This window comes from Camelus bactrianus, chromosome 13 (assembly GCF_048773025.1).
Source record: "Camelus bactrianus isolate YW-2024 breed Bactrian camel chromosome 13, ASM4877302v1, whole genome shotgun sequence".
NCBI classification, from domain to species: Eukaryota; Metazoa; Chordata; class Mammalia; order Artiodactyla; family Camelidae; genus Camelus; species Camelus bactrianus.
In genome coordinates, this window is record NC_133551.1 from 38,266,631 (window position 1) to 38,368,834 (window position 102,204).

At 42.9% G+C, this 102,204-nt stretch overlaps 1 protein-coding gene and 1 long non-coding RNA gene across 4 annotated transcripts; one reads left to right on the plus strand and one right to left on the minus strand.

Moving 5' to 3' along the window:
• The first annotated feature begins 1,329 nt into the window (after positions 1 to 1,329).
• On the plus strand, positions 1,330 to 99,517 carry FYB2 (FYN binding protein 2). Of its 3 annotated transcripts, XM_074376399.1 has the most exons (21): positions 1,330 to 1,828; positions 37,460 to 38,195; positions 41,334 to 41,495; positions 43,230 to 43,263; positions 61,862 to 61,962; positions 65,359 to 65,393; positions 67,660 to 67,691; positions 71,352 to 71,454; positions 74,188 to 74,353; positions 77,881 to 77,992; positions 78,089 to 78,129; positions 80,313 to 80,376; positions 81,443 to 81,541; positions 85,401 to 85,429; positions 86,869 to 86,929; positions 91,707 to 91,784; positions 94,448 to 94,534; positions 96,453 to 96,543; positions 98,842 to 98,998; positions 99,100 to 99,133; positions 99,378 to 99,517. In XM_074376399.1, exons 1-21 carry the CDS (start codon positions 1,586 to 1,588, stop codon positions 99,397 to 99,399), a joined length of 2,487 nt encoding a protein of 828 aa, XP_074232500.1. In that variant the 5' UTR covers positions 1,330 to 1,585; the 3' UTR covers positions 99,400 to 99,517. The 3 variants fall into 3 exon arrangements, with proteins under 3 accessions (XP_074232500.1, XP_045375053.2, XP_045375052.2); XM_045519096.2 differs by lacking the exon at positions 91,707 to 91,784 and having other exon boundaries at positions 1,334 to 1,828; XM_045519097.2 differs by lacking the exons at positions 85,401 to 85,429; positions 86,869 to 86,929; positions 91,707 to 91,784 and having other exon boundaries at positions 1,332 to 1,828.
• Positions 95,398 to 99,534, minus strand: LOC123617847 (uncharacterized). The gene is made up of 2 exons (XR_012511252.1): positions 99,395 to 99,534; positions 95,398 to 96,028 (listed from the first exon to the last, which is right to left on the minus strand). It is a non-coding gene; the product is annotated as an uncharacterized LOC123617847 (long non-coding RNA).
• Positions 99,535 to 102,204: the final 2,670 nt, after the last annotated feature.

Here is a 102,204-nt window from a genome sequence, read left to right on the forward strand (position 1 = left end):
AGTCACAGAGAAACTTGGGCCTGTGCCCCATTCAGCTTGGCAGGGCGGGCCCCCCATCTGACTGTGGGCAGAGCCCACGTGACACTGTAGGTCAAACTGTGAATCATAAAATCAATGCAGTGGGTGTGCTGACCGTTGATTTTTTTAAAATGAAATCGCACATCATGGCTCAGAAGCGAACAGAAAGTTATCAGCATGATCGCACACAGTACAAATGAGGATTGTTTTGAGAAATGTTTGTAATGTAACGTTTTCAAAATGTAAAAGCTAAACCTATGAGTCATTGCTTATTAAAACACCTTGACCTAAAAAGCTTATTAAAATCCAGATTCCCATGCCCTCGATCAGCAGAGTGGACTCCTGTTGGCCTTGGGGCCTTGAAGCCTGTATTTTTAATATAAGCCCCGGCAGCGGTGACGATCCGCCAGGGATGGGAGCCACCTGATAGAGGACATGGGGAGGCAAGGGGGCTTTCCTTACCTGCCCTCCCCCTCCTCTCCCCTGGACCAGGCAGGAGAGGCTTTTCATTTCATGAGCTTGGCCCTAGTGAAGCTGGAAACCTCACAGAGACTGAACTTCAAGGGCTGCCTGCTGTGCGGGCCTCCAACCCCCAGGATAGCTGGAAGCTCTTAAGAACTGGGAATTCGGGATTGGGTTTCCAGCACCAGCTCTGCCAGAAAAACAAAAAGTGCAAACACACACACACACACACACCCCTCAGAAGAACCAAATCCCTTTAGAGTCAGCCCGACCTGTGTTTAAACCTTGATCCTTGTACTTACTACCTATGTGACCGTGGGGCAGGTTACAGGATCTCTCTCAGCCTCAGTTCCCTTCCCTTTTTTAAAACTGAAGTATGGTTGATTTATAATGTTGTGTTAATTTCTGGTATACAGCATAATGAGATATATATATGTATATTCTTTTTCATTGTAGGTTATTACAAGATACTGAATATGTTCCCTGTGCTGTACATGGAACCTTGTTGTTTATCTCTTTTATAATAGTTTGTATCTGCAAATCCCAAACTCCTAATTTATCCCTCCCCCCCATCCCCCTTTGGTAACCATGAGTCTGTTTTCTACGTCTGTGAGTCCGTTTCTGTTTTGTAAATAGGTTCCAGTACTTACCAGGGCTGTGGCAGTGTTGGTGTATAATCAGGTGTCCAAATGTTCAGATGGTGCCCGACCGAAAACAGGTGCCCCATTATAGCAGCTCCCTTCTGACCTCCCTGAAACCCCGCTGTGAGCCTGGGCATATTTCTGTCCCCTTTGGGCCTTGGTTTCCCTTTCGTTTTGCGAGGGTAGGTTGCCATCCGTGGGGGCGGGGTTGGGCCAAGGAAGATAAGGAAGATGACACTGTCCAGCCTGAGTTTCTTCACCAACAGGAGCCCCGCCACCCCCGTTTCTCAGCTACTCCCCCGTGCCCCGGGCACAAAGTGAACTGCCTGCACAGTGACTGTCAGACCAGCCTGGGGGTGGACAGTGGGAGGGCTGCGTGCTGAGAAGGGCCCAGAGTCTGCCGATCTTTGGACAGAGGGGTCCCTCTTGCCCCCCTGCAGGTGCTGGTCCAGAGAACCTGGCGGATGGAGGCGGTTGCACGCCCCGCCCCCACCGGGGGCAGGAAAGCTCCGGCCCCAGCAGGGGGAGGAGCTGCCGCCCAGGTGGGGCAGGTGGAGATCCTGGGCTCAGGTGTGTCCCTTGCAGAGGGAGGTGATTGTTTCCTGACCGGTGCAGGCGGGGCCAGACGGACCCTTGGCCCCAGGATCCAGCTCTGGGAAGCTGGTTTTGTCTCCCAGACTCTGCCTCGGAGGAAAGCCATGGAAGGGGTAAGGCGAGTGGGTCTGATTGTTGGGCTTTCTGTGGGTGCTTTCTCGCCGGGTCGAGCGTGGGGAAAGGCTGCCTGGGCACCCCGCCTGCTGGAGAGGAATAAAGGATGACTTAGTGCCGCCCAGCTCACATTGGCCTGGCTCCAGGCAGGTGGGGTTCAAGGAGGGGGTGCGTACTTATCCTGTGCCACCTGGGAGGGTGAGGGGACAGAGGCTGTCAGGAATGGTGGCCTGAGGGACCCCAGCTCGAACCCTGCCACCTGGATCTCTTACCTACCCCACCCCCAGCCTGGATGTAAGTGAATTTTTGGCCACTCGGTTGGCTTGCCCGTGTAGTCTGTGTCCACCTGAAATTAGTGAGCTTTTTGGTCAGAAAGCAGGGCTGCGGAGGCTCTTTTATGGCTTTCCTGCGGGCTCTGCTCCTAGTTAGCTGTGTAGCCTGGGGCCAGTAAGTTCATTGTCCTAAGTCCCCAGGTTCCTCGCTGGTAAAATAGGATTAGTAGTAGAATAACTAGTTTGCAAGATTATTGAAGGTGCTTGTAAAAATAGAGAGGACCTACGAGGAAGTGCCCAGCACAATGCAGGTGAAATTCCCTTCCCCTTGGATGGCAACGTGCTGTTGGCCTGGTTGGAGAATTTCTCCGCCTGACTGAGTGTCTTCTCCTTTTTCCTTCTTCCTTCTCTAAATCTCCACCCTCTCCCTTCCCTTCTTCAATGTCAGTTTCTTTATGGGGAGGGGGAGGGGGACAGGGATGTGTTTTGCATCCATATCTTCTTTACTGTATACCTTTGGAGTCAAGTCGTTTTCTCGTGTGAATCCTGTGGCTTCCTTCTGGAGGTTGTTGTTAAATTGGGACAGGGGACCCATTTTAACAGTCACCCATCAGCAAAGCTCCCCTTTGTCCCAGGGCATGGGACACGTGTCTCTCTGCAGCTGATCACTCCAGTCTAACTAGCTGAATTTTGGAAATGGGTGAGCAGAGGCGTACTGTTACTGCTTCCATCTCCCCTCCTCTGAATTCTCTCCCTGACTGCCCTGTGGTTTAGCAACTTTTGAGAAGTTCCTCTTGATGGAAAACTGTCAGGCTCAATCGATCTAGTGTGGTTGTGAGAAAAAGAAACTGACTTGTATGTTGCCCTCTCTGACGTGCCAGGATATTCACTGGCATCCGTTATTTCAGTTTAGCCACATGATAACACAGGTTGATGCCATCCACCCCAGTTTTCATAGAGAGGAAACAGGGTCTGTCAGTTGCTTAATATCATGCAGCTGGTAAGAAGCGGGGCTGGAGCATGGGTTTCGGCTTGTCAATAACAAATACTGAGTGCCAATTATAAGCCAGGCATCACTAGCAAGAATGATGACAGGGAAAGAAGTGGAATGTTAGGCCATTTAGAGAAAAACGTATCAAAGGGCGTGTTAGCTAATCACATTTTCATGGGATAATATAAGCAATTGTGGGATAAGCGGGTGTGGTTGTGCAACTTTTTCTGCTCAAAGAAAGGGAAAAAAGCTCCAAAGAGAAATCTGGGTTCTCATTTTGAAAGGAGGATTTTGTTTTATTTTTTTTTTTTTTTTGGCCAACAAAATATCCATCTAATCTGTATATACTGAGCACCTACCTGCGTTGTGTTGTCAGGGTCTGTTCATGAGCTACAGATGCAGCAATGACCCAGTCAGAGACGCCTGCTTTTACTAAACTTGTGTTCTAGTGGCGAAGACAAACACACACACATATGTATGTTAGGTCAAACGGCTGTGAGTGCAGTGGAGAGCCGCAGAGCAAGGAAGAGTTTAAGGACAGGGAAGCAGGAGGAGAGGCTGCTATTTTAAATGGGATAGTTTCAAGAAAGGCAGCAATGTTATGTGACATTTGAGCAGAAATTTGAAGGAGGTGATGACGTTGGCCATGTGGATATCTTAGGGAAGAACATTCTGCAGGGAGATAACCGCCAGTGCAAAGGCCCTGGGACAGAAGCTTGTCTGGTGTGTTCTAGGGGCAGTAAAATGGCCAGAAGAGCTGGCGCAGAGGAAGCAAAGGAGTGAGTGGTCAGAGGTAGCGGTCAGGTCATCGAGGGTGCTGGAGGGTCTTGTAGGAATTTCAGGTCTTCCTCTGAGTGAGATGGAGAGCACCTGAGTGAGTAAGGGGCGTGGCATGAGGGAATGATCCAACTTACTTTTTAAAAGGACCACGTGGCTATTGTTGAGCAACTAGATGATAAGGAGAGCCGGAGTGGAAGCTGGCTGACCCACTAGGAGGCTAGTGCCGTAATCTAAGAGCGTGGTGGCTTAGACCAGAGTCTTAGCAGTAAAGGTGGCTAGAAATGGTAGGATTCTGGATATATATTAAAGATAGATTCAACAGGATTAACTGATGGATTGGGAAAGGAAAATGTGAAAGAAAATGACTCCAAGGTGTGAAGCTTGAGCACCTGGAAGAATGGCGTTGACATTTAATGAGATGATTTAAGGGGGAACAGGTTTGCACGGAGATCGGGGTCAGTTTTAGACATAGTAAGTTACAGGTCGAGGAGCTGAGTAGGCATTTGGAGATTTGGGTTTAGAATTCAAGGGAGAGGCCCAGGCAGGAAGGATGATTGAGATCATGTATCTTCGTTGTCCAGCGTAATGCTAGGTGCGTGGTCATATTTAGTATGCGATACTATGGCAGTTTTCAAACTTGGCTACACATTCCAACATTCCTCCCATCAAGAAGTGAAGTCTGTGTTCCCTTCACTTGAATCTGGGCAGAATTATGAGCACTTTGGCCAGTAGAGCATGACAACTATGACATCATTTGTCTTCAGAGGCTATGTCATAAGAGGCCATGCAGCTTCAACCTCAATTGTGTGAACACTCTGTCTTGTAGCTCCCAGCCCCCATGTGAGAGGGCTGGGGAGACACCTCGCAAAGCTGCTCTGCCTGACGGCTCCTGCTAAGCCGTCCAGTACTCCTGCAAGACAAGGACCAGGGCTCTCTAGACCAGCCCATCTACCAGGGAGATACCCCTGGGTTCCCTTCGTCAACACCCTGTGGAACAGAAGAATCACCCAGTTGAGACTTGCCCAGATTCCTGTCTCACAAAATTGTGAGATGTGGCAAAATGGTTATTGTCTTAGGCCACTCAGTTCTGAGGTGGTTTGTTTTACATCAATAGATGCAGGAAGAATTAAGTGTCCTTCATTCACTTTAGTTACGAAAAATGTATCATTCTCCCCCATAGACATAAGGCACCAGGGAATTCTATAAAAATATATTTTATTATATAGTGTCTAAACTTACATATTTCATTATATAGTGTCCAGAGAGGGTGATGGGTTTTTGTCTTTCTGAGAGTGAATTTTCCCTAGTGCTTTCCCTCAGCCAGGCAGGCACACAGTTGGCAAGAGAGAATCACTGCGTGTTTGAGCTGGGAGGGGGAGTCAGTGGGGTAGCTTAGAAAATGGTAATTGAACTCTTGATGGGTGAGCACTGGAGTTGGAGGGGAAAGACCCGTATTCAGGTTTACTTCTACCTCTCATTAGTCAAGCAATTTGAGCCAGGCATTGAATAATAAAATTTAAGAGCTGGGAGATTTCTCCAAGACCAACCAGTCTAACGACTCCCATTTAGAAGATGGGGAAACTCAGGGCCCATGGGGGACGGTGGCCACGCAAGTTGTAACTACTTACCCACATGCCTGGTGTATAGGAGGTGCTCTTAAATGTTCTTATTAATTTTGAGAGTAAACTCTGACCCCTGGGCCCCCCTCTTTGATTATTCAGTAGAAACTCACCAAACATTTTCTCTGAGTCAGGCCTCAGCTTAGAATTTTTGAGAGGGAGCTGGTTCTAGATGCCCGCCAGCTATTCATTATTGCAGGGGAGAATGTCAAGAAAACAGTCCATTGCAGCACTAAATAAAAAGTCGAATAATGAAGAAAGGCTCAGATTTCAACAGGAGCACTGAGCATGAGGGCCTAACCCAAAGCGGGAACATCCTGGGTGAGTTGGAGGCAGTGTCTGAGCTGCAGGTCAGAGGAGGAGTGGGCAGCATGTCACCAAGGAAAGAGGGAAGGAGAGGTGGGGAGGAAGGCAGCAGGTGGCCGCATGAACAAAGGAGCAGAGGTGAGCAAAGGGCGGGGTGAGAATCCAGAGGACCAAAGAAAGAAAACAAAAAGGAGCAGCTAGAATCAATCCCACGAAGTCAACAGGGGCCAGTTACCAAAGACTGACATTCTTTACCCTGGAGGCCAAGGGCGCAGCTGAGGGGCTTCACTTCCCAGATGGGGAGACTGACCGGAACGTCTCCCGTGGCCTTGTTGTGCTCTGACCTTCTGGGGTGGCAGGACTTGCCCAAGGCCACGTGGGGCTGACTTCTGACAGAGTTGAGGCTGAGGCTAGAACCCGGGTTCTGACATGCCTGGGAAAGCACTGAGCAAGCCCGCAAGAGCAATTTCAGGGGTTCTTCCTGAATAACCTGATTTTTCATGAATAGGTCCTGAGAGGGTAACATCTGGAAAAGAGGGTGGGCCAGCTGAGAAGGATCTTGCCTTAGAGATGGTCTGTTGTTAACGAGCTTGTTTTGGGGTGGAGGGGAGGGGAGTGCTCTGGGGATTCAGATCGGATCGTTGGGGTGAGGCTTCTTGTGAGTTACAGGACAGTCTCTGAGAAGGGGAGGAGGAAGGATCACGGAGTTATTCACGATTCTTAAAGACTGCCAGCCCACTGCTGTCTGTGCAGAGAAACTTTGCAGGGGCCTCTCAGGCTGTGTTGCTTTGTCCTTAACGGGGACACATGAAGTGACCTGCCTCAGTGCCTGATGTTCATGCAGCCAGCCTTAGCCAGCAGCACAGAGCCCAGGGTTTACCCATCGTCGTAACCTTGACTTTGAGTCGAACTTCCCCTTTCCCAGACTGTGCAGCTATGTTTCTCCACTGGAGAGATGGTTCTAACAGGCGAATCTGATCATGTCACTGCCCTGCCAGGTCCCTTCAGCTGTCCCCTGCCCCTTGCCTGTGTGGTTGAGCCCAAACCCTTCACCTGGCTGACAAGGTCATGGTGTTCCCACTCCAGTCTTCTGGCTCTGGGTCCCTTGTGCTCCAGCCTGTCCTTGCCCCATGCACACTCCTCTCTCCAGAATCCTGATTTTTCCTTCATTAATACTCATCTTAGGTATCACCTCCCTGAGACACGTCCCCTTAACATCTGGGCCTCAGTTGAGGTTTCCTCACCTTGCCAGACCCCAGCCCTTTGAATAGCCCTGGGTCTGGACTGTGTTATCCCAGAGAGTGAGAACTGGGTTTCGCTCACAGAGGCAGCACAGTCTGGTGCTTAAAAGCACGGACTCTGAGGCAGCCAGGCTGGTTTGTATTTCTGGCTCCCCCACTTACTAGCTGTTCAGCTTCGAGCAAGTTACCTCATCTCTCTGTGCCCAGTTACCTCATTTATAAAGGGGATAATTATGTTACCGAGTGCAGGCTCGTTCTGCTCCCTGCACGACAGGCCAATAAGTTGGGAGACAAGGTACTGGGGCAAGGAATAATGACTTTATTCGGAAAGCCAGCAGACTGAGAAGATGTGGGACGAATGTCCTAAAGAACCATCTTCCTTCCCCAAGTCAGAATTCAGGCTCCTTTTTAAAGAGGGGAGGAGATGTGGTTGGCTGTTGCAAATTTCTTGGCGTCAGAATCTTTTGTTCTAGCAGCTGTCCACGTAGGTCAGGTCAGGATGTTCCTGTAAACCTCCAACAAGACAAATGTTATTTTCTGTTCTGCAACTTTTTATCTCCATGTGAATGGAGAAGTATTATACCCTTAAAGGTCAGAGCCTTGAGAATGGGCTTATCCTGTATATTTAAGGCTCTAGGCAACATTCTTTTACAAAAGGTGCAGAGCCAGCATGACTAAGCCCGGGAAACAGCTCAGGGTTAGAGCTAAAAGAACAGATCTAATAAGGAGTCAGATTTGTTCTTCCCTGGTACAGTAATAACCACCTCTTAGCAGTCAGCTGAGTTTTACATAAAGAGCTTAAGACAGCTCAGTGAGCTCAAAAGGCATTATAATTCTACAAACTAAAATAACAATGTGCTACAGTAATAATACATGGATCATCATGGGTTAAACCATGTCTCCTCCCTACAAATCCAAATGTTGAAGTCCTAACCCCTGCTGCCTCAGAAGGTGACCTTATTTGGAGATTGGGTCTTTACAGAGATAAAGTTAAAGTTAAGCAAAGTCATTAGAGCAGGTCTAATTCAGTATGACTGGTGTCCTGATAAAAGGGAGGAGGATCTGGGCATACACACAGGAAGAGACAATGTGAAGATAAAAGGAGAAGTTAGGCGTTTGAGATTTGCAGATACAAACTACTATATGTAAAATAGATAAACAACAAGTTCCTACTTATAGCACAGGGAACTATATTCAGTAGCTTGTAATAACCTATAATGAAAAAGAATATGGAAAAGAATATAAATCTGTGTAACTGAGTCACTATGCTGTACACCAGAAACTAACACAACATTGTAAATCAACTATACTTCAATTTTTTTAAAAAGTAAAAGGGGAAAAAAAAAAAAAGCAGAGCACTTTGTGCACATGAAGGCAGCCATCTGTGAGCCAAGGAGAAAGGCCTGGAACAGATCCTTCCCTCACAGCCCTCAGAAGGAACCAACCTTGCTGACGCCTTGATTTTGGACTTCCAGCCTCCAGAACCACGAGGCAACAGATTTCGGTTGTTCGCATCTGGTGTACCTTATTATGGTGAGCTTATTAGCAAACTCATATGTGGACCTTTCCAGGCAATTAATTAAGAGGATGTATGCGGATCTGGGTACAGTGCCCTTTCTCCAACATGGGAGGGATTTGGGGCCACATTGTTTTGGTTTATAAAAAAAGAAAGAAAGAAAGAAAAGAAAGACAGCTGTGCTTAGCTCTTCAGAGAAGAAACCTGAGAAGTACTTATTAGCAGCCGGCTTGGGAAATGGAGGGACGTGATCTCAGGACCGTGGTCACTGACTCTTAGGGTTGGTTTTTCTCATCTGTAAGAATCTAAAATAACAAACCCTTGGGGTGAATTTTCAAAATTAGTACTAACATTTTGTTACGACATACTAAATGCGGACAGGTTATGAATAATATGCTTCGGAAATAATAAGCAGTTTTGGATCATAGGGCTGGCAAAAGTTGAAGTGTTAGTTCTTACTCTTCATGATTGCTGTTACTGTTTTCATCGTCCCCATGTGACAGAGAAGGCTGAGTCAGGACTTCAAACTCAGATGTATTTGACTCAGGGTGCCCCTTCTCATTCGGTTCCTTTTTTGCATGACCATAGTGAGGGGTATGATGGACAGAGGTGCTAAGAAGTTTTTAAACCAGAATACGTGAATTCAAGGCTTGGTCTGCCATCCACTTGAATAATGTGGCCTTGAACAAGCCACTGATCTTCTCTGAGATTCAGTGTTCTTATCTCTGGGTGCCTAACAGTACGTATTTGATACTTTGTCTATGAGGATTACACCGGATCATGTATTTGAAAGTACTATTGTAAAAAAAAAAGTCCGTAAAAAATATTCAGAGAACTTGATACCATGAAAATTCCCCAATCCAAAATTTGAACAGAGAAGACAATAGAATTCAAATCACTTTCTGAGCCCTGCGCTCTCCACTTCCTGTGACCCAGCCAAAAGCACATCTCAAAGATCATCAGGGTGTAATCTTAGGTTAAGAAACAAACAAAAACATAGTTGGGAAAGGGTTTTTTTGTTTGTTTGTTTGTTTTTTTAACAATTGAAGTCAGTACACAAAAGCAAAGCAGCATTATCATTTGGAAGGATTAGGTAGAGGCGCCATCTTCCACACCCTTAAAAAAGATCACCCAAAAGTCTCCTGGGTTTTGTTTTGCACTCAGAGCTGTTTCCGAGTATGTGCGCAGGAGCTTTCCCCCAGCTCTGCCCAGGGAGGGGCACTGAATTGGGAGTCTGAGGACCGCAGTCTGAATGGAGTCTCTGCCACTCATGCCTGTGTGCACTTAGGCAAGTGTTCCACCTTGGGGACCCTCAGTCCCCTCACTTGCAAGCAAGGATTAAATGAAGGAGATGACATACTGAAAAAAGGAGCTAGCATAAACTACGTCTCTGCACTCTTAGAGTAACCTGTTAGTCACTTTTGAGCTGGGTGGTGGAGACCTTAGGAAGAATTTGGGATATTTCCACCTCACTCTGGTGTACATGTCACGGGCAGGGGACCCTAATGCCTGGCTCTGTAATTCTCAGAAACAAATGAGTTGCCTGTAGATGAGCTCTGTAGTTACAGGTAGCTCTGTGCTCTTATTTCGCCTTAGCACCCACCCCTGGGCCTTGCTTAGTGACTATTTTGTTGAGCTATGTTCCAAGAAGGAAGACAGATAATATTGGTGGAGGACCCACTCTGTAGCAGTCCCTGCACCTAGGTGCGTTATTTCATCAAAGCCTCACAAATCATCTGAGAGAAATATCCCCATTTTACAGTTGAGGCAATGGAAGTTCTTTGGGGTTATGTGGTTTTGCTCTTGTCGTTATTAACAGCAGCAGCTGCTGACACTGAGCACTCACTTACATCAGACATGATTCTAAGTGCTCTATGTGTAATAACTCATGGCAGCTCTAGGGTAGGCACTGCTCTTAGGCAGATAGGCACTCCCACTGAGAGACTCAGAGAGGTTGAACAATTTGCTGAATGTCACACAGCCAGTCGGTGGTGGCACTGGAATTCCAACCCAGAAGGTGAAGGTTTAAAGAACACATTCTGTAAGAGTTCTCTCCCCAGAAGCTCTGGAAGAGCAGTATGAGGCTGTCCAAAGCACAGGGCCGGCTGAAAAAGGAGAAGCGTCCTCGCACGTCAACGCCAGGGAACCCACGGAAACGAGCAGCCCAGTCTCTGCTTGGAAAAATACAAGCAGCTTTGACCATATACAGCCCCCCAGGGGAAACAGCATAGTCAGAACATTCTCACTGCTCCTCCGACCTCTCTTTCAGAAAAGATAGCTCTTCACAGCCCGCGTTCACAATGGAAAACAGTGATAAATCTCCCAGCAGAAAAACAGAGCCTGGCAACACCCTTCACCCGAAAAGTTATTTCCAAATATATCTGCAACTGTTCTGAGTGCTTTCTGCTTAAAATATCAGCGGGTGAAGGCATTCATCCTCGCCTTGTGGGGTAGGAATCTCCCGTATCTTTACTTACGCTGAAGAGAGATTTATATTGACTTTTAGCTTCACAAGACTGGTTTAGGAGAGAATATTCAACTTTTAGACGCACCGTTGGGAGCATTTGCTGTTCTCCTCCAAGCCAGGAGTGCAGTGCAGACCTGGGGGCTGTGAGGGGTTGCCTTTCCATGCCACCTGCCCTGGGGGAGAGAGGGCCAAAGTGGTGTATTTAGTACAGCCTGGGAGCCTGGAGAGGGTTCCAGAGGTTCAAATTTAAGCTCCAGCCCTTGGGACCTTCACTCTATGGACCTCAGTTTTTGTTTTTTTTTTTTTAATCTGAAACGTTGGAATCATAATATCTGGATATACCTTGTTAAAATGATTCAAAGATTTACATGAAATGTCTGTCTCAGCTTCAGTTCTTCCGCCCAAAATATTAAGAAAAGCATTGTCTGAGAACCAGTCTTGGCCTTGGCAGGAAGTCTGTGTGACTCTGGGCAAGTGTTCAGAATCTTCATCTATAAAGTAATGGGTTGAATCAGTCTTCATTGACCACTTCGAGTGCTGACCTGCAGAGAATTTAAATGTAACATCAAGAGAGAATTTCTGGTTGGTGGGGAGGTTAAGAGGATTAGTGATGGTTACTTTATTTATTGGCAAACCCACTGGTTTACTGGAAGTGGAATCTGAAACAACTCGTAACTCAATGTCTCCACGTTTCTTTATGCTTCTCTGGCTAATGGACTCAGAATGGGGTATCGCAGTCCAAACTGAGCATCTGTTAGCTTCAAGTCAGACGTTTGGTTCAAATTCCGGCTCCATGACTTTCAAGCCGTGTGTTGAGATGGCGACATCACTAGATGGTGGGTCCATCAGTGAGTTTAAAAGCAGAATCCCCTCCAACTCATGTCAGACACGTAGTGTGTGTGTGAAAGAGAGACTGACCTTTCGGTAAAGCCACTGAGATTGAAGAGTTGCTTGGCTACAGCAAAACCTAGCCTATCCTGAGCACTGTATACTCCCCAGCTTTATTTCAGAGCATGTATGTTTATTTCCTATGGCTGCTGTAGCAGATTACCACCAACTTTATCACAAATTCATTTTCTTACAGCTCTGGAGGTCATAGGTGTAAAATGGGTCTGCAAGACTGCATTCCCTCTGGAGGCTCTAGGGAAGAGTGGCTTTCCTGGCCTTTTTCAGCTTAGAAGCCACCCACATTCATTGGTCCACAGCCCCTTCCTCCAGCTGAAAACCCAGCACATAGCATCTTCTCTCTGACCTCTGCTTTCATCTTCTAAGACTCTGACTTTCCTCCCTTCCTCTTACGAGAGTCCTTATAATTATATTACACCTGGATAACCCAGGATCATTTCCCCATCTCAAGATCGTTAACTGAATCACATTTCTAAATCGTCTTTTACCAAGTAAGGTTGCATATTCACTAGTTCTGAAGATGAGGGCAAGGGTATCTTTGGGAGGGGGCATAATTCAGCCAATCACAGTCCTAACCTATCCTGACCATTACTCTCCCCAAGTTGTTTATATTTTTCAAAGCATGTGTCACAGCTTCTTTTTTTTTTTAAAGAAAGAAGTATGTGGATGTGTGGGTGTGTGTACACATGTATATATTTCATTTTTACCACTCTAGGTTGTAAATTCCATTAGGAAGAGGCAGTGCCTGCTTCTTATTCACTGTTCTCTCTCCTGATGACTTCGATGTTTAAACAGCAGTAATGATGACAATAGATAACAAAAGAGCACTGTGTTTAGCTCTTCCTAAGAGATATATAACTTAATCTGTGTAACAATCTAGCAAGGATAGGTAACATTACTGTTCTTATTTCCAGGTAGAGAGATGGAACCTCAGTGAGTTTAAGTAACCAGCCCCCAAAGCCTGACAACTGCTAAGTTGATCCAAGAGTTGAACCAAAGACTGTCTGAGCCCAGAGATCTTTCATTTAACAAGCAAAGTGCAGGGAACCCATGAAAAAAAACCCTAAACCTTCCTCAGATTGCTCAGCATTTAACAAGGAAGGTGTATAAAAATAATAAAATTTTAATACAGTGTAACAATAATGATTTAATGGGAATGATGACATCATGTTCAAGTAACTGAAGGAGCAGAGAGGAAGAATGCTTTAACTCGACCTGGATGAGGCAGAGAAGGCTTTCCCCAGGGAGCTAATTTCCGATTTGAGTTTTAGAAGATGAAAAGCATTCACCAGGCAATGGGAGATGGAAGAGGGAAAAGCATTCCAGGCGTAGGGAACAGCATATATGAAGGAACTGAGGCAGGAAATGACGTGGTGTATTTGGGGACAAAGGGACAGTGCCAGAAGAGAAACAGGAGAACTTGTGTGCTTCTGCAGAGGACTACATCCTCCACACAGCACTGGACAAGCACTAGGGTGAAGAGTGGGGCAGGGCTGATGGAAAGGATACGGCAGATACTGAATTAACTAAATCCTTCTCTTCCTCAAGTTGTTTAGGAGCCAGTGGGTATGTGGTTAGGGAATTGAAACTTAGTTTCAAAGTTTGAGATTGAGCTTCATAAAATCATTAAGCTTTTAGCCATTACCTCTCTTTTTTTTTCCTAACCTACCCCCATGAAGTTTATTCATTGATTCATGAATTTGGTAGTATTTTTTTGAATTACCACCATGTGGTAGGTGCTGGACCCTCAAATCCCAGCCTAATTGCTTCTTCTCTTTGGTAAGCCAATTTCAAAGATTAACTGCTCTTTCTGTCTGGAAAATCCTTTTGTGTCAGATACATGGAATTTATACATATTTAAAGATAATGTCTTAAATCTATGTGGCGTTCTGTTTATTTTTTATTTTATTCAAAATGTCCTCGTAATTCATTTTATTTGATATTTATAGAAACTTTGTGAGGTAGATGGGACAAATTCAATTATTTACATTTTAAGTATCAAAAAAAATGAGATTTTTTTATATCTTCAATTGGTCAACAAGTGTTTTAGCTAATTTCCTCAAGCCATGATAAGTTCTATGAGAAATAATTTCTATATGGTTGAATAAGAGTATGGTTAACAAATTCCATGTATGTATGTTCATTTAGTCAACATAGGTTAACTGTTTACTGTGTGATCAGTATCAAGTTAGACTGAGAGATTGCTAATCCTTACCGTAACAAGCTTTCAAAAACAAGGTATCCCATTCTATAGATGAACAAATTGAGGCTCTGAGAAACTAAGTGACTTCTCAAAGGTATTCAGCCTTGGGCTGATTCCAGTGTTATTTCTATATTCAGTTTGGCCTCAATGAGGGAAACGCTTACACGTTCTTCATGAGAACCCAAGGTGATATACCTTAAAAATCAGCTAAATCGCTTCTCTCCTCGTTCTCATAGTTCTCTCAAAGTTAAGCAATCGCCATTGATTATTTTTTCTGGTAACATCACCTGTTATTAAAGCCTTATTGTTCCCTCTTGTCAGTTAACACAAAGAAAAATCTCAGTTAATATTCCACTGTGCCCTACATTTTCCTCATTCTGCCTTCAGTTATTCTTCCTGTTTACTGCAGGCTAGTGTCTCTGAGCTACGTGACAGAGTCTGACCCAGCACCCATAAGATCAGTACAAGGCCATCTCCATCTAGTTGCCTTTGTCGTTTTTTTTCCTTCCTAGGGTCCTCTCTGGTATTTCCAGGTTTAGCTGATGGTAAACTAGAGAAGCCTTCAGGAGGGAGTGCAAAATGGACATGTGGATTGAGCCTGAGTAAAGCCAAACTGAATGTTTAAAGGATGGGTCCTGTGTTGCCGTCCATTGTTCTAAACTAGTTTTTTTGGCTAGTCTGGGGCTCAGGTGGGGAATGGAGAGGGGAGAGGATGGGGGAGGACAGCTTCATATGGTGCTTTCACAAAGTGAGTAGAACCAAAGGGTAGACTGGAATGAAGGCTCCAAGAAAATCCACAGATACTTCAGGTCAATGAATGCAGAAGAATAAGGAGGTCAGGATGGAAAGATTTCTACTATTGGAAACTAAAATGCCACTTATCAGAATGGAAACCATTTTCCCATCTGAAACCACCAGGCCAACTCATTCTGTACATACTTCCTGAGCACGTACTCTTTGCCACAGATAAGCATTTCATTGTTGTCAAAATCACCGTGATAGTCAAGATTATCAACATCCTTCTCCTCCTCCTCCTCCTCCTCTTCATCATCATCTCTGTCCACATCACAACTCTTCTTATCAAAATGTCATTACTGGAGGCCTCCTCTGTGCCAGGCTCCGGGCCAGTGCTGATGTCCACAGCAGTTCTGTGATACGAATAGTTGTATCTCCAGTTTACTCATCGGAAAAGAGGGGAAAGAATGGAAATAGCTTTGTCAAGGTGACAAAGCCAGAATTCCTAGAGATAGGGTTTTAACCTAAGACTTTCAACCCCAAAGCCCATGTGCGTAACCCTGTTGCTGCACTTAAGGTAGCGCTTTGTCTAGGAAGGGAGGGGGAAATGTAGAAGACAGTAACAGTGTGACAGACACTGTGATTGAGAGAAGTACAGGGCCTCTGGGAGCAGAGAGGAGTCAGAACGTCTCACTGCGTGCTTGATGGAAGACTTCCTCAGGGAGTTGCAACTGAGCTAAGTCAAGCAATACTCATTTCTCAGACAATGAAAAGGGAGGAGGGCATTTGAGGCAGAGGTGAAAATATGTGCATAAGCACGGAGGCATTCATTACTTCAGCAAATACTTAACTGTCCTCTGCTTCAGGTGCTATGTTAGGAAACCCAAGGGTGAATAAGAAAGAGAGGAGTGTATCCTGTGCAGTGGATGCACTAGAGGAGGTAAGACTGGAAGCTTCAAGAACAGTAAGAATTTAGAGGGGAGAAATAAGAGGAAAACAAATTGTTAATAATCCCCTGTATTTAGTTTCACCGTGACTTTTCCCACGCCCAGAACACCACCTAGTACATCATGGGCACTTGACTAGTTGATGAATGACTCAATGAATGATCTTTGTTGACCTTTTAAACAATCCATTCACTTATCATAAGTCCCATGAGGGCCAAGAACATTTGTTCACCACGGTCACGACTTGTATCTGCAGTGGAGCCCCTGAGTTGCGCATCTCCGGGGAACACTGTCCGCATGGTAGTGTGTGTGAATGGTCTTTGTGATCACAATGTGGCTAGAGCCCCTGGAGATGTGCAGTTTGGAAGCTTCACATTTGATATAAGGGATTAATAGTTGTTGACTGAATAAGCTAAGGAAAGAAGAAGGCAGGGAGGAAGGCTAGACAGAGATGACTGTTACTTCAGCCTCTTATTCGTGCAGGAGGCATCAGTTAGCTCTCGGCTGTCAGTCAGCATGTCTGTCTCCCAGGTGGGGAAGAGATATAAAGAGCCCACCTCAAAACACACATCTAGTGAGCAGAAGAGTCAAATAGGCCTCTCCTAGTCCATGCTTTTCTACCACAGCACAGAGTTTCTCTGTAAATCCATCTGTTTATGGTTTCCTCCAAGGGGCCAAGGATGCCTCTTTCCTGTGGAACAGCTGGGTGGCAGAATGTGTTGTTGACCCCACACAGCTGGTGCCCTCCCGCGGTGAAGGAGATCGGGAGCCTGTGTCGGGGATTAGCATGTAACTCGTTGCTGCTGTGAACCTCTCTCCCAAGAGGCTCTGACTTTTGCTAGTTCTTCAAGTAAAGAAGATCCCAAGGCTTAGTGAGGGGATTAGCAGGATACACATTTAGGAAGCACAAAGATTGCTGAGCATCAGCTTTGGATGAAGAAATTTTGTTCCAGATCAAGGGCCTTGCAAACGCCCTTCTTGACTGTTTCCAAGCCAAAACTGAGGCTGCAGTAATGTGTTTGAAAGAGCTAGGTGTTGAGGTCAGAAGATCTAGGTCCACCATTTATGAGCTCTTTGATCTTAGTTAAGTAGCCTGTCCCCTCTGATTTTAGTTTCTTTGTCTGTAAAATGGAGTTGCTTTTCCATAGCAGCATTGTGGAAGAGGACACAAAAGGATGTATGAAAATGGTCTGACCCAGTGTGGTAGAGTGAGAAGAACTTGAAATTTGGAAACAGATCTGATTTTTAAATCCAGAGTTACCTCTTGATAATGATACAAACTTCAACAACATTAATCATAATAACAATAATAATAGCTAGCATTTATAAGAAATATGTACTGTACCAAGCACTATGCTTAACATTTAACAAGTATTATCTAAATTAATAGGCAACAATAGAGTAAACACTATGATTATTGCTATTTTGTTGATCAGAAGTGATGAAGGTAGTTTGACATCACCTTGACGGGAGTGAAAGGACAGGATCCAAACAGATTATCTGACTCCAAAGTCCACAGCATGACTTTTTTATTGAAGTATAGTTGATTTATAATATTACATTAGTTTCAGGTATACAGCATAGTGATTGAAGTTTTTTTTTTTTTTGCAAATTATATTCCATTATAAGTTATTATAAGATGTTGGTTTATAGTAAATCCTTGTTGCTTACCTATTTTATGTGTAGTAGTTTGAATCTGTTAATCCCAAACTTCTAATTTATCTCTCACCTCTCTCTCTCCCTTTAACCAAAAGTTTGTTTTCTATGTCTGTGAGTTTGTTTCTGTTTTGTATATACATTCATTTGTATTACTTTTTAGATTCCACATATAAGTGATACCATATAGTATTTGTCTTTCTCTGTCTCACTTATTTCACTACTTACAATATTCTCTAGGTCCAACTGTGTTGCTGCAGATAGCAATATTTCATTCTTTTTTTATGGCTGAGTAGTATTCCATTGCATATACACCACATCTTTTTAAGTCTGTTAATGGGCATTTGGGTTGTTTCTATGTCTTGGCTATTGTAAATAGTGCTGCTATGAACATTGTGTGTGTATATGTACACACATGCACGTACTTTCTCATATTCTTTTTTTTTTTTTTTTTGCTTTGCTAGTTAATATTCTTTTTGTAATTGAAGTACAGTCAGTTACAATGTGTCAATTTCTGGTGTACAGCACAGTCATACATATACATACATACATTCCATATATTCATTTTCATATTCTTTTTCATTAAAGTTTACTAGAAAATATCATACATAGTTCTCTGCTATATAGAAGAAACTTTTAAAAAATCTATTTTTATATATAGTGGCTAACATTAATAAATCTCAAACTCCCAAATTTATCCCTTCCCACCCTCTTTCCTCAGTAACCATAAGATTATTTGCTATGTCTGTGAGTCTGTTTCTGTTTTGTAGATGAGTTCATAATGTCCTTTTTTTTTTTTAGATTCCACATATGAGTGATACCAGATGGTATTTTTCTTTCTCTTTCTGGCTTACTTCACTTAGAATGACAATTTCTAGGTCCATCCATGTAGCTGCAAATGGCATTATTTTATTCTTTTTTTATGACTGAGTAGTATTCCGTTGTATAAATATACCACATCTTCTTTATGTAGTCATCTGTCGATGGACATTTAGGTTCCTTCCATGTCTTGGCTATTGTATATATGAACATTGGGGTGTGTGTATCTTTTTGAATTAGAGTTCCCTCCAGATATATACCCAGAAGTGATATTGCAGGATCATATGTTTAAGTCTATTTTTAGTCTTTTGAGGAATCTCCATACTATTTTCCATAATGGCTGCACCAAATTGCATTCCCACCAGCAGTGTAGGAGGGTTCCCTTTACTCCACACCCTCTCCAGCATTTATCATTTGTGGACTTTTGATTGATGGCCATTCTGACTGGTGTGAGGTGATAGCTCATTATAGTTTTGATTTGCATTTCTCTGATAATTAGCAATATTGAGCATTTTTTCATGTGCCTATTGGCCGCTTGTATGTCTTCATTGGAGAACTGCTTGTTTAGGTCTTCTGCCCATTTTTGGATTGGGTTGTTGTTAAGTTGTATGGTCTGTTTGTATATTCTGGAAATTAAGCCTTTGTCAGTCTCATCATTTGCAAATATTTTCTCCCATTCCATAGGTTGTCATTTTGTTTTGCTAATGGTTTCCTTTAATGTGCAAGAACTTGTAAGTTTAATTAGGTCCCATTTGTTTATTTTTGGTCTTATTTCTATTGCCTAGATACATTGCCCTAGGAGAAGATTGCTAAGATTTATGTCAGAGAATGTTTTGCCTATGTTTTCTTCTGGGAGATTTATCGTGTCTTGTCTTATATTTAAGTCTTTAAGCCATTTAGAGTATTTTTGTGTATGGAGTGAGGGAGTGTTCTAACTTCATTGATTTACATGCTGCTGTCCAGTTTTCCCAGCACCACTTACTGAAGCGACTGTCTTTTCTCCATTGTATATTCCTGCCTCCTTTGTTGAAGATTAATTGACCATAGGTCTGTGGGTTTATTTCTGGGCTCTCTATTCTGTTCAGTTGATTCATTTATCTGTTTTTATGCCAATACCATGCTGTTTCAATTACTGTAGCCCTGTAGTATTGTCTGAAGTCTGGGAGGGTTGTTCCTCCAGCTTCATTCTTTTTCTTCAGTATTGCTTTGGCAATTCTGAGTCTTTTGTGATTCCATATAAATTTTAGGATTATTTATTCTAATTCTGTGAAAAATGTCCTGGGTAATTTGTTAGGGATCACATTAAATCTGTAGATTGCCTTGGGCAGTGTGGCCATTTTAATGATATTGATTCTTCCAATCCAAGAGCATGGGATATCTTTCCATTTCTTTAAGTCATCTTTAATTTCCTTAATCAGTGTTTTGTACTTCTCCATGTATAAGTCTTTCACTTCCTTGGTCAGATTTATTCCTCAGTATTTTATTGTTTTGGATGTGATTTTAAAAGGGGTTGTTTCTTTACTTTCTTTTTGTGCTAATTCATTATTAGTGTAAAGAAATGCAACTGATTTTTGTATGTTAATCATGTATTTTAATACCTTGCTGAATTCTTTTATCAGCTCTAGTAGTTTTTGTGTAGAGCTTTTAGAGTTTTCTATATTTAGTATCATGTCATATGTATATGTGACAATTTTACTTCTTCTCTTCCAATTTGGATCCCTTTTATTTCTTTTTCTTGCCTCATTGCTGTGCCTAGGACTTCCAAGACAATGTTGAACAGAAGTGAGAGTTCATATTCTTTTTTATTGCAGGTTATTACAAGCTGTTGTTCCCTGCAGCAATCTCTGTGGTTTTTGATTTGCAGTTCTCTAATAATTAGTGATCACAACATGATTTTTGATCTCTAAGTTAAACTGTTCTCTCTTTCCAAACCTGAGTTTTCTTATCTATCAAATGGGATAATAACACCTGCCCAGCCTGGTTGGTAAAAGAACCTGAGATTTTATCTGGAAAGCAGGGTCCTGTTGCAGGGGTCCAGCTTAGCATGTGGTATGGCAGGGGGTGCTGTGGCGGTAGTGGTGGTGGAGGAGGTGGTAATAACCATGGTGACTGTTGGTGCTGCAGATCTTAAAGATGATCTCCATGGCTGTTATTGGAGAAAGAAGATACTGAATAGACAGAAAACCAGGCAGGACCTGTTTTCTCTTTACTAAAAAACAAAAATAGAACAAAAAAAGATCTAGCACCTGTAAAATCTGTCCTCCTTTGCATTTAGAATGATGTCTTTGATTTCTTTTACTGTTTCTTCATGCAGCTGGGACTCTAATAATATGAAAAGCAAAGCTAAGGAATGAAAATGACAACATTGGCTAAGAAGTTTACATCACACGCTGTAAGGTGAAGGCAATAAAGTGGCTCAAAGAAGTTATTCAGCCCTTCTCCTTCCGATGTTCAGTAAATTGCACTTTAAATAAAACTGTCACAAAGCCACAGGACAGTGAGTGACTGTTCAGTCTGGGGCATGAGAGGGCAGTACGGGGGGCAGGAAGTGCTTTCAAATAAGGACGTTCTGTGGTCAAGTTTTTCCCTACTTACTGGCAGCCAGTTTCTGGTGAACTCTCCCTGTTCTTGCCCCAAGTTTCAGTGCCAAACAAGCTCAGGGAAAGTAATGAGGAGGCCAGTCATGGGGTAATTTGAGGACTGGCCAGTTGGCAGACGTCATAAATTCTGACTTCAGGCCCTTATCCCCAGACTGCTAGCTAAGTCATGCTTGGGCCCTTATGCTGGGAGCTGCATTATGAATAGACATCTGAGGATCATGGCCCAATTTCTGCTCTAAGACCCTCACTCCAACCACAAAATGCAGTTAACAAGCAAGATTTTGGCATCTTAAAGTGATCTCAAGCCCATGGTGGTTTTTCAGTTGTTGTTGTTTTTTTTTTTCTTCTGATTTCCTAAAAGGCATCCTAAACCTCATTTGTTTGAAATAAATAGCTGTCTCCATTTTTTTCATCTTGAGGGTTTTTATACAGTTGTGCCTTGAGTAAGGATACGTAGGTTGCAAAATACTGATTTCTCATTCACCATTTCCCTGTATAGTCTGTGAAGGTATTTTGAACCATAAAAATGTAAACGTGTGTTGATTGGTTTGATTCTGTTTTTGGTTTTTTTATCTTTTGTATTTATGTATTTATTGTTTTTTAACTTTTTGTATTGATTTATAGTCATTTTACAATGTTGTGTCAAATTTCAGTGTAGAGCACAATTTTTCAGTTATACATGAACATACATATATTCATTGTCACATTTTTTTTCAGTGTGAGCTACCACAAGATCTTGTATATATTTCCCTGTGCTATACAGTATAATCTTGTTTATCTATTCTGCATATGCCTGCCAGTATCTACAAATTTTGAACTCCCAGTCTGTCCCTTCCCACCCCCCCATCCCCTTGGCAACCACAAGTTTGTATTCTATGTCTGTGAGTCTGTTTCTGTTTTGTATTTATGGTTTTTTTTTTTCATTTTTAGATTACACATATGAGTGATCTCATGTGGTATTTTCTTTCTATTTCTGGCTTACTTTGAATGACATTCTCCAGGGACATCCATGTTGCTGCAAATGGCGTTATGTTGTCTTTTTATGGCTGAATAGTATTCCATTGTTTAAAGATACCACATCTTCTTTACCCAGTCATCTGTTGATGGACATTTAGTCTGTTTCCATGTCTTGGCTATTGTAAATAGTGCTGCTATGAACTTTGGGGTGCAGGTGTCTTTTTGAAATAGGGTTCCTTCTGGATATATGCCCAGGAGTGTTTCTGGTTTTTTTAAATTGAAGTTTAGTCGATTTACAATGTTGTGTTATCTTCTGGTGTATGGCATAGTGATTTATATATATACATACACACACACACACACACACACACACACACACACACACACACACACACACACACACATATTCTTTTTCATGTTCTTTTTCATTATAGGCTACTACAAGGTATTGAATATAGTTCCCTGTGCTGTACAGGAGGATCTTGTTATTTGTCTATTTTATATATAGTAGTGTGTATCTGCAAATCCCTAAGATCAGTTTGTTTTTAATGGCTTGCAGGGGGCAACCTCAGCCCCATTTCTTATCCCTCCCCATCTCTCATTTCAGCCACACTCTCCCCACTTTGGAAACCCACACACACTAGGCTCTCTCAAGCCTCTTATAAATGTCTCCTCTACCTAGAATGCCCCCCAACTTTCCTTCAGCCAAGCTCCTGTTTGTTCTTCACATCTGACTTTCTCCGGGAAGGACTTTGTGCTCTCCAGACCCGGCTAGGCTTCCCCTCTGCCCACCCTGGTTCTGCCCAGCACAGCAGCAGCCACAGGTGCTGTCGTCATCTCCATAAGACTGTGAGCCCCACGAGGGCAAGGCCTGTGTCTGTCCTACTCATGTGCGTTACCCATAGTAGGCATGCAACAAATGATTGCTGAGTGAAGTTGGGGAACGATAAATGAAAGCCTGTCATAGAAAAAAGGTAGGCTAAAGCATAGAGTTCATTTCCAAACATCACAGGCTTTAACATCAGGGCTGGGTTCTGTCCTTGGCTCCAGCATGTGACCTGAGCAAGCTGCAGAAAACTCTGATCTTTGGTTTTGTCCTCATCTTTGGAGGCACAGCTCAGAAGCGCATTGTAAGGACTGCAGTAACTGAGAGGAAATGAAATATACATTTCATTGTGCACAGTGCCTGGATAACATAGTACATAATGATCAGTGCATAATAACAGAGTAAGGATCCAATGCACCTTTCATATTCTGTTATCTGGAATTAGTCCTGATTTCTCCTCCATGTCCTCCACCTGTGAATACATCCACCTGCTTTCTGATCAGTTCAGTTCGAGAGATCATATATTGCCTGTCTACGCTTGGTGTGCCTAGGCATAGTGACAGAAGTATGAGTGAAAAAGATTACGGTCTGGTCCGTGACCCTGAGGACCTCACAGGGTGAAGGGGATGTGAGTAAAGCAGATACACATATAGATGATTTTCGTTAAACTGAATGGAAAGATAGAGGTAAGCGAACGGTGCTGTAAAACATGGAACAGGTACTCTTCGCCCAACCTAAGAGCTGGAAGATGCTTCTAGGAGACATTGATTAATTCGGCTAACTCTCAAAAGATGAATATATTTTAGCCAGGCAAATAAGTATGGAAAAGGCATTCTAGGCAGAGGGAACAGCATGACCAAATGCACAGGGGCAAGTTCAGTTTTACTGGAGGGGTAAGTGAGAGGCAGGCAGTGGGAAATGAAGCTGGAGATGCAGGCAGGAAAAGGGGGCTTCTGTGTGTGGCTCAGAAAGGTATGATTTATCATCAGGGTAAAAGGGAACCATTAAAGGATTTTAACAGGCAGCGACATGATCAGAACTGCATTTTAAATGCATCATTGGCATGAACTTCATTTGCAAGACTCTAAGAAAGCCTTTTAAAAGAGCATCTCCTCTACATCATTACCATGGAAATCCATTTATTCATTTCATTCAGTATTCGCTTGGCAGGTACTTACTGAGTGCTCTCTAGGGGTGAAGCTTCATGCTTGAGCCTATGGGCTCTACAGAGGTACATATGTTTTCTGCCTGCTGCCAAGGAGTTCACAGACTACTGGGGAAGATGAGGTATCTTTCTGAGTAATTGTAGTGGGACGTGGAAAGTGGTCAGAGGCATGAGAGCAAGAGAGCTTTGCAGATGCAATTCTGCAGACATGTTTCCCAGTCTGTTTCTTGGACCAGGTACTGAATACACAGTAAGCTCTCAAGATTATTCATAATACAGGATTCTCCAGAAATTCTGCTTTAGTGGGGCAGGTTCAGGAGTCCCTGGGACATTCCAGTGCACAGCCAGATTTGAGAACCATTGCCAGAAGAGGCCTGAGGAAGGAGAGGTTAAATTTTAAAGGATGAAGGACTTCCTGGAGTAGGGAGCATTTGAGCTGTGCCTAGACAGATGAGTGGGATTTGGACAGCAGATGTCTGGCAAGGCCATTCCAGGTGTCAGGTGCAGCATAGGGGGTGGGATGCAGGGGAAGAAAGCGCACCTTAGGAGAACCCCAGGAGTTCTGCACCACTGCAAGGGAGAGAGGTGTAATGGTGCTTTGGGACCCGATCAAGGAGGCAAAGGAATTGATACTTTTACTTGCCAGATACTTAAAAACATAGCTTATTTTTTTCAAAACTGGAGTGACATAAGCAGAACTGTATTTTAGAGCCACCAGGTCACTGAAGAAATGTTTGAATAAGGACAGGTCAGTAGTTGGAAAACCGTTGCCAAAATCTAAGTTGAAGCAGATAACCCGCTGGATAAGGAATAATTGTAGTAACAGCTACCATTTATTATGTGTAGAGTTAGGATAATTGCTTTTTTATTCTTCTTTAAGCCTTGAAAGAGCCCTAGGAAATGGATAGGAACAAGCCCATGACTTCTTACCCATAATTCCAAAATTCAGTAAGCTCTTAGAACCACAAATTTTTCCTAACCACTTTGGTATCAAAAGCCTATGTGAACCAACACGAAACATTTTATAGTCTGTATTGTTGCTGCATTAGATGGAGAATAATACGTCTCCCTATAGAAATTGTACCACGTTTGATCACGGCATGCTGCCTCGGACCACGTGTGTGGAATCTGTAATAAATTACCTTTCTAAAATTGAAAATTTCCTGAATTGCAAAATATATCTGGCCCAAGGGCTTTGTATGGGGTTTGTAAACATAAATTTGTGGTGTTTAATAAATGCTGAAACCAAGTCTCTGAGAAGCAAATTATTTTCCAAAGAAAGAGGAAGAAATGACGCCTGGTCGCCCATGAAGGAGCAGATCTGGATGGAAGGGACTTGGTGGAGGTAGCGCAGGATTTCCTGGTGGACACTAGAGAGACAGATTATTTGTGTTGGTGCCAAAGTAGTATTGGGATTCTTGGATGAGAGTTCTAATGCTCTGTAATTAATGATGGTTGGGCAGAAAGGCCCTCATGAAGAGAAGGGTGTAGGCAGATACAGACAAGAACGTGGGAAAGTGATTGGATTAAATCACTCAAAAATCGCTTTGCACCAAAAGAGCTTCTCTCTTACTGTCCATCAAAGGCAACTGAGCTTTCGTATTACTTCTTTGAGTGAAAGCTTTGAAGACCCTAAATGAAAAGGGCTTCAGGGAAGAATGCTGACTTTCTTCCTCCCACCTTGCTCGCTCTGTCTGCTCACCTGAAAACGCAATGAACCTGCGTGCCTCCTGCCTCTGCCTGTGCTCTTCCTTTAGCCTAAAATGTCTTCGTCGCCCCTGCCTCTCTCCAGTGAAAACCCACTTCTCCTTCAGTCTTACCTCCTTTGGGAAGGATTCCCTGAATGGGCCATGCCAAACTAATTTTTTACTTAACTGTATTTTCTTTGACCCCATATGTAGACTTTGTTAGGTAATTTTTCACCTAGTGCCTTCACTAAACAGGGATCAAATGTTTTAAATTGCTCAGTTGAGCTACTTTAACCATCAGCTGGAGATACAGTGATGGAACGACATAGTCTTTGCACAGGAAGAAGATCGAGTTGAGTGGAAAAGACCAGTCAACAGTTATGATGAGGTGGAGTGTGTTAAGCACCGAGACAGCAGTCGGCAGAGGGAGGCACTTGGCCCAGAACTGGGAGGAGACAGGAGGTTTGGGACAGCAGTGCCTTGAATGAGACATGAGTGAGTAGGGGTCACCTACTGTGTCGCTTTCCTGCTTGCCACCTCTAGAGGTCTTCTGATATCTACGGAATTAAATCCTAATTCCTTAACTCAGCCCCCAAGTCTCTGCATGCTCCCACTCTTACCAGACAAGTCCAGCTTTTGTACAGTGCAAGGCAGGAGCTACCTGGGTCTGCTCCAGGTACCGAAAAAGAATAGGAGGAGAGTTTAACTAGGGGTAGAATTCTAGGTACATTTTATATTTTCATCTCAGCACAAGTAATGTGAAGTGGGAGGGAGGCAAGGAAGTTGATACCTTCCAGAGACTGATCATGGTGCTCGTCCACGGGATTTAATCTGGGTATCTGTGGAAATGAAGACCGCAGAGGAGAGCAGACAGGGAAGAAATACTGAGGTCTGAAGATTAATTTGATGGGGCCAAAGAATTCCTGGAGTTGAGGTACCAGGATAGGCAAGTGGGTGAAATAGGAGTTGGTGATGTGGGAGTGGGACACTTGAAACTGATGTGTTAGAGATGGTCCAGTTATTGGTAAAGACGAAGTCCAAGATGTATGCCTGGAAATCACTGGCTGAGGTCAGATGGAAGACGAGGTGGTAAGAAATGAGGCCAGGGTGTGGGGAGGATTATCTACGTGGATTCTAAATTTGCTTATTATCATGGGTGTAGTAGGGGAGAGAGGGGAAGGGGCCAGGTGCTACCATCTTCAACAAAGAAGAGGCATGACAAGGAACTTGTAGATGATTTCCATAGGGAGCAGTGGGTTTAGTTTGGTATCCTGTGAGTAGGAATTGGTATTTCTGAGAAAGAATAAATGCTCTGGGAGCAGCAGTGAAGAGCTTAAGAGAACACGTCACCCGCCTCACGCCCAGGAGTGGAGGAAAGTGGCAGAGAAAAAGCCACCATTGGGACAGCATCACGGGAAGCTGTGTCTTCAGGGGAGACAGCGGTTTGATTTAGAGCAAAGAGGTGGAGGCCATGCTCATCAGTGATACTGAGGACCTGAGGAATTTTCCTGACCACTGGCTGTGGTTTCCAGGTTGCCCAGTGGAAGGGTCGGGGGAGCGGTGAGCGAAGGGTGAGAAATGGGATTCAGCTGGGGATGTTACAAAAGTCTGTGGGGCATAAGCCCCTGTGTCGGTGGGCTAGGTTGGCTTTCTGATGATGACTAAGAAGAACAGGATATAAGGCGTGCTGGCCTGTTGTTTTAGGGGAAACTGAGTCATAGGCTTACTGTTGCCCACTGAAGCTTTAATGGTGATGTAGGGGGAATTGTGGTGCGGGACGTAGGGTGGTCTTATCAGGACCTCGTGGGACTCTCTGGGCCGCTTCTAAAAGCAGCAGTAGGCAGTGTCATGGCTGGGGGAAGAGGGGTTTTATGGGTGGCAGGGGGAGCTCTAGACACCTCCTGTTTAGCATGTAGCACATGTGGTTACAACTAGAGGAGGGGCAGTCTTACCGAGAGCACTGGCCAGGGATCTGACACTTACTGGGCTTTGTACAGACTTAACTGAAACCTTACAACTGTCCCATGTGGCAGGCATTGTTAGACCCATTTTACAGATGCAGAGAGAGAGAGTAGCTTACTCAAGATCATGCATCTAGCAGAGCTGGGCTTCTTGCCCCTATTAACCTGAAGGATGGAAAGTACTGACTTGACTTGATGGGTAATGAAGAGGGTGTGTGTAATTATTGGTTCTTGCACCTTTATGATGGAAGCTTTTAACCTTTCTATCCTGTGTCTGTTCAGAGGGCAGGTGGGAGGATTTCAAACAGCACTTCTGTGCTCTGTTGTTCTTACCCCTTCCTTGGGGGCTTCGGAATTAATCATTGGTACCAAAAACAGAGCCTGTTTTCCCCACTGTTACAGCTCGTGGAGTATCGAGGGTTAAATCAAAGCCCTTTTGTTCCTGAAGGAGGACTCAGATGCTGGTTTTAATCTGCTTTGATTTCTTTACACCATAGGTAGGATTTGACAGCTGTTTTCCTGGACCTGTAATTTCTTGGCTTCCACTGCCTTCACTGCGCTTTTGGGTTTTCAGGTTGCACTTTCCTTAAGGATCTTCAGTGGGTTATAAACCATTGGGTTCATGTTACCTTTGCTTTCCCTCCTGGAAGGCACTTTACAGTGATTTGCAGAAATTCAGGAACGAGTTCACTTTTCTTTTTAAATCAGCATCAAAACAGTGTCTTCTCCTCTTGGAACTTACGTGTATTTTTATGACTTTCACTTCCTGAATTACTGCTGATGCGCTGAGCACCCGTAGTCCTGGTTCGCTGCAGCCCGCAGTGTGCTGAAGTGAATGCCATTGTAGATACTAGCCCAGGGAGCTGGGACACAGGAGCGGGGTACAGAGCAGCCTGCCACCGCAGGGTAAGCTCTGGAGAGGGTGGAGCAGCTATTTGCTCCATAAGTCAGGACGTGTGACTTGACACAGAATTTATTCCCATTTGCAGATCTAGTTTGAAAGGGTGTGACACTAAATTATATTTTCTAACCTGGTTCTGCATTTTCTTATCACCTTTTAAATTACCTTAAATCAGGCCTGCCTTGCAAATGCAAGAAACATGGTCACAGTGTAATGCAGTTAAGTGTTTAAACAGTGCCTGGCATATAGTATGTCATGCGAGGCATGTATATACATCGAACAGGCATCTGATGCCGGTTTGGTTATTATTATTATCATTATTGTTCCTTAGATTCCTGTAAAATAAATATTGAATGAGAGACTTCTGTTTGATGGAGTCTTTTCCCCCTCGTTTGGCTAGAGATGTTCTGGTAGATACAATAACACCACGCTTAGAGCACAGGGGTTCAGATGGGTAACCTTCTCCCACTGTTCTCTCTGTTCTTCTGGAATAGCCATGTCTTAGTTTTTCTTGGCTGGTTGCTACCTCCTTGGTTAATTTCCATATCAAAAAGATAACTCCACTGCCTTTTATCTTAGGTTGTCCCTGCAATACCTAGAATTGTTTTGGCCTTTGCTTCCCAGATGAAATAACTGAGTGTTGCTCCGTGCAGAGCAGAAGTGCCAAGGCTATCTTCCACAGCTGTTTGCAGGGCTGTCTTCTGACATTAGAGCACAGAGATAATTTGTTTCTCTGTGCGTTCTAAGGTGTCCTTGGGGAAAAAAAAATTTAATTCTACACAGTCACAGTTCACAAATTTGTGAACCTGCTAAGTTTTCCAAGTGTTTAGTCACTGATTCATTCATTCAACAAGCGTTTTGTGCACCCCAGGACTAGTGCTGGCAGTACTAAAATATACTATCCTTGTCTTGAAAGGATGCTGAAAGACTTGAAAAATCAGGGATTCATTCCTCCACCTCATTTCTACTGAGCACCCCCTGTGAGCCAAATATGCTTTCTGGCACTGGTGCTACAGCAGTGAACACACACTGACGAAGTTCCTGTCCTCAGGGAGTTGGCGTTCTGACGGAGGGAGGTAGACAGTCGGTTGGGCGTTGACTGGTAAGTGTAATTTAATGTAAACTAGGATGTACTGGTGATGTAAACCAGGAAGTAAGCTAGCACGTACTGGTCGGTGTTTTTTGTTGTAGACAACGCAATCTGTTACTGCCAGTTTGAGCAGAAAGGATTTATAAGAGGCTGTGCTGGGAATCTCCAGAAGGGCTGGGGATGAGCTTGTAGGCTACAGCTAAGGGAACCATCCAACATGGGACTGTTCCAGTGGGAGCGCGTTGGTGCTGCTGCCCTGTGCATGGCATACTGCCCAGTGCACAGCATAGGAACATCTACCACAGCTGCTCCACGGAGGATCCGCTCTCCCCCGCGTGGCTATGTCCTCATGCACTCATTTCCCACACCCCACGGAGCCCTCTGCTTGGCACAACTCTGGCTGCGAGAATGCGTGGGAAATACAGTTCTGAGCTTTTCAGGATCTGTGTTAGTGGAAGTCTCACTAGGAAGAAAACTTTTGATTTAAAACCTTTGGTGGATGCTGAATCCCCTTCTCATTACTCCCCTCTCCTTCCTTTGCCCTGCCAGCTTCCTAAAAGAAAAGTTACAGTCTTTTTTTTTTTTTTTAACTCCCTCACCTCCCATCCACTCTGGAACCTCCTGCAACCTTGCTTCTGCCATGACATTCTTTTGCAGTGTCCGTGGAATGGTTTCCATGTTGACAGATTCCACCAGACGCTTTTCCATCCGTACGTTACAGAACTTCTCTGCTGCGCTCGCCGCTGTGGGCACCCGTTCCTCGTGAATACTGCCCACCCCTTCTCCTTCTCTCGTAACCCCACACCTCTCTGCTTCTTCTTAGACTCCTTTCTTGGCCTCTGCTACTGTCCCCTGGCTCTGATCTCACCACACATTCTCCTTCATCATCCCATCTAGGCTTATGGCTTCCACAGCCACCTCTAATAATAACAGCAAGAGTTAACTCTAATCTTAGTAAGTTAATGAGCACTTATTACACCTTCTGAGTGGTTTAGGCACATTTGTTAATTTAATCCTCATAACAGCTATGTTAGCTTCTTCTAATTAACAGATTACCATGAATTTAGTAGCTTAAAACAGCATGAAGTTATCTTTCAGTTCTGGAGGTGATGCCTAAAGTCAAGGGCCTTGCTAATGGCATTCATTCTGGAGGCTCTAGGGAAGAATCCGTTTCCTTAACTTTTCCAGCTCCTGAGGGCTACCTGCATTCCTTAGCTTGTGGACCCTTCCACCATCTTCAAGGCCAGCCTGTTACATCTTCAGCCCCTGCCTCTGTAATGGCTACTTCCATTGGCATATCTCCTCCTCTGACTCTAATAAGGACCCTGGTGATAACAGTGGGCCAGTCCCATCCGGATGATCCAGGATAACCTTTTCATCTGAAGATCCTTCACTTAATCGCACCTGCAAAGTCCTTTCTCCCGTGCAAGGTAACACAGTCACGGGTTTCAGGGGCTAGGACGTGGACTCCTTTGAGGTGCTGTTATCTGATCTCTGACAGCCACCTCATGAGGCAGAATGCAATTATTGTCTCAGATAAGGCAGTAAAAACAGAGGAGCTAAGTGATTTGCTCTGAATCATAAGGATAATAAATAGCAGAGCTGGAATTTAAACTTAGTTTGACTTCAGGGTCGACAATCTTAAGCTCTGTGCTAACCAATAAACTGGTAACACCAAATCAAAGTTTCTAACCTCCATAGGATTCACATATATATACCTGTTAGATGGCTTCCCTACAAATGCAACCCATGACATCCCAAACTGGGCTCATCATCTTTCTCCAAGACCTTTATCTCCAGTCTTCCGTCTTAGTTTCTGGTACCAACATCCATCCTCTCATCCAGTTTAGAAACTTGGGCATCATCCTAGAGTCCCACCTCCCCCACTTTCCTTCAGATCCAGCCCATCTCCAGGTCCAGTCCATACTGTGTCTGTCCCTTTCTTCCACTCCTATCAGTGTTGTCCAAGTCCAGCCTCTCGTCATTTTGACTTGACCATGGTAGTAGCCTCCTCATTGGTTCTGGTGTTTAATCAGCATGAACTGTAAATCTAACCATGTCATCACAGCTCTGTGTAAAACTCATCAGTAACTCTCCATCCACTCTGAAAATTAAGCCCAGCTGCTTTGAGGAGACTTGACCTCTACTCCTTCTCCAGCCTTGTGTATTGAACGTTGGGGTTCCAGTTGTAGGGAATTCCTCTTCCTTTATATGCCCTGTTATTTCACATGCCATGCCTTCTTTGTTTATCTTTCTCTCGTCTGAACTGCCTTTCCCACTGCCCTTTGTTTGACTGTTTTATCCTAGCAGTCATCTCTAGGAAGCCTTCTTTGTACCCCTCACCCCCACTGGTATCCTGACGGCTTCGTGTTCTCATAGCACACTTTGTACCGTGCATCTAACAACTTTCTGTATAATCTAGAACATTTTTGGCACTTGTGTCTGCCTCTGTCATTCCACAAGCTGTAAAAGGTCAGGGACTGTTTTTTTTCACCTTTTTTTAGTTGAAGTATAATGACATACTAGTTTTAGGTATACAACATAATGATTTGATAACTATATGCATTACAAAATGATCATGACAAGTCTGGAAACACTCACCACCATACATAGTTACAAATTGTTTTCCTTGTGAAGGGAACTGTTAAGATTTATTCTAGCAACTTTCAAATATGCAATATAGTATTAACTATAGTCACCATGTTCTACATTACATTCCCATGACCTATTTATTTTATAATTGAATATTCGTGCCTTTTGACCTACTTCACCCATTTCTCCCAACCCCTGTCTCTGGCAACCACTGATCTGTTCTCTGTATCTAATGAGAGTGCTGGGTTTTTTATTTTGTTTTTTTAGATTCAAGATCATAGAGTGTTTTTCTTTTGCCATCTTATTTCACATAGCATAATGCCCTCAAAGTTCATCCATGTTGTCACAAATGGCAGGATTTCTTTTTTATGGCTGAATAATATTCCACCGTGTTTGTGTGTGTTTGTATGTGTATCACATATTCTTTATCCATTCATCCATTAATGGACATTTAGGTTGTTTCCATATATTGGCTATTATAAATAATGCTGCAGTGGACATGAGGGTACACCTGTCTTTTTGAGGTACTATTTTCCTTTCCTTTAGAAAAATACCCAGAAGTGAAATTGCTGGATCATATGGTAGTTCTATTTTTTAGTGTTTTTGAGGAATTTCCATATTGTTTTCCACAGTGGCTGCACCAATTTACATTCCCACCAACAATGCACAAGGGTTCCCTTTTCTCCACACCCTTGCCAACACTTATTATTTCTTGTCTTTTTGGTAATAGCCATTCTAAAAGGTTTGAGATGATATATCATTGTGGTTTTGATTTGCATCTCCCTGATTATTAAAAATGTTGAGCATCTTTTCATGTTTCTGTTGGTCATCTGTATGTCTTCTTTGAAAAAATGTCTGTTCAGATCTTCTGTCCCTTTTTAAATTGGATTATTTGTTTTCTTGCTATTGGGTTGTATGAGTTCTTTATGTCTTTTGGATATTAACCCCCTGTCATATACATGATTTGCAGATATTTTCTCCCATTCAGTACATTGTCTTTTCATTTTGTTGTTGGTTTCCTTTGCTGCACCAAAGCTTTTTAGTTTGATGTAGTTCCACTTATTTATTTTTACTTTTGTTACCTTTGCTTTTGTAATCAGATCCAAAAAAATCATCACCAAGACTGATGTCAAGGAGCCTACCACCTGTGTTTTCTTCTAGGAGTTTTATGGTTTCATGTTCAAGTCTTTAATCCATTTTGAGTTAATTTTTGTGTATGGTGTAAGATGGTCCAATTTCATTCTTTGGCATGTGGCTGTTTAGTTTTCCCAACACCATTTTTTGAAGAAACTGTTCTTTCCCCATTGTATATTCTCAGCTTCTTTGTAAATTAAATTCTCTCTGTAAATTAATTGACTATATATGTGTGGGTTTATTTCTGGGCTCTCTGTGTTCTATTTTGTTGATCTATGTGTATGTTCTTATACCAATATGATACTGTTATGATTATTGTAGTTTTGTAATATAGTTTAAAATCAGGATGTATGATACTCCAGCTTTGTTCTTTCTCAAGATTGATTTGGCCATTTGGGGTCTTTCATGGTTCCATACAATTTTTAGGTTTGTGTGTGTCTGTTCTGTTTCTGTGAAAAATGCCATTGGCGTTTGAATTTTGATTTTACTCATCTGGGTAATCCTATTGTCAAGCACATAGTAGGAAACTAATGAATATCTTGAGGTGACACAAGTTGAATTTTGAACAAGCAGAAATTTGATGCGGAGAAAATAGCACATTCAAAAGCATAGAGACATGAAGGAGCACTGTAAATCTGGGAAAACGCGAGTAATTCAGTGAGGCCAGAAGGAAGAAAGTGTGTCAGGGAGGGGCCCAGTATGATGTCAGGAAATTAGCAGAGCTGGGATTTGGAAGGGTCTTATGGACTGAGCAAGAGTTTGAGCTGTATTGCAAAGCTCTGAGGAAGCCAAATTGAAGGATTTTAAACTGGGATGTACTTGATCAGATTTGTGTTTTTAGTCAGATTTGTCTAACAGCTGGGTAAATGATGGATTAGAGAGGCCCAGAATGGAGGCAGAGAGACCATGAAGAGGTCATTTTAAGCAATAAGGAAGGAGGACTTAAAGATGGTGGCGATGACATGAAGAAGGGACAGGCTCATGAGCTTTTAAGACTTAAGATGAGCGGAATATGATGACTGACTAATCCTGGGCCCAGAAAAATGAAGCATGGTTTTAGCTGGAATGTCCTGTTGGCCACCTCACAACCTATCCTCACTCACCTTGCTTTGTATCCTCAACCCTGACCTCCCACCAGTGAGTGATGAAGGATAAACAACAGACTGCGTCACATCTATTTCCCAAGAAAAATAAAATCCACATGTTAGGGCTAAAAGGGGCCTTGGAGATCACCCAGCCCAACTCCCTGATTTGATAAGTGAACTCAGAAAAAACAGGGGTGACTTTCCTACAATACCTCTGAAAATCAGCGACAGGCACCTCGTTACTCTTTTCTGAATCATCTGTGTAATTCTCCACATGGCGCCTGTCTAATATTTTCATGCGTATTTGCTTATTTTCTGCCTCTCCCTGACATCAGAATGTAATATTTAAGAGCAGAACCCTTGATGGTCTAAAACAGTCTTTTGCCCATAGAGTAAACACTTACTATTTGTTGAGAGAGGAATGAGCCAGGTATAATCAGGTTTGTTTCCTCCTGAACCAATTTTCTTCACACAGAACCTTGGTTTGGAGCTTATCAATCCATAATTCTATGCTGGAATTTTTCTCATCATTCTGCAGAGGCTAAAATGTACCACAATAACATTGTAGTTCCTGTGGCTTGAGAAAGTAAAGAGCCAAAAATCATCACTATTGTATTCCTTTAAAAATGTAACTACTGACTACCTAACACCTATTAGAGTGGCTATTATAAAAAAAAAAATTAACAGGTATTGCAAGGATGTGGAAAAATCAGAACTCATGTGCCAATCAGAACTCATGTGCCAATTAGAAATATAAAATGGTGTGGCTACTGTGAAAAACAGTATGGTAGATACTCAGAAAATTAAAAATAGAATTACCATGTGATCTAGCAGTTACACTTCTGAGTGTATATCCAAAATAATTGAAAGCAGGATCTCAAAGAGATCTTTGTAAACCCATGTTCATAGCAGCATTATTTACTATAACTAAAAGATGGAAGCAGTCCTAAATGTCCAGCGATGGATGAATGGATAAACAAAATTGGTATATGCGTACAATGGAATATTACTCAGCCTTTAAAAGGAAGAAAATGTTGCAATATGCTATAACGTGGATGAGCCTTAAGAACCATATGCTCAGTGAAATAAGTCACAAAAGAGACAAGTATATATGATTCCACTTACATGAAGTGCCTGGAGTAATCAAGTTCATGGATACAGAAAGTAGAATGGTGGTTGCCAGGGGCTGGGAGGAGAGGGAATGAGAAGCTGCTGTTTAATGACTATTAAACAGTGCTCCAGTTTTGCAAGATGAAAAGAGTTCCAGGCATTCACCACAATGTGAATGTGCTTAATGCTACTGTGCTGTACACTTAAAGGTGGTTAAGGTGGTAAATTTTAAGTTATGTGTCTTTTACCACAATCTAAAAAAATGCCATTGAGATATGTACATTTGCTGTCTCCTATGATCCTTTAAATAACCCTGAACCATTAGTAGAATAGTCCCATTTTATAGTGAGGGACATAAAGCTCAGAGAAGTGATGTGAATTGTCCAAGGCACAGAACTGGAAAATGGCAAAGTGGAACTTCATACTCAGATCCCCTGGTTTGATGCCCAGGACTGGCTTCTACCACATCAGGGGAGGGGATGTTTAGTGGAATCAGCTTGACTGCGGGTTGAAATAGAAGATACTAACCCTTGGCAATTTGTGAAAGAAGCAATTATATGTGTGTATGGTGTGTGTGTGTGTGTGAGTGATTGGATGGAAGAGGAGAAGAAAGAGCAAAGAGTGTGCAGGCAAGCTCCCAGACACCTGCTTCATACATCCTGTTCAATTTTCCCCCTTCCTAAATCTTCAGAGGGCAGGTGTGAGTCAGCTGTAAACACAGTGAGAAAGGTCCCCCAACATTCATTGCCCTGCTGGGAAAATCAGAAGTCACTAGTATGGCGATTGTAGACGTGGAATGAAGAGCTTTACGATGATCAGGAGAAGACGGTGGCTCTTACTTTTGGAAGTGGTTCTGGGAGATGTTCTCCCACACTCTACCCCCACTCCCTCCTACCTCTTGTGAAGACAGAAAATTACAAGGCACACTTAGGAAAGTAAATCAGATCTAGCAAGAGGAAGAGGGGACTGGGATCAGCACTGAGCAGGAGCCAGGCAGAATCCTGGGCATGTCCCTTCCTCTGCCCCAAGGGCTGGGCTGCTATTACTACCACCATTTTCATAGACTGAACGTTGGATGAATTTAGCAAGTAGAACACAATCTCCCAAGGGGAGTCAAAAATACAAGGGGTCATCTGGTCTCTTGTTTTTGTTTTTAACATTTTTTTTATTGAGTTATAGTCATCATCTAGTCTCTTGTAAGTAGGTTTCATTTACTCTGTGTCAGGCACTGTGATGGACACTTTAAAGATGGTAGCCCTGATCCTTCTACCATTTGCAAGTTATTTTTAGGATGAGACTGCACTTGGTAATGCCAAGTTCCCCAAAGTATTTGCCTGGATGGTAAAGAGCTGAGCGAGAGTTTAAACACAGGCCAATCTAGTTCTAGAGGTGGCTCTTCTCCCCGCTCCCCCTGGTGTTAATTGCAACTGCCAAGTTACAAAGAGCTTTGGAAGCCACAAGCTAGCGCTGCCTGTCAGCCCCAGGGAGATCTTGATGGAGAAGATGGGCATTAAGGTTGCAAGAAAGCCATTGACAATACATTTGAGGAAGCAAGATGAAGCATAAAGACATAAGCAAAGTCAGGCGGGCAGAGACTGTAAGGTTTATAGGGAAATTGTAAATTACCCTGTTTGCTTTAAGTATGGTGGCGTCGGGCTGTGGCTGGAGACCATAATGCCACCATCTGTGAGGTCGTAATTCCACCGGCTTTGCCAGTATTCTTGAATGCAACACTAAGAGGTTCAGAGCTTACTTTTATAGGCAGCAGAGAGCCATCAAAAATTTGCATCAAGGGATTTATCTGTGATTGTTAGTACTACCTCCTTTATAAGTGTTCTTTATATGTTGTGGAGATATTAAACATACCTGAAGTGTTTCAAAGAGGAAACAACTGTTTTCACTCCATCTCAGGGACAATAGCATTACTGGCTGATGTTATTTGGTGGGTAAGGGATGGCATTACATCGGCACTTGGAGCCCCTTAGCGTGCGCGGGGAAGTCAGCTAGTCACGCTGCTTGTCTCCTACAATAATGAGACATTTCTCTTTTCTTTTATACTTTAGGAAGGGTTAAGAAATTTCAAGGAACTTCGAGCCAAATTTCAGAATCTTGATGCACCATCTCTTCCAGGACTGATTCAGTTCCCAGCAGGTGTTTCTCAACAGGGTGACATTGGAAGCAAACAGTCCACAAAGACTTTGGCCAGTGGGAAGCCCATCTCGTCCAGCCACAATCAGCCCCCACCAAGTTGTGCCGGTGGTGATCCTCAGCCTCTTAAACCCCAGAAAGTGAAGGTGGCTCAGAAGAGTGAGATTCAGAAATGTTCTAATTCCCAAGAACCTCCGGGAATGTCTCCTGGTTCTGCTGTGAATTCGCAGAAGGGTCCTCTGCTGTTAGATGTGAATCAGTCAGATGCTGAGATACCCAGTAAGAGAGTAACACTGAACAATAGCTTCAGAGACAAGCTCTGGAACTGGGAGGTTTTATCTCAGCAAAGGGAGATGTCATCAGCCTTTGTCCTTGCTGATGGTGGAAGTAGGGCCTTCCATCTGGAAGAGCAGAACAGCGTGGGGCTGACTCCAGAGGAGCCCAGGAAAATGCTGGAAGTACAAGGATCCCAGACCCTTCCTTCCCAGAAGCACTTGATGGCCCAAAGAAAATTGTGCACCGCCTCTAAGGATCCCACTCTTCCTTCTCCACGTGGCAGGAAGGGCCAAGAAAACCCCAGTCCTGAGAGGAGCCCAGCAGGGAGCACCTGCCACTGTCTCTGTGACAGTGAGCTCAGCGGCCAGGCCCCAGGTGAGAAATCAAATCCCCATTGCCTAGAGGGAGGGGTCACTGTGTGTTTCTAATTTAGAGCCTCTCTCTTGAATTGGTGTCCTGGGCGATGTTTGCTCCAAACTCCAACACAGGTATTCTAAGCCCATCTGCCAAATCATAATTTCAGGCTTGGGTAAAGTGATTAAACTCCTGGAATTATCTGGAGAGACAGTTTGAACAAACTTGGATTTGAATCCTAGCTCTGCTTCTTACAGGATGCATGAACTTGGGCAGTCTGCTGAACTTCACAGAGCCGAGTCTGCTCTCCTATAAATCGACCCATCACCCATCTTCCTTGTCTTGGTAAATAGACAGCCATCCTCTCGGTCGCTCAGGCCAATAATCTATGAATCATGCTCTATTCCTCTCTCCCCCTCATTCTTCGTCACTAATCCCATCAGCAAGCTCTTGGTTCTACCACCAGAGTATGTTCTGAATCCAAATCTGAATATGTCTTGAATCTGAATATGTTCTAAATCTACATGTTTCCACCTCTGCCTTCTGCCCATGTCTACACCACTGTGGACCATCGCTTGCCTGGACCACAGCAAGGTCCACCTGGTCTCCCAGGTTTCACAGTCTTGCCCTCTTATATTGTATTCTCCTCACAGGCACAGTGATGCTCTAAAGCATAAGTCAGATCACATCACTCCCCTCCTTAAATTCAACTACAGCCATCTTACAGAGGCTCATTTGATTCCATCCTTGCCTACCTCTCTTACCCTCTCCCCTCTCACCACATTTGGCCTTCTTGCTATTCCTTAGATATACCAAACTCGTTCCAGCCCAGGGCCTTTGCACTTGCTGATCCTTCGGTCTAGAACACTCTGCCCCTAAGTCTTTGATGTCTCACTCCCTCACTTCACCAAGGTCTCTGCTCAGGGTCACCTGCTGTGAGTGGACCTTGTGACTCACTCTCTAAAGTAGCCACTCCACCCTCGTCACTCTTTATCTTCTTACATTGCTTTGTATTCTTCATATCATTTATCCCTGACTGGTATATTGTTATGTATTTGTCTACCTCGGTAAAATACAAGTTAGATAAGAGTAAAAACTGTCTTCTTTACTGCTATATCCCGAGAACCTAGAAGAACAAGGTCAGTTTCAGTGGGTCTTCAAAAAAAAATATTTATTGAACAACTGAATGGGTGGATGGATGGATGGATGGAGGAGTGGATCTGCTTACAAGTCCTACACGGTTTCCATTTGCACTTAGAATAGCGCCTGAGCTACTTACTGCCGATTTCATGGCCCTACTTCTTCTGGCCCCTCCTTATGTCTCTGGCCTACCTCCTCCTGCCTCTCTTCCCCGGGCTCACTAGCCTGTGGACAACACGTTGGATTTCTTGCTCATCCCTGAACCAACTTTTTATGACTCAGGACCTTTACAATTGCTGTTCCCTTTTCCTAGAAAACTATCTTTGATCTGTGTATAGGCACATTTTCCCAGATAAGCCTTCTCTAGCCAGAGGTCTCTACCTAAAGACCACTACCTCACCACCAAGAGTTCACCTCTTTTCATATCATCCTGTTTTATTTCCGTTATAGAACTAATAGACCTTTGTGATTTTTTTTTTAAATCTTTCTTTGCATGTTTATGGTCAGTCTCTTCCTATTAGAATGAAAATTCCTGAGGGCAGAACTATGTCTGTTCTTGCTCTTAACTCTAGCCCCAGCCCCTAAAACAATGCCTGGGATGTAGTAGACAGTTATTGAGGAAGGGATGGGAAGAAAGAGGGGATGAATGGGAGGAAGGCGAGACGGGAGGAAAGGGCTGGATTACCTCCTGATAAAGCCCTTGGGAGGATTAACTGAGATAACGCACATCAGTTGCTTAGCACAGTGCCTGGTGAAAATTAGGAGCCTGGTTAGTAAATGGTCATTCACTTTCACGAAGTCTTCTCCTTAATTTAAGACTCTGACATTGTGACTTATCATTCAAGCTTAGGAAGAAAGGAACGTCGGCCCTGACTGATGTAACCCCTGCTGGTAGGGCAAGAAGGAAGCCCTGCTCCCTGCTTCCGGAGGACAGCAAGGCGTTGAGGAGGTTGCACAGAGGTTTTTGTGAAGCGCTAGCCAGTTTGTTTAGTTTTACCATGTAGCCAGTCACTGTATTGTGTAAACCAAAAACCAAGGCATGTGGATAACATAAGATTTTGTGCTATTTTCAGTGTAAGGGGCAGATCCAATTTTCATATATAGTTTTGGAATTTCTGTTGTGGATTGGCTTATCAGGGCAGAAGGAGAAGATACATGAAATTGGGACTGTCCTGGAAAACCCGTAGGTGCCCAGGTACCACAAAGTCAGCAGTGAAGCCTGTTCTAGGCTGTGAGCCCTGGAAATCAGACACTTCCTACTCCTCTTCGTGGCCCGCGTGTTATTAGCCTGCCATGAGAGCTTGAAGAGTCCTTTCAGGGACTAGGCATCGACCGTTCCCTCTGATGCAGGCCCGGGGCTTGGTGCTCGGAGGGGATCACCAGGGCCTAGTCTCTGCCTGCGAGGAGCCTACATTCAGTGTAACCTTCATATCGGCCCCTCTAATATGCCCCAACGCTGCTGGCGAGATGTTAGCAATGTGCTAGGGGATACAGGACGAGTAGTTGATTCTGAGCTTGTTTTCTGGTAGAAATCAAGAAAAGCCTCCTAGAAGAGGTGGCTTTGGAGCAGGGCCTTAAAAGAGCGAGTCAGAGTTTGCCAACACAGAAGTGAGGGAACAGCGTTCCAGAGGCAGGGATGGCATGCATAAAATCCTGGATAGATGAGAGCTTTTTAGGGCTTCTGAAATCAAATCTGGAGGACTGAGAAGCCAGTGTGTGAGAGAAAGATTAGGGGGCTTAAGGTCGGGGAAGGAGAAGGTAGTGTGGTAAGAAAAGAGTCTGGAAATGGAGACTGAAGCTGTGTGGTGTTTAAATGGCAGAGGGCGGAGTGAATGGAAGTCCCGCTGAGGAAGTCAGGCTTCAGCGTCTGGGCAGCAAGATGGGAACGAGATCAGGTTTATATTTTGATCAGGATGCTCTGGCTACTGGGTGGAGATTAGATCGGAGGCGAGTATAAGACTGAGGCAGGCCATGAAATGGAAATAATAATAACCTACATTTTGGACTGTTTGTGCTCAGAGAAACAGCCGGATGTCAGGCGTCCACAACTTCCCAGTACCAAGCCACTGCCTTCTGTCAAGTCCCTGGGTCCTCCTCCCCCAAAGCCGCCAAAGCCCCTGGTCGTGAACCTCCAGGCCTTCCAGAGGCAGGCAGCTGCTCTTCCCACAACCCACAGGGAAGGTAAGGAAAGGCGCGGGGCCTTGGGGGCTCAGCCCGCCAACAGGAGTCGGGTCTCCGGTGCCAGCATCCCCCCCGTCCCCTCCCTCCCCTCATCAGCTCCCAGGGGACAGTGCCCAGCTGCTTTTCTGTGGGGCTGGATGTCCATCACTGCTTATTCTTATGTAGGGGCTGTGGCAGCTTGCCGGTGAAATGACAAATCTGTGGGAATTGGCCCCTTATTGCTCCTGGGCCAGCCTGCTTCGCCAGAGAGCGTTGCATTTGATCGCTGGGAACCTGTCCAAGAGGAAGAAAACAGAAAGTAGCTGAGAAGGGAGGCAGCCGCTCTTTGTTTTCCTACAAAGCCTGTGTTGTCAACACAACCAGTGCAGTAGGAGAGGTCAGGGGAGCGCAGAGCGGAAAGTCAGCATGAACCTGACCTGCGATCAGGATGGAGGTCCCTCAGGCCTCTGTGATCTGCCTTTAGGAATGAATTGAAGGGCCCCTACCTTGCCCCTGCTCGCCCTTTCCAGGAACTGTAGCATCCTCGGAAGCCATTTTTCTGTGCTATTTTGTGTTTTTCTCTGCAATGTAGAGGGACACCTTCTCACCCCACCCCAATCTCTGCCTGCTCCTGTTGACACTGTAAACACCTTTGTTCTGAGGGAATCCTGAGCTGAACACACACTTGGGGGCGCTGTGTGGTCCTGTGCCAGCTTTCATTTTGCGGTGGCCACAAGGGCCCGTGGATGGATTCTTAGTTCACTGATGGTTCATTTGACCGCTTTGGGCAACATCAGGGTGAAATTTCCTTAAGTCACTGGTTCTCAAACTTGAGCACGCATCAGAGGATTTGGTCAAACACAGCTTGCAGGGTCCAACCCCAGAGTTTCTGACTCAGTTGGTCTGGGTTTGGGGCCTGACAATTTGCCATATTAACAAGTTCCTGGGGAGATGCTGATGTGGCTGGTCCGGGGACCACACTTGGCTGGTCTGAGAGCCACTGCTATAAGTCAGCTTAAGTCTAATTGTAAAAGAAAATTCTAGAGAGAGAGACATAGAGTTCTTATTGGTATACGTTGGGAATATGGCCACCTTCACATCAGAGAAGTCTAACTATGAGTTTTATAAATCTTAAGTAATTCAGGACTCAAACCGTCTCTTTGAAAGAGAAGAAGATTGTCAGAGAACAAAGGACTGAGTCTTTGGGAATAAAATGGGCTTTGTAAACCCTAGCTCCCCCACTCACTAGCTGTTTAAGCTTGGGCATGGGACTCACTGAGCCTCATTGTCCTTATCTGTAAAATGGGGACGATAATAACACTCGTCTCATTGGATGATGAGGAGGAGAAATGAGATGAGGCTTGGGAAGACTTTGAAGGGTGCTCAGCACACCGGTGAGTGCTCAGTAAAGGCAATGTTATCATTACTCCAAGCCTGCATTGAGCAGCCCCACTCTCTTTGCTGGGCTCTGGGATAAACGCAAGAGATTAAGAGGTGAACCCCACGGGAGTGCCAGGGCTCAAGGAGGCCTAGTCCGAGAGACTGCACTCATAAATAAGCACTACAACATGCGGTGTATGCTTCGTGCAGGACTTACGGTCCCTCGTGCTGGGTGCTGTGGGAAGGGGCGGCTGGGGACACAGGTGAGCTGCCCCCCCCCCCATTTTGTCTCAGGGGTCAGGACATAGCACAAACAATCCACTTCAACAGACTACCACTAACACCCCTTTTTCACTCTGCCTTTTGCTCCTGCAGCAGCTGTAGAAGAAGATGATGTGCCTCCGGAGAGGTAAGTACACGTTTCTTAATTGTGCAGAAGGGCAGCCCGTCAACCAGGCTGCTTAGCCAGCCCAGAAGCGACGAGGAAGCACATGCCAGGTGCCGGTATTTCTCAGAAGGGTTGCAGGAAGAGCAGATTGATAAGCAACAAAATGCAACTCTTGATTAAAAGAGAGATTAAATAAACCGCATTTAAAAACCATGCTGACATTCCGTTGCAAAGGAACGGAGGTCCTTTCCTCAGAGGCCCTCTTATTTACTCTACAGTTGGGTTCAGGAAATTGAAACATCAGCTTCTGGAGTAATAAATCGGATTAGAGGCTACAGAACGTCGTGGGCAGCTGGTGTGATGTTAGGACCTGGTAATGGGACAAAGAACCTCCTGTCTTTAGTGCAGTCATTCTAAGAATTTTGCCACAGAAGTGGCAGTTCATTAATTCGCTCAACTAAATACTGTCTGCTGAGCCCTGTGGTGGGTCATGCACCACGTGGCTACTTTATACAGATCTCAATTCTCAAGAAGGCTGCAAAGTTGCTGCTCATTTTACAACTAAAGATACTTGGGCTTAGAAAGTCTCCCACTTGCAGAGTCATGATTCCAACCCAGGTGTGCCCAAATATTTTTTTTAAAATCGAGGTATAATTGATGCATAACATTGTGTAAGCTTTGAGGTGCACAGTGTGTTGGCTCGATACATTTCTGTGTCTCAGTATTGTGACTGTGTAGGGTTAGCGAACACCTTTATCGCTCGGCATAGTTATCATTTCTGTTTTTGTGTTGAGAACAGTTCAAATCTAGTCTCTTAGCAACTTTGGGTTTATGAGTATTTGTTTTCCTGTGATCAGTATGTTGTGTATTGGACCTCCAGAACTTATCCACTAGTTGCAGGTTTGTGCTCTTAAACAACATCTCCAATTTCCCTACTCCCCAGCCCCTGGGAACCACCATTCTACTTCCCGCTTTTACAAGTTCTGTTTGTTTACTTGTTTTTAAGGTTCCGCATATAAGTGACATCATATAATATTTGTCTTGTTCTGTCTGACTTATCATGCTTCATCCATGTTGTTGTAGATGGCAAGGTGGCCTTCTTTTTCAAGATTGAGTGATATTCCATACATATCATATTTATAATATATTACATTTATATATCTATTATGTTTATATAAATATCACACTTACAAACATCAATATAATATGTGTGATGTATTATATGTAAATATAAATACATATGTGTATATAGACCACATCTTCATCCATTCATCTGTTGATGGACACATGGGTTGTTTCCATATGTTGGCTGTTATGAATAATGTGGTAGTGAATCTGGGTATGCAGATAGCTCTTTGGTATCCTGTTTTCATTTCCTTCAGCTATATACCCAGGAATAGGGTTGCTGGATCATATGGTAGTTCAATTTTTAATTTTTCGAGGAACTACCATACGGTTTTCCATAATGGCCCTACTAGCAGGTATGCCCAAACTCTTTTGACTATGTCACCTCACCTCCTTCACCAAGGTGTTCCTGTTCTCAAGAAGGTCAGTCTTAGAAGGAGAACCAACCATAAAAATAAATAATCATGTTATGTATTCATTCATTACGTGTTTATAATAGTAGAACGTGTTACGTTCAGTAATAGAGAAAGGTACAAGCTTCAGAGGCTGCAAAAATGTGCAGTGGTCACTTTTCCATGGGAGGATCAGGGAAGTCTTTATAGGAAATTCATCAGTTACCTGTTGCTACAGGAACACTGCATAATACATACAAGTGAGTAGGAGTTCAGCTGATCTGGGCTGGGCTCAGCTGGTGTTTGCTCATATGTTGCGGACTATCTAGGCCGTTTGGCTGATACTGAGTCAGAGTGGAAGGTTACTGAAACTTTATAGGGAACCAGGAAGGGGTGAGGAATGGGGCATTAATCCAATCAACCTAGCACTGATGGACAAAACATTTGCAATGGGGATGGATATTGAGGGTAAACATCTGTCGGGAAACACGGGAAGGGACCCTCTAGGCAGGGGCAGGAGGTGTGAGCTTACAGGTCTTATTCTGGGAGCTAGAACTAGGGGAGTTCACGTATAGAAAGTATAATAAGAAATGGGTTTGTAGAAAGAGACAGAAACCAAATCCTGGAGGATCTTGTACACCGAGGACAGGAGGACACCACCTTGTTCAGCAGGAAACTGACTGCGTGGTGCTGGGCAGGACTCATGGGCTCCAGGAACCCCCAGTTCAGGTGTCTATCTGAAACAGTTCAGTGACGGCACCAGGGAGGTCGGTGGGGCTGCCTTCTAGGTGCACGGACGTCAGAGAGAGAGAAAACACACAGCTCAGGCACTGACTGGCACTATTGACCCAATGAACGTGGGCCCCAGTGTGACGGTTTGAGGGGACAGTGGAATTCCACTGTGTCAGTCTTGGTTACCCTGGGCCTCGAGTACTATGAGCATCTCAGTATGATTGTGAGCATTCTGTGATCGTGGTGTCCAGCTAGACGTGCCTTTTCCCTACCGCTTGGCTCTAAACTCGGCTGACTCCGTCTCTGGCTCTTCAATCATCTATTTCAACATGGGGGGCAAACTTGCTGGGATGGACAAGTGTTGGGAAACCATAGTCAGTCTCTAATGTGACACATTCCTAAGGGATTACAAGGGCAGGTGGACTATACTGTCCTTTCACATTGACTTTAGAACCTAACCCCCTCTGAAATGAGACTCACTGTACCTTAGTTATGAAGTGGGCCATAGTGCTGTCCGAGTGAGAGACAAACAAGATAAAGAGGGACCAGAATACGTAGGGGTGGCTTCATGGAAGAAGAAAGAACTTGGGATGCATCCTGTATGATAGGTCAGGGTTAGATAGGTTTACTTATTTGCTCCCTTTTGTTAGACTGTAAGGTAGGTGAGGGCGGAGTGTTATTTCCAGAAATAACCACATTCTTGACTTACAGTTGGTGGATGGATGGACGAACTGAAAGACAGACCAATGGATGTTCAGGATATAGGTAGGACAAGATTGAAAGCAAGATGGTAGTGATAAAGGAGAGGATGTAAGCAAACAAGAAGTGTTCTGATGTAGAAAAGTAAGAGATGAGGTTGGATCCTCAAGTACGTTAAGTGCCATGCTAAGGATTTTGAATACTGTTGTCAGTGATAGGAAATGAGTTTGAACAAGTAAGTGCCATGATGCTGAGCAGCCTTAGACACAACTTCCATGGAAACTGATGCTCATTTGGGAAGAACGTCTTCTATGTTCATGATATTCATCTTCAATACAGACACTAGATTAGAAATAGAACATGTAGGACCTCGTTACTGGAAGGGCATCTGGCACGTAGTCTAATGGAGCCTAGGCGTGAAGCATGTTAACAAAAATCTGGGCTTTTCATCTAAGCCTTACCACTTACCACCTATATAGCCTTGGACAAATGCCTTAACCTCTGCAGAACTCAGTTTCTACTTGTGTAAGATGAGGTATTGCTAGTTCATAACTCATACAATCAGGGTGCAGCTTAAAGGAACTGATGATTGTAAAGCATTTAGTGCAAAACCTAGCACTTAGAGTGGTCAATAAAGTTTGCTTAGCTGCTATATATATAGTATCTCCCATCAAAGGCAGAAATCCATGCTCAGAACCTTAGTCCCTTCAAAAAACCCTTTTGATGGGGAGGGGTGCTCACTGCCTGGAGAATCCAGGGGTTGTCTTTGTTGGGGCAGATTTTATTCATTCAGGACGTATTTATTGATAATCTACTGTATGCCAAGCCCTCTTATTATATACACTGAGAATACAGCAGCGTATAAAGTAGAGAAAAATATCTTACATACACCCCCACACACATTTGTCTATTTATTTGAAAGTCCTTCAAGTTGGGCTGGAAAAAAAAAATGACTTCCTTACTCTGAACTCCCAACCATCTGTCCAAGGTCTGCTCATTGGTACAGTGGACATTGTCTTTACCCCTGCTTTACATAACCGTCCTTAAAACATCTAAGAACTACTTTCTTCTCTAATCTAAAACACTCATTGTTTTCAGCCATCATTCATAAAACAGAAGTCTTTGTGGTTTAGCTGTATTTCTGTGGATGTATTTTTTTAATCATCTCTTTAGGAACTCAGTGCATTTAAAATAGCTCCTTTATTTCTGAGCTTCCCCATACTGTGTGTTGAATACACGCAGCATTGTGTAATGGAGCAAGGTCAGGTCTGCGGTCAGATTAGTGTAAGGACAGACCCCTCCTCTATTTTACACAAGTCATTGAACAGCTCGGAGCTTTGATGTGCACATCTGCAAAGTGAACAGTGTTTAATTCATTGGTGGTCATGAAGATGAAATGAGATAAATGGTATAAAGCATGGAGTGCACAAAAGATGCTCAGTGAGTCTTAGTTTCTTCATCCCTTGGCCTCTCCATTTCTTCTTATCTCTGGAATAGTAATATCTCATTAATTCCCAACAGCGAAATAACTCTCTGGAGATTATTCTCTGTCATCACTCTTTCCTGCAAACCAAGCTGGTTGGCGTCCCTCTTGAATAAGCAGCTCCTATTTGTGTGAGCAAAGCAGGTTAGTCCCAGAGCAGCAGTTGGCACTGGGGCTCTGTCAGTACTTAGCAGAATTGGCTAATATTTTATTCATCAGCTATAAATATGGGTTTCCTCCTGTTAAGAAGAGTCGGAGGGTAGTCCTGAGTCAGGGCATCTCTGACTCAGACATTAAAGAAGGGAGAGCCTGTTTATTTCAGGAATAAAAAAGATTCAGACAGTACAATATTTCTCACATGAGGGTCTGTTCGGGAGTCCACCATATTCACTCCTAAACTTTTAATTTTGTATTTTCACCTTGATAATAGTCTTTTAAAGATAATAGAAGCCTATTAGGAATTTTCTGGATGGTCCCCTTCAACCTAATACTTTGGAACGTGCTTCTGTATTTGTGTTTTGGATATTTCTACCCCAGGCAGCGTGGGAAGCACAAGTGCCTTCCAGGGCTGGGCAGGCTGTGTGACTGTATCCAGGACCCGTGTTAGACGACGGCGGGGAAGAACAGATCCTGGGAGATAAATGCCTTCCCTGAGGCATCCAAGTAAATAATGATAATAATAAAGAAACGACACTGTGGCCAAACAGAATGCAGCTGTTGTCCTTCTTTGACTAGTGTGGTAGGTGCTGTAAAGAGAAAGATCTTTTAAATTTTCTACACAACTTTTAAAAATTACATTCCATTTACAGTTATTATTTTTTATTATAGTTGATTTCCCATGTTAGTTTCAGGTGTACAGCAAAGTGATTCAGTTATGTATATACATACATACATACATACATACATTTTCTTCTCAGATTCTTTCCCATTCTGTGTTATTATAAGACATTGAATATGGTTCCCTGTGCGATACAGTAGGTCCTTGTTGTTTATTTTATATATAGTAATATGTGTCTGTTAATCCCAAACTCCTAATTTATCCCTCCCCACCCCCTCAAGAAAGAGTGTTTTAGAAAGCCAGTTCCTTATTCATTTTTAGAGCCGGAACATTCAGGCGGCTTCAGCACAAGCCCCTTCACTAATTTTTTATTAGCCCTTTTTAATTGGACTTCAGGAGCACGCCAAGGCCATTGTTCGGCCTGCCTTTCACAGGGCAGAGTTGATGGAATGGTGGATTTATTTAGGCTTTTTCTCTTCTTTCATGTTTTTAAGTAGTCCTCCTTTTTAAAAAAAAAAAAAAAATCACCTGGGGAGTGGATATAGCTCAGCAGCATGCATGAAGTCCTGGGTTCAACCCCCCCTACTTCCATTAAAACAATTTTTTTAATCACCTGAAGATTCTGTTTATCAAGCACTTTTCAGAGTCAAAGCCTTGTGCCCTAATACTTCTGTCTACACTTCCATTTTCTAACTCCCAACTGCAGCCACCCCATGATGTAAGTGGTTAGTGGACTCTGCCCATAGAGTCAGGGTAAGGAGCGGAGGAAGATGCAGCTGGATCGGCAGTACCAGGGTCTGACTGGTCAGCCCTGCTCCAGGGCACTCCCGGGTCCGCCACCACCCCTGGGCTGCCTAAGGATTTGTGAGAGACCCGTACCCATGACAAGAGAGGGCTAGTTTTAATAGACTGGTGGCCTGCTCTGCAGAGGGACCCGGCACATTCTCCATGTTCTTGAATGTCATTTTCTCTTTGCAGGAACAGCTGTGTGAGGGAGGCTGACTGGGGGCTTGGCTAAGGTGGGAAATCATTTGGAGCCAAGCCCTGCCTTTTCTCTGTAGTGGTGTTCAGTTGATGAGGGAAAGGTCATGATGGAGGGAGAAATCATCACAGGCTGCAGACTTGGAGCTTGTTCTTGGATGCGGATTTGTTCTGAAAAGTTGAGTGGAAGCTAACCTTTGAGTGCTGGGTGTTGCTCGGCCCTTATATCTGTTAGATTCGTTTGAGCCCCAGAACCATTTTTAAAAGGGCAAAATCAATATTCCCATTTTGCAGAGGATAAACCAAGAACTCAGAGACATTTCATAACGTGCCCTAAAATACAGGAGAATACAGAGCTTTTCCAGGGTGTCAACTCAGGACCATGTGTTTTTGAAGATTTTCAGCTACACTGTCCTGTCTCGGAATTTTTTCTACACGAGGGGTTTTTGGGGACCCTCTGTTAGACTGTAAACTCTGAGAAGGAAAAGGGTCATCTGTCCTTGTCACCTTTGTTTCCCCAGGAAGTAGCCATGCAAGTAATAATGATACACTGATTAAGTAGGTGATGGACCACTGGAGTGACAGATAAACAGATTAATGGCGAGAAGGATGGACAGATAGAATGATACTACCTTCTATGAACTTTTATATAAATAAAGAAAACATTCCAAGACTCTGCTATCTGTATATTTTGAATTGATTTGCACATGCAATATCATAGCCTTCGAATATTAAAGAAAGCTAAATAATTAGGACAGTCTGAGCCTTCATTTTCCCTTATATATCATGTCAGGGCTCCTGCCTCGTGAAGATGCAGATTCCCCTGAAATCCTCTCCTTCCTCTGCTCTTTGTCAGTTGAGCATCGAGCAAGTGACACTCTCTGCCACCAAGCTTATCCTTATTATTTTAGCCCTCAAGGCAATCTCCTCTCGTCCGCCTCTTCTGGGGACCCATTACACTTTGAATTAAATAGTTACTGGATCAAAATGAATCACTGAGCACTTCACCCCCATTTTACATTTAGAATAAAATTTTAAAAATCCCAACTCTTTCGCAGGGCCAGGAAGGTCATCTATGTTTGGGCCGTTCTCTGCCGCCCTCCTCACCCCCTCTCCCCCTTGGTCACTATCGTCAGCGCACTGGCCTCTGGGCTTCTCTGCAAACACAACAAGTGTGTTCTTAGCAGGCAGGAATACTGGCTCTTTCCTGTGTAGAGTGGTCTTCTCCCCGATCTTTACCTGATGACTCCTTTCCATCATGCGGGATTCACCCATTTGTTCTTTTGTTCGTTCATTCATTCAGTGAATGTTATTGAGCCCCAGGTATATGCCTGGCACAGAGGGGAGTGCAGTGAAAATATGAGTGATGGGACATCATCCACCTACCCACCTAGTAGAAGTTCTCAGTATTTCTGTGAGCGTCAGAGGAGGATCCAGGTGACTGGGACCCTGTAACGTGCCAGGCACTGTATTAGTCACTGGGGACCAGCAGTGAGTGACACAGTGTAAAAGAGATAAACTAGTAAAAAAGAAATGAAATAGTCTAAAGATTGTGACAGCTACGAAGAATGGTATAAAGAAGGGGGGAGGGTTATGGTGGACAGGAACAGGCAGGGAAGAGGGCTACTGAGAAAACATAGCAGAAGGACTCTTTTGAAGGTGATATCTGTTGAACGGGGGGCGAAAAAAAAAAAGGAAAACCTTTATGTTTGATTTGGCGGACTTGCTGAGGATTTAAGCCCAGGAGACATCCTTTCAGATAGCTCTGGGGGACTGCTCCGAAGAGGTAAGGGAGGAGCCAGGGTATACAGGAGTTTTTGGAAAAACAAACCAGGTAGTTGAACATCAAAAGACTTCTGCTGAAACGAAAGAAAAACCAAACATCTCAAGTTAATGAATTTAGCACTTTTCTGTGTGGGGGGAAGATGCAAGAGTCTGGGCTCACTGAAACCATCCCTTTGATGTGCACCTTAACTGTTCCAGGCCAGTACCCAGTCTTTCTCCATCCTGAATCCCCTCAGCGGGTCGCTGCAGTGGCTGGTGGCTTGACAGCCTGCAACATCCTTTGTTTATTGACATGGCCAGCGACTTTCTTGGTCCACACATACAAGGTGAGGCCTGATGGTTGAGAGGCAGCTGGCCACACGGAAGCATTCCAGGCAGCAGGAACAGCATTTGCAGTGTCCTCGGGGTAGGAGGGAGCAGGGCAGAAGGAGACCACTGCGGTTGAGAGTGTACTGACTGAGGGAGAGGGTGACAGCACAGGAGTTTGGAGAGGTTGCTAGGAGTGAGATGATGGAGGTGACACATTTGATGGCTTCACTGTTGTTTTTAATTAAGAATCATAGGAAGTCTCTGAGCTGAACTGCTTTGCTGTACACCTGAAACTAACATTGCACAAGGACTACACTTCAATAAAAAATAAAGAATTATTAAAAAAAAAAAAAAGAATTGTAGGAAGTCTCTGGAGGGTCTTAAGCAGGATTGTGACAGGGTCTAAGTTATCTTTTTAAAAGATCATCCTGGCCACTGTGGAGAATGGATTATAGAAGGACCAGAGAAAAGGATACTTAATTAGTGTTATAAAGAGTAAGTGGTAGTTTGTGAAAAGGAGGTAAGGATATTACCAGCAGAGGAACCACACATGCAAAAGCACAGAGGCGGGAAGCATCCTGGTGTGTTCAGGAACCACAGGTGATTTGATGTGATTAGAACGTGTAGTGGCCGGGTGTGTACGGGGCGGTGTAGCATGTAATAATAGTTCCACAAATGTTGGCTGAGTGCACTTAGATGGTTCTTAGCTTGAGACTCAATTATATACAGTCTGTTTTTGTTATTTTCCAGATTCTTGGGTATATTTCACCCCCCGTCTAAATTATAAGTTCTTTGAAAGCAGAGAGAGAATCAAATACTTCTTTCTTACAGCTACATCACTGAAATATGTTTAAATTGAATGACAGCAATCCTGGAAAATTAGAAGATCCAGGGAGTGTGTTCTAAGGAGATAAGACCATAGACTTTGAGGTCACAAAGCCTTGGGTTGATATTTTGAGCTCCACACGAGCTGTGTGATCTTAGAAGAGTTATTTCATATCTCGGCCTCCCATTTTCTCACCCAGGAAATGGTGAAATCAATCAGTCCTACCTTTTCGGGTTGCTGTGAGGATTGAGACGAAGATCTGAAATTCCACAGAGTGCCCAGCAATGTTGTAAACACTTGGTACCCGGCAGCGCTTTGTCGGTTTGGCGTTTGTTCGCAGTAGCGGGGTTTGTCTGCAGCAAGGTCTCGTGGAGGCAGGTCCCGTAAAGCCGGTCGTGAGCTCAGAGGGGGACCCCCGTCTCCCACTCCGTGAAACAAACGCTGGTGGATGTGCGTCCATCTCAAAGCCAACACCCTGAAATTTGAAAGTCAGATATTTTAAAAGTTGATCTAAATCATGAGAGTGAGGGCTTGGGGCTTATTTTTCATCCGTGCTGTGAAAGTTGCCCCTGGATTATTGAGAATCTGCTTCGGCGCGGTTGCCTCAGTGGAAGGCAGAGGGCTTGTAAAGAGTCATTCCCAAGTTCACAGTGATGCCATCCATCCTGCCTTCACCTCAAAATACAGGTCAGGTAGTACTGTTCTGTTCTTACAGGTGACAGTGCCAGGCACAGAGAAGTAGAGCAACTTCCCTGTCACATTTTCCCATATAAATGACTAATGCAGAGAAGAACTGATCCGGGAGCCCACTGGATCAGCCCAACAACATTTTGAAAAACATCATCCAGAACCCACTTGTAAGCCCCTTGACCTTCTCCATCCCTCTGGGCTTCATTCTTTTTATTTCTCAGTTTCTTCTTGGTTCTAGAGTGGCCTGCAGTTCAGAGGAGAGAGCAATGGACTAGAAATTAAAAGCCCTGGGTTCCAGACCCACCCCTGCTACTTAACCATGGTGCTCTCTTGGGCAAGTTACTGAGTATCTCCAAGCCTCAGTTTCCTCATCTGTAAAATGCCTCAGCGTGCTCCTGAGAGGACCCAAGGAGAGAACGCATGTAACAGCACGAAGAGAGTTTGGTCAAAGAGTGAGTGAGAGCCTGGGAGTTAATGAATGAGGAATCTGCGAGCTTCTGTGCTTCCACATCTTCAGCACACAGATTGTCTCTCCTTACAGCTCTGCCTCACAGTTTGTTCAGTCCTCTGGGGTCCTCTCTGTTATGATGCCAGTGACCTCCCCCTTTGATGACTTCCATTGTAGTGGGAGCTGCCATATGTATACATGAATGTGCTATATGTTATTACAGTGATCCCAGTTTCGGGAGTAATGTTACTGACTCTGAAGTTACATTGTAAAACCATTGATCTCATTCATGAGGAGGACATGTAAGCAGTAACAACAGCTAATAATTATTATGCGCTTAACTAAGTGGCAGGCACTGTTCCAGTTATATGCATCCATTTACTGGATTCTCGTTTGACCCTCCAAAGATACTCTCATTCCACGCTGTGTTCGACCTCAGCCAGCACTTCCCTTTCGTGAGATGGTGTACAGCGTGGTGTTTGGGGCTCCAGATTCTGGACTCACATATCTGGCTTTTGATCTCTGCTCTGTCACTTGCTACTCTGTGACTGTGGATTGTGCCTCGGTTTTTCTAATCTGAACAGGAAAGATTTTATTTATTGGGCACTCTTCATCAACAGAGCCTTGTGCCCTGTACCTATGTCCACACTTACGTTTTCAAACTCCCAGCTACAACCACCCCATTTACTTGGTCATTGTATTAGGGTTCTTCAGAGAAACAGAGCCAGTCAGATATATATTTTATCTATTTATATGTTACATATTAGACTGTATATATTATGTATAAAAGATTTACTTAATTATGCATTAAGTATGAGGAACTGGCTCACACAATGATGGAGGCTAAATGTCCCATGCCATCCGTAAGCTAGAGACCCAGGGAAGCCAGTGGTGTAATTCCAAGTCCAAAAGCTTAAGAACCAGGGGAGCCAATGGTATACATCCCAGTCCAAGGGCAGGAGAAGATAAGATACCATGTCCCAGCTCGATCTGTGAGGCAGAAAAAAATGAGCGAATTCCTCCTTCCTTCTCCTTTTCTTCTATTCAGAGCCTCAGTAGTTTGCATGATGCCTAGGAGGGCAGTCTGCTCTACTGAGCCAAGTCAGATGCTAACTCACCCGGAAGCACCCTCACAGACACATCCAGATAGAATATTTATCGCGACACTCTGTGGCCAGTCAAGTGGACACGTAAATTAGCCATCACAGCCATCATTCTTTTGTGGCCCTTCACATAGAGACAGTTGGGTTATCAGATCATGATTTAGAAACAAAGAAGTACTTAGTGCCCAGGGCTGAATGGCGTTGGGGGTGTTGTATTTGTCGCTTGTTGTTGCTGTTGTTGTGGAAGTCGTAGTAGAATTAGTACGGTTATGAGACGTGCGGTAGGGGGATCAGGCATACATATGCATGTGTACATATGTCTTATATGTAAGCATATATATAATACATAAAATATAGGTAGCACATACAAAGATACACATGCACAGATGTGTGTGTGTTTTCGGTAAAAATGGTAGAAGTAGGAGAACTGGGGATAGAGGTGATAGGCGTTGCAGTACCAGTGGTAGGCGTGTGGAGGACGAGCAGTGGAAATGGTAGTAAGTGTAGCAGTGGAAGTAGTGAGCTCTTTGTGTCAAGCACCGCCCTAAACACAGCATGATTGACATTACCGTATCCTCATAAAAGAGAGGATTAAAGGAAGAAGAGACTTGGGTCCAGTTACCCACCCAGGGTCATAGCCAAGTAAAGCTGAGATTCAACCCCACACCTGTCTTTCCAAAGCCCGTGTCTCCTTATGAACATTCTGTTCAACTGCCTCACTAATTATCTTTCACCATTATCTACGATGTGGAAGACAGAAGTTGGAATAGCTTAGAGAAAAAAAGTCCTTTAAAATTTCTTGTGTTTTTTTGTGAACCTGGCATGAATGCATTTTGAGATCCATTTTGGATAGAATGGATCTTTTCTTTTTTTCAAGTCTAATTACTAATCATTTGATTCAAGAGTTAATTCTTTAATTCCAGAATTTCTTAGGGCCAAAGCCTGTGGGGAGAGTAGTCTTACAAGAAGTATTTATTGGAAATGGGAACTTTCCCAGTTTGGGACTTCTGGGAAATTGAGAAATCAGACGGTCTCACCCTTCCTTGTCACAGGGAGCCTGTAGAATGTCACAGGGAGCAGCCGTTGGCTCAGCTACTACAGTTCCCCCTATTTCCAGAACGGGCAGCCCATTGAAATGAGTGGAAGAAGCTGGATTTTCAACTTAGGTCCACAGCCCTAATAAAACAAGTGCAGCAGTGGGGCTAACAGGTCTTCCTGTTCAAGCCTCAGTCTTCCTACTTAATGCAAGCTCTTGAGATTCTCCAGAACTGTCTTGCAGTGAAATTTTTCAACTCACTCTCCTGTAATGTGGCACAGGAGTTGATGAGAAAAGAAACATACCAATCAGGCATTTCCCACATGTTAAGTCAGGGATTCCCCCATTAAACTGCCAGGGATACTATGAAGAAATAGAGGCGCTGAGAACCTAACCGTCCAGCCACACAGCCAGCGGGATGTGGATGTGACGACTCCGAGGACGGTGCCCAACCCGTGGGGAAGCTCACTGTTGGAGTGAACAGATGGCTCAGTGAGCTGTGTGAGTCCCTTGCCCAGAATGTACAATCTGATACTGAGATTGATGAATTGTTTTCTCCAAAGGAGGGCCGTGGCCCAGGAGGTAGACACGGCAACTGGGAACAACGACAAGGGGAGGTCACCAGTCCATGTTTCAGCCAGAGAGACACGACTTGCTCAAAAATTTATTTAGAAGATAGGTTTCCAAGGGTCCAAACACAATTAGAAAATATATATCTGCTTTTGGAAATCATCTTTAACATTCTCACTGCATCTGTGGAGCTGTTGTTTCTTCCGGAACATCAATAATGTTGAAGATATCATTAAGAAGCATTCCTTTCTTTATTAGGCAATATTTAAGTTATGAGAGGTTTTCTATAAGAAAGTCGGAAAAGCTAGAAACCTGATGCTACGCCAGTAATAAAAGGAACTTTCCAAAATGCAAACCTCAAAACTTATTTTTTTAAAAAAAGCTATTATTTTTATAGTAATATGACTAGCACACTTGGACTGCCTGCATGCAGAGGGCAAATATTTCATTCAATATCTACCTTTAAAGTAGATTTTATTATTACTATTTCATACAGTAGGAAATGGGGATTTGAGGTATTTATTCAATACTTTAAAACTAGAAAAATGGAAGAGATAGGATTCAAATTCAGACCTGTCTGACCTCAAGCTCTAAGTCCGTCTGGAGACAGACTTTGGACAGATATTTTAATAAATATGGAAACAAAGAAATTGAAGCATACATATATTTAAATTATACAGCTGTTTCTTCCCGGCAACCCAAGTCCATTATATTGACCCACGCTGTATTAAATCAAGGTAGATCTCAGATATCTGCCTTTAATGGACCAGGAAAAAGATAAAAGACATTCTCAGGTAGCAAAGAGGGAAGTTTAAATATACCTACAATATCTCTTTTTCCCTTTTAACATTAATCCTGGGACCGCTTCCCTTTAAAGACAATCGATCTGAAAGATGCCTTTTTTTTTTTTTTACGTTCTGTTGAAATTCTTTCTAATTATCTGAAACCAGCTATTTATTCATTTCTGACAAAAGTAGTCCAAGAAATTGATTAGACGTCTTCTTTCAATATTTCCACAAATTGTTTCTTATTAATAAAGTTAATTTACCATAGACCCGATGAGACTGCTAGGCCACTGGAGCATAAGATACATGGCATAGACTATAATTTTAGAAAGTTTCTCTTGATTACTTCCTGCAGTGGGTGGGGCACAAAGTGGTGAGGGGAGAGATTACTGATGCATTAGAGTTCATAATTTTTCCTTGTCAGCAAAATGAACTAACTACTCGTACATCTTTTAAAATATTACAGAGACGATGGGGAAGAAAAACCCCTAAAATATCCAGAGTGGTCAAACATAGATGGGGAAACAGTTGGGTGTAAGGGGCTTATGATTGAATGAATAAGTTGGGGTGGGGAAGTAAAGAGAGAACGCCCACCTTTTCATTGTCTAGGACATCTAGAGGAACATGGGAAAATCAGGAAGAATGCCAAAATAAAAAGAGCGCCCCCGTGTGAAGGTGGGAGGCGGACGGGGCATTTTTTCTCTTCTCCTGTCCGCAGTCGGTATGAAGAAGAGACTTCTCGTTCGCTAGGCAGACGAGTGACGTCCCCTTCATCTCACTCCCTAGTCCCATTTCTCTTCTTTCCCAGAGGCCACTCCAGCTGTGAGGATAGTTCTTGTTCTTCTGCTACAAGCTCACGTCTCTGTTAAAGATCACAGTATTTTACATTTTGGCATAAACAGTATCTTACTTGATCCTCCTGAAACTTGAGTTTTTTCAAAAATCTTTTCTATTCTATCAGTGCTGATGCAAGAAGTTACTTTGTTTGTTATAACTGCATATTGTATGTATTTCATCATATGAATGTATCACGACTTGTGTATTTTCTTGCTAAGGGACATTTAAGTTGTCCTGTACTTTCACCCTTTCAAATGGTGCTCCAGTGATCATCCTCATAAATTTCCAGGTGAATGTAAGCGTGTTTCTCTAGATTATTTACTTAAAGTAGAACTGTTGAATAATCGTAATTAAGGAACTTCAGTTTTACTAGATATTGAAAAATTACCTCCCAAATGGTTGTGTCAGTTCATACTCTCAAGCCATTATAAAGAGCTTCTGTTTCCCCATGTTCTTGCCAAATGCAATATTATTTTCAAGTTTTGGGATTCTTGCTAAACTCGTGGTTGCGAACCAAATTCTCATTGTCGACTCCATTTCCCTGTTGACTAGGAGGTTATAAACTATTCAGTTTTTCTTTTCTGTCATGTCTATCTTATCCTTTTGTCCAGTTTTCTATGGATTTATTTGTCTCTTTCCTATTGCAGGAGTTCGCAATAGAATTTAGATATTAACTAAAGTTTATTCTCCATTAAGTGTGATATTTGTTGGAGATTAATTCAGTTAAGAGAGTTTATCCATGTGAAATTTTTTGCTTCTATTAAAGTGATTTGGGTTTTTTTCTTTCTTATTGTTTCAAAGTGACTAATTGCAATGCTAGATTTTCTGGTGTTGAGCCATCCTTTAAGTCTTGGAATAAATTTTAGTTATTCTCGAGTTAATTTTAACAGTGAGTTTGGGCGAAAAATTTTTAAGTGAAATTGGGCTTTCTTTTTATTTTATTGTTTGATCATTTTGACGTTTTCATATCAAAATTACACTATCCTCTTAAAATGAGTAGGGTGGCTTTTCTCTTTTTCTGTTCTCTGGAACTTTGCTAAAACTTGCTCCTAAGACGATGTGGTAGAGGGAAAGGAGAGAGGTGGGTGGAGTGTGGAGGTGGGTTGTGTACTGTTGATTCCAGCCGTTTAATGGTTTATTGGCCCATAAGGCTTTCTAGTTCTTCAGTCACTATGGTCAGTTTCTATTTCCTTATTAATTTGCCAGATTTCCCTAAATTTTCAAATTTATTGGCAGAGAGCTGATCTTAACATTTTCTTAGATTTCTGAAAACCTAAAACTATCTTTAGTTTTGTCCCCTTTTGTATCTATAATTAGTGTGTGTGTGTGTGTTTATGCACACACGGGTGGGTACCTTCTCTGGTTCTTGATCAGCCATGCTGAAGTGTGGTTTAATATTAATATACCTGCCTAAGCTTTCTTGTGGTTAGTGTTGTTTTACACTGCTTTCTCCATTCATTTATAGGGAGCTTTGGTTTGTCTGGTGGGTTTTAGCAGCATTAGCTAGATTTTTAAAACATCCAGTCAGATATTCTCTATTTTAATTGGAGTAGATTAATCTCTGTGCATTGATTGGGATTTTTGATCTATTTGGACTTTTCATCATTATATTTTATGTTTTAAATTTACTAAGGAAGTTCCTTATGTGCATTTTTTCCTTGTCTGCCTTCTCATTTAATATTTAATTCTCCTTCTACCAGTTGAGAAGTTAAATATTCTGTTTCTGTTCCTTTTAGTGGTTACAGGTAAATTTTGACGTCCACAGTTAAGTAAGTCTCATGTTAATCGAAATCCCTATCCTGCTCCTAGATGGTACCTGAGAGTAACTCCCACAGCCCGCTTTCACCATCTTCCCTGTTGTTATTTAACGTTTAATTCTATTGTCTTCTTTCACTTCTACAAGCCAGTCATTTTTACAGTTAATATTTATATTTACCAACAGCTCTATTGATTTCTTTGCTCATCTTTGTTTCTTGTGTGATGCTTCATTACTGGCTCAATTTCTTTTGATGTATTTCAGCAAGGACCTGTGAGCAGGAAGTGCATGTACTGGTACTCCGAAAACATCTTTGTTTCTCTCTCACCCTTGATGGGTTGTCTGGAGGCGATTTTACTGGGCGAATATCTTTGCTCAGTGCCCTAAGATACCCGCAGTCCCCACCATCTGCTGTTACTAATGAGAAGTCCGTTGCCAGTCTGACTGCTGTTCCTTTGTAGATAATCTGCCTTTTCTCTCACACAACTTCTACATTGTTTTCTTTGACGTATTCTGATTTATTACAAATGGTATACCTGTAGATTTCTTATAACTGAGCTGCTTTAATAGAAGGATTTATGTCTGTTTTCAATATTAAAGTCTTAACTTTTGTCATTTGAATATTGACTCATTTTCATCATCCTCTTTCTTTTTTTCTTTTAAAATCCCTAGTTTATGTATGTTGGACTTTCTCATTCTATTTCCCCTAATGTTAACTCTCTTTTAATATTTTCCACCTCTTAATCTCTCTGGGCTGTTTGCCGGGTGACTTCCTCAAGTGTAACTGACTGACCAGTTCTCTCCTCTGCTGTGTCTACTCTACTTTTCAGTCTCCACATTTTTAATTTCAAGAACTACGTGTATTGAAATTTTGCCATTTGCAACAGCATGGATGGACTGGGAGGGTATTATGGTAAGTGAAATAAGTCAGACAGAGAAAGACAGATACTATCTATGATATCACTTACATGTGGAATCTAAAGAATAAAACTAACGAGTGAATATAACAAAGAAACAGACTCACAGATGCAGAGAACAGATGAGTGGTTAACAGTGGGGAGAGGGAAGGGGGACGAACAAGATGGCTGTAGCAGATTAATAGGTACAAACTACTGTGTATAAAATATGCTGCAAGGATGTATAGTGTAGCACAGGGAATACAGCCAATATTTTATAATAACTATAAATGGAATATAACCTTTAAAAATTGTGAATCACTGTATTGTACACGTGAAACTTATATAAGATTGTACATCAACTCTACCTCAATAAAAATTAGTTTTTATAAAAGAACTATATTTATGAATTCTGTAACTCCTATCTCCTGTCCCTAAATCTACATTTTTTCACACTCTCTTGTTTTTCCTAATGGCTTTTATTCCTCACTTTATTTCTTGGAACACTGAAAACATACTTATTTCAGTGTCACTTTCGTGCCATTCTAATGTTGAATTCTCCTGTTCATTAGCCCTTCTGACTGCCCACGGTGGTTCTTCTCCTTGTGTGATAACGCGGTTTTTTATTATATGCTTGTTTTGAGTGGGAATGCTTTCCTTTGAAAACCGTAGATGCCGTGGGTCCTGGGAGCATCTTTACAGAGTGATTTCAGATTTCCTTTTCAAGGCGGGGGGTGGGGAGTTGGACTTTAAGGAGCGGTTTGGCGCTGTGTCTCAGAGGTACACAGTAGCATCTAGAAACCCCGCTGGGTGCTGGGTTTCAGATGTCTGCCTTCTCACGGGTGACTCAGCTCCAGCAGCCCTGGCCAGATGGCAAGCTTCCCTGCTTGCTCGCTGGGAGAGTGCACTGTTATTTTTCAGAATCAGTTTTGTAGGTGGGGTGGCATTTTGGGACCATGAACCTTATGCTGATAGCTCAGCTCCAGCTTCCCATTCAGATGAGGTCTGTGGCTCAGACTGGACTTCCGACTCAGACATTGAATCCACCCAGTCACTGGGGTCTTTCTTTATTTGATCCCGGTTTCCCATGGGTGCAGTCCTCACAGACCTCCTTAACTGTGAGTTTCTCGGTCTGGCCCTGGGGGTCGTTACCTTGTTGATTTCTGGGTGAGGGATGTGTCCTTGGTGTCACTCTCTGCGTAGTTATGTTTCATCCGGAATCCCTCTGTATGTAAAGTAGGGGCGCTGTGCCTTCTGTATCTGCGGATGTCACCATATTGGCCTGACCTACCACTTCTCTGATGAGGGGGAAAAATACAAAAAGTTTGAAAAAATATGTTTTTAAAATGTTTCACTTTAAGTAACCTTTTCCCCTCCATACTTCTCAGTGCTGAATTGGAAGAACCACATAATTACGAGGCCACCATTTCATATCTGAGACACCCTGGCAACTCCATTAACCTGTGCACCGCCGAAGAAATTGCTGATTGTAAGTCTGCTAAGCCAATTAATGCTGTAACCCTGTGTGGAATGAAAATGTGTCAGAAATGGTATTTTCCCCCTAGCTAACTCTGTAAGTGTAAAAATTCACAGCCATGCTGCTTACTATCTCATTTTTTTTCCCCTTGTCTGGTCCCTTAAAAATAGAAATAAATCCGGCCAGGCATCAGCGCTCTCAGCTCCTAGCACTGCCTTCTCTCTTCCCTCTTCTGTTTTCTGTTCTCACCTTCACCAGTCTCCTCAGATGCTTTGCCTTTTGTAGACATGTGGGAGGGAGAATCAAGATAGGGAGATTAATTTTCCTTCCTTCCCCTCTGTGGAAACTTCATTTCTCTTGTGGTGTCTGTCTCGAAGTCCCCTGCTAACTCTGTGTGTGGAGAGAGAGATAACAGATGGGGAGAATGAGGTCCTTGTGTTTAGCCTGAATAGGGGCAGAGGACTCGTTTAATGGAGCTGACCACTGGATCAGAGCTAAGTCTGCCTGTCTCTGGTATTGCTGGCAGAGCTCGGACCTTTCTGTGGAAAGAGAGACCCTCTTGGGCAAGAAAACGAAGAAGCAGGGACTCAAAGCATTTCTCTAGGGTCCTATATCTTTGTTCTGCCTGTAGAATCAGCCAGTTCTGTACAAAAAAGCATAAATATTAGTGCTAGAATAGATACTAGAATTTATTAAACCTTATACAGTGGGCCGCAATTTTGCGTTAGCTCCTCTGTGTACATCTCTGATGATATCGCTGTTGTGTGAACTCACTCACACACAGGAAACTGAAGATAAGAGAGATGGTCGCACAGATATATGTGGTAGGGCTTTGTGTGAATCAGGCTCAGACTGCCTCTGAGACCCGTGCTTTTTCCACAATGTTACGCTGCTTCTTATTCAAGAATGTTTGTAATAGCCAAGACATAGAGACAAACTAAATGTCCATCAATAGATAATTAGATAAAGAAGCTGGAGTATATGCAATGGAATACTACTCAGTCATTAAAAAGCCAAATGAAATAATGCCATTGGCAGCAACATGAATGGGCCTAGAGATTATCATATTAAGTGAAGTAAGTTAGGCAGAGAAAGACAATATCATACAGTATCACTTATATGTGGAATCCAAAAAAATTATACAAATGCATTTATTTACAAAACAAAAACTCACAGACATTGAACACAAACTTATGGTTACTAGAGGGGGTGGGGAGGGACACATTAGGTGTTTGGGATTAGCAGATAGAAACTACTTATATAGAAAACAGATAAACAACAAGGTCCTACTGTCTAGCACAGGGAACTATATTTAGTATCTTGTAATAACCTTTCATGAATAAGAATATGAAAAAGAACATGTGTGTGTGTGTATATATATAACTGAATCACTATGCTGTACACCAGAAACTAACAGTAAATTAACCATACTTTAACTAAAAAAAAGAAAAAAATTTAGATCGCTTCTCTTGATCAAAACGATGCACCCTCCATCCTGAGGAAAGGTCAGGCTGTGTAAGAGGCATCCCTTAGGGGAGCCTCGGCCCTGAGCTCTCACAGCAGGAAGACACACCATTGGCTTTACTGCAAAGTGTTCCAAGATGAAACGTTGAAAACACAACAAATAAAAGCAATTAGAACTTGGGAGGGGAGAATGTTTCATTTCCCTGGAAGGAGAGTTAGAGAGAGATCATCTGGTTCAACTTGGTTATTTACAGACAAGAAGCCCAAGGCTCTGAGAGGGGAAGTTAGTCGCCTGGGAGCACATAGTTTGGAAGTTCATGGGGTACGAGTTAGGACCCATTGAAACTTCCCTCCCCTTCCCCCAGGAAATAAGGGGTTGAAGAACTCCTGGAAAGACTCTTACAGACTGGGCAAAGTCTAGATTCTCCCATCTGGCTTGTAAAACCCTGGCCATAAGAAGGGGAACTCCTGGCCCCATCACCCCCAGAAGGCAGTGTGTGTGTCCTGAAGAGCCTTACGAGTACGGCTTCTCGAATTCTAACATTCACATGAATCACCTGGGTAAATAGATTGGGGGAGGGCGAGAGAAGATGATTAGTTTTCTTTTTTTAAATTTGAAAAATAAATCCATACTTGAAAAAGAATGAGGCAAATTGCATCATAAGCAGTTATTTTGTAAATGTTTATAAAGCAAGTAATAGGGTAGAATGTTTTGATTCAAAAATAGGTGAAAATAAGTGTACATTTACCAGAGTGGAAGTACATGTTATTAATCATCCACACAGAATTTTAAGTCCATGTGTCAGCAATCACAGGCAGTTAGTTCCTAGAGGAAAACTATGATTTCATTTACTTAATGAATGGATTGAATGTATAGAATAATAATGGCCTGCACATGTGTGTTGTTGTTTGGTCAGTTTTGTAAACTAAAGCTTTAGGGCTCCAGCAGCAAGAAGGAGAAGAGGAGCAGGGGAAGTTCTGTTTATCATGCATGCATATGCACTGACGGCAGGAGGAAGACTCTTACAGATCACTTTTAAGGAAAGAAAAATCAAGTTAGCGATGTCATCAAAAAGCATGTCACTTTCCATACAATGTCTGGTCCCCAGGTAGGCACACATTTCTTATAGCATCTCTTTTACATCCCTCCATTACCTCTAGAAGGCAGGTACCAGGTGGCTCTGTTTCATAGATAAGCAATTTGAGGTTCAAAGAAGTGAAGTAATTGGTCTGCATTTCCACAGGTAGGAAGTGGCCAGTCTGGGCTCTGAACCCAAATTCTTGCTACTACTTGTATTGGTTAAGGATTAAATTTGGCATCATGTCATCACATAAAATCCACAGAACTTTGAGAAAATGAGAAGGTATTCGAGCCTTAGTTGGTGGTCAGTCTTCTCTTTTCAAGCTGTACTAAGGAAACAGAACATTCCTGGAGCCAAACTCAGGCGTGCTGTGGGGTTCATTTTCTTCCGGTGGGACTTGTACTTTATAGTCCTCCCTTGGAAGCAAGTTTTGATGGCAAAACTTACTATTAGGAGAACGTCCACTTGGCTAAAAAAAAAAAAAGTGGTATCAAGTTATGAATGCGTTGTTAACTGTGTGTGTTGTCGGCCTTTTCCTTTCCAGTTTGCCTTCTGATTGCTTAAACTGCCCTGCTTTCCCTTAATCATGGAGTAGGGATCTATTTACTAAAAAGGAAACTGAAAATTGTTTCAGATGTTTTCATTGTGCATTCCATCCTGGAAATCCGCACAGAACTGTATCATCATCAGTGACCTGAGAATTCCCCAAACCATATGGGCAAGCCTCCCATCGGTGGATGTTCTGAAGGTTGAGAGAACTGAACTCTGCCATCTTCCATAATTGCTTTGATGCCGGGTACTGTAAGAAATGGGTCCTATAAGAAACTGCCTTGAGATAATTTTTTTTTCATGTCTGTTTTAGCAACGTATGAAGTTAGAATTGAAGAACTCCAAAAGGTATTGTTTCCTCTCTTCTTACCAGCTTTATAATTAGAACCATTGTGCAGAGTTGACTCTGAAGTAGCTTCTTTTATGAGGGAGGAAAGGTCTTTGTTTTCGGTTCTCCCCAGATTTCTGAGGCAGACCCCAGCTGCTAAGATTCTGATAGCTGAGCTGTGTAATAGCAGAGACAGAAAATGTGTCCCAGGATGGGAGCAGATGGTCCTAACCCAATCCTGGCGCCTTATGTAGGGCGGCCAGCACCAACTGGCCTTTAATAACTGTCCCTTCAGAGAGGAGAGTTCTTGGCACAAGCCAGTTGTGTATTCCTGTGCTCTCACAAGAAGGACCAGATCCCTGAAGGCATGTTTTCTGGGCTCCCGGTGGGCACGGTACTGGAAACTTGATCAACTTGACTAGGGCCCCAGCAGAATCATGGGCTTCAGTCCCAGCTCCTGGCTATGTGACCTTGAACCTCCATCTCCTCACTTGTAAAGCAGTGATAATAGGAGCATCCACACCGGAAGTCACTGTGAGCCGGAAAAGAGGTGAATTCAGGTAGACAGTTTATTAGCAAGGGCCAGAGTTGGTTCCAGGCATTTCCCCTCTCTGAGCTTCAGCTGTGTCTTCTGTAAAATGGTACATTCTCCCCGAGGGCAGGAAGCACGTGCCTTGTGGTTACCTTGTCTGCACTAGCAGTTGCTCAGTACATAAGGGGACCAATGTTTGTTTCACCGAATTGCTGAGGGCACTAAGTCAGACAAAGTAGGTGAGCACCTGGCGCAGCCCGGCACATAGTAGGCACTTACCTGGAGTTTTAACTGGGTCAGTTAAGGTTCTCCTCTTTCCTCACTGCATACATTTAGTCTAGGTCCCTCATCTTTCTGCTTCATTTTTCTAACGCTTACTGGAAAGGATTGCTCATTTGTGGTAGGCTTGATAGATAGAAAACTAGGAATGATTATTATTCCCGTTAACAAGAGCAGAAACAATCTATTAAGATGCTTCACTTACCTGGCATTATCAGCAAATAATGAATTTTTCTGCACAAGTGAACTTTCCAAATGAACAAGGTTTATCTTATTCAAAACAGAAAAGCATGAAAGTATTCTCTTTTTTTGTTTTGTTTTTAACATTTTTTATTGATTTATAATCATTTTACAATGTTGTGTCAAATTCCAGCGTAGAGCACAATTTTTCAGTTACACATGAACATACATATATTCATTGTCACATTTTTTTTCTCTGTGAGCTACCACAAGATCTTGAAAGTATTCTTTTTAAATCTTTTAACCTTCAAACACGTATTACATTATCTCAGTGTTTTTAAGCTCCGTGGGTGGAATCTGATGTCACCCTTTCTCGATGACCTGAGTATGCTGGACCAGAAGGGGCCGAATGGGCACAGTTGATGCTTCTCTTATGAGATGCTCTCGGGCCCGGGCAGGTGGTCAGAGCTAGTTACCTTCACACCAAACCACCTCAGTCTGTTGGCCATAGTTTTCTTATTTCTGTCAATTACTATTTCCTTCCACTGGCAATTTCTTTGTGTTGAGTGGTGAGTCTTTCCTGTGGTCACACAGGCTCAAGGTCCCCGTTGGGTGGCAGCACTTAATCCACACAGTCCCCTTGTGAGCTGGTACCCCTGCTCTCATTTTACAGATGAGAACTCAAGGCTCAGAGAGGTGAGATATGTAAGTGATGTAGCAGGCTAGATTCTGGACAATGAATGTCATCAAATATGTGACGACTGCCTAACTGAGGGGCTATGTTGTGGTCACTGGGACATAATTTTAACGGAGCCAAGGCTAGATCAGGTGAGCTGATTTTTGATCGGGGTTGGTGTGACCAGGAAGGGAGAATTCCCAGCATGGCTTGCACACGTGCCTGGACCAGTTTTGCCCACTGGAACATTGCTCAAATATCACACATTCCTGTTTGCTCACAGGATTACAAAGTTCTTTATTTGATAGTCACATTCCTGGAAAGGCATGCAGAGAACAACTTATTTTTCTAAGTCAAACTGCGCATTTCTTCTGGGGTGCACTGTGACTTCACAAATGTTTGTTGTCTTTTGGGATGGATCTTCAGCTCTCCTGGCAAAGCTTCATGGAACGTTCTGTTGTCAGCAGCTAACTTTGCTCTGTACTGAGACCCCACTGGCCTCACCTTTTGGTCAGGTCTCTAATGATCTGTACCCAAACAGCAGAGGCCTGGTTTGGGTTTGATTTGGGTTTGATTTAGGTTGATTGATGAAAATGACTGTTTTCCTCTTGGCTTTCAGCCTTGGAAGAGTTTTCTCCATCAAGAACTTAGGTGAGTTTTATCTTCAAAAGGAGACGCACGAATCAGCCACTGACCCTCTGATGCCCGAACTGGTTTTCCTTGATGGGACAGCTGCTTCCAGGGCCTGACCCCGTCCAGCACCCCTGGTGCCTTGCAGGGTGCCGGGTGTGGTGAACGTGCTCACGGGTCCTCCCGATCCTTCCCGTCTCAGCTTGTTCTAGCCCACAGTGCACTCACGCAGCAGAGGCTTGCCGAGTCCCCCACATGCCAGCCACTTGCTGACCACTGGGGCTGCAGCAGTGATGGAGACCAAGCCGCTCCCCTCGGGAGTTCCCCAGTGGGAGAGACCCAATCAAACAGGCATATAACAACCACGTGAAGCCCAGAGAACTTACAGGTTCCAAAATGCACCATTGCTGTTTCAAGGGTCCTTGCCTTTGCTCATTTGCTTCATTAATTTCACCCCAACTTAATGGCAAACTTCTTGTAACCATCAAATGTCCCCTCCTATAAGAAGCCTTCCTGATTCCCCTCCTTCAGAGCGCAGTGACCAGTCCCCTCGCTGTGGCGCTGCTGTAAGGTATGCAGGTGTTTGTGCTAACGTCAGGTATGTCGTGCACGTCCGTTTCTCCTGACTCTGCCGCCCCACTTTCTGTCTGTGAGCGCCTTGTGGGCAAGATCTGTTTTCTTTTTTCTTCTTATTTTTTATTGAAGTGTAGTCGATTTACCACATTAGTTTCAGATGCACAGCAAAGCGATTCAGTTACACATGTACATAACATACCTATATATTTTTTCCAGTTTCTTTTCCATTACAGTTCATTTCAAGAAATTGAATGTAGTTCCCTGTGCTATGCAGGAGGTCCTTGTGGTTTCTCTGTTTTATATATAGTAATGTGTGTCTCTTAATCTCAAACTCCTAACTATCCCTCCCCTCCCCTTACCCCTCTGGTAACCAGTTTGTTTTCTGTAGGACCCATTCCTTTTCCTTGTTCTTGGTTCAGAGCCAGGCCTGGGGACATAGCAGTGCTCCTACCCAACTCTTCAGAGTCTCTTCCCTGGAGTTATTTTTAATGCATTAAAATAAACGCGGCCAGCGAGCTCTGGAGAAGCAAGTATCAACACCTCCTGGCTGAGGCTAGAAACACAAGAGCTGCATCATGGGGGCAAACCCTGCTTCCTCTCTCTCCTTGAGGTCCTGTCTTACCCTAAATTCATGACCCTCTAATGACCCTCCAGCACACAGCATAGGGCTGAGCCCACAGCAGGCACATGGCAAATGAGTACCTATCTCCTGCAACATTTATTGAGCTTTTTCTCTGTTCAGACACCGCTAGGTTCTAAGGGACCAAAATGAATAGAATACATTTCCTATGCTTAGTCCAAAATGAGGGTGGAGGCTGGAGTGGCTGGAGGTGAGTGGGTTACTTGGAGGTGAAAATGACCGCATAAGTAGGGAATTACAATATAATATGATCACCCCTAAGGACGTTGTGAAAACAGAGGCGCGGTGCCAGGCGAGCTTCCTTCAAGGGTGACAGCTGAGTTGCAGCGTGAAAACAAGTTGGAACTGGGCCAGTAAAAATGGCAGACTGTATGTCCCAGGCACAGGGACAAGTGTGAGCAGAGACATAGTATTCAGCACTGAGGCCAGTTCAGGGATGCACAAATAGCTGGATGATGCTTGAGCACACAGTGCAGTGCGGGAGCTGCAGGAACCAAGCTCGGGTCATATGCAGAGCTGGGCCCAGGAAAGCCGGAGCTCCCCACTTAAACGTTGAGAGCCGCCCTGTCCAACGGAAACAGAAAGCAAACCACGCAGGTCATGTGAGATCTTTCTAGGAGCCATATTTTAAAAAGAAAAAAAAAGTGAAATTAATTTCAGTGATGTATTTTATTCATTGTACTATGTCCCAAACATTATCATTTCAATGTGTAATCAACCTAAAAGTCCTGACTGAAATATTTTGCATCCTTTTTTCCATACCAAGTCTTCAAGATCCAGCTGTGTTTTACACTTGCAGCGCAGTCTGGACCAGACACATTTCAGGTGTTCAGTAGCCACCCGTGGACGGTGGCCGCCATATTGAATGGCACAGATGAGAGCTTAACTTCTAGGTCAGTGGAAGCCACAGAAGAGTTTTGCAGCAGAGATAATGTACCCATGTCCCCTATAGCGTTCCTAGGAGCCATAATACTAGATTTAATTTGACAGTTATTTATGGAGATCCAGCCATGTAGAAATTACTGGACAAAGCCTGGGGGGGCGGGTAGGAAGATGATTACAAAGGTTTACCTGCCTTGTACATCAGCAAGGTCGGTAAGTGCCTTAGGAGAAACACCAGCAGTGGGAACATAAGACTTAGACAATTCTGAGCAAATGCTGCGATGTAGCAGTGGACACCAGCAGTGCCTGAGGGCTATAAACAGTGCTAGGCTTTCAACATTCTTATCACATTTCACTTTCATGGCTACCACGGAGACTGGCATACTGCTGTTTTATTTATACATGGAAAATTTTGATTTTTTAGAAAGGTTAATCTCAGGGTTTTAGAAAGAGGTGGAGTGGGGACGAGAACCCAGCCCTCCCTACACAGCCCCTGTTCTATGTTCTAGAACTCGTATAGGGCCTTGATGGTGGACATGAGAGCACGAAAACTGGATGGACGAATGAAACTCCTTAAAGCTCTTCCTGTTGTCTTTCAGACAGCGCTCTCTCCTTGTGTTTCTCGCTCCTTCATGCCCACCTCTCCTGGTTTTCCTTGAGTGCCCTCTTTTCTCTGCCTGCCATGTAAGCGTGGTTGTAGAACTCTCCAGCTCACCATCAGGCCGGAAACAGAGGCTCTCTGTGGGTGCTGGTGCGGCCTGGTGCCCTTTGTCCTCAGTCCTCAGCTTCTGCATTGCCCTCTCCACCCTGACTCCTTCCTCACCTCCACTGCACCCACTGTTGATAGACAGGTGCAGGGCAGTCGTTCCTTTCCGTAGGGAATACTGGCTGAGGACCACTTTGCTACCATGGATTACACAGCATTAGTGCTGGGGATACACATGTGAATAACAGAGTCCTGATGTTTCATTAGTTGACAAGGGAAAGTGAAATAGATCCGTAGACAGTGTATTATAATGTAAGACAGAAGGACAGAGTATTGGGAAGCAGCTAAGAGGGTGAGAATCAGGCAAAGATTCTCAGAAGTAAGATGATTTAGACCGAGCAGAAAGGATGCTGTGTTTCTCAGCAGTGTAAGATGTGGAAGGCATGACTGACAAAGGAAATAGCTAACACGAGGGAAGAGTTGCTCAAAATAGGATGGTAGGTTTGGGGAATTATGAGAGTCTAGACTAGAGTTAAAGTGAAGGGAGCGACGGAACAGAGGGAGACGGGGTTGGAAAGAAAAGTAGGGGCCAGATCACAGTGGGATTGGTATTTGATCCTACAGGCAAAGGGAAGTTAAGAGATTTTAAGCAGGAATTCACTCTGGTATTGATGGAGCAGGAAGAAACTTGAGGAAATTATCTGTGATTGACTTGATCCTGGTCCCACATCTTTTAAGAAGGAGAAGGAGGAAGAGGAGGGGGACTTGAGTCCGTTTAAGTTAGTTTTCCCCATTCATTTCATTTAGAACTGAGGGGTGCACTATCATCTAAATACTCTAATCTTCAGGTTTTCCCTGGTGTCTTTTCACATTTCAGCCCCAAACAAGAAGATGAAGATAAAAAAATGAAGGAAAAAGAGCCATGTGAATTAGAACCTGAAAAAACAGAAAAGGATCTGCATTCCAACCATCTTTTCAAGGTATCCGTGTTCTAGGGTTCCCAACCAAAGAGTTGCAGTTCAGCCACGTAATGAGCTCAGTTCATGGAGTGACTTTTTAGAGGCTGAGACATGCAGCTCTCCAGAGAGACGGTCAGAAGATGCAGTGGGTGTTGGGTGGTTTATCAAAGAAATGAACATGACAATGACGCTGAACTCTGGCCTTAGGTTTTCCTCTTGTTAGCCTTGAAGCAGGCCTTATAAGCAGGACTGAGACTTGTGTGGATTCAGCAAGGCACCTGGGGGCAAAATACAATGAGATACTCTGCCCTTGCACCCCCCTAGAGGGCAGGCTTCCTTACGCTCTGTGCTCTCAGGCCCTGCTTGGAAGAGGGGCTTAATGTCTGAACTCAGGCATCTCATCTGTAAAATGAGAAATCATCCCTACCCCATGACCATCCCCACTCCTATCCTGATTTTTATTTGTGATAATAAAATTAAATAATATGAAGACGCCTTGTAAGCCATAAGCTACCATAAAAATGAAATGTGCTGTTGTTAATTAACTGATTAGTTAACATCATTTATCAATAGTAAACACTGTATATGTGTATATCCACATCCAGTTGACACTGTCCCCTTCGGAACAGTTAGTGTGGCCAGAGGCTTAAACAGTAGGTACCACTGGGGCTGCTGCCACGGCTCAGAACATTGGAGATACCTGTTTGGGCTGTGCCTACCTTATCATATCAAATTGTTCCAGTTCCACCTGTAGGGCTTGGGGAAATCAAGCAGTTTGGTGGTGATGTGGGCCAGAACTGGGGTGGAGGCCCGGAGGCCAGGCTGGACCAGACTGGGTGTTGACAGAGTATCACAAAGCAGCATAATTCAAAGAAGTAGGTCACTAACAATGAAAGATGACTCCAGAGCCAGAGGAGCAGCATGGCGTGACAAGGCCATAATGAGTGATGAGGTCGGAGATCAGGAAGGGGTTGATCAGGCACATATGTGAATGTGATTAAGGATACTGAGCATGAAAGAGCCAGAGCAGGTACGTGCCCATTTCCAGCACTGGCCAAGAGCCAGGTGTGGGGTCAGGTTCCTTCCCACCAAAGGGATGTAGTCCTACTTTCATGGAGTAGATTTGAGTTTTGGAAATTGTTCAGAGTTATTTGGAGTATGTTAGGTAGGGTCGTCTAGCTGGGCAGTGCTCTTTGGGGTCAGATATGAATGGTAAGTCAGTAGAGATACATTCCCTCGCTCTTCAGACTGACTCTGGGAAGCATTCCCGAGGTCGGCCCTCAGAGGATCTGTGCACTGCTTCATTAGAGGCTGTGCTGAAGGAAGGTGGTCACATTATTTGTGTGAAATACTGACTTCATTACTTTCTTGCCATCTTTTCCCCCATTTAAATATTTCATTCTTGGTTGTGTGACTTAAAAGAACGCCCCTCCTCTTCTCCTCTTCGTCTGCCCATATCCCACCAAGAACTCAGGGAATTCCCGGCCTTATATCTGTTTATTACTGTACCTTTCAAGTACTTTAACAGGTGTTGTCAAGGTGAACCTTCTTGTCCACTTGTAGTTGGAACGACAGTAACCCTTCTCCCGCTGTCATCTCATAATGATAAAACCCTTCGATGGCCAGAAATGTTCCAATTCTCCACTGTCTCCAGTGTATCTTCCTGCCAACCTCTCTAGATTTCTATTTCAGATCTATTTCTGAAATGCAAACCTGATCAGCTTTCTGCTCTGCCGAGCTCCCTGTGACCATGAGATAAAACCTACACCTCTTGCCTTGTGTGCAAGACCTTTCACAGCTCAGCTCCATCTTCTCTCACCTTTCCAGCCTCACCTCCCGTCTTCCTTCCCATCCCTTGAACTCTCCCCTCATCGGGAGCCTCCATACCACCCTCACGAGGACGCTGTCACTCCTGTGCCTTTGCTTGCGTTGATTTATCCGCCAGATACTCCTTTTCCCCTCAACCAATCTCTTCCTTACATTTTAAAATACAGCTTAATAAAGCCTTCTTTTGGAGTCTCCCCTCCCCGACACTGTCCCCTAGACTCAAGAACTGACCTCCCCTCCTGTTTCCACCTCAGTGGGCAATACCGCTGTGAATGGCGCTCGCCGCACTATACCTTAATGAGCTGTGCGCGTGTATTGCTCTGTGACCAGCGTGTGAGCCACCGTGCCCACTGCACCTCTCTGTCTCCAGAGCTTAGCATGTTGTCGCCTTCAGTAGGTGTTTGACAGATGCCGGAAGAAGGAGGTGTGGAAAGAAGCAGGGAAGAACAGAACAAAGGAGGGTGGGAAGATGAAATGCTGGGCAGAAGGAACATAGCATCCCTTAGCGGCCAAAAGCGTGGGGCTCTGGGGTCTAGTCCTGCCCTGGTAGGTGATGCACCGTGAGACCCAACACCAGGTATTTAACTTTTAGTTAAAACTTCTAAACTCTGTCATGAGGAATAATGGTATTTTTCTAATGGGGTATCATGAAACTTAAGTGAGATAAAATATATAAAGTCAGTGCTCCGTCATATCCTGACGGCCTGCTGTGGGCCTGCCTCTGGACCAGGCCTTCATTGGCTGTTCGGAGGCGAACCAAGGACGTGGTATGCGTCCTCATGAAACTTAGAGAAGTATGACTGTGTAAATACAATAACAAATCATTGCTACCTGTGCAGAATGAATAAATAGAGAACAGCATGAATAAGCAAAAAAAACCAACAGGAAGTCAAAGCATGCAAGACCGTCCCTGTTGCCTGTGTTTAGGGGGATGCCTGTGAAGGGACGCCTGGAAGAACCCAGATAGCGAAAGTCCACAGAGGTGAGAGGAGCGCGCTGGCCGGGAAGCAGGACGCAGGGACCGACGCTGACATCCTCCAGACAGAGGCCTGCCCCGAGGAGCCTGCGCTGGCCAGGCGCTCCCCCGGCCACTGTGAGTTGTGTTTCTTCCTGGTTCTCCTCACCATGACCAAATCATTCTGAGGCTGTGCGTGACCAAGATTTTTATTTGTTTTATAAATATTTATTGAACGTCTATTATATACCAAGTGACTTGGCCGAGGGAGGCAACTGGGCAGGAGTGGAAATCCAGAGCACTGGATCTAGAAGTGGAAGGGCCTGAGTTCAGATCTAGGCTCTCACACGTGTTAGCTACGTCGTAATGTAAGTTCACGGTCCTCAATTTCTTCATTTATAAAAAGGGATCATGAGATGGACCTCACTGGGGTTCGGTGAGGACCAAACCTGACTGTCACATAAGAGGTATCAGCAATCTTTATTCATTTCTTTTTATGTCTACTGACTTCTGTTGTGTTTTTGTAGACCCAGGTCATCGACACACTGATGTCAAAGTATATCGTTAGCTGACTTGATTCAAGTTGCATTTTATCATCATATGAGTTAAGAGTCTTGATTACAAGTAACAATAATCAAATCATACTGTATAAAGCAAAAGAGAAAAAGGAGGTTCACCTGGCAGAAAGTCTGGGCGTGGCTGGATCCAAGGACATAAACAGTATCACGAGGACTCAGTATTACCTCTTCTGTGTTTGGCTTTGCTCCCTTCTGGCTTGGCCCCATTTTCAAGCCAGCTCTACCCTTGTGGAGGCAGGATGGTGCAAGATGGCATCTAGCCATGACAGGCTTCCACAGAATCCTTTTAGGAACCCCAGAGGAAAACTAGAAATTATTACCATCTCAACAATTTTTTTTTTTAAAGGCCCAGATCTGAGTCTTACTAGCTTGATTATGTCACATGCCAACCCTGAACCAGTCATCATGAACGGGGGATATGATGGTCTGACTGACCTAGCCTATGTCATAATTCACTTCTGGAGCTGGAGGTAGAGTTAATGTTACCAAAGCTATACAATTTCAGATTGAAGGGTTTCCCAAGGGAAGTAAAGCTCTCAAGAGAGAATAAAAAAAGGACTCTGGATCGACAAAACAAATGTCCTCTCCAGCCCAATAAGCCATGCAAACCACTGACGTTTCATAACTTGTTACAGAGTTATGAGAGGAACATATTTGTAGGGATCATGAGATGGACCCGAGGCCCTATAAAATCTGCCTCCAGGCTAGCTGGCTGGCTGCCTCCCTGCCATTCATCCCCTTCCCTGCGTGCTCTGTGCTCTGAGTTAACTGGCTGTGTCATGTGCGTAAGTGCCCTGTAATTCTCATCGATCTCTTTCCTCTGTCTGGAAGGCCTTTACGCCCGTTCTCTGCCTGCTGATGTCCAAGTCATCCTTCAAGATCTGTCTCAAAATTCACTTCTCCTGCGGCTTTCCTTACCTCTGTGCATCCCCCTTTCCCTCTCTCCAGGGGAAAATACTGTAATTTCGTATTCCTCTCTGTTTCCAGGACAGTAACTGAATGACCACTTTTCCATATTAAGTTTTGGATTCGAGCATTTCTGGGACCCGTGACTACTATATATTAATCCTACACCCTTGGGAAATTTAACTCCCTTTTATGTGCGCATGGCGATACTATTTACTTCCTGGGGTTCTTTGTCAGTGCATGTAAAGTATCTGGTTCATTGCTAAATAGCCATTAATTCTATTTCCTTTTCTAAAAGAAATTACAGCATGCCTTACATTATAATTCAGGGTGTACAGGTTTGTCTTCCATGGTACACAGTGAGCAACCTTGAGATCAGAGACCATTTGATACTTTTCTCTGTCTCTCTGCAACCCACCACAGTGGATAGAGCCAACAAAACTTTGTTAAAGGAAGGAATGAAAGAGTAAGTCAAACTTCCAAGAGAGAGTGTGGTAGATCTGACAATCTGAATGGTTCTCCTGACTAAAACAAGTAAAGTGAAGAAGAATTTGGGGGAGAAAATTTATAGAAGTATCACAGAACTGATTTAAAAGGAAGCACCCTCGTACCTGCAGTAATGGGAGCCCTGGGGAATGAGCGAGCGCCAAAGCTACTCTTGTCCCGAGGGTCTTTACTGAGCTCTGAATCCCTTCAGCTCCTGTTCTGGCTGCGTGGTGTGCGGAGGACAGGAGCTACATCCTAGGGCCTGCCCAAAGTGGGTTTACAGTAGGAGATGGGCCTGTATAAAGCTGGGGCCTCACAGAATGATGCCTGCACAGAAGGAACAGGACTGTGCCTGTTGTTAACAATATTATATTGTGTCTAAATTTATTTAAGAAGAGTAGATCTCAAGTGTTCTTAACACAATATATTGTTTTTAAATAAGAAAATGGAAAAAAAATTTTTTTCAAAGACATTCCTGATGAAATGAATGACATGTGGGAAAGTGCAGAGGTAGCCTTGTATCAAAAACCCTGCCTGGAGGTGAGAAGTGGACGGACTTATGTGGAGTGTAGAAAACACTGCCCGGGCTGAAACCAAGCTGGAGTGAATACAAGAGTTAAAGGAGAGGCCGAATTCGAGCAATTAAGTCCTGTCCGTGAAAAGTCACTACAGATTTGGTGATTATACTGTGTCAAAAACGGTCTGAAGAAGATTCTTCGGAGGAATCTGTAGATACTGCCAAAGCACAGAGGGAACTGCTAAACCCATTTCACAGTTCTTTTCACTACTTGTGATGAAAGCACAAAGTGCTTCTGTGTGTGTGTGTGTGTCGGAGAAACTTACTGATAACTGCATTAAGAAAAAGCAAGGCTGTTATGTGCCTCTGGGAGCTGACATTCCATTGAGATGGTTTGGGGCCTATATGCTAACTGACTTCTTGTCAGACGATTAAAATCTTGCTGCTTGGTGCTTTTAATTAATAGACAAAAGTCAATGTGCTTATTGTTTATTTCTCAGATGTTATTTCTGATTAATAGTTCATGTCTGAAAATGGCTCTGAATCACCCATACTGTAAATATTTATCTATGCCAACTGATAAAAAGGTGGCAGGTTTATGGTTATGACAAGTTTACAGCTCTGTGAAATAAACCAGCTCCTGCATTTAACAGGCTAGCTACTTGTGCAAACAACCCCTGTACATTTTTCAGCCTGGCACACTATCTGGCTGATTCCATCACTGGCAGACAATAAATGTTGATGTGTGTTCAATCAACTTGTCTAAGAAATTTTACTTTAAGAAAAAAAATGCCACAAAACTGGAAAAGTCATCTACATCTAGGGAAAGAAGCCCCAAGGTTGCACCTTGGAAGATTTCAGCATTTGAGGTCAGGGATTGGAGGAAGAACCATTAAAGAAGAGGGAGGAGTCACTAGTTTACTAGGTAACTGACACCTGTCATAAAAATGTATGAATCCTTGCCACCATCATGAGACAGTAGGTGTCACTGTCATCATCTCAACTCGAGAGGATCATGACTGAGGCTCAGCAGGGTAAAGGGTCGCCCAAGGACCGTACATACCAAGATTATAAGGCAGTGTTCGTATATTTCACCTGCCTTTTCCTGACGTGTGTGAGTGCATTTGTGAGAGCAGCTGATGAGATGTTTTTCAGGGGGTTCTCTGTTTTCCTTACAGGTGGGTATGTGAAGGCCTTGGAAATGACTAAAGAAGCCCCAGGTCAAGGATCCTGTACACAAAATTCCCTTTCAGAGACATATGATGACGTTGAGTGCCTCGGGAGAGAAGGGTAAGTACATGCCAGTCTGTTAGCAAGATGAACATGATGAGACTTTAAAAGAACCGCACAACCAGTCAGTGATCTTTGTATCTTGTCTCTCCATAGGCTGAAGTCGGACTACTCTAACTCATTGGCTTTAGATAATGGTGAGTATAAGAAGACATTTTTTGAAATTGTCAGTAGGAATTGCTAAGAATTTCTGTGGCTGATTAGCAATCTTTTATATATTTTTAATAATGCCAGTTGGGTAGAGTGATGATAAGCTAACAGAAGTGGTTCAAGGTATGTGTGAATCAGTGCATTTAGAATCATGAAGGTGAAGATGCTGGTAGCAGGTCTCTTGTGGCAGAAAGCAAGACTGCTATGGAACTGCCACTGTCCTGATCTCTTCACAATTGCCAGTATGATGACAGAAATGTGTTTTACTTAGAACACTTGCATGGATTCCCAGTACTTTTATTTTCCTTGAAGTTTGTTTTATGATATTAGTTTCAGGTGTACAACATAGTGATTTGATATTTTTATAGATTATACTCCATTAAAAGTTATTATATATGTATGTATATGTATAACTGATCACTTTGCTGTACACCTGAAAACTAACACTGTAAATCAACTACATTTCAATAAAAAAATTAAAATAGTTGGTATAACATTACTGGTTGTAGTCCTGTGCTGTACCTTACATCCTTGTATCTTACTTATTTTATACCTAGTAGTTTGTCCCCTTAATCCCCTCCCCCTACTCCTCTTACCCTCTTTCCACTGGTAACCACTATTTCTATCTGTGAATCTCTTTTGTTAGACTTTTATTTTTTTAGATTCCACATAGAAGTGAAAACATACAGTATTTGTCTTTCTCTGTCTGACTTATTTCACTAAGCAAAATACCCTCCAGGTTCATCCATGTTGTTGCAGATGGCAGAATTTCATTCTTTTTATGGCTGAGTAGTATTCCTTTGTGTGTGTGTGTATCACATCTTCTTTATCCAGTCAGCTGTTGATGGACACTTAGGTTGCTTCCGTACTTTGGCCATTGTAAATTATGCTGCTTTGAACATTAGGGTTCATTTATCTTTTCAAATTAGTGTTTTTATTTTCTTCAGATATACACCCAGGAGTGGAATTCCTTGATCATATGGCAGTTCTATTTTTAATTTTTTGAGGAACCTCCATACTGTTTTCCATGGTGGCTGTACCATTTTACATTTCCACCAACAGTGTACAAGGGTTCCCTTTCTTCCACATCCCCACCGACATTTATTATCATCTTTTTGATGGCAGCCATTCTGACAGATGTGAGGTGATAGCTCATTGTGCTTCTGATTTGCACTTCCCTGATGATCAGTTATGCTGAGCATCTTTTCTTGTGCCTGTTGGCCATCTGGATGTCTTTTCTGGGAAAGAGTCTATTCAGGTCTTCTGCCCATTTTTTAATCACATTGCTTTTTTTTTATATTAAGTTGTGTGAGTTTTTTATGTATTTTGGATATTAATCTCTTATCAGACATATAACTTGCAAATATCTCCTCCCATTTAGTTGATTTTCTTTTTTGTTAATGGTTTCCTTTACTGTGCAAAAGCTTTTAAGTTTGATTAGGTCCCATTTGTTTGTTTTTGCTTTGTTCCCTTGCCTGAGGAGACAGATCCAAAAAAAGTATTGCTAAGATTTATGTCAAAGAGTGTACTGTCTATGTTTTCTTCTAGGAGTTTTCCCAGCACCACTTACTAAAGAGACTGTCTTTTGTCCATTGTATATTCTTGCCTCCTTTGTTGTAGATTAATTGATCATAGGTGTGTGATTTCTGGGTTCTCTGTTCTGTTCCATCAATCAAGTTCTGAACTTGAAAGTCCCCCCGCTGCCAGGGTAGATTCACAGTACGTCTGGGTATGTCAAGCTTATGTGTTGGAGCAGGTGAAAGTGAAGCTATGAATGAGGGGAAGGTTGTTGAAGATGTGTCTGGCTGTCTCCATTATTTCCCCAGTGTTAGCACGATGTCTGCCGTTCAGTAGACTGACTGTGGTATGTTACATACGCAAAGGAGGAGGGCAGAAGGAAGGAATCTGCTCATAAACCAACTTTCTTTGACTAAATCAGAACAGACTTGGAAACAGAGTGGAAGCAAATATTGATTTTTGTTTGTCTGTGCTTTTATAGAGGTTAATTATTTTTACGACATGCTTGTAAAAACGTGTGCACATATTTCAATAAAAACTACTCAACAAAAGATCAGAGTGCCTAGCGCCTGGTAGGTATCCAATAATTTTGTGTTAAATACGAATCTGAATTATTGCCTTTATAATGAATGAAAAATTTTTTTCATTTCAGAAGAAAATAGTGAAGAAATGTATGAAGACGTCTACAAAACAAAGAGCAGCTACCCTAAGATAGAGTGAGTTTCTCTTTCTTGGCTTCATAGCTAAGGGTATTTCCTGTTAGTCTATAAAAACCAAAATTTAAGAAATGAACTCACCCACACACCCCCATCTTTAGGGAGGATTTGCACAGAGTGGAGATAAGCTATTGTAATACAACATTGCGCTCAACAGGGTAGTTCTAATTGTGTTCAATCATATGTTACAAATTTTAATCTCAGTGCTTTCTCTTCAGAGAAAATGTCCATCTCCCAGAGTAGAGGACTTTGATACTGTGTTAGGGAGTAAGTGCGAAAGGAGAAGTAAATAGCAATAAACTGCTTTACTTCTACAGTTGCTTTTCCAGGAAGAAATCAGTGGTTATGACTTATTTGTATCTTTGCAAGTTAATAAGGCTATCTCTGGGCTGTGGGCTGAATTTTTTATCTAATAATTCAGTGTTATCAAGGATAATATTTGTTCAAATGGGCATTATTAATCAAGTTTAGCTCTTAGAGGCACAGTGTGGAAAGGAAAACAGCAGTGGTCAAAAGCAAGAAGTTGGAGGGCTGGAGGGAGAAGGTGTTTGTGCTGGGTGGGATGATGCGGGTGTATCATTCCCTCTCCCCACCTCCCTAGAAACAAACAAGAGCATATTTGGAACATGTTTAACCATCAACCAGTCAGGGTACCACCATTGTTGTATTATCACTCCGTAAATTAAAACTCAGGGACGTGAATTTCAGGAGCCAGGAATTTCTATAATCTATTTACAGTATTGTTTGTAAACCGTGATTCTCTGAGTCATCTTCTCTGAAAGGAAGACTTTGCTCCATAAATTCTGTAAAATAGAGACCATTTGGAGGAGATGGCGGTTTGTATAGAAATGTAACAGCCCCCTTAATGGCGGGTGTGTGCTCCGTGGTATGAGCATCTAAACAGAGCAGCACATAGAGGTCAACGGGGTGTTTTCGGGCTCCTCCTTAGGGCGAGGGGGCGGTTTAGAAGTGAGACTGGGGCCTCTGGTCCTTTTCACTGCAGCGGCCTTCTATCCTGCGTACTCTCTCAAACACCATGTTGTTTCTGTCCTTTGATTCCTCTTAGTTTAGATGGAAAAGCAGCACTTAAAAGACTGCAGAGATTCTTCAAGAAAGAAAAGGACAGATTTAAAATGAAGAAAAACAAGTTAAAAGAAAATACAAGGTAAAAGTCCCCTTTGATTCCCCTGCAGGAGGGGATGAGCAGCGCCGCCTTGATACTAGCGTTGTTATTAGTTACATCCTTCTAGGCTTTCTCAGCCCTGCAGGTGCCGGTGGTTTTATCTGTCTACACCTCCATATTCTGATTTTCCCCTCTTAAGAGAGGCAGTGTGTGCAGAGGGGAGATGAACTTCTCAGCTGAATGGTCTGTGTGTCTCACAGTCTTAGACCTGGAAGGGACCCTCCCAGGTCACCCGGGTAACCAACAACAGGCATTGGGAAGGTCACAGATTCACTGGTAGGAGGAAGAGACAAGAGGCCTGGGTTCTGGGTTCTGGTTTTGGCTCTTGTTTATTCAGTTTGCACCCATGGGCAAATGGCTTCCATTCTAAATGCAGGGGGCCTGAGTTTCCTCTTGTGTACAATGGAAGGGAGGTGAAGTGGCCTCTGGAGGCACTTCTCTCTCTCATCTCTAGAGATTTAGAAAGAGACATAGACATACATCTTTATGAGGACAGGGGATGGTAAAATAATTTCCCCCAGGTCGTTACATACATTGACGTGGAATTATGTTATTCTACGTTGAAGTTCTTCTCAGTTATACAGCCTCAAAGTTACATGAGTTCAAGTCAAATTGTCTGCTGGGTCTAGGTCTACTGTGAGATTGACCAGAATGTGGGGTTTACAGACTGTGGCCTGACCCCGGAAGAGGAGGGGGTCTGGCTCCAGTGAGCAGTGAGACCTAAAGGCAGACCCTGACTTAGCAGGTTAGATGCTGCTTTTTTTCCTTAATTTTATTTTTTATTGACGTGTAGGTGACTTACAATGTAGCTTCAGGTGAAGGAGCATCTTCTTAGTTTATCAATTTTTTGGCTTGTTTTTGTTTTTGTTTGATGGGGAGGTAATGCAATTTATTTACTGTTGTTTAAACGGAAGGACTAGGGGTTAAACCCAGGACCTCACGCAGGCTAAGCAGGCATTCTGCCTCTGAGCTATACCCTCCCCACGGATGCTCCTGACAAAAATGATCAGCGTGATACCTGTAGTCCCTTAAAAATCTGATCCAGGTGAGAATGCTGACACTTTTAAAATGCAAATCTGATTTCCTTTTTCTTAGAACTATTCAGTGACTGCTTATGACTTTTAGAACAAACATCCAGTCCTTTTTCATTGCAAGTAAATACTTCTGTGGAGTCTCCTTCCTACTTGTCCAGCTCCATCTCTCTCTCAAATGTACTCTCGCCCCCACCCCATAGCACATACCCTGTGTGAATGCTTGTGCCGTGGTGTTTCATGCCTCCTTGCATTTAACCATGACATTCTATTGGTCTGGAAGGCACCCACCCTTCTCCAACTCCCTTCAGTTATCAAAGTTCTAGTCTTCCCTTAAAATTTGGCCAAAAATTATCCTTTCTGGGCTGCATTCCATGAACCTTTCTACCCAAACCTGTATTACCTGTTTCTCTTCTGTTCTTCCATAACAGCCTGTGCACATCTTGTAACATCTATAAGCACTACTGAAAAACCCTTTTTCTTAGAGAATCTCAGTGTAAGAAGAGAAATCCACATTACCTAGTCTGAGCACTACACAAGCTACGCTGCAGATGTCCTGCACAGCCAGGGCTCTGCGCCCGCGCGCCTCTATAAAGGGGCATTCGCCAGCTGCAGGGGGGAAAAGCTCCCATTTTTGGCAAGGTCTAAAAAGATTTTTGCCCTTAAACTTTGCCATAATCTGTCTCTCTGCCTTAAATTTTTAATCAATACCTTGGAGATACACCAAGATAACACAGAACTTCTTCTTTACTTACTTTTTGTTTACCTGGTTGAGCCTTTTGATTGAGGGCTCCTCTCCTGACCATCACCTCCTAGTTTGTTGCCTTATCTTCAGAAGGAGGTTGCAATCATGAAAACGTGACCTTTAAAAATGTGGGTTCTCCGTGCTCCCCCATTTCATGCATGCACACACTGCCTATTAAGATAGTCATTATTAAATGGCCTAATTTTTAGGCATAAATAAACCAAGAATTAAATGCCACTGGTCTCAGCCAAGCTGTGAGTTTTACATGGGAATTAAATGTGAACCCTCTTCTCACTTCCTCTGTTCCAGATGCACCGATTTCCTTGCTCTTCTTAGGCCAAGCACGCCTCAGCTTGAGGGTCTCCTTATCTTCTCTTCCCTCCCTCAGAAACATTCTGACCAGACACCCAGGTAGCTGACTCTCACTACCTTCAAGTCTCTGCTTAAAAATCACCTTACCAGTGAAGCCTGCCTCAGGCAAACCAACCCTCACCTCCAGTCCTCCTGCCCCGACCCTGTGCTGTTTCTCTTAATTTCACTTAGCTCTGTACGTTTCCTCACATGACAGATCATAAATTTCCTTGTCAGTTTTCTGTCTGCCTCCCTCTACTAGAATCCATGAAGGCAGGGATGGTGACTGTTTTGTTTACTGCTCTGTCTCCAACATGAAGAACAGTGTCTGGAAGGAAAAAAAAAAACTGCCTGGGATACAACAGGTGCTCAGTAAATACCTGTTGAACGGATAGATGACCTAAAGGAAGGAAATCTCATTGTAGAGTTTTTGTGGCCTTGGTTTCTATGGGTAAATAGGGGCAGCCAGCACGCTGGCCCAATTAAAGTGGAGGAAGGAGACTGGTGTTGAGAAAGGCTTCCTTAAGCGGGGGCCCCCGAGTGGAGAGCCCGAGGACAGGTGCTCACCGGGCACCAGAGGGCTGGGGCTGCACCAGGGCCTCCTCTGCGGGCTCTCGCATCTTCACAGCCACCACCCTTGAGTTAGAAACTTGTTTCTCCATTTCACAGATGCAAAACTAAGACTTTGAAAAGTTAGGTGCCTCGCCCGCAGGGTGAACGGCTGAGTGGCGGAGCTGAGAGTCAGGTTCAGCGCTCAGACTCCAGGGACTGTGTCATTTTCTCCTGCTCCGTCCTGCTCATCACAGTCCTGACAACATCCAGTCTGGTCTCACAGACACTAACGGTAGGGTCCACTGAGCGTCAGCTCTGGCCCGGGCACTCACCGAGGAGTGCCCCTCCAGTACCAAGGCAACTCCACAGGACAGGCGCTGCTGGTCTTCATTTCAGAAATGAACAAACGAAGGCTTCCATAAAGGCTCGTGCTGTTCCTGTGGTCATTCCCTTTTCATGTTCACATCACAGAGTGTGATTTACTTTTATCTCCCTCACTAAACCCCAGGCTCCTTCAGGACAGAATCTGTGTCTGATCATTTTGTGTGCCCAGCACATGGGCCTGGCCCATGGTGAGTGTCCCCAGAACACCTGTAGGACTGAACTGAAATTCATTGCTTAAAATACATGGATTTTTTCCTACCGTATCATATGTCCTTCCATGTAATCTCCTTAACTGTGAGATCTGAGGAAAGCCCAGACGTTCTACCTGAGCCAGACATCCTTGCCTACTTAGCACATTTACCTCCTTCCATTTCCACCGGCCTGGAATTCTCCCCTCAAGTCACCTCTTTGGTTAAACACATACATAGTCAGGGTCCAGTGTCCGCAGCAGGGCGTTCCCTCTCACCATACTTACCCCACATGGGATGTATCTGATTGGCAACTTGGAAGATCAGAGGAGGGCAGGGCTCTGGGTTAGGCTGAGACTGTCTAGTTAGGAAAGGAGGTGCAGGAGGTCCCCAGGGATAAATCAGCTCATTTACAAAAAGGAGAGGGGGTGATCAGAACAAAGCTGCAGGGAAGGTTTGCTTCATCTCTTCTCCCCCCCAGTATTTATATCAAGAAACCTAGTCATTGCTATGTTATTTGAGATGTATCAGCTAATATTTCTGAACATGGCTCTTCCCTTAACCCTTTTATGTCTTTTGTCAATTAACAGTGCGTTTTCCATTTCGCTGCCTGATGTAGGTAAGTGACGTTCGCTTATTGCTGGCACAAAACTATTCAGCATCAGCATGTTCAGAGCCTGAGAAAAAGAAATGGTAATCCTTCCTGAATTCTGCATTTTAATGAAAAATTGATACATCGAAATCAAAGAAGACATTTTAGCCAATAGTATCACTTACTTTGAGGAAGAAGAATAACATTTCTCAAATGCCTGCTGTGTACCAGGACTCCTAACATCCCAGAGAAGTAGATGCATCACCTTTTTCAGGAAGGCTCTAGGACCACATGCATACTTCAGTGATCTGAGATTTGTACTCACGTCTCTGAACACAAAGCTCGTGCATTTCACATAACCTCCTGAAGGACTTGACAGCCACATCACCCTAATGCAGACACAGTAAATTGAACACGATCACTTCACAGCACACATACTAACTGAACTAAGGACGGGTCACTGGAGTATTTTTTGCTTTGCTATGGAAGCAATAATGCACAAATCAGTACAGTGCCTGACACACAGCGCTCTCCGCACATGTCAGTAAGCTGCATCTGGCACTGACAGAGAGAGGGCCAGGTGTTTTGTTGTTTGTCAGTTTTTGTTTATGGGCTCTGGTGATGGTGGCTACTTTGATTTTACTCTGATTTGGCAATTCAAATGTATATTATGTTCCACAAATATGAGTTTGCTGAACTAAGTAACAAATGATTACATAAACCTGGTAAGATCACAGGTCTCCCTAAATATCCTTGGTCTATGTTAAAAAAAAAAAAAGCCAATTTAAAATAGGCACTAACTGTACCCCCATCCAAATTTATGAATAATTGAATATGAATTGTGAATAATTACGCCAGAAGGTTTCAGACTTGTTCAGGTGGTGAGTCACTAGGGTATTATGGAATTCTACATGGAGCACCAAGGAATGTGAACGTCCTAATCTGAAAATGCCTAGTTATGATTATGGGCTAAGTCTGGTCCAGTTTTACGCACAGTTACTATACAGAAGCCGTTGTCAGTGATTGGGAATGAAAATCATGGCAGAAAAATCAATACGAATGCTCTGTTAAGTTATTTTCCCCTTGGGAATGAAGCCCTCTCACTGTCCTAGCAGTGCTAACAGCTCTGTCCAGTTCCAGGAGGATGGGAACCTAGTGTGAAACGATCCTTTCAGCAACTCAGATTTTTTGGAAATCTGCATGAAATCAAATGGATGTAAATATTTATGTGTTTGAGATACTAAGACATCTCACTGGTTTTTAATTGCTCGGTTGAATTTCTCCCCAAATGGATATTCTTTTTGGTCTTTGACCCTGTCAGCTTTTCTGTGTTCCATGATCAGGTTTTGATAGAACAGACTTGGGGATGCACCTGGATACTTAAGTGATTGTGTATAATCTGGAAAGCCAGAGACTGCACAAACCATACCTAATAATGGACTATTTTGATCCCATCTCGACCCTAGAATTTTGGTCTCAGGAAGTTATTGTCTATGATGATGTGGACGTAAATGAAAAAAAGTCAAAGTAAGTCAATTTACTTCACTGGTCATCCTTGCTGATACTTAACACTGCTGATGCTTTGTTAAATACGATCAGAGGGCCATCTCTCGGGTCCCTGGGGACTAGGTGAAAAGTCAAGTTGCGATATATCCCCCCCCCCCAGGAAAGAAAAACAGTGAATAACGTACAAGACGTAACAGTGGTAAGTGATTCATAACTCACTGGAGCTTTCTCACTTTTAAATCTATAGACATGAAGTTCATTGCGACACAGCAAACACTTATTTAATAACCTCTTACGGAGAGTCGCAGGCACTAGCTGACAGAATGTCTGTTCTAAAGCCTAAATTACTAAAATCTATCAAAAGCAGCAAAGCATCTGAAACTTGATGGCCTCTCTCTGGCTACTTACTATCTGTCCTCTCTCTCTCAACTAAATGGCTGGAAATACAGGTCTCCTCTGCTCATCTTAGATACCTCTTTCCAAGCTCACTCCAATGGGGCTCCTGTCCCTGTCATGACAGTGGACTTATTTTTGGTAAGGTTACTGTGAACTTCTTTGTTAAATCCAGTGGATACCTTTAAGTCCTTATTATGCTTGGTTTCTTTGTAGTATCTCAGATTATTGGTTGTGCCATCCTTAAAAAGAAAAAAATACTAACTTTTCCCCAGGTTTGTATGTTATCATTTCTTATTGGCTGCTGCTCCCCCTGTGTGGTTGATTTTGGTTTTGTGCATGTGTGTGTTCTAATTCTGCCATTCAGCTCTTTAAAAATTATGTCTCTCAGATTTCCTGTATCAGTTCTCTTCCCTTCTTCCTTTATATGTTCTTGAATGGTTTCATCCACACCTAGGGCTGTAATTACAACCAATATGGTAATGATATCAAAAGTTACAATTTTGAGGTCAGATTTCTTTCTTCCTTAATAAACATTCTAGATAACTCTATGTGAAACTCAGAATTCCATAAGAACTCCTAATCTCGCCATCCAAATATGATCCCTTTCTTCTAATGTCTATGCTGGTGATTGTTTCAATAAACACAGAGTTGCTCACACCAAACCCCTAGACGTTAGGACTCCTCCTCCTCTCTTGCCCTGCACCCTGTTCCTTTCCCGTAACTCACAATGTTCCTGCTCCTCCATCCCCACTGCACGGCCACAAAGTCAAAGTCAGTCAGTTTACCTTGTTGGTCATCCCTGCTGATACTTAACAGGGATACAGCAGGGAAGCAGGTCATCCCTGCTGATACTTAAAACAGCCACAGGGCAGGCACTGTTTCTCAGCTGGATTGCTGCAGTGACTTCCTCAATGGCCGTCTCACCTCCACTTAGTTTATTTTCCGCACTTTCTAAAGTGCAAACGTGATCATGTCACAGAACCCACCATCCACCAGCTTAAAAATGGTTAATGGTTGCCACCGCTCCCAGAATGAAATCCACACTGTTTGAGAAGACATCAGATTCATTATTGCTCCAGCCCCTGGCAAATCTCAACCTCACCTGTACTTCCCACTCACCCACCATTCCTCTGTTCCATCCATACTGTACTAGCTAGGTGCTTCTTGAACTCAGAAAGCTGTCCAGCATTTCTAAACCTTCACATTTGTTCTGACTTAATTCACCCAACAAACATTTATTGAGCATGTACTATATGCCAGGCACTGTGCTAGGTGTTGGGGATAACACAGTGAACAAGAGATATTCCTATTTCCTATATGATTGGAGATGCGTAAATTAATTTTAAAATCTAAACTTAAGCATGGGAATTTGATTGCTTAGGATATTTTGAAAAAGAGGGGGCATATGGTGTCTGTGCTGGTAGGAGACTGACAGTCGTATTAGAGTAGACATCTGGGGAAGGCCTTTCCAAGGAGGTGAGAATTTAGGAGCAGAATTGTTCTGCCTGTAACACACTTTGCCATGCTTTTTGCTTGGTTAAGTATTTTATCCTTCATTATATAAAACTGAATTCAGATTTTGCTTTCCCCAGGAAGCCGTATCTGTTTGGGTTTAGGTACCGCTATTTTATTAGAGCCTTTTTTCATGGTTGTGTTGGTCTTAGTTCTTGCCTGTCCAGCTCTAGATGGGAGCTCCCTGAGGAGGACTGTGGCTTCCCGATCAGTATCTTGTGTCCTCACACCAAAAGTTTGTTAAATCAGTTAACAAAGAAGAACCTGCTTCCAAAAAAAATGTGTAAAATAATCCGGAAGCTCAGCATTGGCAGACATTTCCATTATTTAGGGGATCAGAAAAGTCTCTGTGCCAAGTTGAAGAGGCAAGGATAGGAAACACTTTAACAGGTGGAGACTGGGGACTGAGACGGGGAGGAGCGGGGAAGGTCAGCTGGGGGCAGGGGGAGGGACAGCTGTGTAAATGGGAAACGTGTGCTTGGGAAGCTGCAGTGGGGCACAGGGTCAGGAAGGTGGGTGTCACAGGCAGGAAATGCGATTTGGTAGGAGATGGAGGAGAGCCCAGGAATACGAAACTATAGAGTTAATAACTTTTTTCTTAAAAATAAATGATACGATATTTATAAAAATGAAAAGAAAACAAGAAACATACGTTAAGTTGTAAAGCATGATAAAACAAATTCCTCTGAAGCCATAACTCAGCTTCAGACGCAGAACACATCCTATGTCTTGGTTCCTCTACTTGCACTCATCCCTTAATCTGTCTCATCGCCTTCCCCCAAGGTAACTGCTCTCCTAAATTTCGTGTCTTTCATTCCTGTTCAGGATAAAAATAGTGTTAGCAAACCCAAGTGATTAAAACATACTGTTTTATTTGGGATTTTAACATTATAAAAATGGTATCATGCTATGTATGTAGAATTCTGCAATTATTTTTTACTGAAATGAAATCCTTTTTTAAAACCACTGTTCATTAAATTCATTTCTCCTGTTCTGCAAAGTTCCTTTTTACATACGCCACAATGTAGCCATTCGCTTGTGGGTGTTGGGCTAGTTCCAATTTTTTTGCACTTATGGACAGTACTGCTACAAATTTTCTTACTCATGTATATACTTAGAAGGGGAAATAAATGCAAATTATATAGGGAATGCAAGTTCATGAGAAGATGCCAACTTGTTTTCCAAAGTGGTGGTACCAATGTGCACTCTTCCCAGCAGTATATAAAAGGAATATTGACCCATATTCTCACCAACAGGACAGAAAGAATTCTTTTTTCCAACTGAGTGGGCGAAGATACTATCTCATTGTGGTATTAATTTGCATTAACTTCATCACTAACGTGAACCTCTTTTAATGCTTGTTGACCCCTCTTGTCTGTGTCTCAACGGAAGGCCCGCCCGTTCATACCCTTTGCCTGTTTTTCTACGGGGCTACCTTTTTCTTCTATTTTTTCTTTTTCATTTATAGATAATGAGTTTTTAAAAAATGCATTCTAGATACTATTCCTTTATCAGTTACAAGTGTTACAAATATCTTCTCCCATTTTGTAGCTTACTTCAGCTTCCCTTCTAGTCTTATGATGAATAGAAATTCTTAATTTTAATGTATTTGAATTGACCAGTTCGCCCTTTATGACTGTTGCTTTCTGTATCTTTTAAAGAAACTTATCCCAAGATCATATGATATTCTCCCATATTTTCTTCTAAAACTGGTAACTTTTTGCCTTTTGCACGTAAACCTTAGATCTATCTGGAACTGATTTTTATATTTTTATTGAAGTAGAAATCCAATTGAATTTTCTCCCGTATGGCTAAATGTCCTAGCAATATTAATTAAAAAGCGCCTGTTTTCCCCATATCTACAGTGCCGTCTTTGTCATGCTAAGTTTCTACCTGAAGATCTGTTTCCATGCTCTGTATTCTTTCTATTCCAGTGTCACTGGTTTCTTAATTGCACTGTGCTCTGGAAAAGTAGCTGATCTGACAGTAGTACACTGAGAAGGTGGCTGATACCAGTACCTTGATGTTCTGTGACATGACTCATGCCTAGTCTATGGTCAATTTGTGTAAATGTTCCATGGGTACTTTAGAAAAATATGACTTCTCTAACTGATATAAGGATCAATTTATGTCCTTTAAACCAAATGCGTTCTCTTAGTAAAATCTTCTACAGATTTATGAATTTCTAGATGCTTGTCAATCAGTATGTAAAAGAAATGGGTTGACATCTCACACAAAGGCGGCAGATTGGTCAGTTTCTTCCAAAAGTTCTATCAATTTTTTGCTTTATATATTCTAAGTCTCTCTTATTAGCTGCATACAAAGTTTTAAATACTTTCTAGTGAATTGAATTTATTTGTTATGTTGTAGCCATTCCCATCCCCCTTAATACTATTGGTAACAAAAATAATAACTTCTGTAGCTCTTACTGTGGGTCAGTCACTGTTTTATAGATTTAGTACGTATTAACTCATTCAGTCCTCACAATTGTGAGGCAGATGCTATTATTATGCAGATTTTACAGGAGAGGCTGAGACACAGAAGTTATCTGCCCAAATTCACACAGCCTGTAGGAGGTAGAACCAGGACTCAGACCCCAGCAGCTGGACTCCCAATCCATTCTCTTTACTGCGACACTAAGCTAATTTCCTAGTGATGCTTTGTCTTCAAGTCTGATTTGCCCAATCTTATATACCTACTTGGCCTTTCTTTTAGTTAATATTTCCCATTATACATTTTTGGTCCTTTAATTTTGTTTTCCATATTCTTGTTCACTGGCTCATACAAATAGCATGAGCTGAATTTGACTTTTAAAAAAATCCAAGATGACAGTCTGTCTTAACTCCTGCCTTTCCTTTGACCTAAAGTTCGACCTTCTGTCTTCCCTCAGGACGAGCTTGTCTTCCGTGCTTGCTCACTGCTTACTGCCCTCCGCCTGGTTACAGTTTACCTGGGGCAGGCTATTAAGGTACTGTGTGCAGGGCTTAATCTAAGTGTAAGGTGTAGCAATTTGTTAAAACAAAACAAAACAAAAAAACCCTTTTATCCAGGATCTAGTAGTTTAGTACTCGGAGGGCCCTTTCGGAAAATTCTTTGCCTTATTGCCAAATGAGGACATCTAGAACTATGGGCAAGAAGACAATGTACTCAGAGCCACACGTCAGGAAGAATAATTAGACCCTTCTGCAGAATGCTCTGGAGGGAAGGTCAGAAGTAGAACACTGGTTAGAGTATCGTTAAAATCGCCCAGGTGAAAGATGATCAAAGTGTGTTCTAAGGTGGTGAAATGAAGACGGTATTTTATGATTAAGTGGTATTTTCCAAGGCACTTGGCCCTGTCAAAATCCGACCAATTTCTTTTTCATGTGATAGAGTAAATCTTCTGTTATTAAAGGTATTTGTAGCAGGTGGAACGCTGATGGAAAGTAGCAGAATTTGGAATGAGAAGAGAGATGGAAGACGATCTCTGAGCTCTTGTAAGCTTGGCCAGTTTGCATGTCGTGTCTAGTGGTAGGTATTAGACTGAGATGCGTAAGCAGCCCTGGATCAGGTTGTTGCTAGATAATCCAGATGTCTGCTTTTCATTCCATTTCCCTTTGTTCATTAGAACATCCCCTAGAGTCAGCAAGGGAAGGAAGAAGAGGGGGATCTTGAAAAGGACGCTCAAACAGCTTCTGCAGCTTGGTACAGTGGGACCTATGGCGTGTCCTCTTACTTCTCTGAATCTTAGTTTCTTAACCTGTGATATGGCAAAAAACTATCCTCATCCTGCCGAGTGCGTTAAGATCTCTACCTAGATCCCTAGAAAAGCCAAAGTAAGTTGACAGAGAGGCAGAGTTGACCATAATGTTCACATGGCTAGCAGGGGTATAAATTGGTATGACCTTTCTGCAAGAGTAACACGGCATTATGTATCCAAAATGCCTGCACAGTATTGATCTCAATTCAGTTTTTTTAAGTTCTCAGAAAATGTTCAGCAGGAAACTTGGATGTCTTTGAGAGGTTGGGAGGTCAGGGTATACTTATTTTGTCTCTTTTCTAGTTCCACTTCCAATTTTTAAAATATTCAGGGTGTATTTCTTTATAATCGGTAAGAAAATAAAATTTTAAGTAGGCGTCTTCTTTGCCTGTCCCCTCCCCTCACAGCTAAAGTTCCTCTCCACACAGGGCCACACACGCGTTCTCAGTGAGCACTTGCTGCATGCCTCGCGTTGTGCTGAGCGTGGGGTAGCTACATCTGGAATGTCTGTCTGGATCCCATGGGAACGTAAAAGTGGAAAGAAAATGCATGAACATCAGTTAGAAAAGAAGTAACTGCTGAGTTCCTTGCTACAGACACCAGAGACAACAGATATTGAGAAAAGAGGGTGGTCGGAGATCCCTAGGCAAGCCTGGAAGGCGTCTTAAAAGCCTTTCCTATGCTGCATCTTCGTTATTGTCGCATAGTTGACTTACGATATTGTTAGTTTCAGGTGCGCAGCATGATGATGGTTATTTTTTCTGATCCTATTCCGTTGTCGGTTATTGTTAAGTGTTGAGTATAATTTCTTGTGCTGTATGGTGAATCCCGCTGCTTACCTGTTTTATGTGCAGTAGTTTGTGTGTGTTAACCCCATACGTCTAAGCTGCATCTTTGTAATGCTGGTTGAATGCTGAGTCCTTGATATTCTGTTGGACACTTGTGACCATTAGCCAAAGGGAATGGTGACACAATGTCACTGAAAAACTTTCAGTTTCTTGACATAATATCCTTATGATTATAATTTACCCAGTGAAGAGTTATTGAAGTGTTCTGATGTGCACACACCATTGACACACAGATGGCTGTCACAGCAGCATCCTGTCTTGCTCACATCAGTGATAAACATATTGGTAACTTTGTCATAGCAGCAAAGAAATGTTTTGGAGCAGCAGGCAGGATAAAAAACCATAGATTTAAGAGTCAAACACACTTGGCTTCAAAGCCACTGGGTTCAAAGCCACTATTTCTGTGACTATGGTAAGTTCCCTAGATCGTCTGTTCACCCTTTGTAAAACTATGAAAGGCTACTTTAAAGGACTGTTACAGTGCTTACTGTAAAAACCAAGTTAGTTAACGTGTAAAATGCCTAGCCTAAGACTTGATGCATAGGTGCTCAAAAACAGGGGTCCCTTCTCTAATAGCCTCTCTGCTCTCTGAATCCTTTTCTGCTAATGCTAAACACTAATTGGATGAGTCTTGTCTCACAGTGAAGATCCATTTTATCATTCGCATTTTAGAGTTGAAGAAACTGAGGCTCAGAAACAAGAGGAAGTGTGATCATAAGCAGGTTGATCTCTTGCTTCTGGCTTCAAATTTGGATCACAATGGATCAGGCATCAGCAAACTATGGCCCGTGGGCCAAACCTGGCCAGCTGCTTGTTTTTGTAAATGCAGTGACAGCAGCAGAGCTGAGTAGTTAACCATGGAGATGAAATGACGTGCCAAGTCTGAAATATTTAATATCTGGCCTTGCCACAGATCATCAAAATATACTTCTAGATGACCTTTTAATTTTTTGGTAAAAAGATCATTGCCCAGAAAGTACTGATGGTTCCATAAATGTTTTAGTTCAATCTTAATTTACTTGCTCAAAATATTTTTCTTCTCAGCAATGAAGATAAACTAAAACTTCGGAAGCCCAAGTTTCTGATATCAAAGGAAAAAAAAGGGAGAGAAGGCGCTGAAGAATCAGAAAGGTAAGCACACAGGTACACTTACATTGCAGCTTCTCTGCTGCAATTTATCTCTCTTGCTAGCTGTGTGATCTTGGGCAGGTTATCAGATTTGATTTTAAGGTTCCTCATCTACACAATGAGAATATTAACACCTACATTATAGTACAACTAAGAAAATTAAAAGAGAAAAATGTAAAGTGTCACAGATACATCTTTATCCTCCCCGCTCTTGGTGGCTAGGGAGCAAGAAAATTCTAGCCAGCTTTCTCAAACGATGAAAAATTTCCAGTCTTCTTCTAGGTTATAAGAACTTTCCCCCTCTAAGATAGAACTTAAATAGTACACTAATTAGAACTTAAAGGAGAGAAACTAGGTATCAGATAGGAAAACTGATTTCCCTAAAATACAATCTAATTCTAGTTATCACTACATTAGTGTTAGAAATAAAAAAATGTTTTAAGGACTCATGATCTAACCTTTATTCATGTGATTCAAAATCCCAGTTGGCCTTTGGGGAAGGTGATGCTTTTCACTGTCTCTGATGGTCTCTTAGTGCTCTGTGCTCCAGTCTTCTCCTCAGCTGCTGGGACACGGGGCAGGATCTGAGGTACTTGAACAAATGTCTTGGGGGAAATCCTTGTCTAAAAGTCATGGAGCGGGAAGCACAGTATGGTCTGGGAAGCCTGTCTAGAAAAGGCCTACAGGGGCCCCCCAAAAGATTTACTCACCTGAGTAATTTTAAAATGTGGCAAGTGTGAAGATGCAGTATCGAGTCTACCATTATTCCCGTGGACTGATGTATCAGTTTCTATGTGTTCTGTGTTCCTTTTTAAATGGCTTCTACCATAACTTATTCTACCAGTAAGTAAGAAAAACTTTCTATATTAGTTCAACTCTTTTATTATTCCCTTATTAATCCAAGATGGTAAGTTTTCAGAGGTGTTCAGGGGAGGGCATCCCAGGTACAAAGTCACGGAAATGACAGCCGATCTGCTGAGATGCTCCTTGTAGACGGCTGCACGTGGAAAGGACAGCTGCAAAGGTAGATCGGGGGCAGACTGTAACCTGCCCTGTGTACCATGCGAAAGAATCTGACTTTCTCTTCTAGGCAGTAAGGGCAGATTGAAAGGTTTTAAGCAAGACAGTGACATGATCAAGTAAATTATAGAAATACGGCTCTGGAGGCAGGTATGCAGATGGACTTGAGGACGGAGAGGCAGACGTAGGAGACTCTTCTGAATAAGACAGACAGGACTTGCGTGACTTTTTTCCTCCTGTTACTGCATTCACCTGCAGAAAAGCAGCAGCAACCCCTGTGTGAAGAGCAGGACGGAGGAAAAGAAAGAGGAAGAGTCGAACCAGCCTCTGCCGTGGGGTTGTCGACTTCTAGGTGCCGAAAGTTTTGCACACACTTTGTGGCATCTCGCTTACTCTTCTTAGTTCTGTCCTTCTCTGAAAGCATTCAGCAGCCAGGACAGCTCTTTGAGGCACACAGATTTGAGTCCCCAGTTAGGTCTGAAAGTTTGGAAAACCACAAAACGCACGCCACTTACTCTTACTGTTTTCCATTAAATACTGCGAGGGTGACTGGGAAGACTTACAAGGTAATTATGCTTCTAAGTCTGATTCAGAGAATTGTCTTGTTTAACATAAACTGTTTAACCAATTTGGCTTTATCCTGCTATTAAAAAAGCTTTTTTTTAATTGTAGGAAAAAGCAATCGGCATTACTTACCCTGTTCAGTTGTTTTAACAATCTGCTCTAGTGTACATATGTATGTACATACATACATACATAGGATTACATATATATAGGATTGTATATAAAACTGTACACAGATACACACAAAATTAAACCTGAAATGGAATGAGTTTATAGCTTTGGAAGCTTAAACTTTTATTATAGTACACTTAACCCTACCTGCATTATTTCTTACCAGCTCATCTAAGAATTTCTTCAAATTCAAGAAGCAAAACTTTGAAAAGAACAGATTGGAAAGAGAAGAAAAACTTTTTAGAGAAAGATTTAAGGTATGTTCTCCTCTGAAGGTCAAAATTAATAATAAGAAGGATTTCTAGTTTTAAAGATTCTCCAAGTGTGTTGCCTCTCTGGGGCAGACATGATCTTTGACTGACTAGCTGACATGTTAATTTTCCCTGATACATTTCTGTATTATCATGGCTTTGTACATGCTATTCCCTCTGCCTGGAAAGACCACTAAGTTGTTCTTTAAGGCTCCAGTCAGACGTCACCCACTCTTCCCTAACTCCTCCAGGCAAAGGTACTCCCTCAGCACCTTTTATACGTCTGGTGTACAGTATCCCTCATAACACCGAGCAGTCATGTTACTGTGTCTATCTGAGTGCATGTATTTGGAACTAAAATCTTGATTTAGAAAGCTCGTTCAAAAGAGACTCTTGTTCAAGTTTGCCCTCCAGCTCCCAGCATGACAGTAGACACACTGAATGACTGAACTTCTGTCATTAATTCCAAGGTTTGATTTCATATACTGGCACAGTGCGAGTTTATTAAGCAGCATACATACCAGACACTGGATGGAGAGAACGTGTGCTCATCACATCTGTGCATGTCATTACTCTGCCTAAAATCTTGCAAAAGCTCCCCATTGCCAAATGGATAAAGGTTAGGCTTCTTAACACTAGATATCAAGTTCTTCATGTCACAGCCTTTGCTTGTCTTCCTAGTTTTATCTCCTGCCATTCTTCACCTTCCATGCTGTGCTGTGGCTACAAATTGTTCATAGTTGTGTTTCTTGAAGGACTGTCCACCTCTTGTCGTCCTGCTGCTTCCGGGCGTTTGCCTGGTGGCCCCTTGCTGCTGCTCTCCGTCTGACTAGCTCCTGTCCCTGCACAGAGCAGAGTAAGAGTCCCTAACGCTTTGTAGACACTTGTTTTTCAGCTAATCAGATAACATCACAAATATCTTTGGACTGAACTAAAATAGGAATGTACACAAATCCCTCATCATTAGTAAATCCTGCTTGGACCAAAGCTGATTACAGTTACTATATTTAGAAATTATGACATGAAATTATTTACTGCAAACTGTGATGTTACTTGATTTGTTGAAAAACAAGTGTGTACCGATTACTTGTTGAGAGGACCCTACATTCCATCCAGAGCTTTTCTTCCTCACTGTATGTGTGACTGTCTTCTATGGGACAGAAATTCCCAGTCTCATATGTATGTGATGCCATTCTTCCTAATCACCTCGATATATCATTAGAAATACTGTATTGGTTCAATAATTTCATTCAGCCCAGCTCACAAAATTTGGGATGCCTCATTTGTGCCAGGCATGAGGGTCCAAGGAGAGATATGTTTTCCATTTTATGAGACAACATGTTGAGTATAAACTGTTACAGGAATCCATACAAAGTGCAGTTAAAACAGCAAATTATACATGGCAGTTACGAGAGGCTTCATGAAATGTGCAAGGTACGTAGCATGTTCAGGATTATCTATCATACAGTTTGATGTGGCTTCAGTAAAAGGGACAGAAATGGGGGAATGATGGTTTGCTAGGCAAGAGAAAAATTTTTCTTGTGGATTAGATCCCATTTGGTGTAGGGTAACCTTATAATTTATCATCCAAATTCAGTACACTTCTGAATCATAATAAGTATTTATAACTCGAGACTGTCCTAAGTGAAGGAAGACGTCTGGCCACCCTGACTTGGCGAAGTAGAATCTGTAAACGGAAGCTCCCTATTCTGGAACTACCATTGTCCAGTCACTGGACTGCACTACACTAGAATGTACGGGGTCTGCTAGTTAATCACATGGGAAAAAAAACCCCAAGGTCAGAAATTGAATTCCTCGGTTTTTTCCATGAATGTCTGTCCTTAACCACAAAAGGAGAGTGAGACTTGCCACCAGGTACCACATTCCTACCACTTCACAGTGTGTGCTCTGGCTAGATATAAGGAAGAATGGATGAGCCCACCAGAGAGGAAGGGTGGGAAGAGGGCCATCCAGAAATTAAACTCTAAAGCACCACACAATGAGGTTTTTCACTTTCCTTTTCATTTAACTTGTCCCTCGCTGGGTTTGGTGGTGACTTTATTACCAATGTAACAGCCTTCTCACCCACCAGAATTCAATCTAGTACGATTCGATAATAGAACACTTTGAAAATGATTGTGATAATAATGTACTATTATTTCCTTAAATAACTTACCTTTCACTGAGTATCTTGCTCTTATTTTCTGTTCCCTTAGATGTTAATATTTTGAGGTTACAGTATTATGCCCTCCATTAATAATGAAAAAGAATACAAATATTCTGATTAGTAATTTCTCCTTTCAGTATGAGAAAGAGATTACTGTCATCAACACAGCAGTGGCATGTTCCAATAATTCAAGAAATGGAATATTCGACTTGCCAGTAACCCCAGGAGAAGAACTGGAAGTCATTGATACCACGGAAGAAAATCTCGTGATTTGTCGCAATTCTAAAGGCAAATGTAAGTTATTGGGTTAATAACTATAAGATTTCAATCACTGTTTTAAAAAAAAAAAAGCAAAGCATTATAACTTTTAGTAACAGTAATTTTTGTTTCCACAGATGGGTACGTGCTAATTGAACATCTAGATTTCAAGTAAGTAGTTTGATTTTACATGTCAGTCATAAATTCTAGATGCTTACTATATTATTGTGTCTGTAAGTCTCAGATAAACTAGCCAGTGCCCTACTCTGTAAGGATTACTTGAAACAGACTTCTCTACAGAGCATATTACAAACATTTCAAAGGAGCATAAGAATACTAAACTGGACAAGAAATCTCCTACTCACTACTCCACAGACCTGTGTTTCAAAATGTGCCTCTTTTCCTGCTTTCTCAGGCATCAAGGCTGCTCACCTTAGGGAGATCCGGATCGAATGGTATGGGCTGCTCGAGTGAGAACACACGCCTCAGTTTACGTGCGATGGTAGAACCTGTAGAAACTTAGAAGAGAAAAACAAACCCTCCACATTCAGGTGTTGGTTTGACCCCTACACGGTTATCTTTCAACGTCTATTTCAGTATGTTTCACTGCTGGCTCAAGAGATCGTGAAACTGTCTGTGTTGGCATTGGAGCGCTTGTTTAATGAGCCATGGCCAAAGTTAGAAATCACGCCTTATGGCTCCCAGTCAGTTGTGCAGATGGTGACTTTGCTTCTAATATTAGTACACACGTGTTTATAATTTCTAGAAGATGTTTTGCATTTAAATTGGGTATAATTTAATTCTGAAAAGTAAATAGTATACCCAATGTCTTAAATACTCCAATTTAAGGTATCATCTTAAAGCACAAGGACATTTTTTACACACTGATTTTTATCACAAAAGTAAAATCAAATGCACTCAAAATTGGTTTCTTTAGGAAGAAACTACTTTTCAGCATAGTGTTCCCAAAGTCACCCAACATCATTTTAAGTGCCTAAATATATTTAACAAAATGTAAATAATGCATATGCTGTATCAGTTTAAAGCAACCATTTAACTTATTTTAGACAACAGGATATTATTTTGTTTATGCCTAAACACCTATTCAAATAAAAAAATTCATATTTAGTTTTACTTATATCAAAGTAAAGGAAAATAAACAAGCTGAGCTGTAAATAATACTCTATTTTTCAAATGATGTACACTATTAGGCAGGGTGAGGCTGCCCTTCAAGAGACTATTTTTTTAAGCTTCTAGGTTATCTATAAGGATCAAAAGCTGTCACAGAGTTTAGAGAAATAGGTAACGAGATTATTACAAATAACAATTATAACAAACAGTGGATGAATGAAATGGTTTAACTGACAAGGTAACACTGAAGTTGGTCCTTAAACACATGTGTATTTACTAGACAGGACACAGAAATGGAAAATCCACATTCTGCCTGGGGACTAGGAAAGTCTTAAGCATGCCAGATGTTTAGAGTTTAGAGAGAGAAAGGGAAAAAAAGTCACAGCAGTAGGGTTGATAAATGAGAAGAGACTTATTCTAGACCTTAACTACAGTACAGGAGCCCTAATAGAGGGGGGAAGGTGAGAGGAACAGGAATTTCTCTTCTGGATGATGAGATTAAGGCTGGTACCCAGGACTGGGAATACATTTCTGCTGGGACTCCCCCGAATTAAATGTACTGCTCAGGGAAAGGCAGAATAGTCAGGCACCTGAGCCCTCTCCCACACTCCAGGGCAAGACCTGCCACAGTGGGCACTGTAGAAGATGAGGACAAGTGGGGCCCATAGGCAGGTGGTAAGTGAGGGAGTGCGGCGTTGAGCAGAGACCATTCATGCAGTCATCCTAAACAAAAACCATGCATCACTCTTGCCACCTCACCAAAACATGAAGTACTTTAAACCGTGCAGTGGGAGTCTGTCCCACGCACATCCTATCACATCACATGGCCGCTTACCGTCATTCCATGACTCAGCTCGCAGTAACACTCCCCTTGTCGACATCACAGGGTTGTTGTCAGGCTGTAAGGTAATAATATGAATAAAAATGTCCTAAATCCTTAAATACTGCATAAGTGTTATTATTTTAACCCTCCCAGACTTCACACAATACTACAGAGCTACAGCAATCAAAACAGCATGGTACTGGTACAAAAACAGACATATGGATCGATGGACCAGAATAGAGAGCCCAAAAATAAACTCAAAATGGCTTAAAGACTTAAACATAAGACAAGACACTAAATCTTCTAGAAGAAAAACACAGGCAAAACATCTGACCTAAATCTTAGCCATGGTCTCCTAGGGCAGTCTACCCAGCAATAGAAATAAAAGCAAAAATAAACAAACGGGACCTAATTAAACTTAAAAGCTTTTGTACAGCAAAGAAAACCATAAGCAAAACAAAAAGCCTACAAAATGGGAGAAAATACTTGCAAGGGCTTAATTTCCAGAATATATAAACAGCTCATACAACTTAATAACAAAAAAAAAGCCCAACCCAAAAGTGGGTAGAAGACCTAAACAAACAGTTCTCCAGTGGAGACATACAAATGGCCAATAGGCACATGAAAAATGCTCAATACTGCTAATTATCAGAGAAAGGCAAATCAAAACTACGATGAGGTATCACCTCACACCAGTCAGAATGGCCATCATTAGAGAGTCAACAAATGATAAATGCTGGAGAGGGTCTGGAGGAAAGGGAGCCCTCCTACACTGCTGGTGGGAATGTAGTTTGGTGAAGCCACTATGGGATACAGTATAGAGATTCCTCAAAAAACTAAAACAGACTTACCATATGATCCAGGATTCCCACTCCAGGGCATATATCCAGAGGGAACCTTAGTTCAAAAAGATACATGCAACTCCAATGTTCATAGCAGCAGCACTGTTTACAATAGCCAAGACATGGAAGCAACCTAAATGTCCATCGACAGATGCCTGAATAAAGAAGCTGGGGTATATTTATACAATGGAATACTATTCAGCCATAGAAAAGAATAAAATAATGTCATCTGCAGCAACATGGATGGACCTGGAGATTGTCATTCTAAGTGAAGTAAGCCAGAAAGAAAAATACCATATGATACCACTTACGTGGAATCTAAAAAAAATAGACAAATGAACTTATTTACAAAACAGACAAGACTCAAAGACGACATAGAAAACAACTTATGGTTACCAGAGGGGAAGGAGGTGAGAAAGGATAAACTAGGAGTTAGACTAGGAGTT

Coding starts and splice junctions, on each gene's coding strand:
- FYB2 (XM_074376399.1), top strand. CDS start 1,586: ATGGAGGCGGTTGCACGCCCCGCCCCCACCGGGGGCAGGAAAGCTCCG. Junction 78,130..80,312: donor CTCATTGGCTTTAGATAATG/GTGAGTATAAGA, acceptor TTTTCATTTCAG/AAGAAAATAGTGAAGAAATG. Junction 91,785..94,447: donor ACCTGGGGCAGGCTATTAAG/GTACTGTGTGCA, acceptor TTTTCTTCTCAG/CAATGAAGATAAACTAAAAC.